General features: G+C 39.3%; 5 protein-coding genes across 6 annotated transcripts in view; 3 read left to right on the top strand and 2 right to left on the bottom strand.

The window, feature by feature from the left end:
• The window catches only part of SPIB (Spi-B transcription factor), a 13,466-nt gene extending 9,186 nt beyond the window's left edge, over positions 1–4,280 (top strand). Inside the window, exons 4-6 of the mRNA XM_015810211.1 lie at positions 724–932; positions 2,034–2,181; positions 3,982–4,280. Of these exons, the coding sequence (XP_015665697.1) occupies positions 724–932; positions 2,034–2,181; positions 3,982–4,280 (656 nt within the window). The remainder of the gene's footprint in view (positions 1–723; positions 933–2,033; positions 2,182–3,981) is intronic.
• Positions 4,281–36,221: 31,941 nt separating this feature from the next.
• On the top strand, positions 36,222–77,271 carry MYBPC2 (myosin binding protein C, fast type). The gene is made up of 29 exons (XM_015810143.1): positions 36,222–36,342; positions 39,148–39,177; positions 40,739–40,816; positions 42,115–42,263; positions 43,867–43,984; positions 44,964–45,012; positions 45,370–45,429; positions 46,117–46,328; positions 46,516–46,648; positions 46,780–46,904; positions 47,043–47,148; positions 47,696–47,862; positions 48,614–48,779; positions 50,518–50,624; positions 51,730–51,759; positions 53,254–53,396; positions 55,730–55,889; positions 55,980–56,084; positions 58,003–58,191; positions 58,961–59,095; positions 59,806–59,973; positions 60,791–60,879; positions 64,760–64,955; positions 67,357–67,496; positions 69,014–69,173; positions 70,284–70,420; positions 72,050–72,236; positions 76,340–76,383; positions 77,049–77,271. Exons 1-28 carry the CDS (start codon positions 36,222–36,224, stop codon positions 76,348–76,350), a joined length of 3,471 nt encoding a protein of 1,156 aa, XP_015665629.1. The 3' UTR covers positions 76,351–76,383; positions 77,049–77,271.
• A 774-nt stretch (positions 77,272–78,045) lies between these two features.
• On the bottom strand, positions 78,046–83,057 carry FAM71E1 (family with sequence similarity 71 member E1). Its single transcript, XM_029283005.1, has 3 exons — positions 82,974–83,057; positions 79,020–79,198; positions 78,046–78,286 (listed from the first exon to the last, which is right to left on the bottom strand). Exons 1-3 carry the CDS (start codon positions 83,055–83,057, stop codon positions 78,046–78,048), a joined length of 504 nt encoding a protein of 167 aa, XP_029138838.1.
• Positions 83,058–87,544: 4,487 nt separating this feature from the next.
• Positions 87,545–96,250, top strand: EMC10 (ER membrane protein complex subunit 10). 2 transcript variants are annotated; one of them, XM_015810174.1, is made up of 7 exons: positions 87,545–87,694; positions 91,126–91,192; positions 91,886–91,998; positions 92,564–92,668; positions 93,728–93,909; positions 94,967–95,060; positions 96,143–96,250. In XM_015810174.1, the coding sequence occupies exons 1-7, from the start codon at positions 87,560–87,562 to the stop codon at positions 96,248–96,250; spliced, it is 804 nt and encodes a 267-aa protein (XP_015665660.1). In that variant the 5' UTR covers positions 87,545–87,559. The 2 variants fall into 2 exon arrangements, with proteins under 2 accessions (XP_015665660.1, XP_015665661.1); XM_015810175.1 differs by lacking the exon at positions 96,143–96,250 and adding an exon at positions 95,254–95,480.
• Positions 96,251–107,404: 11,154 nt separating this feature from the next.
• On the bottom strand, positions 107,405–130,404 carry SYT3 (synaptotagmin 3). The gene is made up of 7 exons (XM_015810210.1): positions 130,269–130,404; positions 128,696–129,077; positions 126,724–127,288; positions 113,339–113,459; positions 110,763–110,934; positions 108,597–108,726; positions 107,405–107,491 (listed from the first exon to the last, which is right to left on the bottom strand). Exons 1-7 carry the CDS (start codon positions 130,402–130,404, stop codon positions 107,405–107,407), a joined length of 1,593 nt encoding a protein of 530 aa, XP_015665696.1.
• Between the last annotated feature and the right edge of the window lie 13,775 nt (positions 130,405–144,179).

Genomic DNA, 144,179 nt, shown 5'->3' with positions numbered 1-144,179 from the left:
CCAGCCATGACAAGCAAAGTCAATTTGGAAAGTTGGATTTGCTTAACAACCATGTTAATTGCTTGATGCTCCCAATGACCACAGTAAAAATGGTCATAAAATCAGGTCTGGTGACATAGTGGCTCATTTAGTGACTATATCGCTTAGCGACTGAAATTCCAATGCCAATTGTGGTTGTAAGTTGAAGATTACCAGTAAATACAAAACAAGAGCAGGTGAAAGGGCATATGAGGCTCTACTGATTTCCAGTAAATGTGCAGGTTTGTTTATTTGCTTATTGCTTTATTTTAAGCATTTTTGTGGCTGCCCAGTTCAAACCAGGTGCCACATATATAACTAAAACAAATAAACAATTTAATGGCAATCAGAAGCTAAAATTTGTTATATCCCACCAATGGGAACTCTGCTCAACCTGAACTAAGTATCCACGGAAATAACCATTTCTTAGCTATCTTCTGAAAGCATGAAAGGCTGGGCCCGGTAGTTATTCCAGTGTATGGTGGAAAGAGAGTTGCAGTAGCTATTCCTTTTCATTACACTTCATCATCCCTTCTAGCTGGTAGATTTTGGTTGCAATGAATAGTCAAAGAAAACACCTACTAACCTGAAGTTTGTGCACGTTTGCTGATGACTTTGGATTACTTTTTAATAGGATGCTCTTGAACAGTGAGCTTCTCTAGATCCTTTGGATTCTTCTTTTTGACCTGGGGTTTTGCCTTTCAGAGTCTTGTATGAACTGGCTAGAGATGCAAGAACCTGGATATGAACCCTTTGAGATAGGACACCTGGCTCAGCTGCAGAATGTCCAAGCCTCCTACCCCCCTGGCACTTACCCCCAGCCACAGCTCTCTCTGGAACCAGTCTACAACCACGAGGGAATGATGCCGGCCCAGAATTCAGCTATGGTATTCAAGGACGAATACAACACTGAGGTAATGGGCGGAACCTCAGTATCTGGGAAGGGGAAAGGAACCTGGATCCCTTAGATCTCCTTGGGAAGACCATGACTCTTTTCCTATCAGGTTATTTCCAGACATATGGATTTCCTGGCCAGCATGGCTTTTGCTAATGACTTATGACCACAGTAGGACCATAATTTCAGTTGCTAAATAAGGCAGTTGTTAAACAAGTCACACTTTATTTACAACTTTTTTTGCTTCAGTTGTCAAGTGAATTGCTACAGTTGATAAGTTAATCAGTCTGTCATTTAGTGAATCCAGCTTCCCCCCTTCACTTTGTTTGACAAAAGCTGGCTGGGAAGGTTGCAGACTGAGATCATGTAACTCCAGGATGCTGCAACTGTCAAAAGTACATGTCAATTGCCAAATGCCTGAATTTTGATCACATTACCGTGGGGAATCTAAAATGGTCGTAAGTGTGAGACCTGGTCATAAGCCATTTTTTTCAATGCCATTGTAACTTTCTAAACAAATAGTTGTAAGTTGAGGACTACTTGTACTATTGGTTAAGCAAGGAATATGAAATCATTAACCCTCGAGTTTTCAGACAAGAGAATGGGGAGTTGATAAAAGAAAATACTGTTGGAATTTAGCTGTTCTAGATGGGGGAATAAGGTAGGAGCATTACTTGCATTGTGATCTGTATTTTGCAGTTTTCCCATTGTCAGTCATATATATATAAATGACAAGAGATAGAGTTTTCTGCATGGTGTAATCTTTGGACCTTAGAAAGGTATGAGGAAATGCTGTCAACAAAACATGGCAGTATATTCTATTTTAAAATTGAACCAGTGTAAAATGGAGACCTTCTGGCAGTACACATGGTTTTAGAGATCTTTGGGGCAGGAAGCGTAAGACAAATAACCTTTTTCCTATCCCCAAAAGTATTTCTTTGCTATGTGACATTAAAAGGTTCAGATTATAAAGCTGTCTTTCATATAAAAGAAACAGATCAACTGGAGAGCCATTTAACTTTTGTAATAATCTATGTAATCCAGTTTGGTCCTTACTCTCAAGACTGGCAACTGCTATTTAAATGTTTCATTCCATTAAATTGTCATTTGATCTCTACAGATCTATCTGCCATACGAACAATATTCTGCTCCAAGGGAAATATGTAGCCCACTGTCAGAAGAGGGGGAAATTCACAAGGATGGCCGGAATCTGGAAGTATCTTCTGAGAGTGATTTGGATGAGAATCTCTTGTCTAGGTTTGATTCTGGTGAGTGGAGAGTAAGAATCCTAACTCAGAAAGTAGATAAAGCCTCCAAAGATGACAGAGGGCCCAGAGTATTGATCTGCAAGCTAATAAAGTATGCCCCAGGCACAAACCATCACTAAGAAATCAATCCACAATAGATAATTTAGGCATATGATCTCAGAACACAGCTGCTATCTACAGCCTGGCATTTGGCAGATGTATTAGATTCCACTTGCCTTCTTTCCCAACAGATGCGGCCCAGCACATCCAAAGGGCATCAGGATGAGGGGAAGCAGCTTGCTCACTAAATTTCAGAAGGCACAATATGTGGGCTAGATTGAGAAATTGAAAAGCATTTCAGACACATGCTGGAGCACTGCTAAGACAACTGAATGTTTACAATTAAGAGGAATTGAGCTTGGTATCTGTGGAGATTCTCAGTCATCCAGGTCACGGTTGCCCCAAAGATACCTTTTCAAAAGGCAACTGAACTTTGCTTTACCTTTAAGATGTTTCATTTCTCATCTATTCTTCAGAATTGAAGAAGCTTCCTGGATGAGAAGCAAAATATCGTCAAGGAAAAACGGAGTCCAGCTGTCTTTTGAAAAAGCACCCTTGAGACAATTGAGCCTGGTGTATCTTTTAATGTTTAGCAACTTTCTTATTTAATGACTGTTTGCAGTTACAATGGTGATGAAAAAGTAATTTTATGACCAATCCTTGCATTTACAACCTTCGCAGATCCCTAAAGCAACGGAAAGTTGAAGTGAGATTGTAAACACAATCCTAGTTTAACTTAACCACCACTTTGCTTTACTGACTGAGTTGCCAATTCCAATTGTGGTTGCTAAATAAGGATATTTTTTTTATCAGAATATGCTACTAAGAATCTGTAAGCATCTGCCATCTCAAGGAAGTTGGTTATTATTCCACAAAGGAAAATCTCTTAATTATTAATTTTTGTTTTGCCTGCTTATGACTTAGCTGTAGGTATATATGGGAATTCCTTTCTTAACCCCTTGCCCCCTCTCAATCTTAGAATCAGTTCTACATTCATTCTGAAACTGGTAACTCTGCTTTTTGTCATGGTAGAGTTAACTATTGGTCTACAGTATACAATTAATAGTGAGGATTCTTCAACCATCTTTCTTATTTATACTAGTATGCCATAGTGCTAGCTTGATGCATTGTTCACAGGTGCTGTTTAGTGAAATGAAGTCCATATTGATATTATGCAAAAAGTCTCTTGTTCCTATTCAACCTCTCTAGAATAGCCTATAAAACAACCAATGGTTGCTTTGCATGATTAGCTGAATGGAAGAGATCCTGTGATATGATGCTAGAACCCTATCTATTCCCAGCCTTGAGTAACTGTTCCTATTTTCTGAACAAATGAGGAAGGTTAAGGGCAGTTTTCATCTGGATAACAAAACAAGCATCAGGGTGAATTTCCATTGCTTGGGAGAATTTTCTTCGAGCTAAATGGTGAAATGTCAGGATTGTGATCTTCTCCCACTCTCCACAAGAAGTCCTCCGCCCCCCCCCTGATATCCTAACTCTTGGAGGAAATCCAAAAAGAGATTTTACTTTAATTTACCATCAGAGATTCAGGTAGACAAATGTGAAATTTGTCGCAGAGATTTTTGGCCTTGTGACATGCTGAAAAGCCCTCTCAGACCTCTGCCATCCTTGAGAATAAGAGAGGCTGCAGTCATGGCAATCTGGTTTCTTTCCTCCTTGGGGGAGTGCTTTCCTCTGAACAGCAGATGGTGGGGGGCATCTGACACATCTGTCCATCCCGATCTTTGGTCTCTTCTGCAGGCTCTCGCCGAAAACTCCGCCTCTACCAGTTTTTGCTGGAGCTCCTTGAAGGTGGTGACATGAAAGAATGTGTGTGGTGGGTGCAGCGTGATGCAGGCATCTTCCAGTTCTCTTCAAAGCACAAGGAGCTTCTGGCACATCGCTGGGGCCAGCAGAAAGGCAACCGCAAAAAAATGACCTACCAAAAAATGGCTCGAGCTCTGCGCAACTATGGCAAAACGGGCGAGATCCGCAAGGTGAAAAAGAAGCTCACGTACCAGTTTGGGACCTCACTGCTGAGCCCATCACCTTCTTCCTAAAGCCCTCAAGACTCCTGGGCCAGAATAACCTCCCATGAAATGCTTCCTCTGCTGGCTTTCTTGAAAACTATATTTGGGCATTTGCCAGTATGGCTGTATTAGAAAACGTGCCAAATGCTTTGCATTAAGCAAGGAGGGAGAATCTGAAAGCAATGAGGGCTTTTATTGGGTGGGGGGATCTGCACTTTAGGGGAAGGTTTATGGACCAGGACTTGGGGGGGGGGTTCCTTTTTGGGATGGGAAAATGGAGTTCAGCTAAGATGCATCTGGCTGGGATTCCTGGATTGATCTTTCCTGGATGGTTTGAGAACCAGTGCTCATATCAACTCTTTTGGGGGGTCTTGGTGGAATGAAAAAGGAATGAGACAGCAGCAGAGCTGCTAAATTATTTTTGAGTATGGCCTTAATGGATTTATGGCCCCTCCTTAAAATATTTGTAGTGTCTTCCTACAGTTGCACAGGGCTCAGTCCAATGCTTCCCTTATTCTCTTGCCATTCCATGCCTTACTGTTTCATCAACATGAATGACCTTTGGAGCAAGTAGGAAAATTGTGCAGAGCACACTTCTGGAACTCTTTCCAATCTCTTAATAGCTACTCCACTCATATGACCAGGAAGGAAGAGGGACTCGGCTTAGAATGGATGAATCAGCCACAATCTAAGTTACTGCCCTGATTCAACCCATTTTTTTAATCTTTTGCCAGCTTCCTTCCTCACACCAAATTTGGTTCTGTTCTGTTCAGTTTTTAGAGAATAATCTGGAAGGACAGTTGGTTAGAGTCTTTTAAAACACCTATACAGTTTCTTTAAGTAATTTCTTTCCAACATTCTTTTGGCTTGGAAAGAATAAAGAAAATTGGTAAGAAGAGGCATCATCCCACAAGTACTGGTCTGAAAAAGTACTCCTCTCTTGTCCTTTGATCCAACAACTACTCTGGAAGAAAACCAGAGGCAGATATGCACCTTGGGATTTATATGAATTCTCTGGTTTGATATAATCCTCCATGGCAGCTCCACACAAGGATTTGGTAGCAACTCAAAATTTTTACATTTTTGCAGCATTGATAGTATTGGAGGACTGAACTAAATAATTTCCAATTCATCTCTGGTATAAGTTGCCCTTGGCTTATGACAACAATTAGGCCTGGAGTTGCCGTTGCTAAGTAAAGCAGTTTGTATTGTTCAGCAATGACCATGTGGGTTGTTGAGCAAGAACCTCATGTGACCACAACTTCTGACTTCCTGCCAGCTTCATTACTAAAGTTACTTGTCGGTAGTCAGTAGAGAACTTTGGAAATTGTGATCACATGACTGTGGGGATACTGTGATGGCTGGAACTTCGAGAACCCACTATAAGTTGTTGAGCACTGTCCCAAGCTTGAATGTTCTCCGAACATTCAAGGTCATAACCTGAGGAACATCTGAACCTTGACTTTGATAACTTTGTAGCACCCTCTCAGTTTTTTCAGTTTCTTCTTTCAGCAAGAAATCATAATTTATGGGTTTGCTAGTTTCCCTTTCTGTACTGGAAGTAAGGGGATATTTGTCGCTTAGAGCATTGTTTTTCAACTTTGGTAATTTTAGGATGTATGGACTTCAACTCCCAGGAGGAAGTCACTTTTCTCTGAGTGTTGAAGTTCATGCACCTTAAAGTTGCCAATAGGGTTGCCAGGTGTCCACTATTTGAGTGGACAGTCCACTTTTTTCACATTATGTTCACTATTTTTTTTCACAAAATAGTGGACATTTTTTTTATTCAAAAGCTTTATGATGAAATGGTACGTAATCTAAAGCTGTACAGTCTACTTTTTTTACTACTTAACCCCCCCCCCCCCCCGCTTGTTCGCTATTTTTTGGAAGCAGACCTGGCAACCCTAGTTGCCAAGGTTGAAAATTAGTGCTCTAGTTTCAGCAAAGTTTGGATCAGGGCAGTGATCTTTACTTCTAGTTCTTCAGTTGGTAGAAGCAATCACTTACAAATTGCTTCTAAAGATTGAGAAATGAAAACAGTGGAGATGTGGAAATGGCCTGAGTTAGCATCATTTGAGCATCATGGTGGGAAGGAAGCAGATTATTCATGTCGGCGAGACTTTCTACTAGTCTCTCCCCTTGGGAGTCAAGACAGATGCACCACTTTTGATAAGTCATGTTTTGTTTAGCCACAGTTTGCTGGCTTAACTAGAATTGGTTGTGTAACCAAATCACTGTGGTTTGTTGAGTTACAGCTAATCATGTTGTGCAACTCCAGTTTTGTGGGCTGGCCTTTTGTAACTGGAGGAAGCACAAGATGAGGCCCAGAGGGCTTGGGTCTAAGAACAGGCAGGTTAAACATGAGAGAGCTTTCAGGAGGTCTTCAAATAGTAAAAAAAATATATAGTGTTGATGGGGTGGGGCAGCAATGGGGGGACAGGGGGAGACTCAAATTTCTGGCCCAGGACTTGAGTGTGTAATATAGAGTTGAAATGTTTATTTAATACTACAGAGTGAGGAGTTTTTGGTTAAAATCTGATTATTTTTAAAATGGATATCTTTTGTACATATTTTAGAAATTGCTAATAAATGTTTACAACAACAGTGAATTTAGTTACAGCTGAATTGTTTTGCAGTCATTCAAACACTGGGAGGGAAGGATGCTGGTGGGTGAAGCTCTTTGCACTTTGAAGTAGCCTTTCTCCAGCCAAATAGAAGGAAAAGCATGAAAGAATGGTCAGACCAGGGCATCTGTGTATGTGAGGAGGGGAGAAAACCTTGCCCTTGTTCTATTTAATTTACCTCTTCAAATCCCAGAATCTGCATGAGATTGCTCCCTCTGTATTTTTGGTACTTTATCAAAAATAATTTTAATTTTAATATATAGCATCCTTCACAAACCAAATGAGTTTAAGCTACAAATCCCATGCTGGCTGAGAATTCTGGAAGCCACAGACCTAACCTCTCCGGAAAGCACCATCTTGGAAAAGGCTGGGGCGTTGGGTTTCTTTTTAATTTAGATGTTTTTCTCCCAAACTTTGCTTATTTCTTTGCACTTCTTTTTGAACTCCACAATATCCTTCTTAGTGTGACATAGATAAGAAAAGGAGCAGAACTATATTCACAGTGTTGTAGCTGCCATCTTGACATTTTTGACACACACACACACACACACTGGATGCCCATGCCACTCAAGCCTAAGGACAAAAGCTGGTATCAAGATAAACCATCATCATAACGGAGAGGGAGTTTGAAATTTGAAGTTGATCATTAACATTGAGCACTCTGAATTGTGACCATGTGACTAGGGCACACTGTCACAATCCTTAATAGGGATGTATTTCTGTATAAGTTTTCATGTGATGATAATAATTTACTACATGTATATGCTGCCTGAATTTAACGACTCTGACAGTTTACAAATTACTAAAAAAAACATTAAAACAACAACAACCCCCCCCCCCAACAAAAAAGAACCAAGTTGGTAGGGGAAAAAAACCCCTCTGAAAACAAAGAAAAAGAAGAAAAGGGAGGTTCAATCATGCCTGCCAAGGGCCTGGGTAAAATGTCAGCTCTTCTGCGCCCTTCCAAACATCAGTGGGGGTGGGGTGGGGCATCTCAATCTTCAAAGAGATCTCATTCTAGAAGGCAGGCATGGCTTGTAATAGACCTTAGGAGACAAGAGGCAGAGCTGCAGCCTTAGATAATGCCTACAAGAGAAATCTGAGTCCAAAGGAAGGAATGGGGCAGTGGTGGGATTCAAATATGTGAACAACCGATTCTCTGTGTGGATGCCGCTTCCGGAAGTCCGTTCTGGGCCTGGGCAACAAAAAATTAGCTGCCGGTTCTGCCGAAGTGGTGCAAACCGGCTAAATCCCACCATTGGATTGGGGTGAAGAAAGCATTTAAGAAAGGACCTTCTCCAGTAGTTTTCTGGAAAGTAAGGGCAGGGGAGAGGAGAAGTTCTTTCAGATTTTCAAGATTCTGTTAAAGTAATCCACAATAAAGGCATGGTTTTGTTTTCCTGTCTGGACTCCCTCACTGCTACACAGATGATGTTCCCTGCAGATGGTATTATTTAACTGAAGGAACCTGGAAAGTGCCAACCCTGCCAGATCAGATCAGCCAAGCATATACTATGGGAGGCAGGAGGTTTCTTAAATAACTAGGCCATATGCCATGTATAACCTCAAACACGTGGCACACTGAAACTGGCATTTATATGCTTATGGATTTGCATATGGATATTTCATGCAGAAACAAAACTGGGGTCTTCTTTTGGTGGGAGGATGTGATGCATTTCTTCTGTTTCACTGAATAGATAAGCACAGATCTGTGAGGATGAGGCAAATTAGGTGTTATCTTGCTATGTGCTAAGTTAAATGTACAATTAATGCTAATTGGGCTCCTAATGAGGCTCTTTTATTCTGTGCTTTTGTGTTGGTCTTGACTCCCCAGGTAAGTCCCTGAAGTTTTCTTGATAAGATTTTAGTAGTGATTTGCCATTGCCGCTTTCTTAGGAGTGAAAAAGCTCTTATCACTTTTTTTGTTTTGCATCTCTCTTTTGCCTCTCCCTCTTGTGACTGAGCCAAGATTATTCATCCAGCTGGCTTCATGCCTAAAGTGAGAAGTAGAACTCATGATCTACCTCTTTCTAGTCCAGCGCCTTAACTAAGGTACTACGTCAAACTGGCTCTCCCTCTGAAACTAAATTTCTTTACATTTAGAAACAATCAATGGAAGGCTTAATATTACATTGGATCTGTTTGGTTTTTGCTCAGAAGGAATGTACTCAACCACTGGGGTTAATAATAAGCCTGCATGGTATGATTCTGACAACTATGATTCATTCCTCAAAATAAATAAATTATGGCTTACTGTGATGTATGAACTGAATCAACTCTGCTGCTCTTAAGTTTAATTAGCAACAATTCCCAAATGCTAAATGTATGATCGGCTTGCATTAGAAAGAAAGCATAATGTTCATGTTGAAAAAAACCTGGGCAACCATTAGATGGCAGCAAAGTTTGAATTTCTTGTATCATGGCTGACCTCTGGTATTTACCTGGATATACTGGTAATAGCAATGGTTTGTCATCATTTTGTTCTTCCTTTTTTTCCAAATGCAAAATTGAAGCAATGTATTACCTCTGACAAATGGTGTCAGTTGAAGCAAATTCACTTGGATTAACATACTGACAGCTTGCAGGGTAGTGCTTCTCAAGATATATTTCTTGAAAAATACTGCTGTAGGATGTAACGGGCAATTTTCTGGATTTGGAGAGATGACACCAGGTTCTATTCCACCCTCAGCTAAGGAGACTTCCAGATAACTTTGGGCCATTCACTTTCTCACAGTGCAACATACCTTACAAGGCTTTGGTTGGGAGAAAAAGTGGGTAATGGAACCCCATTCATGCTACCTTGGGCTCCTGAAAGACAGGAAGAGAGAAATGAAATGAATAAATAGTTATTACAAGAGCTATAGAGTTGCTTTGCACATATGTCTGATGAGTCCTACTCACTGAGCGATGTTTACCTCCTATGACCACATAGGGGCACTAATGCCTAAGTAGATAGATAGAATCTTTTTGAGAAGTCTGGAATCTGAATACCTTTCAGGAAGGTTGGAAAGAGGCTCCAATTTTCAGTCAGTCGGTCAGTCAGTCAGGATCCCTTCTTTCAAAGGAAAGGAGATAGATCCTGGCAGGGTGCAAATACTGCCACAACTGCTCTCTACCTTTACTGACCTGCCTTGATCAGTAAGCCAGAGTGGTGTCTCTTGCCCCACTCCACCCACCTACAAAACCAGGAAGCTTTGATTCCAAACATAGCCTCCATTTATTTTATTAGTTTTACATTTTCACACCAAAACAGTGCTATAGCATGTCTTCTTTGGCAGATGGGTGGACACAATGACCTGAAGCCTAAATTAATATCCTATCAATTTGTTAATCAAGTGGTTTGCATTTTTGTTTCTTTCTAGGGTTTTCCTGCAAGTGTAGGGACCTCTTTTCACTCCCCCCAGAATGGCTTGTTAAAAAGAAAATCATGGCATGCTGTGTGCTGTGATTGGCAGTAATGCTTTAGGCTCTTTGGAAAAAGAGAGACGCCACTTCCCTGGGCTTGTCTCTGTAAGTGACAACAGCAGAGAGGGAACCTTGGGCAATCAGAAATAGTCTTCAGTATTCTTTAGAATCCCACTACAGTATTAATTTCGCAGGGATTTAGTGGGCTAGACATAGCAGCAGTATAACTATTTCTAACTCCCCAACCCGTTGGTAACATGTATTCCGTCATTTACTAACACCCTCTCATGTTGGGAATGGTCTTGTTCATCCTGCTGATTCTAAGCCCTTGGTTTCAGTCTCCCAAATCCAAGCTAGATGATGTCATAGTTAATCTACTAACTAGGAAACCTAGAAGATATAATGTCGACATATTTGGAAAGTAGTATGTCAGGGAATAGAAGACTGGACTGGAAAATTTTAATCAAGGTGGAACGACAGTTTATACTGATTTATGTGACAGATCCCTCCCCTTCCTAGCTTGAACAGGTTAATAGGAATCTGGGAATCATTAGACTGAAAAGGAGGATAACATATGCTCAGATCAGGGTTTTTCTTTTTCCTATAACTTTTAAGTATAAGTATTGTTACTTTTAGTTCCAGTCCCTGAAACAATTTTGTCAGATCTTTGACAGGATTATCAACTTTTAATCAAATCATGATAAATATCTGCCTGCACTTTCACTCAGGTATAAAAGAAATTTAGCTAAATAAATACATACATACATATTTTCAGGTGGTAATGAACAGAAATATGTTCCAGTTTTAAGAGAGCTACTTTGACTTTATGAAAGTAAAGCCCCTTTACAATCTCTTCTAGTGATTCTAGAGTCTCCTTGTCCACTTATTTATTTTAGGGTGTAGAATATCTTTCTTTTTAATGGATGGTATGGTCCACTGATTTCAAAATGTGCCTCCTAGCCCCCCCTTACCCATCCTGTAGCTGATATAAAGACAGGATATCTATTTTTAAAACCAACAAATACATGATTTTGGTTCAAGAATTACTGTCTTCATGATTCCTATATTTTTCATAATGGGTATTTTAATGGAGATGCTCCTGTGATAAACGTTCCTCTTTTCTCAAATATGAACCCATTCCTGGTTGTACATCTCTCTTTCCCATTTCCCATATATGGACTCTCTCTCTTTCTCTCTCTTCTTTCTTCCCCCTCCCTCCACCCCCCCTTTCTCTCTCTCTCTTTTGGTAAAGCCAAGCTGCGGATTTGAAGATGTTTATGCCACAGCTCTGGAATTTGGCAACAGGCCCTGGGGGTCAGGTGACACCTTCTGTGTCCCCTTTGCTGGGTCTTTAAAGCCACTAGCCGGAGTGCATTCTCCAGGGAAAACCTAACCTCGAGCAGACCCAGCATTTATCTGCCCTGCGGTTTGAACCATGCCTGAGCCTGCAAAAACTGGTAAGGGAGCTAAATGTCATCAAATCCATCTGGACACAGAAGATAACAATCCCTCTCCTTTTCTTTTCTTTTTTAAAGATAAAATATTGAGCCAGGGAAGGTTAGTAATAACTGATATGGGCTTGTACCCTGTCCAGGTTGCTCTGTTTGGGATGCGAATGCTGTGCTTGGCCCCTGATCTCCTCATCGCTCTGTCTTTGAATTTTGCCAATTGATGGATAGGAATGTGCCATTTACAGTATTGGTGCTTTGCTTGTGATGTGATGGTTGCTAAGATGGAACTGAAAGGGGACTCTGAAGTCTGACAAGGATTTTGCTTCAATCTGCCACAGGAAACGGTTGGAGACAATAATTTAGGCCCACCACCCAAGTAGATATATTGTAAGAAGTGAAGGGGAAAACGGGGGCATAAAAATAGTGATGGGTTGAGAGTGTTGATTGAGTGCTGAGCATGAGGATGAAAAAGTAGTGTTAAAACTTCCTGATGTAAGGGTATTATATTCTATGATTATGTAGATTCCATTATATTCTATAGTATATGATATTCTGTTACATTCTATCATGTTCACAGACAAGCAGAAAGTTTCCTGTATGTTTTAAAATAACAGAAAGCAAAGAGAAAATAAAAGTAATGGATCAATTATTTCAGGCAGAAATTCTTCTTGGTCCATTAAAAAAGATGTAAAGAGAGACCATGGGCCCAACTATGGAGATTAAACTGATTTAGGAGTTAATCGGATTCAGTTTCTCTTCGTCTAAGCTACCTCCCAGGGTTTTTATGGGAATAAAATGACAGATTGAAACTCTTACACCAATTTGGGCTTTCTTAGCAGAATAATGGAATGTAAAAACCTAACCAAGTATAGATGTCACAATTTCTTCAGCACCCCTCTGAGTTCAGTAGTTTTTAATCTTGCTTCCAGATCAGGGAGAACTTCCATCTCTGATTATTAGCCAACTGTGAACTCTCATTCTCAAAATTTGTCTTTCTTACAAAATGTTTACTATATGTATGCAATTGCATTAATTTGTTACCTACCCTTTCGTCTTTGTGTTGCGTACTCTTGACATTTGGGCTGGATTAACACACTGCACAAAGCCTAGTTTATTTGGTTCATATATTGCACAGTGAGACATAAATTACATTAGCTGGTTTTACACAAAACATTAAAACAAACAAACAGCATAATATGAGAAGTTTACCTTAAACTGTATTTCCTTGTGTCCAAAAAGTATCCAAAGGTCTTTTTTGTTCATGTGTATTCTCTCTCTCTCTCTCTCTCTCTCTCTCTCTCTCTCTCTCTCTCTCTCTCTCTCTCTCTCTCTCTCTCTCTCTCTCTCTCTCTCTCTCTCCCTCTCCCTCTCCTTCTCCCCCTCTCTCTCTCTCTGATATGGGGCCAAATACAGTTGTACAGTAATCATTTCCCACAACAGAGTGATTTTCAGAACTTGAACTGAGTACAGTTTCCAATATTTTTGGCCATTATGGAGGGCAGCTGATGAAAGCTGAACTAGAATTTAGTGCAACTTAGGGAGGGAATATAGAGAATTTTTGATGTTCCAGATGTTCTAGGATTCCAGTTACTATCATCAACATCGATCCCTTGCTGGGTCTGAGAGGACCAAAAATATCTGAAGGATCCACTGTTTCTCCCTCCCACCCTACTTTGAAAGTTCTTTATTTCCTTCATTTTCTTCTTCTTTTTCTCCTAGCTTTTTTGGAAAGCAAAAATATTGATGGCAATACAGTATGATAATCTTGAATAATAGATAGTCATGCTTTAACACAGCCACACCTTGAATCATTTGTAAAATGAATAAGACTAGGTAAGGGTTTGCTTTCACTTTGCCGTCTCATCTTGTCACCAGATGGCTACATCATTTAAGATAACTTATACTTATTTGCCGGGGATGTATATACTTATCTCTTTCACAGCTAGTTAATCCTTTCTAATAGCTGTATTCAGATATCAGAGATGATTTATTAGTTGTGAATGAAGCAGCAAAAGTGCTTAGATGTCATTAATTGGCTGACACCGTGCTTACTATAAAACTCAACTGCAGGAAATGTTTAATTTAAGGGTTTAAATATGTAAAGCAAAGTCACTTCTCATAAAAAAAATTGAGCAGGATTTGCAGTGGAGATATTCTAATTTCTGGAGACAGCAGTATATTTGGTAAGATATTTCTCCAAATAGAACTGTGGTTTTGTAGATATGTGATAATAAATGCAATCTGATATCTGCTGTATTGATAACATAATCAAGTGCTATCTACCAATGCATAAGATTACAGTAGTGGGAGAAATAGACTTGGTTTTTATAGCATAAACACATGCCACAAACTACTGTCCAGTACTGGGACATTAGAAGTGGAAAGTCCTGCTGTGGTTTTAGATTGTTTTTATATCTGTAACTGTGTACACATATGCATATACATTGCTTTTTAAAAAATACTTAAAAAAACAATTGGGTGACTGTAACTAAGCACTGTAACTAAAGACAAACTAGAAACAAAAATTAAAATAAGCAAGAAAATGGTAAGAGAACACCTATTTGACCTTGACGAATATAAATCATTGGGACTCGACAGATTACATCCCAGAGTTCTGAAGGAGCTGGCAGATGTTATCTCAAAACCATTGCACCACATCTTTCATAAATCCTGGAGCACCAGGGAAGTACCTGAGGATTGGAAAAGGGCTGACATGGTTCCCATCTTCAAGAAAGGGAAAAAAACAGATCCAGGAAACTACAGACCAATCAGTTTAACATCAATACCTGGAAGATCCTAGAAAAGATAATCAAAAAACAGATCTGCGAACAACTAGAAGCAAACAAAGTTATAACTAATAGCCAGCAAGGGTTTCTTAAAAACAGATCATGCCAAAGCAATCTTATTTCATTCTTTGATAAAGTGACTAAACTAGTGGACCACCGAAATGCTGTGGACATAGTATATTTAGATTTCAGTAGGACATTTGATAAAGTAGACCACAACCTACTCCTTGGTAAGCTAGAAAAAGGTGGAATAGACCACATCACCATCAGATGGATCTGTAGCTGGCTGACAAACCGTACTCAACCAGTAGTCCTCAATGGCACTACATCACATGGAGAGAAGTAAGCAGCCGGGTACCACAAAGTTCCTTCTTAGGCCCAGTACTCTTCAATATCTTCATCAATGACTTAGATGAGGGAATTGAAGGGGAACTCATTAAATTTGCAGATGACACCAAACTGGCAGGGAGTAGCCAACACCCCAGAAGACAAACTCAGGATCCAAAAAGATCTAGACAAACTTGAACAATGGGCCCTATGCAACAAAATGAGTTTCAATATGGAGAAAAGCAAAATTTTACATTTAGGCAGGAAAAGTCGAAGGTACAAGTACAGATTGGGCAAGACCTGGCTTAAAAATAGTAACTGTGAGAGGGACCTTGGAGTCTTAGTGGATGATCACTTGACTATGAGTCTGCAGTGTGCAGCAGAAGCCAAAAAAGCTAATACAATCCTGGGTTGTATAAGCAGAGGCATAGAATCAAGATCTATAAAGCGAAGTATTAGTACCGCTTTATAAAACCCTAGTAAGACCACACCTGGAATACTGCAGCAAATTTTGGTCACCATATCACAAAAAAGATGTTGAAAGTTTGGAAAAAAATCAGAGAAGAGCAACTAAGATGATTAAAGATCTGGAAACTAAAACATACGAAGAACAGCTGCAGGACTTGGGTTTGGCTAGTCTAAAGAAAAGAAGAAATAGGGGAGACATTAGGGCAGTATTCCAATATTTTAGGGGGTCACATTATTCACCAAAGCACCAGAGGGCAGTACAAGAAACAATGGTTGGAAACTGATCAAAGAGAGAAGCAACCTGGAATTAAGGAGAAACTTCCTGACAGTGAGGACAATTAACCAGCTTGCCTCCAGAAATCGTGGGCGCTCCATCACTGGAGATTTTTAAGAAGAGGCTAGACAGTCACTTGTCTGAGATGGTATAGGTCTTCCTGCTTGAGCAGGAGGCTGGACTAGAAGACCTCCGAAGTCTCTTCCAGCTCTATTCTATTCTAATTCAAACTGTTAAAATACACCTAGATTATAAAAAGACATTCTTAACAAACACAGATCATATATATAGGTATTCTGTTTCAAAATCCCTTATCATTCCTTTTGTGGATAAGCAACGGAAGTCATGCTTAGATCAAAGGAATATTGAACCAAAATATATAAAAGAGTGATTTTTATATATTTAAAGTGGTTATAATAATTACAGGGGTTACGATAACTAGAAAGAGCTATATAGTAACACAATTACAAAAAATTAATAAAAAAGTAGGATTTGAAGAAAATGTAGTATAAAAGGATAGAGATTATATTGTGTGTTGCCCAAGTAAACCAAATGTCCCTGTGCTGAGATAAGATGTTAAGGAAGAAGAAACCCAGTACTTTGGCGGTGGAAAGTAGAAAGAATTCCTGCAATCCAATCCACAGGAATCTTTTCTTTGTTCATTTTAACTATTCTCAAATTAAGGAAAACATTTGCCAAGGAGACAGAACTAATTAAGACTAGCTACCACTGCCATTCAACACGAGCCTTCCTATTTATGGAGAGTTAAATGACTATCGCATGCAACAATTGAGTAAAATGGGGGTAAGCAATTAAGTAAAGTAAAGCAAAATTGAATAAATTAAAACAATTGAGTAAAGTGGAGTAAGACCAGGTCCTAACCTATACTTCCTTCATGCCTGCCACTTGCACACCTGATGTGCTAGTTTGGTTGTGAACATAAGTACAGGTAGTCCTCGACTTACAACAGTAATAAAGTCCAGAATTAAGGTTGTAAGTTGTTGTGGTCATAAATGGAAGGATCACATGACTGGATTTAAAATTACTTTTGGTTTTTTTCCTACAATTATGAAGCAAACACTAGTGTTATTAAGTGAATATGGCAGTTGTAAAGAGAACACCATGATCATTGTGCGAATCCATTTTCCCTGACTGGCATTTTTGCCAGAAACAAAAAATAAATGATGGAAATTGGCAAGAAAGTCGCAAATCCCAGCCATGTGACCATGGGATGCTGCAAATGGCCATAAAGTTGAGCTGATTGCCAAGTGCCCAAAATATGATAATGTGGTTTGTGGGGCCGTCATAATTCGGAAAACAGGTCGTAATTTGGAAAACAGGTCATAATTCATCATAACTTTCAACAGTCATTAAGCAACCAATCATAAGTACAGGACTTATATCTGTTCTTAAGCACAGTGATGCCAAATTGATGAAATGTTGTGACATCACCTATGTTTTACCCTTGAAACATCTTGCAGCAAGGATTTCATGTAAGGCGCAAGTCTCCCCTTGTTCTCCGGTTGCTTAATGTATCAACATTTATCCTATATTCCCACCCAACAGAAATTGCCTTGGCATTACAAGGCAATGGGATGGGATCTGGTACCTCCATTACCTTCCTTTCCTTCCGTCAAAAACACAGAGTTCTTCAATCTGGAACTTTCTAGATATGAGAACTGCCAGAACCCAGACCAGCAGAATTCTAGTAATACTTGCAGGATAAGGTTTCTCCTTCACTGCCTCTCTTCCAAATAATTCTGCTGAAATCATGAACAATTGGGATAATTAGCTTTGAGGTTTGGTGTAGAAATAACAATGTGTGGCCCCTAACCTAATACTAACACAGAACAAAATTCAACGTTCAGATTGATTTAACAGAAGTTATACCTGTATAACTTTGCTTTGGAAATAATTTTGAATTATGACTTTGGAAATTATTTTTTTAAAAAAAGAGTAGATCACAGATGTTCCTAATCCTGAATGTACCTTCTTAAAAATCAGGAGGAATGAAATGACTTGATTCCATTCCAAAGCAGACATTCAAATATTGATTTGGTTTGCTTGCTTGAATTCTCTGATCTGCAGACCCAAGGAATGTATGTTACTCTTGGCAATTATCACTGAAGCAAGAAGTGGAAACCTATGGTTTTTCTGGGGTTCCATATCTGTGCCACAATAACCTTCCTTTTCTAATAGGAACTGAGGCTCAGCAGGGCTTATCCAAGGGCAATAAGTTCCCTGGGACCAAGTACATAATGATCCTTTGAAAGAAGCCAAATGGATTGACCATTAAGTATTTTCATCCTAATAATAATCAGCTTCACTGGTCATCAGGCCAGCTTAGGACCCAACATGTAGCACATACCTCTAGCTGCTGCCTCTGCCCCCAGATCTCTCAACCAGAGCCATTGCCTCGTTTTGCCTCATATTATGGGTGGCCTTGGAGCTGGATTTTGGGAGATGTTTAGAGTGTTTTTAACCTTTTAACCTCTGCTAAGGGGTTGGCATACCAAAGAAGGACTGGGAAGGAGAAGAAATTAGTTCAAAGAACCTGATGTAGATGAGACTATGGAAATGTGGTACCAGGTTTGTGATGCCAAGAGAGATGAACCAATTTTTCCATATCTCACTGCCAAGGTCTTGGATGCATTGCACATCACTGTCACCTAACAGGTGTCATCAACCCAGGATAAAGAAATAAGAAGGTGAGAAGTGTATGAAAACAGAGAGGATGCATTGTGTTGCTATGGATAGATAGATGGGAGTACAGTTAGCTAATTTGAGGTAGGAGGACTGGTGTGGGTGGGTACACATGTGTTTATGTTTGTGAGGGTTTACATCTATCATCAGACATCAACTTATGAGCTAGGAACTTTGGATAAACCCTTAAGTATCTGCAATGGAAAAAGAGTGCTAAGTGGCTTGTTGAGGGATGAAAAATTTGGAGTTGGAACAACAGGCTAAAATTATGAACTTTGAGCTAGGAATTTCAGTCATATGTTTAGATCATACTTCAGTTATGGATCCACATGGACTGAGGACCAATATAACCTGAACTGTTAGCCAACTGAGGAAATGTATGTATTGCTGTAAGATACAACATGAATACTCAGTGAAATTAAAGTTAGAATAAGCATTTCTTTTTGACTGAAGTCCTGTGTATCTTGTCAAAGGGATTGTTTTTGTAGGAAAAGATGCTGGATAAATATGCTGGTAAAGAGATGAATATGAAAAGCAAAAGAAACACATTTTAGAGAGAAACTGATGCAACATAGTAAATGGATTCGAAAGATTGATTTGAACCAAAAATGCCTTGTGAATACAGATTTGGTACAGGAAATTGCATGGTGCAGGATAATAAATCTGCCACCTACCTGAAGTAGGTCATCTTCCTCCCTACCCTCAAACTAAATAATTTTTGGTCAATCCTCTGAAAAAAAGTTAAATTCTGGAAAAACTCAGCAAATCAAGGAAATTGGACTGGGTATTCCTGCTCCAGAGGCTTCTGTTTGAAGGGCTGTCTAGTTCAAGCTCTTGAGGAAGATTGATAGAGGGAAAGCAGGGCCTTGAAGTTGTCCTTCAAGAGTTAGCACTCATTTTATTATTAAGGTGGTAGCAACTATTTCTAAATATACATTTGCCCAATTGGCTGATCTCAAAAAGAGCTAAGTATGGTTGGACTTGATTAGTACTTAGATGGGAGATTACCAGAAAAGTCCAGGGCTGTAAGCTGGCCTGAGATTTTTTTTTTTTTTAAAAAAGAAGCCGTCTGAAAGAAAATAAACTGTGCCCATACTGTAGCACAGAAAACTACTAATCTTATTTTTACAGATAAGGTGAATGGAAATTTAAGGCAAATCCGTGAACTCCTTTGATCTTATTCATTTCTCTTGTCTCTCTTACTCATTCCCAGTAATTGCCCCAGATATATTGCTCCAGTATGCGGCTCAAAAGCTGTTTCTGGAAATTATTCAGTGATTATTCTTTTAGCTGTAATTCTGAACTCAGTTACTAGAAGAGAATCACATTAACTCAGTGGATTTATTTCTAAATAGACATCCATGTGATTACCCTGTTAATATATTTTCCTAAATTATGTTTATTTTTCATGGATTTATGCCCCCATAAATGTATTATTGTGTAGTTTATTGCACATTCTTATCCAGTAGAACTTTGGAGGCAATATTACACTCAGAGATACTTTTTCTGAGGCCTAAGAACTACATGAAAGGAGCACAGACTTAGGTCTCCTATTGTCATGCCAGACACTCCAACCAGACTTTTTGTCTTGCCGTACTATCAGTTTCAATTCCAATTTCAGACCTAATTGTTTAACTCAATTTATTTAGACTTTGATTCTCCAAATATTTTGGATCTTCTCCAGATCATATGCTGAAATGTATTTGTGCTGCAGCATAGGGTTGACTGAAGAGATTTATTTTGCCACACAGATTTATCTATTTTAGGAATGTTGATTGTAATATTACATGTGCTGAAATAAATTGCTTTTAAAAAATACCCTGATATACAACCATCATGTTTGCAAAGTTGTGTGCATCACAAGGGGTTTATATCTGCCCTTGTGCATGATTAAGTCTTTGCAGGTATCTGTCTAAAACTCTAAGTATTTGCTAATCCAAGCGTGATTCTTACCAAGTCTTTTCAGCAATATCTGTTAAGAAGAATGGAGGAGGGTTTGAAAATTCCAGCAAATGAACAATTTCCCTTCTACTACCAGTAGACTACTTTAGGTTGATGTCTTCCTAATATTCTTTCTTTTTTTTTGCCTTTTTGTGAAATTGACAAATTGGTAGGTCTATTTATTGATAACAAAGAAATTTGCAGGGGAGTCTCCTGAATCTTAATTGGTTGGGGAAATGATAATTTCATTCCCTAGTTGCAATTGGACACCATATCTACTACTCCACAGTGGATTTCACTCAGCATTGTATGTGGGTATCCTTATATCCTTCTTCATTTTGAAATGTGGCAGTGGTATGGGGAAGGGGGGGGAATAAAAAAAAGTCAAGATGATGGATGTGTGATTGAAGTCCTGCTTCTTTTTGATATGAATAGCACATAGCTAAAAAGAGGAGGTGCTGCAATTATATGATCATGCCTGCCACCTTGACCTTTTCTGACCCCTCCACAGATGTTCCCAAGGTATGGAGGTAGATCTTATGTAAATATAGACTATGTCTGTATATTTATCAATAAAGAATTTTGGATTAGACTGGAATGCATCTGTTTCACACCATCTTGTTAAACTATTCCCACCTTTTTTGGTGGTAGCTTAGGTGACTCTGTGAAGCCACCTATGATGGCTTAATTATCCTCATTACAATATGTTGTGGGAACCCCATATATTGTAGTTTATTCAATACTCCATGAGTAATAAATGAATCATAATTAAGCAATGTTGATAAACCATGCATTCAGTTATTAAGGTATGAACCCTGTCTACATTCTGTGTCTATTTTATGAAATTGGTGGAACAGTATTATGTAGAAATTTAACACTGGGTAAGAGTGTCCATTGTATTCAACATGGACAGGGAGTGAGTTTTGCAATGATAAGAGGATTTTTCTTACTATCTCCCTCTAGGTGTGTTAAAATTTCATTTCCTAGAACACTTGTTTATTGTGGCATTCCCATTCTATTTGGGGAAAACTGAAATATATTTGAGCTTTATACTTACTTATATATTTATATATACTCCCATTCTACTTTCAAGCGTAGTGACCTAAATATTAAAATAAAGTAATAAAAGTATAGCTACATTCCAACTGTAAATCCAAGTTGATGTGTAGGCTGATGCTAGTGTGGTGCATGGAACACTTGATAATCCCATTCTTAATATGGAGAGAAAGTCAAGTCACACTGGAACAGTGTGAAGAATGGTGTTTATATGACTGATGTGATTTAGAGATCTGCTGGAATAGATGCCCAATTTTATTTCATATACTTATTGGAACAGAGACTGTACAAAGTGTTTAAATCAAAATTCAGCTGAGTTAAAATGCAATAAGAAATGGAATACTTGGTGCTACATTGCACATCTGAATCTATAGCATTTCATCCTACCTCTTAGCTGAATTATATATCACCATGAGATTTTTAAGCATGAGGCATATAAATCTTCTAGTTTTGAGCTTTATGTTAAACACAGGAAAACCTACTTTTTATTTTGCTTCTTTGACTCTGAGATTACTATGATAAGCATTCTGGGAATATGTACATAATGATATCGCCTAGGACAGTGGTGGCGAACCTATGGCACGCCTGCCAGAGGCGGCATTCGGAGCCCTCTCTGTGGGCACACATGCCATTGCCCCAGCCTCGCCTCCCCCCACAACCCCTTCCTCACTAGCAGCCCCCCTGAAGGAGAATCACCCCTGAGCGTGGCCCACACGGAGCAACGCAGCCAAGGACATGGCAGCCAGGCAGTGTAGACAAGACTCTGTCCTCACACCCCATCGTGCACAATTGATGCTGCAGGGCGCAGGCAGAGGACGTGACCACCATAGCGCTGCTGGGCTGCCTGGGTGATCTGCAGCGAGCCCTGGAGGTAGTGAGTGGCCCTGCAGGCAGGTGGGATGGGGGATGGGGGCAGAGCGGGGGTGGGGCAGGGGGTGGAGTGTAGGTGGGGCCAGTTTTTGGGCACACGGTCTCTAAAAGGTTCGCCATCACTGGCCTAGGATCAATCTTTTTTAATAATGAAACATATGGAAATATCTATATTGTAAGATGCATATAATGACTACTGCACCTGGAATGTGTATAACATTTATTTTGCATTAGATTCAGATTCTAGGATCTGATAATTGGATCATTTAATATTTACTGTGCAAATGGTACCACTTAATGCATATTGTGCATTAGATTCAGATTCTAGGAAAATGAATCTAAAGATGTATAGTCTGCATCTTTCATTTCAGCTCAATGGATTCACACATAGTTGGGTGTGTCTGTATAAGGGCAGAATATGCACTGAGATGTGCATGCTTAGAGAGTGCAGGAAAGCACTGCATATTTTTAGTTACCTGTATATTTTTTTGCTTGAAGTTATAACTTGCTGCTGAGGTTTATCTTTACATTTGGAGGGACATCCTTCCCCTTTAAATCTTGCACAGTGGATAATTTGCATTTCTGGGTTTGAAGCAACCTGCCTGGATTTTGCAGTGATGAAAATGAACTCCTTGGTAAGAAGCAAGTAAAGTAAACTGAGAGGCCTAGCTTGACCAGAGTGCTGATGCCAAGGGATTCATCTTCAGCCTGTGGGTTGAATTACTTTAGGGGCTCAGCAAAAGCAGCCTAAAGCCAGGGAGGCTAATTATAAACTTGGCCATGCCTGTTTTCTTGGGCCTACTCCTTCTGTGCCCCTAATAGGGCAGAAGGCCCCCAAAATGGCAAAGTGAGATGGAGCTCGTGAAAGGTCAGAGAAGCACTAATGGGAAGGGGTGAAAGAGATACAGGTACAGTGATGATATGCCCTGTATTACAAAGAACAGCCCTTTATTTCAGGAAGCTAGCCTTTAAATTGATTTATTGTTCAGATTCACTTTTGTCTTTTAACTGGATCATTTAATGTTTACTGTACAAATGCTACCACTTAATAATCTTAACAATACATTAATATCAATGGCGATTAACATATATTAATATATAATATATAATTAATGTATATTCTTTGTAAAGCAAAGACATAAATATAAACAATTACAATTTTTTATTCTTATAAATCTTTTTGAGATTTGCCCCTTTTCAGGTTTGCCCTTAATTTTTTTTTTCTAGGAAAATATGATCACTATAGCTATTAGTGAACCATCCTAAGTTAAGATCTCCCAAATAAAGCCTATGACAATATAAGTATTTTGTTGATGAGTCCAGTCCCAAATTCAATGGAATCCTAAACTGAGATCCTTAAAAGCTAAAGAGAGGGAATGATTAACAATTCAAAAGAAATCACTATATTACTTCAAGATGAGGACAGCCTCATTTTATATCTGCTGAGGCTTCCAATTGCAAATGAAGGAGTGAGATTACCATCTAGTTTATGGGGTTTCCCTTTCTAATTAATGGGCAGATGAAGCCGTAGGCCATTGTTGAGAAATTTTAAGATGTGTAGACTACAACTCCCAGAATTCCCCAGCCAGCCAGTTGAAGTCCACACATTTTAAAGCTGCTAAGATTGAGAAACACTGCCATAGATATTACTCCTGCTTAATGCTTCATGTTTGCAGGGTAAGTTTAGGGGATCCCTCCTGAATTGGAGTGGGGGATATATACCTTTATATTAGGAAGTAAATGATTAAATTGGGGGATCTTACGGTTAGACACCATGATCCCAAGAATTTCCTTCTTCCTCTTTAGAAACTGTTAAAAAACCAACCAAACAACCAATATTTTCTAGTTGTATGTGCCCTTTGTCAAAATGCAAATGGTTCTACTATTCTACTATTCTACTGTAACATTTCTGAATTCTGCCCACTCACCCACCATTATCATAAGGGATCAGTCCCAATAAAGTGATAGATGAGTGACTTAACTTTCACATCCTTGCAAGTTTTCTCAATGTCATTGTCTTCTTTGGAGCATTTGGGGCCTTTTTTTTGACCTTGTTCTAAGTTAAAGTCTAGTATTTCTTGATAATTTTCCATCCAAGTACTAACCAATCCTTCTTACTTTCTGAGCACAATTGGCCTGCTGAATATTCAAGTCCCCTTTTTAAAAAAAATCAGAAGGATTTTATTTCCTCTGCAATCAAGCAATAATTTTAAAATTACATCATCATTTTGAGTAACTAAAAGGAAAATGGTCACATTGGAGTATTTATAAGTATATGTCTTTTCAGGCTGGACTGATAATAAAGCTCTTTTTCCCATAGTCTGCCAACTAAACATCTTTTACATAGATTCACCATCCACTTCCAGTACTTCTTCCTCTTCCAAATGCTGACTTGCACAGGTAGCATTCAGACACCCTTAATGGCATTATGGGAAATATTTTCCATTATGCTTGTACAGTTCTGAGAGCAGTGACACCTTGAGAGCTGTCCATTAGCATGGTCAGTGCCACCAAAGAGGCTACAGAGTTGCATAAAATGCAGTTCTGCTATTCTATATACAGAGATGTACGTGTAGGACATAAGTACTATAACTGAGATGCATTTAAATAAATAAAGGCATGAATGGTATGAGACAGTGACCAGATGCTAACTGTTGATGGGCAACTCTGGGCCTCATGGCTGCCTCCCCTTCTTATGTTTTTATTTTTAAACAAGAGTTGAAATACACAGCCCTTTAAAACAAGACAGAATATTGTCTTCATAAAATGGGACTCCTGTGATTTAGTTACAGGAAATCAGCTGGCCAAGTCACCCCAACAAAGCAAACTGGTCCACAGGGAAAAGCTGTAGTGTGTTAGTTTTAGCTTCTCTGGACAAAAGAAATGGGGATCAGAGTCCTATCAAATTGTTCCCTTCTGTGTAGTATCTCAGAGGCATTCATGGCAGTGAAGTGAAATAAAGAAAGAACCGGATTTAACGTGTGGATAGTTACAGAGAGAAGAGAAGCTTTCTCCCAGGGACCGCTGAGTAGGTTCCAAGTCTCTCGTCAGGCTCCTGAACTATGCAAAGCATCTCAGGCAGAGCTGATCAGGCAGGTCCTGGCAGAGCCCATGCGACAGCTGGACCAACCTTCCGGTGGGATGGGGGTGGAGGAGGCGGGGCATTGCTCTTGCTGTGTTATTAGTGATCGCTTTGGGTGATAGCTCAGCACTCCGCACCAGGCTATATTAGGGGTCAAACAGGCTGTGAGAAAGGACCCGGTCCTTGTGTTAGCTTTATTGGGAGGCATGGAGTGCAGACGTAGCACTTAAAAGGGAATAGACTATGTCCGGGATCATGCAAGAGAGTGTGCTTTCTAAAATGAGAGGTGCTCAAACATCTCTGCATAGTCTTCATCTCCTAATCCCCATCTTTTTCAATTGTTTGCAGTTGCTTGATAAGCTACACTCTGTCCATGCACCAGAAAACACATGGGGAATCTTATGAATCCTGACTTGGAGGAATAGATTAATTCTTTGCTTTTTGTAGGAGAATGAGCAATTAAGGAGCCACTATTTTAAAAGAAAATGATCCAAAACACTTGTCTGATTGCAATATACCGTATGTTCATAAATTCCTAGAGGTTTAAGTAAGCTCCAGGTCCTGCCTTCTCTACAGCAGGGGTCCCCAACCTCCAGTCCGTGGATCAGTACCGGGCCGCGGCTTGCCAGCAACCGGTCCGCACAAACAAACAAAGGCCCATCTGTGAGATGCAGGCCGCACACAAAACCACACACCCTCTGGTCTGTGGAAAAACCTCTCTCCACGGAACTGGTCCCTGGTGCCCAAAAGGTTGGGGACCTCTGCTCTTCAGTACATGGATTGTAATACATTTAAAAAATAAATTCAGTAGAGGAGATCAGATAACTACTGTCCCATTGAAAGGGTTGCTGCCTTGTTAAATAAGTCATAGTATGCTTGATGAATCAATTGCTCAATCAATGAATTAATCTGCATAACAATATAATAAATGTTTCTTTCTGGATGGTGCCAGCCAGTTGCATTTTTTCCAAATCCTATTAAAATACTAGTGTTAATAGTAGTATTAACAAAACTAACAATTACAATATTTTAAAAGTAATTTTATTTCCCCCCCAAAAATCTGTTGCTTAGTGAATTGGAGGCATTATTACAGGTAGTCCTCATTTAACAACCACTCATTCAAAGGCCATTCAAAGTTGCAGTGGTGCTGAACAAGGAGACTTATGACTGGTCCTTGTAATTGCAGCTGTCATAGTTTCCCCATTGTCACATAATCATGATTGGACACCTGGAAACCAGCTTGCAATTATGACAGCCACAGTATATTGTGGTCACATGATTGTTTGCTACATTCACTGCTGTCTTCCCACAAGCAAAGTCAATAGGGAAGCTGGCGGTGTGTGTGTGTCATAAATGGCAATCCTGTGACATTGCGCCCAGTAACCATGTGGGATTCACTTAATGACTGCAATAAAAGTTGCATCAGCTGCCATCATAAGTCAATGCAGTCACATGAAGTTTACTCTATGACCACATCATTTAGTGATGAATCTGCCAATCCCAATTACCATTAAGTGAGAACTACCTGTAAATGCAATCTATTACAGTGGCCATTTTATCTGAAAGTTAAAACTATGGCTAACATCTTTGGAACAAACCAATATATTATACCCAGATCTAAAAATTCTTAATGTCCTGATGTGTTCAAAAGCAATTTCCCATCAGGTCTTGGTTTATGGAAAATAAGCATTCTGTGATTCACAGAATTCTTGATTTATATACTCATTTGTGTCTGGGGAAAAAAAAGAGATACTTTCCTGACTATAAAGTTTGCTCATATCTCAGGTTCTTAAGCCAAAAGAGGATCTTGGTGGTTTGTGATTAAATATTGCAATCCAATTGTTTCCTAATATAGCCAGCTAGTTTAAGTTGATATTGCACAAAATGGCCTGAGGTGGGGAGTATTGTGAAGAAAGAAATGTTTTTTAAAAAAGTGTTGGTGTTCCATACATCAGGGGTGTCAAACTGCTGGCCCGTGGGCCGGTTTCATCATACCGGAGCTGCGCCCACCCCATTGCCGGCAATGGCGAAAAAGCTCCGATACGTTGCGCGACGTCATGTGACGTCGCGAGTTTGACATGTCTGTCATAGATGGAATAATAAATCTCTAAGTAGGATTCCTAAATCTGGAACTGGAGACTTTGGCCCCAATGCCAATTCATATATATTTAAATCTAAAATAAATACATCATACAATTAGCAGTTAGCCTTCATATTTAATAAACTTGTTAAATAATGGTTGTTGATCTTTTTTATTCCATAAATTAACTGGAACTGGCAAATTGCCTGTCACCTTCTATTTTCTTAAGAGATTGATTTTGAACAGAGTTTTTTAAAGTAAATTAACCACATGGAAAATGAATACCTTTGCATTAAGCTCAGTAGGAGACCGTATAGTAATTTCTGATATGTAGACAGTTATATTAATTAAAAATCATGCTTTTTAACATTAAAACAATGTAGTCTGATTCCCATGTTTTAGACTATATCTTCCATTAGGTCCAACAGGATTATCAGTGAAATGATGAGATTTTTAGCTTGAAATTTCTTAAAGAATCCCACCTAGGAAATAATTTTTTAAGCAATTTGGTGTTATTTCAGTGCTGTGTTTCCAGAAATAAAGTTAAAACCAAGTGTATGTGTGTCTGTTACCTGATTTGAGATCACAATTTGCAGTTAAAGAACATCAATTTATCCTTTAAGTATGATCCTCAAAAATATAATAACTTAGAACAAATAGCAATAATAAGGGGTTTGTTTGCATGGGAAAGAAAGGAATCACCTTTTTCTTCAAGCTGGGATTCTTGTTTAAAATGATGGGGGCATTATGGTCTTAATGGAAAAAGCATCCCATCCTGTCACTTCAGCTGATGCATTTATTTTAAGATGTTAGAGCATGGGTGTCAAACTTTCCACATCATATGACAGGTCGCAGTATATCACAACTTTTTTTGCATTGCTGGAGCTGGGGGGGCACGGCCTCCATATGGTCCGTGGGCCGGCAGTTTGACACACCTGCATTAGGGTAACTGAATTTAGTAGATACCTGTTGACCCAAACACTGTGCTAAGATGTACAAACTTGCAATTAATGGATTCTTGGTTAACTTTAATCCAATTTTCTGGGTTTAAATGGTTTGGACACAAATATGGCTAAAATACAAATATCTTGAACTTAGAAATCACATTGTAATTGCTAAGGAATAAGCAAACTAAGTTTTATAATTACTCTAATTTGCATTCGTTTGCCTGCTTTTGCTTTCTAGCTTCAGCATTTTGATTTGTAGTCACTTGGAATTGGAATAACAGCTTTTGTTCAGTCACTGGTTTTAACTGATTTTATAATTGTTCATCACAGAGTCAGTTGTGTGAGGTGGGTAGCCATATAAATTGAATAAGCAAATATGCAAAAAATGTTTTACAGGTGGTTCTTAGGTTACAGCCAACCATTCAGTGGCTGTTCAAATGTGTGACACTTAATCCCAGACAAGAATTGTTCCACCTGTTCTGCCCTACTACCAAATTCTTCTAACATCAATTCCCCCAGGGTCATCTCATCATCATTCAAACCTTGTCCTACAAATATCCTCTTTGCTCCCTAAAATCTATATCTCAATTGTTCCTTCTTGATTTTGTCCCTTCCAAATGATCACATGAAGGTCTTTACACATGAAGAGCATGGAATGCTGTGGAAAAATTCAGCAAGGGAATGAGGATAAAATAGAGAAGAGATACTTGGCATTTGAGAGCATTCACATATCTGGACATGGATGATCTTCTTAGTGTGGGGAGCTATTTAAATGCAAGATCAAATCTTCTTTTGATCATCCTAAATACTGTTGCTTGTGTGCTTCGTGTCAATATGCACGTGATGTGAGACCAGGCTAAAAGCAGATTTGAGTAGTTCACAGAAGAAGGCAATGGAGTGTTTTGTAGTGTTGCCGTGAAAACTATATGGACTTGTCTCCAAGTCACCAAGAATTGACTCAACAAATAATTTATTTTTACTTTGGTAATAGTTTAGCATCTATAAGATATTTTCATTACCGCAATCTGAATACAACAGTTGTGTGAGTTTAAGACTAAATCAAGTTTAGGGTCTTGTGTGCTGTGTTGTAGCACTCTTCACACTTTGTAAAAAAAAAAATCTACACTATCCAGACCTGCCTAAAACACTTTTTAGCATTTGTGTATTGCTCCATTTAAAACCTAGCTTAGTATTCAGCTAAATAATATGGTAGGAGGGGAAGGAAGATAGCTTTGCTATAGGTTACATGAGGAATACCAATGCTTCTATTCATGCTTAAAGAATTTAAACTTTGCATATTGTCTGTTTTATTCTATTATCCACATGTATTGAAAAGTACCAATGCATGCATCTGCATTAAAAGATGCATACAACCACGAAATTAACAACTAAAGCAATAAAAATTGGGGGGGAAAGATCTGGAAATAATGTTGAAAACAGAACTCCCAAAAAGTTGCCCGTATTGCTTGAAGAACTTGTTTTTGGTTCCCTTTGTTGAAAAAGCACTATTTCAAAAAAAATCATTTATTTATGAATTGTACCATGTAATTGAGGTTTGGGGTAGTGTTCAATGAAGCAAAGTAAACCACAAGTAACAAAGGACAAATATAAAACTGTATAGTAACTAGCACCCCCTGTCATTCAAAGTCACACACACTGTTAAGGTCAAAGTCTCATTGGTTTTTTAATGGATTTTAATCAGCTTATTTTAGTACTTTGATTCTTATGCTGCTCCACTTATGAAGAATTGTCCAGAGTGGGTAAACAGAGTCAACTTTGGCAACTCTGGGATCTGTTCCTGATATCTCCACTGTACAGTGAGCCTAGAAACCAATTAGAACCAATTGAAATATTGATGTTATTCTTTTCTATATTCTTGCAATATAGCTGGTATATTTGGTTCCAGCTGGCCAGCTGCAGCTTTTGAGTTACTTCTGATGCCAGCCCCACAAAGTCCATTGCAAACTATACTATTAACAATATTCCTCAATTCATTATATATTTCATCCTCCAGGGTTGCATAATATCTTTATCCAACTCCTGCAAAAGTTACCCATAGTTCTTGATATCTTGATAGATTCTAAATACTTGCAACTCAACCAGGAACATGTATATTTTGAGCAAATTCAACAAGTTGAATATACTGCCAAGAAGAGCAGTATGTGTTTGAGATTTAATTCAAATGTATTTTTTGTATTTCTATGAAGTTTTAAAAACAGCTTATTCAGAACTGAGTTGATCAAAACTAATAACGTAATGAGTGGCCCAGTTTATGGAAAAAAACAGGTTTGGAAGCTATTTTAAAATTAGGCTTATAATGTAGCCTTCTCATGGCTAAATGGGTCAAAGCTGAGTGCTAATATTTTTATATATGTCTTGCAGTATTAAGTATAGGTGTTGAAACTGATACCTGCACAATACCTGCCAGGGTTTCAGTGGGGTCAGATAATAACTCTCAAGCTGAGTCCAAGGAGGAGCTAAATTCTAAAGTTACTTACTCCAGTCAGTAACCAAAGATAGGCTAGATACCCAGTTATAAACTTGTAAGTGTGGAAAGTTTAAGATTCCTTTCTTAATAGACAGTTGTAATTTAGAAAAGTACATATGTGTGTTTATATATATATATATATAAAATGTAAATATGCAGTGAAATAAACATAGCAAATATCTCAAATTCAATGCTGAATCCATTAGTTACCCCAAATACTCAAGAGAATTCTAGATAATCTGTCTAATTTTTTTCATTTGTATCAGAACAGAAGATAAATTAAAATTTATCAATTGAGAAGGGTTCCTCAATATTCTTATACCAATATAAATTGACAATAAACCACAACTCTGCCAACATGTTTTCCAACTAATGATTTTAATTAAAAGGAATAAGCTTTCTTGAGTTGCAGCTCACTTCATCATACATAGTCTGGCTAAACTGGATATAAATTGGGGTAATATGAAGGGGAAACATTGTGGGGAGAGGGATGGTATGGAGAATTGTAGGTTTCATGGAAAATTACCAGTAACTTATGAATTAATAATGGTACTATATTAAAAACCTATAGTGTCTGTAGGGATTTTCTGAGATTTCTAAAATCTTTTCATATGTATTTTTTCAACAATTGTTAATGTCTTATTTTTCTTAAATAATCACGTTGAGATCTATTACGGAGTGTCCTGGCTATTCATGAAGTGAGATACAACTCATGAAAATTTATGCCTTAAAAAATGATTAGTTGGGAAAAGGCTAGTAGACTCCATTTTTTATCATCGTGCACAAACATAGCTCTCTTCCTTCAGTGTCATAGATGGACAACAACAGTAATGAAATCATATTTTATTATTGGGAGCCACTGGCATCTAGTCTGATTTTCTTCAGTACACAGAGTAACTATAAAGGACTTCAACTCCTTGAATAATGAGATTAAGGTTAGGAATAAAAAAATCTAGTCTAAAATATCTAAAATATTGTTAATGTAGAACAAAATTTTACACTCAGTTCAGCCTACTGTAATTCCACTGATATATTCAGAATTTCTGGTATGACATTGACCATGGGAAGTTGGCAGAATTTGCCTTCAGAAGCCAGTGGATCTTTTGTGGGGTGGAAGCTGCTGGATTGCATGGATTTGAGTGGATGGCAAGACGTCCTAAACTAAATTAAAAGAAAAGGAGAGCAACCATGAGGTGTTTCTCAACATAAATTTAACTACAGTAAGGATATACAGTTAGTAAATCTTCCAAGATTTGGACGTTGAATAAATCTATCAACCCCAAATATAAACCTTTACAGAAACTAAAATAAATCAAACTGACTGCAATAGCTGCAAATGAATATAACAAAAGCTTTCTGAGCATCCATAGTAATTATGGCTGCTGGATCTTATTTATTTTGAATTAAAGTAAGAACAATAAAAATCTGATATTGCCTGAAGCTTGACAGCCCTCTATAAATATAGTCTGATCTGGATCAATATAGTTAGAAAGGTACCCTCTCCTTTGAGGGACAAAGTAACTTAAAATCTCAGCATCCCCATTTCTCAGTTATTAGAACATTCCCAGTGATATAATTTCCTGATTTAGAAAAACCTGGAATGGTTGCCTCTTTAGAATGAGCTAAGGGATTTATTTGAAAAAGCTTCAGTATAGATCTCGAACAAAAAGAGGCCAAAACCCAACATACTTTTTACATCACTCAACTGGAAAACTATCAGAAGCAGGATCTTTTTCAGGTTGATAGATCTGGTTGCAGTAATATTTTTTTTAAACAAAAGAGGTGAAATAAAATTAGTAGCTTGAACCTCTGATAAATGTAGCAAACCACATTTCTGTGTAAAGGAATTTATCAAAAGCAAATATGTTACAATTCAGAATAGATTTTAAACAAAAATTGATGAATGATGCTATAACAGGTGGTACAATATTTCATTGTTCAAGGATTTTCTTTCAAGTCTATAAAACAATAACTTGCAAGATTTCTCTCCCTTTTCCTTATACCATTGCTTTGTTCAAGGTAGTAAATTTCTGTCTTGGAAATAAAGAACTTGTTAAGGTTGTGGTTAGATTTACGTCCTTCCAGAGATAGCTGGGATGAATAAAACAATAAAAATTAGTTTATTTTGTCCTTTAAAAACATAAATTTAGCCCAGTGGTTCTCAGCCTTTTCTTCACCACAGACCCTCTTTAAATTCCTTTTGTGGCCATGGACCCCCAAGACTTAACTCAAGATTTAAATCATAACATTTCTTCAAGCCTTCACGGACCCCCTGTGATGACATCGCAGTTGCTCAGGGGTCCACAGACTACAAGTTGAGAACCACTGGTTTAGCCAATTTTTCTTTTTTTTAAAGAAGTGATTAAATAGCATGATACTTCAGGGACCATCTCACTCCATTGGGATTGGTCTGCACCACTTGTGCCGGCTTAGCCCAATTATTCCACCTGGAGGGATCCAGGAGGAGGGCCTTTTCTGCAGTTGCTCCTGCCCTCTGGAACACCTCTTGCCCCCAGATGTGAGGTTGCCCCCCCCAACCCTCCTATCTTTTCGTAAGGGCCTAAAGATGTGGCTCTGCCAATCGGCCTGGGGCCCCTGTGGGGGAACAGCGCAATGGAGGTGGTTGATAACAGGTAATAACAGATCCCACCTCCCTCCCCACTGCCTCTGCTCTCCCCATGTGTCTTTAGTTTTAATGTTGGATTTTAACTTTTTATGTTTTAGCTTAGATGTAACTGTAAGCCGCCCAGAGTTACCCTATGGTAAAGTGGGAGCCAAATAAATAAGTAAATATTCTTGAATAAATAGTTTAGCAATATCCAAGGTCAAAAAAAGGCAAGGTGATAGGTTTAACAGTACAGTTAAAGGCCTGGTCTGTTTTTAAATACATTACTTGATGAGTGTAAAAAAAGAGGGTGTGGCTTGTTTGCATAGTCACAATCACTAGCTTGAATTTTTTGACACCTCTCCGATGGGTTCCCATGGTAGTGTCCTACGCTAAAGACAACAATAAGTGAAAATATCTTTTTAGAAAAGTACCTGCCATTTTCTGTTCCATTTGCTTGACAGATCTTTGCAGCAAAGAAACCACTTAAAGAGTATTTGTACTTTTTCTCTAGTTAATGCAATAAGCTTCAGAGGAGCACGATTCGAAATTATAACATTATATGCTTTAATTTTAGACATCAAATAATCAGAAATAAAGAAATGACATACCCCAAAGTAATTCTTATGGGTGAAAGAAAGAAAAGCATATTTCCCTTAGGAAGGATTAATCAAACGCCAGCTGAGATAAAAGAATAAAAGGCAACTGTACTAAGCAGGCTATTAAATTTAATTGTTGAATTCATCTAAACATGCTTTACTCAGTGTGTTGTACTATTATTGGCAGCTAAAATGTTTGTGCTGTTCTAAAGTTCCTGCCTTTCTGAATTCACATTTGTCTTTGAGTTTTTCTCCATTTACAGCTAACCATGGCACAAACAAGCCTGGATAACTTTTTTTTCAAACTACGTTCCCATAACATAGCCTTCATGTGGTCCCCAGGCCACGAGTGAAAAAACTCTTAAGTGGTCTTTAGCTAGTATTTAAGGAATTATTTCAGTCTAATACCAACACTGTCCATGGATACCCGCAAAGAACATAAAAAATGCTCTCCTTGCAGCGGAAAAAGTCCAGATCATTGCAGTTACAGTTAATGCAGTTAAAGCATTAGAGGCAGGATAGGGATCAACAGTGGGAACAGCTAATATCATAATAATATAAGGGCAAGATAAAAAAAAATCCAATAAATAAAAATAAAATATACTTTTCTACTGGCTCAAGGATGGACGGAAAATACTTCATCTCAACAGTGGGAACAGGCCCTTGTATTGTCCAATTAAAGGTTAGATTAGCAATATAAAGGCTATCACAGAGATGGACTATGCTTGGATGCACAGAGTGATAGATATTTTGGTTGTTCTAATCAAATTTTTCTCCACTTGGTTACACTAGATGGGCTGCATTAAGATTTTCATCATTACCAATGGAGATGATTAATAATACTGCCTTCCATTGTGCTTGTCCACCTTTTAAAACATTCAGATAAATCCAATTTTCCCCCCAAAGACTATTTGATCCAGAGTAGCATTCTAAAAAGTTATTGGGTCTCAAGAAAAGCAGAATTTGATTAAATGTTAATATTAATGTAATGATTATGGTGTTGGAATAGGACCAGAAAGATCCAACATTACATCTTCTTTCAGCCCTTGAAAGACACACCAAGGGACCTGGGGCCAACCTTTCTCTCTCTTTCAACTCCACATGGTTGATATTGGCATAAAATGCAGGGAGATCTCTATATAATCCCCCTCCCCAAGCTCCCAGAGAAATATCAACCTTTTGGGGATATAAATTCACAAAAATAAACTACAGAATATAACATTTATTATTTTAACTAAGTGAATGAACATAGGTTTACAGTTGTTTTCATTCTTAGTTAATTATTATGGTTAATAATATTACTGCTGATGCATTGAATATTTTTTGTCTTTCTGTTATATTAAAAATGTTAATGTAAAGACAATAGAGTTGGAAGACTCTACTTCATTCAGCCCTGTTTTAAAGACAGTTTGTAGAAATAACTTCATCAAGATAAATGAAGATAGATGTGAAGAGCTCAGCTTGAATTCACAAAGCAAGTGTGTGATTTCAGGTCTATTGAAAACACAGGATGGCAGATTTTCCACAGGTTTAGCTTACCTTATTTTCTCCAAACCTTCTCTTAATGGGTGAGATTTCTTCCTACAATATTATTCCTTCAGTTTTCTCCTCAAAATAATGTTTTTATGAACATCCTCTGATAATACATTTCTTGTCATTTCCAGTCTTCAGATGTTATTGTTACTTATATAGCCAAAATAGCATCATCTACAGAGGAGAATCGTGCATTAGTATGCTTAGAGCAACTCTTTACATTAGATTTGCAGAATTATTAAAAAAAGAAGAAAGAGTAATTCCTAAGTATAGTTTACCCAAGACTGAGTGCGTGGAGTGGTCACAAAATGATAATTAATACAATAATAAATAACAAAAATTAAGAGGGTAGAGTTCAGTAGGAATCCAGAACAATGACCATCGTGCCATAATGTTCCACTTTATCAGGCTATATACAGCTGTTGACAACTGGCAGCTAAATGCTCTGTGTAAGGCATAAGGAATCTGGCCTTTAAAGGTGGTTCATGTGGCTTACAAAGCTGCTAGGGAAAGTTCTGTTTCTTCTCCCCAAGTCATGCCCCATCTCCCCTTTGCTTACAGCACTTCAAATATTTTACTGATCAAATTGTTAAACTGCCAAGGGGAGGGTAGAAGAAATAATGCCACTCAAAATAGATATTTGCCCCCCCCAATTTTGGGTATGATCAAAGGAACAGAGTAACCTCTGAAGGCCACCTAGTATCTTGACATAGTTGCATGTCCTTGGAGGACATGGGTTGTCTTGTTACACACATTTTCCCTGATCTGTTGTCTTTTCATTCCTCTACAGCAGCAAAGAAGAAAGAAGTGAAGAAAGAAGAGCCAAAGGATGCGAAGAAAGAAGTGCCAAAAAGTAAGACTATGAGCCATATTTTGACCTGCTCATGCATACAATAGCTAGCAGAAAGCCAATTGCTCATATATTTTTTTAGATTGGAAGAATGAAGAGCTGCAGAGAACATACTGTTTGCCTTTCTGTTCCCTGGTGATTATGAATAGCTTCATCAAGGGAATGGAAATAAAATGGTATGCAAAGCCTTTTCAAGACTCTTGAAAGGCCAAGGGCAGAATATTCATCTGAGAATGTTTTCCCCATCACCCTTTGAAGTCAGTATCCCAATAAACCTCTATTTGTGGAGGAGCCCCAAAGTCAAAGATGCTGAGATTATTTGTTAACTGAATAAAAAGAATTTAATCCATTTGGTCATTGCAAATATTGCACTGTCCTTTGATGCCCTCTCTACAAATGGTGTTTGGGGCAGTTGTTCTTCCCAAGAATACCTTGATGTTATGATTATGTTCTGTTGAGAAGAAAAAATTAAAAATAATCCATCCAAGGCAGAGTCAGGATGGATGCCAGAGTCAAAGGGTGCTCCTACCATTATCAACCAAAATACATTATACTGTTATTCTGTCTTTTTCTACTGAATAAAACATTCTCTAATAAGAAACAATGTCAAAGTATGAGTCTGGGTGGGTGGAGGAAGATGAGAGGACAGCTTTTCTGGATGCCATGAAATTTAGTGGACAACTGGACCATAGCCAGAAGATGTTTAGGACTAATTATGCTACTTTTAATAATCTTCTCTTTTTGGCTTCTTGCATGTCAGTTATAACAGAGAAATACAGAGAAATGTCTACTTTGATTGAACCACACATTTGATTCCCTTGAAATAATATATATGCTACTATATGTCCATTCAGTAAAAAGGCCCAGGAAAGGCAGCATGAATTAATCAATTTTTTTGTTATTTGGAATATATTAGTTGTTTTATATATATATATTTTAAAAAAATGATCTTAAATTACTCTGTTTTTAATGCTTAATTTTATTTATTAAATTATACACCACTTAGAGCCTCTTTCTGAGGAAGATGGGCAGTTGAGAAGTGTGAAAAATAAAAAAAATAAAAAATAAACTAAGTTTCAATTTTATTTGGCCCTGCATTCTCAGAGTTGAAGGAGCAGGGGAAAGATTCTGCATACCTTTTAATGTAAAATTTAAGCAGAGACCTGTTACTTGCCGACCTCTGCATTAGTGTTCCACATGCTGGCATGTTGACCTAGAAAAACTGGCTCCCAACTCTTAGTCTGCTGATCCCTGACAGACCATTTTAATTAAAGGAATGACAAACAAGTAAGATGATATCTTTATTGGTCCTGGAAAAAAAATGAGTCCTTTACTGCCTTTGATATCTTTCCTTTGTGGGATTCAGCATGGCATTGGTACCTAATTGAAAAGGACATTTCTGCCTAATAAAACGTAAAAGCCAAAAATCACACTCTGCATACAGCATGTATGTTTAAAACATCCAAACATAGAAAGAAGTTTTGAACTTCAGTTTTTCAAGGTGAGCTAAGCTGCCACAAGTTTCAATTCCTTGTTATCTTCTTAGTCAGTGGCTCCCAACCTTTTCTATACCCCACACCCCTAGAACGCTTCTGATACATTCTCGCATCCCTTACAAAAGTTTGAAATAATGGCAACGAATTATGCACATACACTATAATTTTGAAAACCCAAGTTTTCGCACCCCCTGGAATATCGTCTCGCACCCCCAGGGGTTGCAAGCAACCCTGGATGGGAACCCCTGTTCTTAGCAAAATGTTCAAGTTGGTTTTATGAATTCTAGATTCTAGTAGAAAAAAAAATAACACCACATCCCTTGAAAGCTTTTGCTTAGGCTTTAGACTAATCATAGCACAGCAGAACACTGAGGTGTTGTATTGAACAATACATTATTTCTTCTGCAGATGATACTATAAGTAACTGTGGCATGGCTTGGGAAACTTGCTTGTTTCAACTGACTGGGCAGTATTTTTTAACTGATCCATTTTTTGCAGCTATAGCAGAGGATCAAAGAATGGAGATGAATATATAAGCTCCTAAGTTCAAACATTATTCATTTAGCAAGAAATCACTTAGTTGCCACATTCAAACTTAGTCAAGAAAAGTTGCACTTAAAGTCCTAGTCTTTGCCAAACATTTCTTTGTTATAGGCATTCCATTCACACATAAGGCCCTGCTGTTGCTTTGTTATGACAAGGTTTCATAGATTTTTTTTATAAGGCTATCCTGTATGTTTTAAGAATGTGGGTAAAATTTAAATATCGAGACCTGAGATATTTACAAGCCTGAGAAAAGCTGTGTTGCAACAAGAATGTATACAGTTAGTCCTCAACTTACAACCACAATTCGGTCACTGAGCAATGCAGTTCTAGTTCTTGCATCAAGTCATCCTGTGACAGGACTCAATTTTACAATAATTTTTATTGCAGTCATTAAGCAAATCAATGTGGTCATTAAGTGAATCACATGGTTGTTAAGCAAATCAGGATTCCCCAATTGACTTTGCTTGTCAGAAGCTGGTTGAAAAGGTAATTGTGATTATGAGACCACAGGATATTGCAACAGTTGTAAATGTGATCCTCAGAGCCTAAATTGCAGCCATATGACCGCAGGAGTAGTGTGATGGTCAAAGCTTTGAGGACAAGATGGAAGCCCCTTTTTCCAAGGCTATTATAACTTTGAATCATTGTTAAATGAGCAGTTGTAAGTCAAGAACTGTACTTAGGACCATGCGGAAAATAACACATTACTCCTTGGTTGTAATTAAACATCTAATCTCCCCCCCCCCTTTTTTTTTATTTTCTCTAGCTGAAGCTCCAGCAAACCAGGCTCCAGGAGGTAAGAATATTTCATCCTAAAAAAATAGCAAAACAAATCAGCTAGCAGGGCTCTCTTAGCATCCTGGCTCAAATATCCAATGCTTTGCAAACAGCCAAAAGAGGGGCTATCCAGAATTTTGGGTGTTGTTCCCCAGGGCAGGTGCTGGGATAGAGAAAATATGATGGCTCTGCTTAATAGAGAGAGCTGGAGCATGCCCAAACCTGTCATTTCTTGGTCACTCTGCCCAAGCAGAAACTATTGGACATTAGGCAATCCTACACGTACTGTAATTTAGTTCCGAACCATGCAGGACTTTATGGGTAACAACAACACCAAGAATTACACTCAGAAGCTCATTGGAAGACATTGGCAGCTCACATAGAAATAGTGTAATATGGGCACATTGTGAAGTTCCAAAAATGCCCACACAAATTTTAAAAAATGCATTCTGGAAAAATTGCAATTTCCACATGCTGTTCAAGGGGAGCCCCACATAGAATCTATTACAGTAATCCAACTGGAAGATAACTAAGTACACAGGCATTTGGAAATCTTCAAGTTATCTTCAATATACACTGTCAAGGGAATGGTCAGAGAAAGCATTGCCAATAGCTGGAGAACAGGTGGAGCAAGAGGCTTGGAAGGCTCCTTAATTTCTGGATAGATGTGGGGAGAATTGTATTTTTAGACATACAAGACTGTCAGTGTAGTTTTAAGATAAAGTGGAATTAACTCATCTGGTCGTGATTCCCACCTAGTTTACTCTGCAAGGTTGATACCAATCTGGCAAGTCTAACAGTACAATTCCCCTTATCTCTTATATAGCCTGAGAAATTAGTGAAGATCTCTTCTAAGCTTCTTGTCCTACCTACTATTTAGCTATGGACAATGCTGTTTCTACCAGCCGTACTCAGCGTGTGGTCTTCAATGGAACCGCATTTACATGGAGGGAAGTGTGTAGTGGGATGCCCCAGGGCTCTGTTCTGGACCCAGTGCTCTTCAACATCTTCATCAACGATTTGGATGAGGGGATATATAGTTCATGTTGATGGATGACTTCATCCAGCAGGTCCATACAGATGTCAAATATAAATGGGGAGAGACTGAAGTCTTGATGAATCTTGAAAGCCTCTCCTTTGCTATCACCTGGAGAAAAGAGAAGATCCACCGCAAAATCATCCCTCCTACTTTCTATACCCTGAGTTGATCCAGAAAGATACCATAATTAAAACTATATGGAAGTCCATAGAATCACTGATGCTTAGCATTCTGGGGTTAGCTCTATTTTTATCAAATTTTATCTACAATAAACTTGGGTCCCTCATCCACTCCTAATTTTGACGTAAAATCTTTTGGAGACAAAATCATATTAACTATAAGCTGGATATGGAATACTTTTTATAGATTGCTGTCTTAAGTCATGCTCTTGAAATTTTGGCCTTGTGCCCTATAATGTGTCCTTCCTCCTTAGAACATAGTGCAATAATAATAGTTTCTCCTGCTTTACTATATCCTAGAACTTCCAATCACCCTAGCAATTTTTGTCCTTCATTAATCAATCTATCTTTTTTTCCCCCAGGGGAAGACAAAGGGGATCCCTCTACACAGTCAGAAGGAATCTTCATCAAGAGGCCAGAAAATGTGCTAATAAATTGCGGTAAATGCAAAGCAGAAAGGCAGAAAGTCCCTGCATATTCTAAATTCTATTGAAATTTACACGAACTTTTTAAAAAAATATTTCTTTTCATCATTTTGTTGTGCATCATGCTTTACTTAGATATCCTTCCTTCCTTCCTTCCTTCCTTCCTTCCTTCCTTCCTTCCTTCCTTCCTTCCTTCCTTCCTTCCTTCCTTCCTTCCTTCCTTCCTTCCTTCCTTCCTTCCTGTCTAAACATTGTCACAGATCAATAAAAAAGACATTTGCAATTTAGGAGACACAACCTAAATAGTAAAGATGAAGAAGAGGGAAAACCAAAGCAATTAAATCAGACATTAGTCTGAAAATTTACAGTTCCACTGTTCAGTTGAAATCAAAACAGTTTCAAAAGAAATTGCTAAGGTCATTTCAAAGGATAGGAGGAAAAGGTAGCTCTCTCATTAGACCTGGTAGAGTAGTCTTTTAAAAAAATTTCATTCATCCTTTCTGTCTCTCTATGTCTGACTATAACTGATAGGATGCTACAGAGCCAAATGTTGCTTGGTTTTAAGCAGGAAGAGAACCTAGAAACCTTTTTCTAATTCTTGCTAGTTTAGTGTAAAAGCTCTAGGGCAGGGGTAGGCAACCTAGCCTCTTTTATGACTTGTGGACTTCAACTCCCAGAATTCCTGAGCCAGGTTGCCTACCCCTGCGTCTAGGGTTTGGTGTGTTCTGCCTTGACAGGGCCCAAGAACCAAGAACAACACATCGTGTTACATATGAGTAGTTTCATTTGTTGTTTTTCACCTCCAGATAAAAATCTTGCCAGATTAAAGCAACTACCTGCCTAACTATAGATAGACTTCTATCACATGCCTTAAGCTATTGATCAATGTTAGAATTGGTCATTTTGCATATCAGCAATAGTCAGGACACTTCTAAGAATCTTCTCTGAGAGGGAAAAGTGGCTCTTTTTCAATTGGTATAAAGTGACTGTTGGTTTCTCTAGGTCAGAATGAACCAGAGCATCTCCCTGAAGCTATCACCCTTCAGCAAGGTTGACTGAAACATCACCATCCCCAGCCACCACAACTAATAGTTGTGTAGTCTAAGAATGCTAGGAACTGTAGTCCAGCACATTTAGAATACCTGTAGCTTCATTGTCATGGGGTTTCAAAGAGAGGCCATCTTTATAGACATTCTCTTTGCCTTAAAACACCCTATAGAAGTTTAATTCTCTTGATTTAGATGAATAGGATAACAAAGTGCCTGTTTAGATAGGGAAACAGGTGTTCTGACTTTAATGTCTCCTTTCTATAGGCGGTGATGTGTCTATCCACATACAGTTGGATGGGGCTCAGCTCCCTTGCAAACCTTCCGTCAAGTGGTTCAAGGGGAAGTGGCTGGAGTTGGGCGTTAAGAGCGGGCTACGGTTCCAGTTCAAAGAGGACTTTGACAAGGATAAAAATGTGAGCCCCTGTAGAAAAGGAGGCTATAAGAGATACTGATATCTGTTCTCTTAAAATCTATTGAGCTCTTAAAAGTACTTTACTCTAACTACCATAGCTTATTTCAAAAGGATACTGTGAAATATGTTTTGCAATAGCAGCTAAGAATTCTGTCAATTCCCAGCTAAGCCTGATTTGGCTTGTAAATATGTGAGCTTTCGCAAACCCATCACTCTCTAAATTTTCAGTTTAATGTTTTTTAAGATTAAGTCCATGTCTTAACAACCATTTATTTAGTGACTATTAAGTGCTACAAAGCTGCTGAAAAACAGGACTTACAATTGGTCATAACACTTAATTACTGTCATCACAGCATCCCCAGAGATACATAATGAAAAGTTGCATGCTTGGAAACTGGCAGGTATTTACAATGGTTGCAGCAGCGTCCTGCAGTCACATTTGTGACCTTCCCAGCCAACTTCTGACAAGCAAAGTCAATAGGGGAAGCCAGATTCACAGGACTGCACGACTCATTTAACAATTGCAGTGATTCACTTAACAACTTTGAAAAAAAAGATGGTAAAATTGGGCACGATCCACTTAACAACTATCTGGCTTAGCAATGGAAATTCCAATTCCAATTGCGGTCATAAGTCAAAGATCACTTGTAGTACATTTTGGAGAATTTTTAGAACTTTTCCAACAATCAGCTTCCCCTGGGAATATCCCCATGTTTCTTTTATTCTAGCCAAACTGCATTTGCTTGCATGTTTTCCAATGACTTTAAGTGGAGTAGAAAAAGTCTACTCTGCTGCTTTTAAGAACAAGCTATGAGACGGGAGGGAGCATCAGGTTGGAGAAACTTGCCATATACAATACTGGTGGGTGACTGTTGGAGAAATTTGCTGGATGACACTTGTGGCATTATGAAGGTATTCACACAACAGAATTCTCTGTGTATAAGTTGAATTAAAGAGTAATCAGACAGCTCTACAGAAACAGTTCTTAAGCGCTTGGGAATATCTTCAGTTTAAGATTTTTAAAATTGGTGAAGTAGAAATCTAAACACATCTGAAAATGTCCTTAATTTCAATCTAAACAAGACATTTTAAGCTGATTTAAGCTGATTTTGAGATTTAACTGCTTAAAGACACTGAGAGTAATAACAGACCAATTTTGGCAAATGTCTAATCTCAAATATTTGCCAAACTAACAGGAACTAGCACAGTGAAGGGAAAAAAAACGGGGTAAGATATCAGTAATGTAGGTGTGCTTAATCCTTCTGTGTCTGTTGCAAATCTCCCTCCCCTCGCCAAACTATTTTACTATCTATTAAATCTCTGAATTGTTAAACAAACAAACAAACAAAGCTACTTGTGGGACTTTGGTTGGAGAATTGATTACACAGTGCATCACAGTCCCAGTAGTTCATTTTCTGCTGCTATTGTCTTTCTCTTGGAATTACATTTTTCCTATCCTATTGAATCTCTTAAAACTCCCATTAACACCAATGGAATATAGAGATGCTTGTTCCTAGTTCAGAACCATTATATGCCAGAGATATAGTGGCAATAAAAATAGCTACTAATAAACTTTGTGCTTAATGTTTTGTTTATTCTCAAAGATTTACTCCAATGAACTGAAAATTGAGAAAGTAGTAATTGGAGACCGAGGTGACTATCGTTTTGAGGTGACAGCCAAGGACTTTTTTGACAGCTGTGTCTTCAATATTGATGTGGAAGGTACCACAATGTTCACACTGTTTGCTTATCTGTAGACTTAAATTAAAAAAAACAACCCTCAAATGTTTGCATAATATTCTTTGCTTACAGAGATAAATAACATTGTTCATTTAACCTATTAAGTCAGTAAGTGGCTTCTCCAAAAGTCACTGATTCACAGATGCTTTTTTTTCAAAAGGCATCTAGACTTTCTTGTTTTGCTAGAAAATGCTTCACTTCTCATTCAAGAAACTTATTCAGTTCTGCCTGGTGGAGAATGGAAGGATTCATGTGCTTATTAGCCTCTTTCTGAGATTCATTGAGGCCACTTGGAGGTTTATCTATGCCTTCGTGTCACTCCTGCAGCATTTGAAGGGTGTTCATCCCAAAGCGCAAAGCTAAGTGTCTATGGAGATTTGAAAGAAAGCACCTTTCGGATGACCATGACATAGATGACCAAAAATCTCCATAGATATTCACTGAACCATAGACTACCAAACTTAACTTTAGCCAAGACCCATGTTGTACGAATTCAGCCTAAATATCTTGACATCTAATGTCATCCTTTGGAACTTGTATCCCACCAAGTAGTTTTTCATACTGGTGAAGATTAATTTGCCAGATTAATATTAATATTGGCAATTTTTTGTGGCTGACATCCCTGTGTGGAATTTTAGTCTTCAGGATGTTTTATCATTCCTTTACTTTACTATATTTATTTGTTTGGTTATTAATCCTTAGCTAGCATTAGTATGCAGAGTTATTCTGAGCAAGAAGGTGTTTTTGCTTTAGCGGACACTTTTTTCCTTCCTAATTTCCATGTTGTTTTCCCATTCCTATCTTTGTAAACTTCCTTATTCCTTTAAATCTTTGTTTATTTTTATTTATTTATTTATTAAATTCATATGCTGCCTGTCTCACTATCCAGAGACACTGCAGCTTACACTAGAATAAAAGTATAAATATAAAAGCATTGAAGCACTGTTATTTTCTCCTCCAGCACCAAGAACAGAAGAAACTGGCAATATTTTAGAAACATTCAAACGTTCGTAAGTACACATGGTTTCAGCACAGATGAACCCCTTATTTGGAAAGCCCACCTTCATTTAATCATTCTGGTTCTGTTGGACTACAGCTTCTGTAGTCCTGACTCCATAGTTCTGCTGAACCTGATAAATATGGAGGTGATGGTGGCAGGCAAGGAAATCCTGGCTCAGTATATTGGATCATGAAAAAAATTCCAAAATCAAACCACAATGAGACAAAAGAATGTGGAAGTTTAGCCATCTCCAGAACTCTTCTTCAGACAAAATATTGTAAAAATCAGAAGATGAGAAGAAGCAAAATATTAAAAATTACAGTGCGTGGTGCTTTGAATGAGAAGTTCCCTCTTCTTTTCCTTGCAGTGGAGAAGCCAAAAGTGATGCTGCTGGAGAGCTGGATTTCACTGGCTTGCTTAAGAAAAGGTACAATAAGTGAAGATATTAGGAGTGAAGGGAGCTGTAACACTAATCTTCTCTTTGCCTGAAAATAGATAATCATCAGAGGCAATCAGTCTAGGACAATATTTCTCAACTTTGGCAATTTTAAGATGTGTAAATTTCAACTCTCAGAATTTCCCAGCCAGCACTAGGCTGAAAAATGCCTATTTAGGTATATACTATATTGCCTTCACCTGCATTTTTTTTCTCAAGTAATTTTCCTCTAAAATGGAAGGTCTTGGATTTCCTGAGGACATGATAACAAAGCCAGATGAGGGGAGAGGGGTTTTGTGTAATTTCTTTTTGGCTCCTTGACGGTCAAATATAGGACAAGCTTTCTTTTGGAGAAATTTGGGAGTTTCCTATAATGCAACACAGTATAGGACAAGAATTGGCTGTTCTAAATCAGGGGGTCCCCAACCACCAGGCTCTGGCCCACTACCAGGCCATGGCCTATTCGCAACCAGGCTACGGGCCGGTGCACACACGCACAGAGCTCAACTCACATGAGCAGCGGGTTGGCTCACACATGCATGCACACGCAGCTCAACTTGTGAGGCCCGGTTCCCTTCTCCCTCCCCAGCCAGGCCGCCAAGCGGCAAAGGTTGAGGACTGTTGTTCTATCTAGAGGATAGATTCGAAAGCTTCCTCTTCCTCTATCCCTCTTTGTAGAGAAGTGCAAGTGCAAGAAGAAGAGAAGAAAAAGAAGAAGAAGAAAGATGACGACGATGATTTGGGGATTCCACCAGAGATCTGGGAACTGCTTAAGGGTGTGACCAAGAAAAGCGAGTATGAGCGCATTGCCTTTGAGTATGGCATCACTGATCTACGTGGCATGTTGAAAAGGCTCAAGAAAGCCAAGGTGGAGATCAAGAGAAGTGCAGGTACCAGAAAGGACTAGGCTGGTGGAGACCGAGATATAACTTCTGTTTAATGCCGGTAGTTATGTGGCATGTTTTAGCATTTTGGCATCACGTATAGATGATATTGCCTCATTAGCCTTCTCTTAGCTTTCCACCTCCTCTAGTCCAAGAGCACAAAAGGGATGTCTGTTCTCAATCTCTTTTGTAGCCTTCATTAAGAAACTGGACCCAGCCTATCAAGTTGATAAAGGCCACAAGATCAAGATGTGGGTGGAGTTGAGTGACCCTGACTTACCTATCAAATGGCTAAAAAATGGGCAGCTGATCAAGCCCAGTGGCAAGTAAGTCTGAGCAACGAGGTGGTAAAACCAGGACGCCTGTTTATTTTTCTAGTGGGTAGGAAGTAGGAAAATATATTGGGAAACAGGTCTCTTTGTGCAGGAGCATGTGTTTTTTTCTTTCTTGTGGATAGATACATCTTTGAGAATGTGGGTAAGAAACGTATCATGACAATCACCAAGACAACACTGGCGGATGATGCAGCCTACGAATGTGTGGCTGGAGATGAGAAGAGCTTCACAGAGGTCTTTGTAAAAGGTGAGGATGGAGGATGTATGCAAATGTAATACAATTGGGGAACATGACAAAGGTGGTGATGACTTTCAGAATAAAATTGAAAGGCGTAGCCTTGTGTGAGCAATATCTCCATTGTACATTCCATCTTTATGTACCTAGAGCCACCTGTCCTGGTCGTGAGTGGCCTGGATGACCAACAAGTATATGTGGGAGAGAAGGTAGTTTTGGAAGTAGAGGTATCTGAGGAAGGAGCTCAGGTAATGTGGTAAGTTACCAGTTCAACGTTTCCTATTTTTCTCTCTTTTATCTTCTAGCCAATCAGCCGACTTCTAAATAATCCCAGTCCCTGGTATTGGCTACAGAGCTATCTCTTCAACTACCAGCATATGTTTCATGTCAATTTGCTTTCATCTTTCTTCTTTTAATTCTGCAAAAAATATAATAGAAATAATAATGTAATAAAAAATAGAATGCCAGTTCTTTTCAAATGTTATAAAATTCTATGATTTAAATTTAGTAAGCAAAAATCATGTAGCATAATAATAGTGATAAATTTATAGATAATACATAGTTAAAAAAGGAAATATTGCCTGGAGATAAACTGTAGAATCATAAAAGCAACAATTTTAGGAAACGTAATCAGATTGCTTGAAAATAAGGCTAATATTTTGGAAAAGCCTTATTTCTGCCCATTATGATGCTGGTAAGGCCCTTGCCTTCCCTCTTATTTTACTTACATCATAGACATTGCCATGTCTCTCCAGTCATGTCCTTTCTCCATCTTTTTCCCTTTTCCCTCTCTTCATCTCCAGGTTGAAGGATGGTGTGGAGATGACTCGTGAAGACACCTTCAAGTACCGCATCAGAAAGGATGGCAAAAAGCACATGCTCATCATCAATGAGGCTGACAAAGAAGATGCTGGGCGCTACCAGATTGTAACCAATGGGGGCCAATCAGAGGCAGATCTTGCAGTTGAAGGTCTGTGGAGGGCAATAGAAAGATTATAAAGGGATTTTGGAGGTTTTTCACAGTGCAATTTATGTGTTCAAATCTTTCTTTTTTTTGAGAATTTGTTTTGATTTTTTAATACAATTCAAAAGTACTTATTCAGCAAACTGGTTGTCTGAGTTTATCATTCACTAATACAAATTGAATTCCTAATCCCATTTTTTTCTGCAACTATTGATAAAATAAGTCCCAAGTTTAAAAATATTCTGTTCCTTCTTTTTCTTTCAACATCAGAGTAAGTCTGTCCATTTCCGCACATAGTATTTTTTAAATTATTTCTTCCTCTAGTGGTATTTCTTCATTTTTCCAATATTGTACGAATATGATTCTTGCAGCTGTTATCACATGTAAAATCAAGTATATACTTTGTTTGTCAAGCTTTTCTGGCATTATACCTAATAAAAAAAGTTCAGGTTTAAAATTTACATGTTTTCCCAATATCTTTTCTAGCTAAGTATGTATTTTTGTCCAATATCTCTTTCCTTTAACATATATCTACCATACATGGTAATAAGTACCTGACTTGTGATTACATTTCCAGCAATCTATCTGACATATTTTTAAACATTTTTGCTAGTTTTGCTCGTGGCAAGTGCCATCTATAAAACATTTTATATAAGTTTTCTTTGTAAGAGGTTGACATTGTCAATTTATAATTTCTTTCCCACAAGTTTTGCCATTTTTCTAAATCTATATTATGTGTTCAAATCTTATCATCCAGACAAACCGCTAGAGGTAATTCAAGGTATTGCTGATCTGACTGTCAAGGCCACTGAACAAGCTGTCTTCAAGTGTGAAGTGTCTGATGAGAAGGTGACTGGCAAATGGTTCAAGAATGGAGTTGAGATCCGGCCCAGTAAACGCATCACAGTGTCTCACAAGGGCAGGTGAGCATTTGGAAAAAAACAGTAGTATATAGGCATAGTGGTTTTTTTTTTAAATTACCTCATAATTGAAAAAGAAAATTATGATGGAAAAACATGTATTCTCAAGAAAATAAAAGGGGAACCCCCCCAAAGTACAATATATTGTTACAACAAGTAACAGTTACAATTCTATATATCCTTTTCTAAAGTAAGTTTTATTCAATGTATTTATTTTAATACACTTATATAACTAGCATTCTTTTATATTTATTTTAATACACACATAACTAGTATTGTTTTATACTCTACTTTGTTAAGTAAAATGAGTTCTATATATCATTATATTTGTCCATACAAAGTCTATAGGTAATCTGTTCATGGATTGCATGGATGGCAACCGTAATCAAGTTTTCAATCCTTTGAATAACTGGGGCCATACATTTATCTTTTCAATGATGCAATATTAATCTTCCATTTATCTATTTATTTATTTATTTATTTATTTATTTATTTATTTATTTATTTATTTATTTATTTATTTATTTATTTATTTATCTATCTATCAAATTTGGAGATTGCCCATCTCACCTTACAAAGGGACTCTGGATGGGGAATATTTAAAACATAAAAGCCATACAAATATTATAGTACAATTGGAGGCAGTTAAAATAAGTATAAAATTATTGAAGTTAAAAAGTTGGCAGAAGGCCTTCAAAGGTGCTAACCAGCTCCAAGCTTGCATGCTTTCTGCATACCCCAAACAAGTTGGCACAGCCTAGGTCTTCAAACACTTCTGAAGGGCCAGGAGTCTGAGGGCCCGCCTCACCCCTTGGGAAAAATATTCCACAGAATGGGGGAGACAGCAGAGAATGATATTTTCCTGGATCCCATCAGTTCAAATTCTTTAACTGATGGGCTACTCTGCCTGCCTGACAGGTTGAGATAGGCAGATGTAACAGGGAGAAGATGTTTCTGCAAGTAACCTGCCATAAAAAAGGCACGTAGCATCCAAAATGTAGGTGAACTACTTATTTTTGCCATTTGTTATGACTCCATTTGTGCCTGCCATTTTGTTAGTTCAGCTGAATCTGTTTTGATATTACAGATTAAACTCTTGTCTTGAGCTTATGAAATTCAGCTTTAGGCCTTTGCTTGGGCATAAATCTCACCATACAGACTTGGGTAGAATACCATCTCTCTATCCAATGTACTTCATTATTTCCTTTTTGTTTATTTATTAATTAAATTTATATGTCTCCATCTCACTAACAGCAACTATGGGTGATCTAATTTCTGGAGGAAATAAACAAGATAATAAAGGCAAACGCAATATTTATTTCAAGGGTGTGGTTCTTGATTTATTTATTTTTAATGCAGACATGTGCATACATATTGATGCACACTGATTCACCACTTTCTTATACTTTTCAGTGCTAAATACATTACACTCAATGAACTGAGGTTTCACAAAACATCATTCTGGTTATTCCAGCTTTGTTTGCTTTGCTTTGGGGCCTAGGCTTTAAATACTGCAGGAAGAACGACAGTTTGATGCAATGTATGCTATTCACCCCTGAATAGCCAGTTTGTTCATTTGGATAAGAAATAAACATCAAATGATTTGTTTAATGGTGAGGAAAAATCAAGGTGCTGGACCATCTGTGAGGGTGATCTTAATTAGAATCCCAACCCTGTGAATCAGCTGATGATAGTCCACCGATTCTGATCCTTTGTTCATTATTTCAATTTTATTCTGCAGAGTCCACAAGCTGGTCATTGATGATGTGAGACCTGAAGATGAAGGAGATTACACCTTTATCCCTGATGGATATGCTCTTTCACTTTCTGCTAAACTCAACTTCTTGGGTCAGTGCAAGGAGGGACTTTGTGGGAGGCTGAAGATTCTCCACTAAGTGCAAAGCCCTTGAGATACTCATGATCATCATAGTTATAGTCCATGTGCAAAAGAGTGGCTGAGTGGCTGAATATCATGTATTTATGGTATTCATACAGAAACATACAAAAACACGAGTTTGTTTTTTCTAAATTACTTCTATAACCACATATCTAGCCAATGTGGTGCATGAGTGCATTAGATGAGACTCTTGGAAAAGTTCCTCTGTGCAAATATATGTTTGTTTGTTTCTCATGTTCGAATTGCAAGGATTGCTGCTCAGTTTGCCAAACTGAATTGGAATTGCTAGGAGCCAAAATAGACCTGTGCCACAAATTTGTGAGGGGCTAAAAAACCAGAACCTCACTCCCAATATTGTTAATAGGGATTTTCCCAAAGCAATTAATGACAAACTGTGTGAATATTGCAAGGGGAAATGAACTGAAGAATTATAACTAAAATTCTGAGTCAAATTTATTTCAAGTCTGGAGGAAATGCACCAAAACTCACTAGTTTAAACTAGGAGGGGACATTTTTGCACATAAGGGCCACAATTAATTGTGTTGCCATTGTTGTAGCAGGGACCAGTGACAGTGAAGTTGTGAAGTCACTCAAATATATGGAGTTAATTTTTCTAGGATTTTTTCCCCTTTTAATTTTTAACTTACAGTATTTGCTTCATTTTTCAATTTAAAAAAAGGGAACGTATGCCCATTGCTATGAATTTTTGGGAGATGGGGTGGGGACTTCAGGAGCTTTAAAAAAAGGGTTCAGGGTCCTATGGATCATCAGTTTGGGTGCCTTGTGCATGCATGTGTTTAAATGAATGCTTCAATTGCAAAACTTTTACATTAACTGCAGAAGCCACACTGGTCACGGATGTAATCTTTTGGATTTGATTGACTTCAGTTTGTAAGGAAGTTTATGATGCTCTTATTTCACAGGAGACTGTTTTGGGGGATGACACCATGCCCTAATTCTATAGTGGCACAGAAAGTCACAGTATAGGTTTATAACCTCAAAGTATTGCCCAGAGGTTTCACTGCTGGTTTTTCTTCTTTCTCTTTCCCTTTCTAGAGATCAAGATTGAATATGTTCCTAAGCAAGGTGGGTGGATTCTTTCAATCTTGGCAGAATGTTGGCTAGGAAAGGAACCTCAGAATTCTTTCCAAGACAGCAAAATTCAGGCTTGTGAAAACTGTTTGAATGAGTAAAGTGAAGAGGTCTCTCCCTTTCATCTCCCTGCAGAGATATCAGATGCAGACCAATGGTGCTCAGTGGCTGCATGCTGAAGGCTACTAGCCTACAATTTTTGCTGAGCCCAAGTATTTCACTTAAACAGCTGGAGGCGAGTCAGACTGTTCAGGGGGTTAAGGCATCTCCCATATTTGGATAGGTTACAACATCTGGGGCATTTTAATTTAGAAAATAAAAGAATCCAAGGGCGAACATGATCTCATGAAGATGAATGGTGGAAGCTTCAGGGCACTCAGAATAAAGTATTTCATCATATCCCAAACACTTACAGGTAGTCCTTGACTTCTAATCATAATAGTGACTGATTTTATGACATTTTTGACATGATTAAGCAAATCACATGGTTGCCTATTGAATTTGCTTGTCAGAAGCCATCTGGAAAAGTTGCAAATGGTCGCATGATTTCAGGATCCTGCAACCATCATAAATACATGCTGGTTGCCAAGCACCTGATTTTTGATCACAAGTCCATGGGGACGCTGCAACAGTCATAATTATGAGGACTGGCCATAAGTCTTCTTTTTCAGTGCCATCATAACTTTGAATAGCCACTAAACCAGGGATTTTTAAACTTGGCCCTTTTATGACTTGAGGATTTCAACTCGCAGAATTCTTCAGCCAGGATGGCTGGCTGAGGAATTCTGGGAGTTGAAGTCCACAAGTCATAAAAGGGCCAGGTTTGAAGACCCCTGCATTAAACAAATGGTTTTAAGTTGAAGGCCACTTGCATACTTTGACTTTTAATGCTACAGAATGGAGAGACAGCAACCAGCTTGGATGGGTTAGAGGAGAAGAAGACTTTCTGTAATTATTGTTATGACAACTGAACCTCTCCCATACAGGAGGGAACTATTGGCTTCGAATCTTCCTTGTGGCCCTTCCAGAGGCATCTGATTGGCCCATGGATGCTGAACTAAATGTGTTTCTATATAGATCACTAGGCTCTTCTCTCCTAATAGACAATATGTACAGTTCCTGTTTATGAAATGGAAATAATTATTTCCATTAAGGAATAATTATTTATTTTTTGCTTTGAACTGTTGGCATAAACTAAGCAATGCATCTCTCCAGCTGAATAGATCCAGTATTACAAACAGCTCTCCATAAGAAACCATCTCTGTGTGAGGACATAGGCAGGCAACTAATTGTCAAGAGAATAGTTATAATAATCCCCCAAAAGGGCCTTAATTAAAAAAGAAAGAAAGAAAGGACCTCAAATCAGCTGCCCCATGTTTGCTCTCTCAAAAGTTGTTAGTAGCTGCTAGTATCAATCCTGGAAATACCAGGTAATGCATTACTAATGTGGAGGGGAAATCGTTTCATTGTCACTTCTGGTTTTCCCAGAACCCCCCAAGATCCATTTAGATTGTGGATCAGGGAAAACAAATGAAAACACTATTGTTGTTGTTGCTGGGAACAAATTACGGCTCGACGTGAACATCACTGGAGAACCTGCACCAACAGCAACTTGGATGAAGGGTACTGAAGTAAGTATTTGTTGGGTCCAAGTAAAACATATTAAAGCTTCAGTTTCAAAATCAGAGAAGCTAAACCAAAGAATGCTAACTAATTTGTAACACTGCCTCTTTCTCAAAATTAACTTCTTCAGACTTTGGAATCTGTGAGGATAACCAATGGAAATAGCAGGTCCAGTAATAGCATCATAGTTAGCAACTTAAAATGCTCAAGGTCCAGTAATAGCATCATACGCTTTGCCCATCCCAGCCATATTTTCACAAGAGAAAATTATGTACCAAATTAAATCTAAATTAATATGGCCATGCAAAGCATTTAAATAGAGGGGGATTATAATTGTGGAGCAGAAACCACCTCTCTCTTTTGCAATACTGGAACAAGCTTTTAAGGTTTCTTTGGAAGGTTCTTCTGGCTGTCCAGTCATGCAGTTTGGAGACAGCTGGAAGCAGTCTTGGAACCAGGCATGCAACCCTTGGCAAATGATGCTTTTCCTGTAATGATTCACAGGGAGGGGTTTTCTTCATGTTTCCATGTGTTACAAAGTACCTTCTTAGTGCTTTTCACAATCCTAATTAAATTGAAAAGGACTAAAGAGATATTACTTACTATTATTTAAGTGATTCTATTGCTTTTATTACTTAAAACCTCTCTGGTAAGTCAAGCTTGTTCAACACTAAAAGTCCTCATATTCTTAAAATACTATAAGTACAATTAAATTGTCAGTAAAATAATGATTCCGATGACAGCATCCTTTCTGTGACAATTGCCACTTCCTAGGTCAGATTGAATTAATGCTAATAATTAGGATTCAGCTGATTGTTCCATGAAGTGTTTTTAAAGTTTTTAATTATTCTAAAAGTTTCTTTTTTCTTATAGTCCTTTATATATACATATGTATTCCAAATACACACACACACACACACACACACTCATCACACTCACTCGTATATATATATATATATATATATATATATATATATATTCAAAATTTGGATTGCTAACAAAGAATTAAGGGAGGAAAAAAAAAGATTCCTTTCTCCCATATTTGGGCCGACAGGGTGCACCAAACTCAAGATTATATATATATATATATATATATATATATATATATATATATATATATATATATATATATATATATATATATATATGATAAAAACAATAAAAACCGAGCACCAAGAGGAATATAACAAAATCTAAAATTTTAATGGGCCAAGCTTTCGTCAGAATCCTCTGACATCATCAGGGCCTTAAAACAGCAATCTGGAAGAAGCCTTTATATAGCGTTTGCAGCCTGCATCCGGCTCCTGCTGCGCGTTAATGGGCCCAGCTGTTCCTGCCGTATCATGGGCAAGGCGCCTACGTCAGCATGGGGGACCTCCTTGAGTGTCTTGCGCTTTCTGTCGCAGATATTCTCCACACCCACCCTCAGAGTAGGGGGAACCCCCTTCATTTTGTCTATCCGCAATGCACGAGTTCCTCTCTTCCTCCCTTCCCCTATTTTTTCACAGCTCAGGTGTAACGCTTCCGTCTCCTCCACGGGGGTTCCTACTGTCCACCCTCCATCTTCCCCCCCTCCTTCGTCCTGATCCCCTCTCCCAGAAGCAGCACGTCTGTGCGTGATATCCAAGCAATCCACTCTCCATGTCTCGGTGTTTCTGCTCCTTTGCCGGCATTCAGCTGGTCCGGCATTGTGATGGCTACGCTGGCCCCAACGGCATGCTCCCGGTCTCGGTTCTGTCCACTTCTTGTATTCCCACCTTCATAGTGTAATCAGCCTTCTTGTATTCCTGCCTTCATAGTGTAATCAGCCTTCTTGTATTCCTGCCTTCATAGTGTAATCAGCCTTCACACACACACACACACACACACACACACACACACACACACACACACACACACATATATATTCCAAATCTAACCATATCAGTCATGTTCTGTTTCAAGTTTATTTTAAATATCTTTTTTTAACATTGCAGTTTGTTAATAGTTGAGGCCAATAGAAAAATAGTACATTTTATTTAAAATAATTAAATACAGGTATTTTAAAATTCATGAACTGATTCACACAACATGCCAAACCATCCAATTCTGTTCCAGGCTAAGCAAGGATAATGTGTTAAGACAATGACTTTGTAAAGCTCCAGGTCCACACTGTTGAAACTGCTTGCCCTATTGTAGAAGCGATGAGATTTCTTTTGGTTTTTAAAGCAACAGCCCATCTTTCTGAAATGCTGAACATTCTATTGCTCTTCAAAATCTTGGCGTCTTTATATATTTTCTTTCCAGTTTGTAAATTTCTAGATCCCCTTGACCATTTCTGCCTTCCTCCATCCTCCCTCAGGTTTTTTCAGAAACAGAAGGCCGGGTCCGTATAGAAGAGCGCAAAGAGCTGAGCAGTTTTGTGGTAGAGAGTGCTGAGCGCTCTGATGAAGATCTGTACACTATCAAGGTGACTAATCCGGTGGGCGAGGATGTTGCCTTTCTCAACATCAAGGTTGTGGGTAAGTTAGTAGATCAGTGGGAAGATAGGGATCCTTCTTTCTGCCCAGCATTTCTTCACCTATAACATTCTTGCTCCTTATCTTTGGCAGATGTTCCTGATCCTCCTGAAGCTGTGCGTGTCACTTCCGTTGGAGAGGACTGGGCCATTTTGGTATGGGAACCACCCAAGTATGATGGTGGTATGCCTATTACTGGTGAGTACTTCAAGTTAATGTTGGTGGCTGTTCAAACACATGGGAACCTAAAGTTAGGGAATGGAATAAGGATAATCTCATCCTACTCTTTGACTCTCTCAGTCTTTAAGGGAGGCTACAGCATTGTCTAACACAGTGATTCTGAAACTTTTTAGGGGCTCACCCTAAGAAGAGAAATGAATTGATGAAATGCCGCTCCTAAATAAAACTAATTATTCTAATGTTGGGCAAGAAATAAATTTACCATTAGGTTTTGATATACATTCATCTAGTAGTGTATTAAATATACATACATAATTTAAATTAATTTTAATTAATTTAAATTTACAACTATTTACATTTAGTGTTATTATTGGGCTTCTCAAATTTTGTGGCACCAGAGATACCTCATTCAAGCTAAACAAAGAGCAAAGCCTAGAATGAGTTTTAGAAGGGCACCTGATTTTTTTGCACAAGCTTGAATAGGTTTAAGAAAAGAATTGCTTGCCATCCCCAAAGAATCTCAACTCACTGTTCAAGATCCCCTGGCCTAATGCCTCTGAATGCGAAAGGCAAATATAACATGGAAAAATGCATGCAAATCTATCCTCACATTAAAAAAGCACCACAACTGCAAGAACATCTTTGCTCTTCTCCAAAAGCTATTTTTATTTTAAAGGCTCTGCCCGTCACCATTCTAGCACATTCAAGAATATTTTGATTGTTTGGTTTCCTTGAAACTAAAACTAAAATAGTACTGCCACCTGCTGTAATCCTAGTCAATTTAACATTGCTTCAGGTCTTTGTAAGAAATACGGTTATGCTTTTTTTGGCTGGCCAAGGTAGATGTAGTAAACTAACACATCCGAAATTAAAATGTTGGATGTCTGCCCTGTGGGAGACATCCAACATTGGGTTGTGGGAGAAAACCAAGAACCCTTTTCTTTGCGGATACTACAGGTAGTCCTTGACTTACAACAGTTCATTTAGTGACTGTTCAAAGTTATAACAGCAAAAAAGTGACTTATGACCATTTTTTTACTTACAATCATTGCACCATCCCCATAGTCCCATGATCAAAATTCAGGTACTTGGCAACTGACTCATATTTATGATGGTAGCAGTGTCCTGGAGTCATGTGATTACCTTTTGTGACCCTCTGACAAGCAATGGGGAAGCCAGATTCACTTAACAACTGTGTTACTAACTTAACAATGCAGTGATCCACGACAACTGTGGTAAAAAAGATCATAAAATGGGGAAAAGGCTCACGTAACAGCTATTTCATTTAGCAACAGAAATGTTAGGCTCAACTGTGGTCGTAAGTCAAGTACTACCTGTAGTTGAGATTTTACTTTTCAGAAATAACCTGGAGATTATAATTTTCCTGGATAACATTGTTATAAATACTCAATTTATGATCGCAACTGAGTTGAAATTGCAATTGTATGTAACGTTGCCGTATGACTTGACTCAATTTTGTGACCATTGTTACAAATATTGTTAAGTGAGTCACCATATTTGTTAAGCAAATCAAATGATTATTAAACAAATCACATGGTCATAAGACTGAATCCAGCTCATCCAATAGGTGCCTTTTGCCCCAAAACAGCAAAATGTCACAAAATGTGATTGTGTGATTGTAAGATGCTACAACCAATCATAAATGTGAGCCTGTTGCAAAGCAACTGAAATTCGATCATATGATTGTAGGGTGTGTGTGCAGTCATAACTTCAAGAATGGGTCATAAGTAAGTTTTTTTGAGTCCATCATAACTTTGGATGGTTCTTAAGTGACTGTTTGTAGGTCAAGGATTACCTGTATCTGAATGCACTGTGTATGTATCCTTTTATCTTAATTCTTAAGTTAAGAATTAATATAGAAAACTGAAATATCTTCCACCACATATCATTTCTCCCCCGCTCCTTTGGACTCCAGGTTACCTGATGGAGCGCAAGAAGAAGGGTAGCATGCGCTGGATGAAACTGAATTTTGAAGTATTCACCGAGTTGACTTATGAGTCCACCAAGATGATTGAAGGGTGTCTCTATGAGATGCGGGTCTTTGCAGTCAATGCCATTGGAATCTCTCAACCCAGCCAGAATACCAAACCTTTCATGCCTATCGGTGAGCACAACAGCTGGCTTGGGATGAAATACTGGCAAGGGCAGCGCATGAGCTGATAAAATACTGGAACAGGTAGAAAAAGTGGACTTGTCCTTTCCCTCACATAGCACTATTGAGCTAGACGTAGCAGCCAAAGAAGCCAAAGAGCTGCTGTTGGATCATGACGAAGAGTTGAGAATTCCAGGTCAACAGCACAAGATTTCTGCTGGACTTTTTGATTCTGGATATGGGGGAGATGAATTCAGATTGCATTTTCATGGAAATGATATAAGAATAACAGTTAAAATTTCCTGAGAACATATACCCAAATTGCAAAATTGATTTAAAAAATGGTCACAGAATGAACATGTTATGGACATGTAATGGACATTTCTATATGAATATCTATAAGGCCTAGAGTCACCTTATCAGTGAAATGGTTGGCATATAAATTTAATAGATAAATAAACAAATAATGATTTGTTTGCATTACTGAATCAACTGCAAAACATGCAGCCATTAGGGACAATTGGGTTAAAATGAGTAGATTAAGAGGTCTGCATGAACATTCAAAGATTTAAAAAAAAACATTTTGCAGTCTAATGTATCAAGAAAAGAATGACACTAGAAAAAAAGGACAAAATTGGAGAAAGCAGGGACAGGCTGTTATTTCCTTATTGTCCATTAAACACTAGGAAATGATAATTTTGTGTGTGTGTGTATGTGTGTGTATTTATATTTTTACTGTTATTATTTTACTAATTTCCCTCCCTATTCAATTCTGCTTCAGCCCCCACCAGTGAGCCTCTTCATCTCACTGTGGAGGATGTCACAGACACAACAACCACTCTGAAATGGCGCGCTCCAAACCGAATCGGTGCAGGGGGCATTGATGGCTACCTCATTGAGTACTGCAAGGAAGGGAGTGAGTTTCTCTACCAGTAAAAGAAAATCTGAGTTTGTATGCTGTGCATGGCCCTTTTACAGCTCTCTTATTTAAGCAATTAATTGAAGTTGTTCCCCAGAGTGATGGAGGCCAGATTAATTGCTCCCTTTGCCTACTTTGTTGCTGATTTTTTTTTTCTTTTCATCTCTGGCAAGATAGTTTGTAATGGTAGTGGGAATGACCTTGGAAGGTAGGGAGAAGAGACACAGCCAAGGGAACATTCAGATAAAAGGCAACGTAGCCCCAAAGAGAATGTGGGTGTGGCAAACATCTCAGAAGGGACCCTTCCTAGTTTCTTGGGCTATAAAGGGAGCAGGAGAAGAAATGATTTGCGAGATTCTGTTAATGTAACTTCACAATAAAGTGGAGTTAGCTCATCTGGCTGTGCTTCCTGTCTGGTCTGCCTCGCAAGGCAGATATAGTTTGACCGGGCTAAACCTTCACCAGCCCTATAGCAGGATCCACAAGTGCCAATTGGAAATCAAGGACCAGATCAAACTTCAGCAATGTTTCTCTTCTTTTATTTGCTGCCCCTTGAATATCTATAACATCATGCTTGGAAACTCACTGGGAAATACTCCTCCCAAACATATCTTTGGCCAAGACATTCAGTTACTTAAAAAAAAAATGGCTTCTGACTTCCCACTTATTCTTTATCTCCTAATCTTATATTCCACCCTCTTTCCCAGCTGATGAATGGATACCTGCTAATACAGAGCTTGTAGAACGCTGTGGCTTTACTGCCAAAGGACTTCCAACAGGCGAGAAGCTTTTCTTTCGTGTCATTGCAATCAATATTGCAGGCAAAAGTGTACCAGCCACTTTAGCACAGCCTGTCACCATTCGTGAGATTGTTGGTGAGTCACTTTGAGTACCTGGAAATGTTAACCATGAACATAATACAGTAGCTTGTTCTGTCTCCTGGATCAAATTGTCTTATAAGAAGAAATTTCAAGCTCCAATAGGGCAATGGGGTGACCCAATACACATCAGGTTCCTCAAAATGTTTGCCCCACTGTGCTCCACAGTGGGAGTGTTGCATATGATTTGCAAAATTTGCAAATAAAAGGTACTTTCCTATCTTGATTAAAAGCCAGTCTTCCTATTTTTTTAAAGGCTTCATGCAATTATTAATTTCATCCAAGTGTTTCCAACTAGTTTAGCCCCTGTTTTTTTTTAAAAAAATTATTAATAGTTTTGGAATTGCATAAGTCATCTTAATTGTTCTCATTTTGGAATGAATAATTGGGGCACAGATTTTCTATTCTGTTCTTCCAATTATAGCAAAAACAAAAGAGTCCAAGTCACTCAATAGCTCCTTTCTAGCCCCACCCTCATAAGTTTGATATCAAGTCATTACCTAGCAGAATATTTCTGTCTGGTACTCTAGATACCGTAGTAGATGCATCTAGCATCACTTTTAACTAGCACAGCCAAGTTGGAAAGAAAGTTGGACATGATGATTTTGGACATTATTTAATTATTTATCTAGAAGATGATTCTGAATTGTCAGAATTCCACTCATATTTATGGCTGTATGCTAGTAATTCATAAAGTATGTCTATGAAACCACACATTTCCCAAGGTGCTATTTTTTCCATTTTTCCATCCAGTGTCTTTCACCATGTGTTTTTGAGTTCCTTTCCCCACATACTTTCTTTTGTTTTCATATAGAACAACCCAAGATTCGTCTCCCTCGCCATCTCCGACAGACATACATCAAGAAAGTTGGGGAGCAAATCAACATGGTAATCCCATTCCAGGTAGGCAACTGGTTGAAAAGGTAGAGAAACTTACAGTACGCAAATTCACAGTATCATAGTCTTTTTGTGAGGTCTCTGGATTTGCCATGAAACACAGAGTAAAGCATTCTTTAGAATGTTTTTTTTCCTTTCCTGTTAAGTCAAAGAGTATCTACTTCTGATTCAGTAAGATTCTTTAGCAAGTGTTATCAAGGTTAATGATTATGGCTGGAAGCCAAACCTGGCCTCTCCTGTTTTCTCCCACTAACTATTAAAGGGAGCTTTTCCCCTCAAGTGCAGCTTTATTATGCATGTTCAATGTCAAATAGCACATTGTGCAATCCATAATATTATGGAATTATACACACATATTGCTTTATAACTATGTTTATGTAGAATTTTAAAAAGGGCTACATGTCTTGGCCAGTATTCTTTTTCTCTCAGATTGGCTACTGCATATGCAGTATTGACTGGTAGAATGTGATCTTCCTCCCTGCTTATCAACCTTTCTTCAGCACACTAGCAGTGTCCAGGGCGTGTGTGTTTTAAAATCTGATGGGCATGACATCTTAGTCCGTCTCTACTCCTTTTGTATGTATGTTGATATTATACTAAAGCAGTGATGGCGAATCTTTTAGAGACCGAGTGCCCAAACTGCAACCCAAAACCCACTTATGTATCGTCGGGTGCTGGGTGAGCGTGGCCCATTGGGTGGGCGTGGCCCATTGGGTGGATGTGGCTGCAGTAGTAATGGTAGACTGGGTGGGACTAAAAAGTTCAATCAATCAATTCCAACTTTGCGAGATTTTTTCCCCCGCGAGAAGTTGAAATTGATTGATTGATTGAACCTTTTTTTTTTTGCACACGGTGGCAGAGGCCTAAAGCGAAAAGGTTTTATAAAACACAGCTGAAGGCCTAGGGCTGGGGCGACAGCGCGCGTGCCCACAGAGAGGGCACTGCATGCCACCTGTGGCACGCGTGCCATAGGTTCGCCACCACGGTACTAAAGGATCTGATACTATATTGGAACCCTGCAGATTTTGTCCATTCTTGCAGATGACACTCTTCAAGGTTCTCTTGATCCAGCAAGCCTGACTCCATCACAGCTTTTAAATCCATCTTGGGGTAACCCACCAATTTTATTCTTTTCTAAAAACTAACAAGGTTCAATAGCCCACACTGTTTAACTCCATTTTCAGTTGTTAGCCCTACTCTCTCCTCCGTCAACATTCTCCTTTCCAGAGTTTCTTTTTTTAGAGTCTACCTCTGTCAGCTCAGCACTGCCCCTATTGGGAAATACTCCTAAGCTACCTTCTATTTTCACCTTCTACTTATCAGCAAACCAAAACCAAGTCTTTGAAAGCCCATGTCTCTGTGAGAGATTTGCAGGGAGGCCTTCTCTAGCAATGACATTCTTTTTTTTTTTTACTCAAAGTTTTATTAGTTTATAATATATGATACAATGGAAATACAAAAGTAAATAGCAGAAAAGATGGGGAAGGGAAAAGGGAGTAGAGAAGTGAGGTAAGGGAGAAAAAAAGGGAAAAAAAGTATTGACTTCTGACTTCCTGTGGTGCAATAGGGTATCAACTTCAAACCTCAACTTTTTACTTCTACAAAATAATATAAACTAGCCATTTCAATAACATCAAATTATCTGATTGGTAAAGCCCAAAATCAAAATTTCATTTTTTTCCCACCTCAAGCACAAAATCTAGAAGCGGTTCCCATGTGGCAATAAAAGTATTCGTATTCTTTTCTTTAATCAGTACAGCCAGTTTAGCCATCTCTGCTAGCTCCATCAGTTTTTGTAACCATTCGTCTCTTGTAGGAATCAATGTAGTCTTCCATTTCTGAGCATAGAGTAATCTTGCTGCTGTCAACATATACAGTATAACATCAAAGTTCCATATTTTCTTCCAGGTCTGTGTCCATTAGCCCCAAAAGAAAAGTCTCTGGTTTTCTTTCTATATTTACTTTAAGAATTTTCTGTATTAACATATGAATCCTACTCCAATATTTTCTTGCTTTATCAAACGTCCACCATAAATGGTAAAAAGTCCCTTCTTTACTTTACATTTCCAACATTAATTTGAAATACCTTTATACATTTTTGATAACTTGTCTGGTGTTAAATACCAACGGTACATCATCTTGTAAAAATTTTCTTTTAGATTATAATTTAATGTAAATTTTAATCCTTTATTCCACATATTTTCCCATTATTCAAGCTTTATATTATACCCAAAATTCCTTGCCCACTGAATTGTACAATGTTTTACTTGTTCATTTTCCAGATTTAAATTCAATAACATTTTGTAAACTTTAGCAATAATATGTTCACCACTAACACACAGTAGACTTTCCGATTTATTTTTAACAAAATTAAACCCAATCTAACTTAAATCTTTCTTTCAATTGCATATATGTAAACCAATGGCAGACATGACCTTCTGATTCTAGCTACTCCTTGGATTTGAGGGTAGGCTCACCCAGATTAAAAGATATTATTTTACCATCAATCCACCAAATTGGCCTCATCACCATATCTTTTCTAAAAAAAGGGTTGTTGTGGGGAAACCCAAAGTGGCACCTTTGTAGAGAACCTTGTTTTATATTTATTCCAAACTCTCAAAATGGCACACCTGATAAAATGATTATTGAAGTCAACATTTTCTTTAACTTTGTCATACTACAGATAGCCATGCCAACCAAACCTTAATTCATAGCCTTCTAGGACCAGTAACCTCTTATTCTGAAGGTTCACCCATTCTTTTAGCCAAACCAAACAACAGATATCAAAATACAGTTTCAAATCCGGTAAATCCAAACCCCCTCTTTCTTTAGCATCTTGCAATAATTTATATCTAATTCTCAGTTTCCACCCCCCCACCATACAAATGGCAGATATTCCTCTGCACTGTTTAAACGGAGTTTCAGTTGCAAGTATTGGTAATGTTTGAAACATTTAACATAACATTTATCTTTGGTAAAACATTCATCTTAATCACAGAAATTCTATCCAGTAATGATAAATGCAATTTGTCCCATCTTAATAAATCTTTTTTGATACCATTCCAGAGTGGTACATAATTATTTTTAAACAAGTTTGTATTTGAATTTGATAATGTAAACCCCAAATATTTCACCTTTTTCTCAACCCTAAAACCCAACTTTTTATTCAATATATCACCATCCTGTGCGGTCATATTCTTAATCAACATTGATGTTTTCTGCTTATTAATTTTAAAACTGGCCAAGGACCCAAACTGTTAAGAAGGAAGTTTATAAATTGAGGGCCTTCGCTGATAATTTGGTGATATTTCTGCAAGACCCCCCAAATAACATAGAATACTTGATGAGGAATCTAGCAATGATGTTCTTGAAGGAACATAAATGTGAAATGCTGAATAACAGCAAAAACCAAAAGGCTGGGTAGCACTTCCAAGAGTATTTTCAAATTGTTAGTTCTTTTCTCACCTTCCTTTTCCTCCTTCAAAAAATTGTAGAGTTTTTCATCAGCCCCTCCATTTAATAATATCTATGGGTGTGGCAGGGGAATTTGCTAACATCTGAAAAATCTTTAAGGGTTCTCAACCTTTAGCTCCATTAGAAAATATCAAGCAGCCTCTTTGCTTCTTTGTAATTTTGGAGTATATTTGTAAAAAAAAAAAATAGCAAAGCACAGTACACCTGTGAGTAATGTAGCAAAGCAGAAAGAACTATGCCAAGTTGCAATGCAAACGTCATCCACCAATTCCACCCTAGTATTGATTCTGAGTCAGCAAACCACTCTCAATGTTGTACAAACTCTAATTTACTTTTTTTCTGTGGATCAGTGACATTCCCTTGGAAAATGAAAGGAGTGCTAAGTGAAGGCTAAACATTTTATCCATTGCAGGGAAAGCCTCGCCCTAAGGTCACCTGGACAAAGGATGGGCATCCTCTTGATCCCAAGGAGGTTAACATCCGTGACTCTGATTTTGACACCATCTTCTTCATCCGCAAGGCTGAGCGACATCATTCAGGCATCTATACCCTCTCAGTGCAGATTGAGAGCATGGAGGACAAAGCCGATATTAAGATCCGTGTCGTAGGTAAGGACCATTTTGCTTTTCATAGACCAAACTGCAAACTAATGAAAGAAAGAAAGAAAGAAAGAAAGAAAGAAAGAAAGAAAGAAAGAAAGAAAGAAAGAAAGAAAGAAAGAAAGAAAGAAAGAAGTGAATAAGTAAGTAAGTTTGGGTCAGAAGAGAAAGAGTGTGCTAAGATGAACAGTCTCAAATTTTCATTACTGAGATATTTACATGTAAAGGTTAATATCAGTCATCGTCTCAGTAGATACTGAAGTATACAAGCTGTTTCCCTAAACATTTTTGTGCAAACATTTGTCTTTAATTTATTTAATGCTAATTATTTCTCACATCCAGCTCCCTCGAACATCTAGTGTTATATCCTCATGTACTTAATATCTGTCTATGTAGCCTTCCTATCTATACGTAAACCACTCCTCTCTCTGTTCTCTTACCATACAATTAATACCTGCATTGTATTTTATTGAGTGCTATGAGAACAACAGGTATGCAAGTTCCATTGACTTGAGGGCTGCTGTGAATAGTATGCTGGGGAACTGCTTACTGAAAGTGGCTAGGGCAACTTTGGGGAAGGGCCAGGAAATTCAAGGAGTGAAGTGGGTATCTTTTGGTGAGCTGCATGAATTATGGGGAAGATGATAAGTAGACTGCCTTATTAAAATCCACAAGCGGTGCAAGATCCTTTAACAGCTGTTTAAAGACAGTCACTAAAGAAAGCTAAACTTAGAGTTCCAACTTCTTCTTACTATCTTGTAATTTGAGCCTTGAACCAGTCTTACATAAACCACCTGTCCCCTTGCAGGTAAAATTATCTCTACTTTCTAACATGTATCTTTCTCTCTGAAGCATGGAGAGACCTTGTGAAGACATGGGATATATGAACCTGCCTTCTATTTTGGCCGAGGGTTGTCCACTCTAACCAATAGTAGTTCTCCAAGATCTCAGGCAGAAAAATGTCTTTCCCATTACCTGCTATTTAATCCTTTAATAGGAAATGCCAGTAGGTGGAAACTGAGACCATCAGAGTGCAAAGCAGGGGCTCTGGAACGGGTTACTTGGCCCTTCCTATTGCTGTGGTTGCTCTTGAACGCCAAGTGCAAAGAGAACTGCTGTTGGGAATGTTCATTTAGAACCTGTTGCAGGCTTTTACCTTCCAAAGAACTGGAGAATCAGAAAGGGTTTAGCAATCGATCTTTCCCCCCTCCCTTCCTTTCTTTTCACTGCAGCTGCTAAACTGTTAATAAGACTTAATCCATGCCCACTCCATTAGTTTCCTTGTCTCTGTGGGAAACCCAGATGTTTTGTACTCTCAGGCTTGCAAGAGACAGAAAGCATTACACAACTTTGTTCAGTAAGCATGTGGGAACAAGTAAGAGGTGCAGAGTGTCTGAATCTCTCTGACCTTCTGGGCTTTTTTCATCTCATTTAGAGGCATATCACATCTCTTCAGTGTACTTACTTACTATCCTCTGGATGTTTTCTCCTCTGCTGAATGCTTCCCCCTGTCTGTCACCTTCCCTTACCAGCTCTTTTCCTTCCCCCTTGCAAGAGAGTGAGATCATATTCCGTAGCTCTATATTTAAGCATTCTTCATGGGTTAAGCCAAATGTCACTCCTCCCAGTACAGTCCCAAAAACTCCCTCTCTCCCTCACTCACCATCTAAATCCCTTTTTGCCTCATGGAAGATTTGAAGTGAAATTTAGTGTTTTTCAACAGATTTTCTTGAGTGTTCTTTGAACAAGGAATAGGTGTGAGATGGTACTGTCCCTATGCTGGCTCTGCATCCCTGCCAGCTGGAACAGGCTCCTCTTTTGCATGCATTTGTACAGCATGAAGAAACAGCTTTTCCTGCATCTAGTTTGAATATTATTTTGACTTCTTAAACTATTAACTGGTGCAGCCTAGCAGACAGTGCAGGCATTACACAGCAGGGATGGCCTCCCTCAATCTAATGTTGAAGCCCTGTAAGCAATCACTTCAGATCTTCCTAGCAGCCTGCTTGGTGAGAAAGAAAGTGGGGAGGGGAGGGGACAAGAGAAGACAGAAAAAGTAGGAAAACAGATAAACAAAGAGGGTAGGAGGTGGCTTCATTTACAACAGATATATAGAGATCCCCCTGCATAAGCAATACAGGTGAATAGCAAATAAATTTCAAGCTATTCTAATACAATCTAATGCACAATTAGAAATATAAACCACTACAAGACTTTTAAAAATTATCTATACCATATATTTAAGCATGTTTTTGAAAAATAAAGAGTATTCTCTTTATTGCCCCCACCCACTCAATTCTTTCATTCTTATTCTGTTCACTTAGTGATTTTGAGTGTACTAAATAACTTTATGTTTGGGCTCTGCTATTTTTATATTGATGTGTCTCTTTGTCTATCACTTCCTCTGCAGAGAAGCCAGGCCCAGCACACAATGTTTTGGTAAAGGAGGTATGGGGCTTCAATGCCTTAGTGGAATGGGAGCCTCCCAAGGATGATGGGAACTCGGAGATCACTGGCTACTCCATCCAAAAAGCTGACAAGAAGACCATGGTAAAGTCGGGTTTTTTTTTCATAGTTCCTTTGGCTAACCTATGAACATGTTGGACTTTTTCTGGCCCTGACTGAGAAAGTGTTAACTATGTGGTTGACACGATGGCACATAAGCAATCATTTTTTTAACAAGAGGAAATTAGAATGGATTTGGGTGTTACAATCATATTGTGTGTATGCTTGGTCACTTACACTGACTACTGGTCTCTTTCCATATCCAAATCAAAGGATATCCACATTTTGATTTTTAAAGACTTTTCTGACTTAAAACCAGGTCCATATGTTTCTACTAATAAATTAAGAGCTTCAGTGGAGAGTCTCCTTTAAGCTCCTTATTATCAAAAATGAGGTGAATGAATAGTATGAATAAAAGACAAGATCTATCCAGCACTGTTGACCAGTTCACACTCACACTCACTCTTAGGCACACACTCAACTGATGATGATATAATGTGACCTGAACATATTATAAAAGAGAGGCATTTATAGATAGATAGACTCTTAGCACATCCTCGGTTAACATTCTTTTAAGCATACTTGGGCTGCAGCAGGTTTACTGCTGAGATTTTCAGAGAAGGTACATACCCACTATCACTGCAGGAGTTCCACTTGCCAGAATAATTCACTGTCAAAATCCAATTCAGTTACAGCTAAACGATCAGGCATTAATTCCAAGACTGCTGTGAGAACATTATCAAAAGATCCAATTTATGTGCTTTTGGGATTTAGAGTAATTGCTGCTTTCTGCCCAGAATGATATCTTAAGAAAGAGTGTCCTTTTTAGAAATGGTGTGTCAACTCATGCCACTGGTTTATTTTAGGCACTCTGTTATGGATCCTAGGAAGGTTTCTGAGTAAGGGGATAGGATACAATAAATTTACTGGGATAATCTATGGACAGAAAAAGAGATTCACTCTTGGAACCCTCCTTTTTTGAACAAGGAAACATCAGATACACTTGTCATTCTATCAATTTTGCTTTGAGGACGAAAATTAGGTCTGTTGGGGCAGATAAAAAGAAGCTTTGGGTCCTCTGGATTACAAGCTTTTTGAGAATACCTCTTTCCCTCTCCATTACCCTTATGTGTATGTTGCATATGACAGCTTTTGATGGTGTAGGCCAGCATGTTCTGTTAGTTTGTAGTCCTGTGCATACTTAAGTACCTGGACAGCATTGATGTTTTCCATTTAAATGGATGAGTATTTAATGTCTCATTCAAAACATGATACACCAGTGCTGCTGGATTTGAGGATCAGCCTGTACTTTCTGCTGTGGAAGATCTGGGTATCCCCCCCCTCTCCCCCCTCCTCCTCTCCTTCTCAATGTTATACAGCAGTTGGGATTAGGTCATCAGTAGCAAATGTATGGAATCTGTGTAAAATCTTCACTACTTCATATGGTAATAATGTATCTAAATGCAGTGGTCAATAAGACATTTCTTAGTTTAGCCTCAAGCTTATCTTATTCCCTATCTCCCCATCATCCTTGTTCTGTCTGTCCCTGGTCTTACCCTCAGGAATGGTTCACTGTATATGAACACAACCGCCTTACCCGTTGCACAGTGTCTGATCTCATCATGGGCAATGAATACTACTTCCGGGTCTACAGCGAGAATATCTGTGGACTCAGTGAGCAACCTGGGGTCTCCAAAAACACTGCAAACATTCAGAAATCTGGTAAGCTCATGTATACCTAGATGGCTTGAAAAGATAGTGGAGCCAAAAAAATTTAGCAGAGGGGACTGACCTTTATCTCAAACTGAAGAGGAGCAGATATATCATCTCTTCCAAACATTGAATTCTTTAGTTAACTTTTACATAATCATTATTTTTGCACCCCAGATACCCCAAAAAGCCAATTTTTATTAATGCATTATGTCCATCACAACACAGTACAGTCTCTGGATATGCTGACCAGGTGTTCCTCCAGTTGAAAAACAGGGACATGGAAAAATGGCATTGAGCCAGCAATCCATCTGCCACTTTTACTCATACTTGATTTGTGGTGATTTAAAAAGAGATCATGGATCAGCCACTGTGAAAGGAAAGCTGCAAAGTTGCCCTTCACTTAGTATAAGTAGTTTATTGAAAAGGAGTGCCAGTCACAACCCTAATCCTCAAGGGGATGGGAGAAAGCCAAGAAGCAGGTCAAGCTGAAAGTTTCTGTCAATGGGGAACCATCTGCCTGCACAATCCATCACTACTGCTAGAAAACTGTTTGAATCAGTTATTAATGGGCTCAGCTGTCAAAGGATGGTAAGAGCATGGGAGGTAGAGTGCCAGCTTTGAGAAAAGGGAAAGCTTGTGTAAGAGAGGAAGAACCTAAATAGTAACTCAAAGGAGAGATTGTTTAAAAATTCTAAGTTCTCTAGAACTTTTTGTGGATGCTTGAGAACTTGGCCTATGGAACAGATAATAAATTAATTTTCTTTCTACCAGCTTGCATGTTTGCAGACTAGGTTAATAATATTCTTGGGTCAGGAAAAATATAAAACAATTAAAATCACACTTGGCAAATAAATTTATTCTGAGGAGGAAATACTAATATGTACCTAAAGATGCCAGTTACAGGAATATTTGTGTAGATTTTTCTTAAAATCATAGGTCACTGCTTAAATAGATTGCATCAGATTTATGTGAAAGAACAAAATCAGCAAAAGTGACCCAGGAATGGTTCTTATGTGCATCTAATCAAGTCAATCCCATTCAATGAGATACCAAGGAAATTAGAGTATAAGATTGGAGCTAGAATCCACTGATGATCATCTTGGCTTTTTATTCTTCTAGGCTTGATCAGTAAGAAGTATAACTATAAGGAACATGACTTCAGCATGGCCCCCATATTCTTGACTCCACTGGTAGACCGAACAGTAGTGGCTGGCTATACCACCGCCCTGAACTGCGCAGTGAGGGGACATCCTAAAGTATGTACCAAATAAATAGGAAATATCCAGTTGTTGGAAGAAACCATATGAATCAACTGAATGATGCAAGAGAATAGGAAAGAGTAGAAAAAAATAATGGTTTCTACTTTATTGGACAATCTTAAAGATAACCTTGAATTATAAATAATGAGAAAATAATATTACATCTGATTCAAGAATTTATAATCGGTATTGAAAGCAAGAGCCATTCTAATAAATAACTAATGGACATCGAAATCAATATTAGGCAAGATATTAGGGTATCTTTTTTTAATGCAGGTTATGTTTAATTAAACAAAATAACTCATATATACATTCATTTTTAATTGTTTTCTTGTGTTTTGTAAATAATTGTTAAGTAGCTTCCAATTTACGTGATACAGCTCCTACATTTGGGAAGTAATTAAAAGCCAAAAGATTTATAAAAGAAATAAGTTTCTACAGCCAATCTGCCAAGACATCAGCTTTTGCTGATCACTATTCTATGACCATGATGGATTTTAATAATTAGCATAGTGCTATGTATTGTTATTTAGTCTGCTGCCAACTTTTCAAAATCCATTGCTTGACCACTGCACGGTTGATATGTTTGACCATTTTAGAAGGATCATTCATAAATATGAAAAAAAAGTGAGAAGCATATCTAGGGTGAATTGGCAGATGGGGACTCTTGATTTGTTCCCTTGCTTGCTAATTCTCCCCAGAAAAGTTCTTCTTTTTTGTACTTGGAACCAATTTTTTGTCTCAGCTAGACTCCCATCTAAATGAATTAGGCTAAGGGGGAAAAATTCAAACCATTTTGTGAGAGAGAACCCATAGAGTGTTTCTCTCTGTCCTCACATGAATATATGTCTGCTGAGCTAATGTGTAATTCCCATCTTATATTTATGCTTGGCAAGCTGGCTATAGATGCCTGAGAAAAAGGACAAAGAATCAATGAAGAAAAGGAAAAGAAAAAGGATAAGGATAAGGAGTAGGTAGAGGGGAACAGCTGAAAGTAGAAAGAGTTTCAGTGGAAATTTAATCATAACAGGAGCCCTGCTGGAATAGATCAAATGCTTATACTCTTTAAGTGTTCTTCTCAAGTTGATCAGCCACGTGCTTCCAGGAAGGCCACTTCAAAATGGCATCAGGAAATACCACTACCTGTCATCCTTTGTAAATGTAATATACTGCCTCTGAATGTAATGGTCATGTATAACAGGTTTCTGTAGACTTATTCTCTTTGAGCTTGTCCAATCTGATTTTAAAGCCATCTACGTCAGTGAGCAGCACCACATAATTGTGGCAATACATTCCTTAAAATTCAATATACATTCTTTCTTCTGCCCTGGCTCTTCTTTCAATGTGATGCATTGTCTCCTAGTTAAATTGTAATATGTGTGGTTCTGAATTTGGAGTACTGGAAGGACAGCCAAAATGCAGCTTTAAGAACTTTACTAGAATGCACAAATAACATATCTAAACTTTTAGTTTGATTTTTGCACAATCTTCCAATCGAAATAGTTAGTTTATGGAATTATAAAATTTTATGATACAGTGTATGGCCCTGGGTTAAACTAGAGTGTGATGGTGAAGATATTTGATTTGGATTCTTTTCTATTTTATCCCACTTGTGTGCATTCCCAGCCGAAGGTAATCTGGATGAAGAACAAAATGGATCTCAGTGGAGACCCCAAATTTCTGCAGAAAAACAACCAAGGAGTGTTGACTCTCAATATCCGTAAACCAAGTCCTTTTGACAGTGCCACCTACTCCTGCAAGGCCATCAATGAACTGGGCGAGTCCATAGTAGAGTGCAAGCTGGAAGTCAAAGGTGATTTGGAGTGACAATGACATGGCCTGGAAATGCATCAATGATATTTATCAGAGATGTAAAGCAGCGGCTGCAGCTAGGCCTCTAACTTTTTCCAGTGTTGGTTCACACATATGATCCCAATATTAATCATTCTCTAGAATTGCCATCCTTTGCTAACTCACTTTTATTGAGCATGTCACTCTTCTTATCACATTTCTGGATTTTGTAATTGTTGCCTGGTGTTTCTTTGTACTTGTTTAATGATTTTTTTTTTACAAGAAAAAGCTTTTGCTGCACTAACACCAGCTTTGTTCAGCATGAACAAGCAAAGCATTATTGCATCTTTTACAGAAGACTGGATCATTAATTAAGACCTTCTTGATTGTTGCTTCTGTGGCTTTTGCTTCCCATTCAAGGCTTTTGGGCATTAGTCATGGATAGGCTTTTGAATTGGTTTCTCTGCTTGTGTGTGTGTGTTAATTACAGGTTTACTTTCTCTTCTCGTTTTTCTTTTATAGTGAAGTAACTCTTTAACCCAAAAGGAAAGGAAATAAATAATGCAAGGAAATACATTATAGGCAGCTCTTACTGCTAAGAGCAGAACAGAAGCTGATTAATAATTCATTATTAAACTTCAGACATGGTCACAGAGGAAGGAATTACCCCAGTTCAGAATCTTTAGATAATGAAGAATCTTTTCCTTCTTATTCACCCTTGTGCACTTTTTTATGTTATTCAAAAGAATCCTCTGGGAACACACTGCACCATAGAAAGGGACAAGGAATCAATAATTTGGGCAGGATCTACCTCACAACGTGAGGCATGATGGCTGCATCTCTTCTAAAGGCATATTTTACCCAAGTAGATAAGTGATTAATAGAAGAATGCAATACTTTCTAGTTTGGCCACCTGGTTATTTGGGATACCTCATAATTGTGGGAGAACAAAGAAATATTTTTAGCAATCAGTAGTACACCAATTGTAGATTCCATTTGCTGACATAGTTTTAGTCCTGTTTTCAACCTGTAAACATGCAAAGAGTTGATCAATTTTTTTTGTACTCCTGCATATTTGACAGAGTCAGAAAAAAAAGAGATGTAAATCCATTTTTGCCTAGCAATTTACTCAGAGAAGCAGAAATCAGGGGTATCTCTACCTCCTTTTGGTTCCTTCTTTAGGCAATTTCACAATGGGAGTATCATCGGATTGAATCTAGTCAATTTCATAATGTTTCCCCTGTTTGCAATGCTGATTAACATTCTTGTGATTGTGCTTATGCTGCATAAGCAGCAGGTATGTTTGTATCCTAAAAGTAAAACATTGAAGCCATTTGGCAACCCACAAAAGTGGCAAAGGCTGCAAGATCTGTTTTAAAAGGAATTGGGCAAAATGGATTTCTGAAGGAAAACATCATCATTTATATCACGCATTGTGCCCATGTAAATCTGCATTCTAGTATTTTAAATCAAAACCATAGAGTTTTAAACCACAATGTTAGGAATGAAATAAATTTCATTACAAAGGTGTTAGAAAACAACACAAATTTTATTGAAGAGTTTGCAAAGGCTGATGGACCCTTCTACTTGCAAGCAAAGGGCCACACCCAGATTAGTTCAGCAAAAACCTTTATATCTGTCCCGTAGAATACATCACAGCCTTCTTTTCCAGACCCAGTTGATAGGTCCAGTCTTGTCCCATACTTTCCAATCACCTAGTAAAATTATTAGACACTGCAGCTGTACAATTAATAATTCTCCTTTGTTTTACCTTTGTTTTACCCTTTTCATGTTCGTGACATTCCACCAACTCAGCTCACAATAGGAGTCTGTTTGTCTAAGCTGGATGATACAAATGTTTTAACCCTGTTCCCTTGCCTATCTATACAATTTAACTAATGTCTGCTTCAAACCAAAAGTTGTGTATGTCATCACTTTAGCAAGGTTAAATGTGGCTGCATTTTGACTATATGATTATATCTTAAAATACTGGCTCTAAATAGTTTTTATAAAATACAAGATAATCTATATTATGAAAAATTATAACATATACATTTATTATGTACCTCACAACAGTCACAAAGATGGTTCCTTCTTCAGCTCAGTGTGGGACTGAGGCTGAAGAAACTAAGAGCATTCATACTTAAGCTGTCTACCACTCTACTAATCTTCTCCATTGTCAGTTATTCCCAATGCTTTTAAAAACTTTTGTGCTTTCTCCCATAGACTGAAAGCACATTAAGCACTTTATCTGCATACTTGCAAACCTAAAACTTAAAGACAACATATTCAACCAACCATTGCTCCACCAAAACTTAATTAATAGCTGAGTATAGAAAGCTGTTTCAAAGTGGTCAGTCACTGAACATACAGATAATCCTCAACTTACAACCACAAGTGAGTTCAAAATTTCTGTTAAGTGAGACATTTGTTAAATGAGTTTTGCCCCATTTTACGACCTTCCTTGCCATAGTTGCTAAGTGAATCACTGCAGCTGATAAATTAGTAAACTGGTTAAGTGAATCTCATTTCCCCATTGACTTTGTCAGGTTACAAAAGGCGATCACATGAACTTGGGGCACAGCAATGGTCATAAATATGAACCAGTTGCCAAGCATCTGAATTTTGATTGCATGATAATGGGGATGTTTCAAAATTCATAACTGTGAAAAACGATCATAAGTCACTTTTTTCAGCGTTGTAACTTTGAACAGTCACCAAATGAACTGTTGTAAGTTGAGGATTACCTATAGTTTTCTCATTCTGCTTTCAATGTTTATGAATTAAACAAATCCTCTTCTCTCCTTTTATAAGAAACAGGAGCAGCTAGATCAGACATGTCAGACTCGCAACGTCACGTGATGTCGCGAGACGTATCGGGACAGTTTTGCCATTGCCAGCAATGGGGTGGGCGCAGCTTCCGGATGATGCGTCCGGCCCACAGGCCAGCAATTTGACACCCCTGAGCTAGATTATTGGCCTGCTTTCCTCACTTGTTTGTGCATTTGTTCCCGTGTATTTGTGTTCGTCTGGCAGTTTACATTCCTTCTAAAAGGCTGCTAATGGGTGGCTGCAAAGAGGATTGATTTTTGAAATCACAGTATTAGCAAATGCACCGAGAAGCCCAAAAAGCCTTCTGTTTTCCTCGTGCCAGATAAAGTTTGTGTGTGTGTGTATTAACCCCAGCAGTGCCTAAGTATTATGTATTACTGAACCAAATGAGAGTTCTATGCTGGTATGGCGCCTCTGAAAGATGTGGCATTCAAACTATCTTGGCAATGTAATTAAAAAAAAAAGCAAGCAAGCAAACAAACAAACAAATAAATAAATAAATAAATGCCTCCCAACATAAGACGGAGCTTACTGGTGCAGAAGTTGCATCTGCTGCTGACATGTGAAAGGGAAGAAGAAAAACAGTAGATGGCAGCAGCTGATTTACTCTATGTTCAGAAGCTGGGCAGGGCTAAGCCTCCATACTTTTATGGGTAACCTTTCAGAGCAATAGACTATCTTATAAAGTTGAAAGAAAATCCTGGAGTTGTCACTAGCAAACTATTTCTATATTATTGGCAAGAAAACTACCAAGATTTAAATTATCACAAGCCAGATACTGACTGAATGATAGAAAAGCTTCCAAAGAGGGGGGACAGTTGGATGCTGAAACTGATCACTTAGAGAACTACTCCCCTCTGACTAGCTGAGCTCAAGTGGAACATAAATAGTTATTAGTCTGAGATATTTTAATTTATATTTCTGAAAGGCTGAATTTGATATTCTAATTGGGGTCTTTTAACTCTGTGATCCTATGGACATGTTCTTCTGTCACTCATGAGCCAAGTTAAATTTAAGGCAGACTTTACTTTTGAAGAATAAGGAGGAACTTGAGATTCTAGGCACTTGCAACTTATCAGCTTTAAATTGTAATTAACATCATACAGTCAATGGGAGATGGTACACAACCAGCAGCAGAGGCAGGGAAAGTCTTCAAGCCCCAACTTAGGATGTGGAATTTGTTGCTCAAATGAGTTAAAAAGGGCTTTGTGTTAGTTTTCACAAAACTAACACAAAGCCCCCAAGCTCATTCATTTTGTGTTTCCTTTTTATTCCCTCCTTCTCCCCCAACAGCACCTCAGTAATCTTGTTGACACAATTGTCAGTTCAAGCAAATGGTGAGTAACATGTATATATTTTCCAATATATCTGAAGAGGGAATAAGTCAATGATTGGGATCTAGAGGACAACAGTGCATTTGTGTATTACTCTAGAAAGAATTAGAATAACAGAGTTGGAAGGGACCTTGTAGGTCATCTAGGCTAACCCCTCCCAAGCAGTGACTTGGGTGTGTTAGAAAATAACCTGATGATTAGCACTACATCTTTTTAAAAAGGGTGGTGCTTACATAGGTTTTACACCCCAAATGTGGGCAAATTCAACCTGTCTTACTCAGGGGTGCTATATAAATCCTAAAAACTGGATTAAGACCTGTAAAAGAATCTGGATGAGTCCTTTACGTCCGTCCATTCTTCACCCTCAAGTTTATAGCATCTTCTGTATCGTCCAACCATTTTTGAGATGAAATACTGTAAAGCCTGTATCCATTACTGTTATTGTAGCACAAAGTTTGGTGATTCCAGATGATTCTGTAGATCTCAGGTTGGGTTCCTGCAGACGAACTCTATCATACATGAATTATTTGGGAGCCCTGAAAGACTGGAAAGACTGAACAGGGAGCATGGAAGGGGGCCTTGAGAGGGAAGTCATGACTGAGTCAAATGATCTGTTTATCTACTTAATCCCAATTTCCACAGTGATTCTTGCTCTGCTTTTTCCTCAGCATGTAGTCACCTCATTTTTGCTCCAGGATCCTCTACTGCTTTGTGCAGAGGCTGGACAGAAGTGCATCAAGAACAGTCTCTCTTCTTTTTACCACCAACCCTATTACAGAAGCCACAAATATCATATTTGGAGCACAATTACAACAATCCAGCCAATCTTTTCCTAATCTGTCTGTTTGTTCAGTCAGTTCCTGTGTCAATAAAGTGAACTTGATTGACTAATCTGGATTCCTCTCCCTGTTGGAAAGATCAGCAACATCTAATGTGGAGTGGAAGACAGTGGAGGAAGAGATGTTCTAGTTTAGAGGATGGCTGGTCTGAGCAGATGTCTTACAATTATCCGCTATGTAGAAAGCAGTTTTGTTCACTCATTTATTGATGGGGTAAGTGGGTGGGGGAATTTGCAGTAGCTCCATATGGGGAGGATGGTATCCAACACTGGTGAGCCGGCGCTGGAAGGAGAACCTTACTTTGTATTTGAGTGTGTGTGTGTGTGTGTCTGGGTCTCTCTCTCTCTCTCTCTCTCTCTCTCTCTCTCTCTCTCTCTCTCTCTCTCTCTCTCTCTCTCTCTCTGTGTGTGAGAGAGATAAAGAAATCCTTGGTTCCCCTGAGCGTCCTCTCCTTCACCAGGAGAAATTTCCTTTTCCTCCTCCTGCAAAAAAAGAGAGAAACAGATAGGGACAGACAGGCAAAGGCACGAAGGAAGCTGACCCAAAAAACCTAGTCATCTGCAATATCAAAATGACCCCAAATGTTCTTAGCATCTTTCTAGCATAACTCAATTGCCTACTAGTTTCAGAACCTGCTTCACCAACTGCCTTTCCTAGCAGGCCTTGGGCGCTCATTATTTTCCAATAAGGCTTTCACTGTTTCTCCAGTTCTGAGCATCAGGGTCTGAATCCCTATCGAATCCCAAGAATCAGGCCCCTTCGTGGAGACCTGGGCAACTGGAGGAATATAGTGGGGCGGGAAGTGGACAAAGGAGCTGAGGCTCACCTAAATAAAGGTATTTCTATGGTGATGCAGTACATTCTCCTTTTCATAAGTAAGGGGAGCATCACTGTGGTAAAAGCGCAAGCGGTATAGCAGCCGTATCCAGTGCCCAAAGATCTTATCCTGCTTGAGGGGGTGTGTTAGAAGTTGCAGATAAAAGGTGCGGCCATTGGCCAGGCGGACTTTGAGCTGGAACCGTGACTCATCATGGACATAGAGACGGACGAACTTCAAGGGCAGAAGCCTGGGGAAGGAGGAGAGGGAAGATATATACGGATAGGAAGAAACTGGAGAGAGAACCTTAAAGCCATAGTGTCTATGGAGATTCTCAGTCATCCAAGTCATTTTTCAAGAAGCAACTGGACTTTGTTTTTCTTTGATGACATTTCGCTTCTCATCCAAGAAGCTTCTTCAGCTCTGACTGGATTTATAAATCCTTCCATTCTCTACCATCCAGTCAGAGCTGAAGAAGCTTGGATGAGAAGCGAAACATCTTCAGAGAAAACAAGAAAGTCCTATTGCCTCTTGAAAAAGCACTTTTGGGACTTAAAGTCAGAGCTGTCCATGGGAGGGTCAAAAAAATCAAGATGTTGACTGCAACAGCTCAATCAAAGCTGCCATCTTGCACTTTTTGAATCATCCCCCTCCCCAACGCTCCTGCTTAAAACCAGAGGCACATAGATTTTTCTGGACTTAAGTTTCTATTCAGCCTCTGAGTGATGTGCTCAGGGCTGATCTCCAAAATGGCGTGTAGAGATAACAGAGGAAATGGAGGATGACCAAGGCAAAACGTAATTTAATAGAACTATTGTTTAAAAACTAAACTGAGGTAACATAAGGGCTCCCCATACATTTAATAATTTCCCCCCTTCTATCACACTAAAATTTAGCATATGGATGCATTTTTCGAGATGAACTAGAGACAAAGCTTTGGGGGTACATCCCTGTAAGATGGTGGTGCGGTGAAAGGCACTCACGCAAACAGCTGCAGCTCCTCATCCGGGAAAGGCAGTGCTTCAGGGCACTGACATTCACACCGTTCTGTTAGGCAGGGAACTGGTCGTGCCAGCAGCATAAGATCAGGCATCTCTAGGAATGAGCTGCTTGAAGCAATGCCCATGGTGACTCTGCTGGCAATATCTCCTGCCTTGGTTACCTGGAAGGGAAACATTTATTTTGAGGGCTTCATTGAACTTTTACGCTGACTATTACAAGAGAAAGCTTTGAAATGGTCTTTACATAAAAACTATTAAACTAAAACAGAGAGTCAAAAGATTGATAAGTAGTCTATGCTTGTACAAACCCAACTGGGATACATACATTAATAAACAATAAGCTTGATTAACAACAGGCCAGAAATCTGTACAAAACAAGACAGAATTAGAAAAAGGGCATCTCTTTATCCAAGTCACTGAAAATTTGCCAAGTTTTTAAGACTGTTAAATACAAATTAAGTCAGGGATAGAAACATTGTGCTCTTCCAGATATTGCAGAACTATAATTCTCAGTGTTCCTTTTCATTGGCTACACTGAGTACAGATGTTTCAAGTTATAAATGAGCAATATCTGGAGGGCTGAAGCTCAAGCAATGATATCAAGCAATGGTAATTTTAGGAATGAACTCAATTCATCTACTGAGGATTTATGATACGGTCATCTAAGGCAATGGCAACCATTGTATTATATATTGTTGTCAAGACTATCCATGAATTCAGCTGAAATCAAGTTTGGCTCAATGTCTTTATTGAATAGAAATTCTGACATTTTTCTTCACCGACCACTTGTAAATTGGTGATAGATGCAGAAAGATCATTTTGGTTCTAAAAATCAGTGGCAGCTTTGTCTATCCAGTGCAAAGGATATGCTTGTTTAGTCAACAAAGTTTGCTTAAACTGGTATATTTTGTCAGATTTTGCTTTGGATCAGGTTTAGCATTTATTCTGATTAGGCTAAGTACATCAATCAGTTACATTAATATCCCACCTTTTTGCAAGGAGACCTTAAGACGGTGTAGAAAGGACTACATCCATACAGTAACAACTCTGTAACACTGAAAAAACATGGCCTCAAGTCATTCAATGAACTCCCTGGACATCCTGACCCCACATTTAACCAATAGAACAAATTGGCTTCTTCTCAGTTTCTGTATACTTCTTATAGTTTCAGAATTTCTGATGTAGACTAGGAATCTCAAATGTATCTCCTACAGTCTACATGCAGCTGTCCATCACATCTTATTGATACGTATAGCAGGAGAGATTAAGGCAGCAGATGTTCTTTGCCAGGTGCTATAGATTCTTCCTGCTTAAGAAGAAAGCATGACTTGACTTTGCACCCGGCTGAGAGATAGCTGCATTCCTAGTCCTGTTATGGCTCAGGCCAAGGCTTGTCAGCTTGTCATTGGTGGCAAAGAATTGTGATAGGATGGTTGCAGGGATCTCTACTTGCTTACTGGCCATTATCTTTGAACTCCCTGCTGGTAGCCTGTGCCTACCCCAGCCAATAAAGTGAAGGAAAGGCCAGTGTTTCTCTAAGAACCTGTTTGAGTCTGCAGCAGTCATTAGATGGGGCACTTCAAGAAAGGAAAACAGAGACAGGAAACATAGTGGTGAGGATGCCTTGGAAACATAGTTGGGAAGGATATGTATTTATGTGACAGAATAAGGCTGCACTCTTGGTGAGACCATTGCCGCTACTCTTGCTATGAGGGTCTGAGGCAAAAAAAAGTGCTGCATTCACCTCAAAGCTCTCCTTGCTGATCACCCAGGAGTTGCCCTCAGATGGAGTCTCAGTCTTCCCCCTTCCTGGTACCTAAGTTACTCCTTCCATCCCATTTGATGAAAGGGATGACAATCTCACTGTGTAGGTGAAGCTTAAAGCAATACACCTGAACAATATTTTATTCTTTGCAGAATAGAAATAATGTTCAGGCATACTTGTCTCTTCTGAGGTGATAAATTCTACTAAGTTATAGGTAATTAGCATAAAGGTTTTAAGCCATTATTGAACAACCATCGCCAAAACAAACAATGGTATGCTAGTTAATGAAAAATGCTGCCAAATAAGTGATAAAGGTAAAATAAGGTAAAAGTATCTCTTTTTGAAGTAGTTTTTTCATTTAATAAATTTATATTTAATGACGTGATTTTTTTTCAATCTTACTAGAGATTCAAAATACAATAGGGCTTCAATGCTACGAGCCTTGGGCTAAAGAACAGTCCCTTGAAATGATTCAGATTTGAGATTCCTGATATAAATTCTGTCAGGGGAAAAATCCATTCCAAATAGTCAAAGAAATAAAAGGATGAAGAGAAGACAGATATATGCCAAAACTCCCTTCATAACTGTCTTATGTTGATGAAAGTTCAAAGACTGCCTGCAGCAGATCAGGTTATATAAGGCTGACTTAGGAGAAAAATCACAATTCTCATTGCACAGAGGAGAGACATTTTAGGGACAGCAGGAAACAATGTAGACTAATGCTGAATTTCCTACAGTGAAACCTCCTGCAACCTGGTGCCCCGCAGCTCTGTTGAACTGCAATGCCCATTATCCCACATAGTCACTAACTGAGCTGTTGACATATATTTCAGTAAAATCAAATTTCTAAATAAAGCTGGGACATAATTGAAGTATAACATGTTTAAATGACTTTATTCTTACGCTTTATTGATTTTTTTTCTTAATTAGATATCTTAAGTACATTTAATTCCTGGAAACATATTAATGGCACACAAAAATGGCTTTGCTTATTAAATATAATTCTATATGCTATATCAGATTCCAGTTTGACTTAAGGCATTTGATTTGCTTCTTTAATTCAAAAAAATATTAGTCAGTAGAAACTGGGTGTAAGGATTCCTATCTTTTATCTAGATGGGTAAGAAAAGATAGCTTTCTCTAACACAGGGATCCCCAAACCCCGGTCTGTGGACTGGTACCAGACAGCGGCATGCCAGCAACCAGCCTGCACAAACAAGCAAAGCCCCATCCACGAGATGCAGGCAGCACACAAAACCATGCACCTCAAAATGTAATAACACTCCTCCACCAAGCAAATTAGATACATCTTACCAGTCAAGAACACTGTTTTAGCTTTATATATGGCAATATAAGCCTAACAAATTGATTTTTTTCATGGAACCTTATCTGATTCAAGGAGAACTTGCTGCTTTTCGGTGGAGTTTCAAAATCTTATGCCTCAGCTAATACAAGCCTACTAGGGGGCTAGGTTGACTGGGTGGAAATAATTTATTTATTCATTCCATTCTTAAGTTTCTCAAAGAATTTTATGGACAGCATAGAAAGGAAAATAACAGTTATAACAATAAAATAACATTGCAGAGATGTACATTTCTAACGTGCCTGTGGGGAAAAAAATATATAAGCCGCGTGTTACAAACCCAATTTCCGTTGTTAAGCAAGATGGTTGTTAAATAAATTGTGCCTGATGTTATGACTTTTGCCACAGTCGTTAAGCAAGTCATTGTTGTTAAACAAATACAGTTTCTCCCATTGGTTTTGCTTGTCAGAAGCTGGCTGGAAAGATCACAAATGGCATATCACATGATCCCAGGATGCTGCAACTGTTGTACATACATGCCGGTTACCAAGTGCTAAAATTCTGATCATATATCCATGGGAATGCTGCCATGGTTGTAAGTGTGAGGAATAGTTGTAAGTCACTTTTTTCAGTACTGTATATAACTTGAAGGGTTGAATGGATGTAAATCAAGGTAATCTGTACATGGTGTTGAAAAGAGTATGTAGCAGTTACCAAGTAAACAATCTCAAGGATTCCAGTATTCACAGAAAAGACTACACTTGCCCTTTTTCATTTCATAAGAGCATCGGAGGAAGCCTTGGGGTTCATATTTTCAGAAATAAATACCAGGGGATATTTTTCTAATGTCTTTCCCATTCTGCTTCACCTGTAAAAAATTGCTTTCATACAGATGACAATCTTTCAGAGTGCCATATTCCCCGCTGTCCAGGCACCTCCGCAGGTCTCCCATTTCAAAGCTTGGATATATGGAGGACACAGAAGGATCCAGGCTACTGTGATGAAGACCCTGTGGGGAGAACATGAAGAGGAAATTTAAGGGAATTATCTAAAAGGATTGCAAATTTCTATTTTAAATAAACGAAAGCAGAGCGGCTAGGAAAGCCAGGACTAGCCTAAGATATTTTGTTGTTTGAAGTGAAGAACAAGATGATTACCCTTTTCATGTATAATAAATTAGCAAATGAAATTTACAGTTATTCCTTAAGTTATGACTGTAATGGACCCTGCCCATCACTGTTGTAATTCATGACAATCATTATGTTGGCCAGTCATGTGACTGACCCAATTTTAAGACTCTTTTTTGCCATGGTTATTAAGCAAATGTATGATTTGCTGTGGGTTGGCTTTGCAGAAAACTGGAAGTAAATGCCCTAAATGCAGCCCTGTTGCCTAAATGCTCAAAGTGAGGTCTGTGGGGAGAGGTGGGGGAGGGGGGAAATCACCAAAATTTTGAATCTGGGTCGTAAGTATCTGCCAGGTAGGTCTGTGGTAACAGTCGTAAATTGAGGGCTCCTGTATTTCAGTATTGGCAATAGGGCTGTATCTTTCATTCCACCCAAGGACAACAGCAAAGATTCTCTAAAATGTATGGGTTGGTTCTCTAGCCCCTCATTTCTGGTCCCTGCTTCTCCCAATATTCACCACCTAAGATAGCTATCTTACTTCCCTTAAAAAAAGGGCTGGTCCTAAGAAAAGCATGTGTGCATTTAGAAATTCCTCAATGCAATCCCTATCATCTTCTGTTTAAAAGTTAGATCTGACAACAATTGTTGGGCTCTCTCCAATTGTTGGAGAGAACAATTGTCAGCCAGTCTTGAAAAGTTTGGACTCAATTGCAACAGACAACTGTTTTGTATGAATGCCACACTCTCTTGTGGATCATCTGTTGGAGGGCTGATGGTGAGGGGGCTAAAGCAAGCAATTAGTAGGCACACAAGTTATTTTCCAGACATTTCCCATTTCTTCATTCTCATTCTTTTTCCTCTTTAATAGATTAGAGTTAGAACTTACAAGAGACCTGAAAGTCATCTCTTACATAATGATTTTTAAATTAGGTTGAGGACAACAAGTTGTTCATCTAAAGCCTATATAGACGAAGAGACTAGATTCATACATTGTGGTAACTTAAATTGTGTTTTATTGGGTTATATCTTACCAAAAATAAAAGACAGAATATTTGTAGCTCAAAGTTGAAATGAGGAATCCTTAGTGCTCTCTGAGATTGGGTAATGAAATGGCTGCAGGAAAAAAACCAAACTAGGTTGCATCATCAGTGTTAGTGAGAATTGGAGTTTGCTCTCAAATTATATTCTAGTGGCTTGGTGGAAGTGGTCTTGGAGATTCTTTGATTGGGCTGTTTAGTGTTCACTTGTTATGCATCAGAAAGTGCCTGACCACTGAACCTAATATAGCACAACCAACATAAGCCACAAAAAGGATAACATTGCCATACAACAAAAACATCTCAGACCACCAACAGACAAAAACATCTCAAACCACCAACAGATTATTACAAGAACATGGAATCAGCAAAGCACACAAATCAACTAAAGCCATCCCAAAACATCCTAGGTAAACCAAAAGACTAAGCAGCCCCAGAAATAAAAACTACAGCAGGGCTTTTCAACCAGTGGTACGGGTACCACCTGTGGTACATTGGCACCTGGCAGGTGGTACGCGAGTGTCCTAGAAAAGTGGTAGCAGGGGAGAGGAATGAGCTGAACCGGTGGCAGCACCACACAAGGTTGAGCAAGAGACGGCTGGAGCTGCAGGGCTCAGCGGAAGCGCCAGGATCGGCGCTCCTTCAGGACTGTCAGGGCTCAGTGGAAGCGCCAGGATCAGCGCCAGGCTCCAGCTGGAGCTTGGCGCTGATCCTGGCACTTCTGCTGAGCCCTGAAGAAGCACCAATCAGCTGGAATGTTGCAGCATCTCCAGGGTCTTGTGATTTACATTCAGATGCTTGGCAACTGATTCATATTTATGACGGTCACAGTGTCCTAGGGTTATGTGAAGTGACCAAAATCTGCTGCAACCACCCAGCAGACCGGGGGGGGGGGGGATAAAAATCAAACACCCACCACCCCACCCCCGCTGCCAATCCTCAACAGAAATGCTCACAATGAAAACCTCGGACAGGAGGAAGAGCGCCACCGGGCGGGCAGGCAGGTGTCTTGCTCGGCTGTGGCTTGGGAGGCACTTTTTTCAGTGCTATTGTAATTTCAAACAGTCACTAAGCGAACTGTTGTAAGTCGAGGATTACCTGTACTTCATCACTTTTTTCCTTTTTTTTTTTGACACCTTGCTAGGCGACTGGTGGTACTCGGATACTGCCATATCCTAAAAGTGGTACAATGGGTGAAAAGGTTGAAAAGCCCTGATCTACAGCATACAGTGTGAAGACTGCAATAGCCACTACATAGGACAAACAGGCAGAAGATTAGCAGCACACATCCATGAATACCAACTAGCAGTTAGGAGACATGATGAAAACTCTTTAATTTCACAACATATAGACAGATTTAACCATGGTTTTAACTGGGAAACTGTGGAGCATCCTAAATGTAGAGCAGTCCAAAGACACTAGACAAATGCTGACAAATTGGTCACCAATAGACACATAGATATAAACAACATCTACATACTGTGCAAAAGAGACAATCAACAAGCCAGAAAGGAAACAAAAACATCAAAATATCTCTCCACCGGCAATCAACTACCTGATAAGCATAGATTAATATCAACATCAGACTAACAATCAAGAAGTAAACAATACCCCAATCAAGGAATTGACAAATAAGCTAACAGTAAATGGCCCAACCAAAGAACCTCCAAGACTACTCCCGCCAACACTGACAGGGCAAGCCACCACAATACCAATTGAGCACAAACCCCACTACTTTTACCTAATCTACAAGACTAGCAATACCACTTAGACTTATATACCGCTTCACAATGCTTTAGAGCTCTCTCTAAGTTGTTTACAGAGTCAGCATATTGCCCCCAATAATCTGGGTCCTAATTTTACCAACCTCGGAAGGATGGAAGGCTGGGTCAAACTTGAACCAGTGAGACTCAAACTGCCAAAGTGCTGGCAGTTGGCAGAATTAGCCTGCAATACTGCATTCTAACTACTGTGTCACCAGGGCTCTAGGTAAAGAAAGAAAACAACCAAGCTCAGAAAGCACCAAGGGCCCCTAATTTTATCTTAGGTTGTTGTTTGAATTTAGCCATAGCTTGACTTGACCTAGGTCACAACAGGATAACTTTGACTTGTTTCTTAAATTTACCTCAACCTCATGTTACAATGCAGTTTTGTCAATACAAGAAACAGAAAACAATAACCTGAATGCAGAGCCTAGGGGAAAAGATTGAATACTTAGCAACCTCTCAATTAAGTAATTAATTCCATTTACTAGGGGAAGAAAAATTGAATTTGACTTTCAGTCATATCTGAGAAGCAATGACAGTAAAACAAAGCAAAAAAAAAATTAAATGAAGCAATTCCCTACAAATGTTGATTTTTTGAGTTCTCTTGCAAAAAGGGAACAGAAAAAAACATCCTTAATTGATTGTATGAATTGCAAATCTTGGAAAAGCAGAATCATAAATAATCACAATCTGAATATTTCTTATATCAAGTTAAAACTTTGGATTCTTGCTAAACTGAAAATGGAGACTTTCAACCAATCTACAATATTTTAGCATAACCAGACTCAGAGTTTAGTGATGATATATTAAACCAAAGAGCAGCTGCCACCATTGCTTGTGAATAAAAATGGGATAGGGAACTGTTGTTTTTTCTTGCAAACACACAGGATTGCAAACAGTACAATTTACTAAGTAAGGGAGCACAGCAGGAGATCCTAGTATAGCTAGAGAAAAATGAGGATAGAAAAGCAGAGATAGTTCGCTCCGTCCCCATCTTTTGATACAACTGATGTTCTATTTGGGGGCATCCAATATATTCCACTTCTTTTTGCAACAGTTGTGGCATCTATTATGTTAAGGATGATAGGTCATACAAATCCACGACAATCTTCCCTTTTTTTGACTTATGTCTAGAAAACTGCAGGTTATTTCATCCTTTCATCGCCGTCAAAAATAGAGGAGACAATGGCCAACCGTTCTGCAAGAGTTTAAAGGATGAGGAGCAAGCAAATTCATTCGGAACCATGTCTCACTGAGCTCGATGGGACCGATTTTCCCAAGAGTGTACAGTTTCTTCCCCATCACTCGAGTCGGCTCTCTATGTCATCGGCACCCATTTCCTCTCAGCTCTTGCAGTTGCAAGACAAGCCACCGCCACGTGCGGCGCGAGAGGAAATTGAGTACTTAAGAGAGGCGATAAGCCGCAAGACGCCTGTGATTGGCTTTCTTTCGGCCCTTGAACGCTGTACTTCGGTCCCAGAGTGCTTTGCGCTTGCGCTGCCTGTTTGTTAGATCACGTGATCCATGGAGGGAGCTATGGCGGCTGCTGAACGACCGCTCTGCGTCTGTCTCCTGTCTGTCCTCGCCCTCCTTCTTTCCCCCCCGCCGCAGGTTTTTGTCAGGGCCTCTGCAGCCTGTCGGGGAGAGGCAGTTGCCAAGGTAAGCCTCACTATAATATGGCTGAATGCGGAGATGACTTTGCTTGTCGAAAGACAAGCTCCTTAATATCCAGGGCGTAAGCTGAGCTAAACTGGACCGAACGCCAAAGTAGTGCAGAGGTGTGTTTTCATAGATGCCTAAAGAATTGTAAAAAACAAATACAAAAAAAACCCCTTCATTGGAGTGCTGCTTCTGAGTCTGGATGCTTCATTTAACCACAATTAATGGTTGCAGATAGTTTTTCCCTCCACCAGCACTATTTCAGCTGGTGGCTCGCTTTGCATCTTGTGGCAGTATGTCCCATAGTTTAACTAGTTTAACTTGGTGCCTGTCTTAAATCTCCTAACATGCAACTTCATTAAATGGATTGGGGTCTGGAGTTATAAGAGGTGAAAAATGTATATATGTTCTTCATGAATCGTTCTTTGTGGCTGTATTTTCTTTTAATAAGAGATGCAGCTTCATGATCTCTGCCATTAATATTCATAAGCTGAATAATAACTTTAGGACTAAATTACAGTGCATCAAGTATACTGTATTCTGATTTAGGGAAGGAAGCAGCTTAGCAATTGTGTAAGAGTTAATGAAAGAGGTTTGGACCTAAGTGCCATCTTGGCATAAAATATTGAATATGCTTATTAATTGTACGTAAAATGGCTGTTTTTTGGGAGCTCAAGATGGATTACGTGGGGAATCTCCTTCATTTTATCCCTACAACAACCATCCTGTGAGGCCAGGTTGAACTGAGAGAGAAGGACTAGCCCCAAATCATAACTATGAATGGATTGAATCCTGAGTCCCTATGGTATTTCTCAAAACATTTTAATCATTAAGCCTCACTGGGATTTAAAAGTTGATGGTTAGCTGCCTTATTCTAAATTATCGCTGATACAGTATATCCAGCTCAGCAGATGTGAAAGACCAGGCTAGGGATAGAGCATCACAGAGCAGTGGTCCCCAACCTTTTTTGGCACCAGAGACCGGTTTCATGGAAGACAATTTTTCCACGGGTCGGAGGGCAAGGAAAATAGTTTTGGTTTTGCTCACTCACCTACTACTCACCTCCAGTTGTGTGGCCCGGTTCCTAATTGGCCACGGACAGGTAAGGACTGGGAGTTGGGGATCCATTTTAGAAAATATCTATGTGGTTGCTAGGAATAAAAAAGAACTTGATGGCACATAATATATAACTCAGAGTTATATTCACTAATCTGAAACAACTCTCCAGGATTTCAGCAGGAGAATTTGTCAGTTAATTCACCAGAGGAACTGGAAACTTCCTTAACTGCTTGAAAAACTATGTCTTTCTTACAAATGCATTATTTCCTTACCTTCTTGCAACAGTCTCACAGGTTTGGATAACAGGAGCTTCCCAAAATACTGGAAGATATTTTATGTAAAAATTCAGTCAAAAGAACATGTGGTGAATTTGAGTTATTTCTAATTTTGCCCATCTAAGTTATCTTATATGATTATATAGGTTTTGATTATGAAAGCTTGTTCCATAAAATATCATAGACTGGAATGCATCATAGTTTTGTCGGTCTCTTTTCACAGGTGGGCCAATACAATCATTCAAAATATTGTTTTAAATTATGGACAGAAAGGTTTTGCTATTATGTGGCATGCAACATTGGTACACATAAGACAGAATTTGGAGCACTGTGAAGCTTGAAACAAATTAGTGAGGGGGAAAAGTATTTGATCCCCTGCTGATTTTGTACATTTGCCCACTGATAAGGAAATGATCAGTCTATAATTGTAATGACAGGTTCATTTTAACAGTGAGAGATAGAATAACAACAACAAAATCCAGAAAAAAAAAACATTTCAAAAAAGTTATAAATTGATTTGCATTTTAATGAGTGAAATAAATATTTCATCCCCTATCAATCAGTAAGATTTCTGGCTCCCAGGTGTCTTTTATACAGGTAGTGAGCTGAGATTAGGAGCACTCTCTTAAAGGGAATGCTCATAATCTCAGCTTGTTACCTTTATAAAAGACACCTGTCCACAGAAACAATCAGATTCCAAACTCTCCACCATGGCCAAGACCGAAGAACTTTCCAAGGATGTCAGGGATAAGATTGTAGACCTACACAAGATTGGAATGGGCTACAAGATTCGCCAAGCAGTTGGTGAGAAGGTGTCGACAGTTGGGTGTGATTATTTGCAGATGGAAGAAACACAAAATAACGGTCAATTTCCATGCAAGATCTCACCTCATGGAGTTTCACTGATCATGAGAATGGTGAGGAATCAGCCCAGAACTACACGGGAGGATCTTGTCAATGATCTCAAGGCAGCTGGGACCATAGTCACCAAGAAAACAATTAGTAACACACTACGCCATGAAGGACTGAAATCCTGCAGCACCCGCAAGGTTTCCCTGCTCAAGAAAGCACATGTACAGGCCCATCTGAAGTTTGTCAGTGACTATCTGAATGATTCAGAGAACTGGGTGAAAGCGTTGTAGTCAGATGAGACCAAAATCGAGCTCTTTGGCATCAACTCAACTCACCATGTAGGAGGAGGAGGAATGCTGCCTGTGACCCCAAGAATACCGTCCCCACTGTAAAACATGGAGGTGGAAACATTATGCTTTGGGGGTGTTTTTCTGCTAAGGAGACAGGACAACTTCATGCATCAAAGGGATGATAGACAGGCCATGTACCATCAAATCTTGGATGAGAAGCTCCTTCCCTTAGCCAGGGCATTGAAAATGGGTCGTGGATGGGTATTTCAGCATGACAATGACCCAAAACAGACAGCTAAGGCAACAAAGGAATGGCTCAAGGAGAAGCACATTAATTTCCTGAAGTGACCTAGGCAGTCTCCAGACCTTAATCCCATAGGAAATCTGTGGAGGGAGCTGAAGGTTAAACATCAGCCTCAAAACCTTAATGACTTGGAGAGGATCTGCAAAGAGGAGTGGGATAAAATCCCACCTGAGTTGTGTGTTGGCCTGGTGGCCAACTGCAAGAAATGTCTGACCTCTGTGATTGCCAGTGAGGGTTTTGCCACCAAGTACTAAATCATGTTTTGCAAAGGGGTCAAATACTTATTTCACTCATTAAAATGCAAATCAATTTATAACTTTTTTGAAATGCGTTTTTCTGGATTTTTTTGTTGTTATTCTCTCACTATTAAAATAAACCTACCATTACAATTATAGACTGATCATTTCTTTGTCAGTGGACAAACATACAAAATCAGCCAGGGATCAAATAATTTTTTTCCTTATTGTATAGCAGTGTTTTTCAACCTTGACAATGTTAAGGCATGTGGACTTCAACTCCCAGAATTCCACAGCCAGCATTGCTGGCTGTGGAATTCTGGGAGTTGAAGTCCACATGCCTTAAAATTGTCAAGGTTGAGAAACACTGTTGTATAGGAACTTTGCAACATTCATGATCTACTGTTGCTTTCAGTCTAGTGAAGCCCGAGATTCTGAAACTTGTGGATTGAATCTGCAGCTGGAGCATTCATTTGAGTTGGGTGAGTGTATATACTGAGCATGGCAGACTTGAATTGGACAATTTGTCTAGATTAAGCAGCATTAATTAGGCCCATTTCATAGTCAGGTTAGTTTCCACTTTACATAGGACCTTTGTGCATACAAATACATTAAGACATTGTTCTGTTGGGAACCTTGGGACAATAGAATTTTCCATTGCAAATATGCAGAGGTAGACAGTCTTTGAATAGTAAGCTCCTCTCGTAGGCCTGGTTTACTACCTTCAAATTACTCCTGAACTGAAGGTTGTAATTTTTAGCCTACATTGGGAAGGATTAAGTCAGATGCTAAAATCCTGTGAAACTTGGAAAATAGATCCTGGATTTTCCTTCTTAGAATGGCTTTAAGATGCAAAATAGATCCCTTCAAAATTTACACATTCATGTGCAAGTTCAAGTTGAAGTTTAACTTTGTGTGTGATTATTAATAGGCAACAAAAAAAAGCTCATCCTTGGGGCAGGGTGGGGCCCATGGGATGCTCACTTCTGTCCTTATTGTATTAATACATTCTGCATGTGCTAAACAGGAAAAGAATTGCATTGGCAGCAGTCTAAAAATAGGGGAGGACTTTGGAGACGCACTCGCTCCTGTATGTTGTAAGTGGCTAAAGGTCATTTATCTAACAGGAGTAAGAATAAGACTGTGAGACTAACATGTGTTTCTTTCTCCTGAAGATGACAGCATTCATTTCAAAAAACGGGGTACACTCCTGTGGAATGTGGGCCCTGAACCTAGTCTCTCACTGAGCCAGAAGCAGTTAACTGAAGAAGAGCGCAACAAACTTAGGGTGAGTGGGAGAGCAGTTTTGCTTTGCTTTTTAGGGAGAAACAAATTGGAACAGAGGCACTTTGGAAGAGAAAGTGGAATGTAGGGATCCTGTGTTTGATTGCTTTCCTGCATGGAAGTCTAAGGGGCCTTAGGCAGATAGGGAAAAAGCTGTTGACTAGGAAAATCTGATGTAAGCTTAGGAGTTTACAAACTTTATGGGTGCTAGGTATCAAAATAGTTTTAAAAAATTTCAATTCCAGAAATCTTGTTTTGTAAGCGGCTTCCCCTGCTTTTAAAGAATAAATATATATAAAAATAGATTTAACCCTGAAGTTCCATGCATCCCATTCAGGATGCTGTGAATGCTTGGATGTTTTCTATCGTAATTAGTCTCTGAAGCCTAGAATTTTGGCAACCTGTGAAATTTTTAAAATTAAGATTAATTGGTTCTCTAAAGAATGCAAGTAAAAATAAATACTCAATGTAGTTTGAGATCATTAGATGTAATTTTTATCTCCTTCAAATAAGATGAGGTAGTGAGTTTCTCCTTTCAGTTACTGTATCCTCTTTTTTCACAAACTCAGGAGATAGCTTCTGTGGGTGGACTGTACCGTTTAAGAATCCCACGACAGCCTCTGGGGAGCATTGAAGAGAGTGCTGTGGAATATGTCACCACTTTTGTTAAAGCGGTAAGTGTCTTCACTGCTCTGGAATTCTTGTACCGTATAGGACACCTGCCTACAGTAAGTGCCTCATCATAGAATGTGCCAAGCCCTAAATATGCTGAGAACATATTCTGGACCCATATTATCTTAAAAGTACCTTTGCAACATGTTATAGCAATATCTTACTGAGACACTTGCACATTACTAGCGTGAAGGTAGCTAAAAAAATCTGACTCCTACACACTCTTGTTGGCCGATCTTGCCTCTTTAGAAAAATATCCAGATGTGACATCTCCAAAAGTAGGAAGATGGAAACTGCTTTTTCTTCCTTGGTTTGTTGAGGAGTAAGTGAAGCAACATGGTCTTAGGTTCATGATGTTGAATTTTTTTCCTGCCTTAAGTAGTCTAATCAGGAGATCTTCCTAATCCTGAGGCTGTTCTGAGATTATTGAGGGAAGAGATAATAGAATAATTGACCCCCAATTGACCTTAGCTTAATTTCTGAGGATACATTGGCAAAATCATGCAGCTTTACTTGGCGACAATGCAGAAATAGTATGCCATTGCCTTCTGAGATTTTTTTTCCTTCCCAGTAGTCCCTAGAGATTTCTCTTCTAGATCTTTTTTTTTTTGCCAGCTAAGATAAACTATGTGCTGATTGATAGGAAGCCAGTATTATGCAGGTTTGCACAAATGAGGTTTGCTTAAAGGAATATCAAGATATAAATATAAAAATAAGCTTCATATTCTTATTCATATTCTGGTGCCTCCTGAGAGGGAAAGCAGCACTGCAAAATTCTGAGATTAAACTATTTTCTTGAAAAGCTGCTGTCTGGGATACTTTTTGCTGGAGATGCCATGTGCTGTTACTGAACCACAGGCTGAGGTGGAAAGTAGGAAGACCATGTTCGAGAGTCACCCCTGAAGTGCTTGTGGCCCCATTCATCCTCTATCCCAGTAACTTCCTTGCTACTTCAGAGGACCGAGCTTTTGCACTAGCACGCACACCGGCTTATGTAAACCAAATTGGAAATGCTAAGACAGGCAGAGAGACAGTATTGATGTATCTTCCTTTCCTTGCAGTGCTCATTGGTCGAGTCTCATCTGTCCGATAGGCTGACAGTGCACACTGACATCGCTGGCAACATAATTGGCCTCTCTGCTGTCACTATGCCTAGCTCTTGCCACGGAGCTGAAGTGGAAGATGTGGATCTGGAACTCTTCAATACCACCATTCTGCTCCAGCAGCCCATACCAGCAGCTGTGTTAGTATTTTTTGACTAATCAGATGAGAATGCAGGGCTTCTGCTGATCTGTGGAACTCACTGCTACAAGACATATTAACAACAGCTAGTTTAAAGTGAGATTGGGCAAATGTATAAAATATAAGTGTATTGTGGCTTTTAATCATGAATGGAATCACCAGGGATTTTGGAAGGGAGATACGCTACTAAATAGCTTTTATTTGGGACAAGGTATGATCTGTTTGGATTTTCCAAAGGCTCATGATTGCTCACTGGGGACATAGGAAGTTTGACTTGGTTTTCTGCATTTAATTCCAGATACACTTTTGAGAATTTAAAAGATGGATAAAATGGTTTCTAACTAGAAGGTCAGATAATCTGAGTACCTTGTATAAGGAATCTAAAGTTAGATTATGGAAGATTTTTTTGGAAGCAGAAGGGTTCCTCAATTGGAATATAAGGAAAGCAACCAAATTTCTTCATCAAAATGGGGTGAAGGAGATTGGCTAAAAGGCAAGGGTCTCATCTGGACAGATTGGCAGAAGGATTTCTAGGTAATTTATTTGCAGAGAAGGCTGAATCTAGAGACTTGTCTCTGATTTTAAACATGCAAATTGGAAAACATGTTTTGTTGAAGTCAGTTAAACTTGTTTATTTCTATACAGGTTTAGTATTGCACTGACCATCAGAGATATTTGCCAGTCCATCTTTTTTTGAACAGTAGGTGGAAATTTTGAGAGCAGGAAGAAGAGAGGGCAGAATCATTTATCCAGTTAGGGGAAGGAAGGGAGCAGAGTTTCAAACATTCCAGAACTAGTGAATTCCAGTGAATTTCAGTTTATCTTACTTTGGAAGCCAAGTATTATTTCATTGATTAGTTCTAATGAAAGAAACAGCAGAACCCCTGGTGTGTGGTGTTAATGCTTTTTCACATGGGAAACACTGTTGAAATACATTGGGCCCCAAACATTCCGTTTACTTTTTTAATACCTGTCTGGGCTTCTGCAGCCCTCGTGAGTACTGGGGGATGCTTTCTAGTTTGGTTACTAATAGCTTTTTTCTTTCTTTCTGCTGCCAGCCCTGAAACAGCAGCATTTATTGAACGCTTGGAACAAGAGCAGGCTCAGAAAGCCAAAAATCCACAGGAGCAGAAGTCTTTCTTTGCCAAATATGTAAGTGTTGTATTTGGGGGAATGGGGGAGGGATGGTAGAAAGAGCAGGTTCCGTTCTTTTTTTCCACCCTTGCAGCGCAATGTTCTTAGTTCCTCAGCCTGCCTGCTGTCTTATTTCTGGCTCTAGCCAGGCAACTGTTGCTGAGAAGTGACTGCTTCCTGCTCTGATATTTCTTATCCCCAATCCCTGCAGTGGCATTTAATTCTGGGTGCAATAGTGCTTCTCCCAGTGACCATCTATGCAACATTCCCCACGAAGTTCAGACGACGGCCCTGAGCAAAAGTAATCCTGCACCCAGTTCAACTCACTTCTCTCTTTGCTTGGCTCCATTTAACTTGAACTCTTGTCACCTTGTCACCTTGGAGAACAAAAAGGCTACTCTTCTTTTGGAGCCAGTTTTTATATTGGGGAGGTGTGTGTGTGTATATATATAAGCCTCACCCGGGTGCTACCTTTGTGTTCACTGGTCCAGAGGGTAGCATTTATCATTTTTTTTTACTCAGTGCATTCTGAGAATAACCATAACCCCCAAAAGCTATGTTGCTCAATAGCTGGCTTTCTTGAAGTTACTTTAGCGATTACTTGCTCTGTGATAGCTTGGACTCGACCTCCTCTGGTGGTAATTGGCTGAGAACATTCAAAGTAAGCAAGGATGCCTTTCAGGGCATGTTTCTTAATGTTCAGTTTGCTACTCTCTGGATCTTTATTTCCTGATAGGATAAGGATTTAGACACCCCTTTTTGGTGGCAGGTCCTTTCTCCTTTACAGTAGACACAGACTTTCCTTCCTCACTGGCTGCACACTGATAAACTCAGCTGTAAATCTGGTGAAGGGTTTCTTGTGTTTGGGATTTGAAGGAGGGGCAGCGACAGGATGCAAGGAGGGATGAGAGCAAAAATAGAAACTGGTACCAAGCTAGTCTTTGGAAAAGTACCGTTAAGGGGGAAGATTGGGGTTTATGAGAAGCCATGATCACTTCCAAGATGGAAAAGAATGAGATGGGTTATTAACACATCATGAAACTATATGTTTTTAATATTATATTTAATATAACATGTATATATTTCTTTCTCTCCTACAGTGGATGTACATTATTCCTATCGTGCTTTTCCTTATGATGTCTGGCGCTCCTGATGCAGGGGGGCAAGGAGGGGGCAATGGAGGCAGTGCTGGGGGAGGGGGGCGATAAAGGAATCAGCAAGATAAATAAATATTGGAAGAAAATAATGGAGCTTTCTTTGATTTGTGAAGCAAGGCTAGTTTTCGGTTATAGAATGAAGGAGCTGCTAATATTTTTATGTTTGTGTGGGAGGGAATGCATTAATCTCATTTTAAATCCAGAGTAATTTCCTTCCTAAATGATTACAGAAAGTTGTAAATATCTCTATTCATTCCAAAGGGTATATTTCTACACTAAGGTAGTTGCAAGTTCTGTTTTCAGGATTGGAAATTATATACAGCCCCATAATCAAATCCTCTGTAAGAATTTTCTTCTTTAAATATTCTTTGACTATTTGTGACTCAGAAGAGGTTGAAAGCACTGAGGATTTCTATGCTAAAAAACAGATGATGCAAATGGTGTGACTTGGAGAAATGAATAAGGATTGATATGTTACCTTGATAGAATCAAATAAGATAGAATCAATTAAGGTACAACTACCTAGCCCCATGAACACTGGACAAACACAAGGGCAGCTTCAGAATAATTCAGGAAGCACATTCTTTTTCTTACTAAACGGCTATTGCTCTGCCACATACGCTAATAACAGCATATGCGGAAGCTGGACTCCCCCCTTTTTTTCCCTTTCAGTCCCCAGAATAGAACAATTTGCACATTGTTCTAACAGGATATCTAACTTTTACTTTCTATGGAAGACAAATGGAAACATTTCTTACAGGCTAAGAAAACAATGATTCTTGAGCTTGAGTTTCTTTTCTACCCATCTTGTCTTTTATGTATGTTTGGTTGGTTGGTTGGAGCTGGGCATTGATTAGATGGCTGGTATGGGAGAATGCTCATTGCTGGTTTCCTGGTTTTGAGTGTACAGAGGACAAAGGTGGAAAATGTGCAGCCTGTGGACTATATGTGCCCTACTTGCAGTCCCCTGAGTGGGAGAGGCCCAGACAGTTGGGGGTTTTTTTTTGGAGAGAATTAGGGTGTGTGAACAAAATAGGTGCCTTAAGCCTTACATATTCCCAATACTGTCCTATTTAAGTTCACTTTGGGTTATGGTCCTGAACCCCTTTGGAACCTACCCCCTCAAAATCTAGTGTAATGAGTCCAAATTGGGGTGCACCCATTTTGCAGGCTAGGGCCTGACTGTCTCATTTTGGTCATAGGGTTTGCACTGTCCGATCTGGTCCAGTCAGCCTGTTTTTGACTAGTGGTTGCTGGGGATTATTCTGATGACCTTCATGAATCCTTGCCTCTTGTAGCTAACTGTTCTGATCTCTACAAGACTCCCCCTTCTGGATGTCAGAGCAGATATGAAATTTGATTCCATGTACATCCACAGTCCAGATGTGCAGACTACCTACCTACCTGCTTGCCCCCCAAGCTACAAAGCAACCTCACAAAAGTCCAGTAAACATTCAATTTAAGGCAGAAGGATAGTATGATTGAGAAATATGTTTGATCATGCACAGTAGTTGATTGCCTTGTCAGGAGCTCTGGTTCCCCCCTCCCCCTTTTCAGGCCTTGTTAAATCTGTAGAAGGATGGGTGATACAAAGACCTCATTTGAGCATTTGATGCTCTGTTTCCTTCTAGGTGTAACAAACATCCACAAAAAAGCTTTTAAGAAGTGGCAAAGGCAGCCAAGATAGCCATAACTATTTGTAAGTGGACAGGGACTTCCTGCAGTTATCTTCAGTAGAAGAAAACTTAGCCATCCATATCGTTATCCAACGTGGGGCAAATTGTTTCCACATTTTCTTGAAGAGCTGCTGGTGGGTCGGGGGTAGGGGAAGCCTGAAAAATCTGTAAATACAGTTTTTGCACTTAAGATTATTTTTAGGTAGGTAGGCTTTACTTACCTGGTGCAATCGAGAATCTGGCTGTATGAATCTCCCACAATGGTAGTCCTGACCAGTATTCACAGAGCATGAGCGAATCTCTTCCTACTTAAGACCCAACTTGATTCGGTATAGCTATGTATAGTTGTATCCATAGAAACCACAAAGGAGCAGAACATAGAGGAGGTTAATTCTAGAATGTGTGGCACAGTTGTAAGGCTAGCTCTTGGGCTTCTGGAGAAGGATCAGGCTAGTTGTGATGCTAGCTTCAAATATGCTTGATAATTTGGGAAAATGAAAGTAGAACACAGTTAGGACCAGGAGAAGATGGACATTGCATGGATTCAGAATTGTGGCCTGGGATGGCCCAATAAATCATCCGAAGACTTTATGGTGAGATTTAAATGCTAGAATTTAAGGGTATGTTTGCACGGGTCTCAATTATAAGCCTTATGTGCTGTGCAAACACAGTTTAAATAGTTAACAACCTGTGTATTGCTTGCTAATCTTCAATGAGAAGGACTCCATGTCAAATGCTTCCTTAATTGAATGACTGGAATAAAAGGCCCTATCCTGTTGCTTGGATTGTCCACAGTGAGAAATGAGAAAATAGATAAAGAGAAGGGGAAGGTGGGGAGAGTCCAAAATGTTGTGCAAGGCACTGAAACTGCTCAGCCTGAGATTTTGGCCAGTGTTTCTGATATATTTCCAAACCTTTCACTGCAACTTCCAGTTTAAGCAAAAATTATTTTTTTACCCTTTTTCAAAGAAAGGATGTCATATAAGCCTTCTGATTCTGGTGTTTTAAGTCCAACATTCATGACTGGTGATACTTAGATGAATTTCTGCTAAACAAGATCACTCGTTGAGTGATGAGATATTTCACAGAGAAATGTCATTGCTTGTTGAAGCAAACCAGTATCTGCATATTAAGCTGGAGAATAATGCTAGAATAATTCAGAGTATCCGATACATTTATTCAATTATTTTCCTGATGGGTGTGGTGATCCTGAGCACAAGTCCTAGGAGAGGTAATACATTTCAGTATCACTGCTGCAGACCAGATAAACAGGTTATTTACTGCAAATATGGTTTTCTGAGTAATCTGAATTTACACATAAGTTACATGACTACATTTGAAATCTTCCAGAATTTACAGATTTTCCTGTCTATGGCTGGTCAAAACTTGCCAAATCTCTTCAATTAGCAATGCTGACATACTGGATCTGAGACCAAGTGGGATTAAAAGATAAGTTGAAGTCACAGGTGACCAATTTAAACAGCTGCAGTTAGAGAATTAACCAATTGACATGTCTTAGCATAAATAACCTGATTAAAAAGAAGTTCAAGCTTGTATCTTTCTGGGACTAAAGGCCAAATTGATAGTGCTAGATGAAAATGGAAGCATGAGTCCACATGGCTACCCAGCACAACTCTGGTAGGGACACACCAGGAGAATACATCAGATAAAGGCTTCTGATGCCACTTTTCCTTTTGTGCAGCAGAGTATAGATGGAAGAGAGGATGGCTGCTCAACCAATTCATATCAAAATTTAATTGTTGTCAATATCCATTTGCAGAAATACTGAGAGGAAAAGACTGTTCTTTTGATGTGCTTTGAAAGGCCTGGAATAAATGTTAGTCTCAGTGAAATGGTGTAGAATTCAAGTAAAAATAAATAAATAGGAGAGCATGATGGATATCCAAAGAATAAAGTGATGTTTCTGATAGTGTTGATCGGCTGAGAAAAATAGATGGGCAGTATAATGTCTTGATTCAAGTAGAAGGTCAAAACCTAGTATGGAAAAAAGGAACCATTTGGGTAAGAGATCTTTGTAAAGACATCATTCTCTACTTCAATGAGGTGAAACAGCATGACTTGGCTCTCTCTTTCATAAAGATGTACTTTGCAACTATCTCTTCTTTTCTTCAGCTCCTTTTCCCTCTAATAACAGCTAACAAAAGGCCTAGCTCATCATCAGCATCAGGTGATCAGGACAAGAGTCCATTGAAACCACAGCTCATGTCCTCTATAAGGATTCACAGACTCATAACTCCTCATCTGGCAAAATATTCAGGAAATTCTGATCTTCTTTATATACAGCTGTTACTATGAGATTGGTATGACACAATTTCTTTGAACATATCTAAATTCTACTATACTGTGTAAAACTAGGGACACTTTGGCCACCCATCAGTGATATCACATTAATTGTAATACACTATTACGTCTTGTTCTATTTGAATGTTCTAATTTTCATTCTGATCTGTGACCATAATAAAAGATTCAACTTATCATCAATATCCTCTTGGAGTTCTTAGAAGAGACAGAATGGTTTATTTTGGGATTCTGTAGAATCTGTGAAATGATCAATAGGATTTCAAAGTCCATGTACTTTTAAATTATGGGGAGCATCAAATTAAAACAGCTGTATATAGTCTAAGCAGAGTCATAGCCCATGACTCGGCATAGTGAGCATGTAAGCAGTATCAACATCTAGTGAGGACTTCTGCATATAGTCTAGTGAGCTCTTTTGATTTGAAACACTGGTGTCATTTGGTTGAGATGTGAATAGGACAAAGAATGAGAACGAAGAATTTTCTTACTGTTGAAACATTTTCAAAGCTTTTGAACTATGTCCAGGGTGTCATCAATATTACAGCTAAGCAATCCATCCTCATTGAGGAGAAGGTCCTCAATTTTAGCTTTAGCTTCCTTTATCAATCAATGGAGCACAGCCAAGCATGGCAATGCGTGGGATGGAAGATTCTGTAGCTCTGGCTGTGGGTCAACTGCATGATGAGCCATATATAATTCCTGTTTGGCAAAGTCATGTTTCCACATGAAAAACTATTTTTCTATTTACCTCTTATTCTCTGGCAGAGGAATTAGAAATGGGATATTTTCTTCCACAAATAAACATCATACTTGATAAATGGCAATACAGAGGAAGGAAGCTGCTCCCCCCTGTAGAATTTGCATCCAAGGTATCAAATTTAGGTGATACTGACAGTGGCAGTGTGATTATGATGCCTCCACTGTAACAAAAGTAGGAATAAGAATAAGGATAGAAAGAGTATTGGCCTTTTTGAAGTTGGGTGTTGGAAAGACTCCTGAGAATACTATGAACAGCCAAGGAAGCAAACATGGATTCTCAAACAAATCAACTGGAGAGTTTCTACTTGAGGCACAAATTACCAGGCTTAAATTATGCTACCTCAGATGTATATAACACAAAGACCTAGTTCTTTGGAGGAGCTCCAACACCAGGAAAGGTGGAAAGAAAAAGGAATGACCACCAGCAAAGTGGATAGATTCAGTTACAGTGCCAAAGATGCACTATTGGAAGACCTTAAAGAACAAGTTAGGGACAATATCAGGGAGAATATCTATATAGTTCCTAAGAGTTGATCCCAACTTGATGGCACATAATGAGTCAATGAGATGGCAAATAATAACATTAATGACATAGAGGTCACCATGAGCTCTGCAAAATTTGGGTTTGAGCAGCCTCCGCAGGTAGAGGCCTGATTGACTAAAAAAAAGGCAATCGTCTGATGTGAGATCTTAGGCAAGAATCCGAAGGGCAAGAGCAAGACAGTTGCAAAAACTATAATGAGATACTGTAAATCCAAAACTTGGTGCTGGAATGCAAGAAAAATATGGATGGGTATTATGTAATTGTTTGCCTTGCCATATAGGGCTGTTCCAGTGAATATGACTCCACTGTTTAGAACCATGGAAGATCTGGTTTTGAGAAGAACAATTTGGCCAAAGGGGAGCGTCTTGGTTTCAACTAGCCTTATGGATAAAGTTAAAGTAGATTTCAAGAGGTATATGCCAATAGTCTCATCCCGAAAATAAAGTTTTTTGTCTGAAGAGGGCTTAATGGAACAAAAATAAGTGGAAAGGCCGTAAGAAACAACTGAAATAATAAGAGTGGAAGAAAGTTGCTGTGGAGAGGAATTTGGGAATTAGGAAGCAATACAGGTAGTTCTCAACTTATGAACACAATTGAGCTCAAAATTTCTGTTGCTAATTAAGACATTTGTTAAATGAATTTTGCTCCATTTTATGACTTTTCTTGCCACAGTTGTTAAATGAATCACTGCAGTTGTTAAGTTAATCTGGCTTTCCTACTGACTTTGCTTGTCAGGAGGTCGCAGAAGGTGACCACAGGACCTTAGGACACAGAAACCATAATAATATGAGTCGATTGCCAAACATCTGAATTTTGATCATGTGATCATAAGGATGCTCAATGGTTGTAATGGTGAAAAATGGACATGTCACTTTTTCAAAGTCATTGTAACTTTGGACAGTCACTAAATGGACTGTTGTAAGTTGAGAATTACCTGTAATACTTTATCTCTTTTCACCTGGAATTGGGCAGAGCTGGCTTTTTAGACGGCTTTAATCTGTTGTGGAAATTTTTTTGTGTTGATAATGGCAAAGATCTTGAGGATCATCTGTATGCACTAGAGATTGATCTCTGAAGGAGAGGAAGCTACCAGGTTGATGAAAATAGTAGGGAACTTGGAGAAGAGCAAATAGCTTTGTAAATAGCATTGGAATCTGCTTATCATTAAGTTTTCTATTAGTGAATGTCTCACAGTGAAAAAAGGAAATTGCAAAATGTGATCCTTGTGGCTATATGGTTAAAATCCAAATACTTGTTTTAGGATGCTGAGCTGTCCTATTGAAGAAGTTTTGAATAATGAGTAAAAGAATGAAAATGAGGGAAGGAAGCATACGTAGAATCAGCTGAAGGTGAATGTACAAATGTTATAGCAGTAAAAAGTAAGAGTTTCAGCACAGCCATGCCTAGTCACGTGGTTGGTTTGGATATTGGGACTTGTACCTAACAGTTCTAAGACCCAAGTGGGACTTTGCCCAGTTAACCTTTATATAAGGATCACACACTACTTTTTTGCTCACTTGAGGCCCAGGTACTTTTTTTAATCAAGCAAAGACACCATTTTCAAACTAGTCTCAAAAATTACATTCTGGACACTCTCTTCAATCAGCCTTAAGAAGCATTGGCTTTGGGGTCTTTGAACCTAGTCCCTGTTACCCATCTCAGCTCGGCTTGGAGTTATTTTGTTTAGATTGAGGAGGAAGAGTGACTGTAAACTTGACTCATCATTATTCTACTATATTGATGTTTCTACTCTCATTTATAGGTATACATCTCCAGGGAAAATGCTGTACTCTAATGAACATCTTTAATAGGATTTTTATAACATCCTCCTGATATAGAAATGTAGCATGACAGGAAGTTAGGACCCTTCTCCCTGATTGAATCAAGGGATATTTTTTGACACAAGATTCAAGCAAAAATGGTTCTGGAATATTTAGAAGCCAGTCAACTGTCCCAAATTCTCTGAAGCTTTACAAATATTATTTTTACTCCTGCAGCTCCTGATCTACCATTTGTTCAAAATTTTGTCCCTTGAGCTTGTATTCTTGTATAAAATATAAATGCACTATGGATCTAGAGTAGTCCAAAGCAAAATGGCATGCAGACTGTTGGTGCTCCCAAAACATTTGTCAAGGGGAGGGAATGGGCAAGCCATGCTAAGCCATCTGGACAGCCCTAGGTAGAATCTCCAGTATAAAAGATGAGGTAACCCATCTGTTCTGTCTTGTTATGTCAATTGGAGGCAAAGTAATTATGGAATAAGACTAGGATGGAAACAGGGGTCCCAATCTTAACCACAGGAGCTCACTGAGTGTCTTAAGGGCAGTCACTTTCTTAATGCACCTTTCTTAGAGGGTTTAAGAATGTGACCTCCCTCAGTTCCCAAATACAAGTAGTCCTCAACTTACAACAGTTCATTTAGTGACTGTTCAAAGTTACAATGGCACAGAAAAAAGTGGCTTATGACTGTTTTCACACTTACGACTATTGCAACATCCCTATGATCGTGTGATAAATATTTAGATGCTTGGCAACTGACTCATATTTATGACAACTGCAGTGTCCCAGAGTCATGTGATCACCTTTTGCAACCTTCTGACAAGCAAAGTCAATGGGAAAGCCAGATTCACTTAACAACCATGTTACTAGCAACCGCGGTGATTCACTTAACAATTGTGGCAAGAAAGAACATAAAATGGGGCAAAACTCACTTTAACTGTCTTGCTTAGCAACATAAATTTTGGGCTCAATTATGATTATAAGTCGAGGACTATCTGTATGTGCTATTTTAATATGCAAGAGGAATGGTGGGATACAACTATAGTAATAAAATTGCTTGAATCTTGTCTGCCAGGGCGCAGCAGAATTTATCAGTTTGCTTCCCTTTTCTGGGGTGATGAGACACAGAAAGTTGCCCTACTCTATAACAGATGATCATACAAGTCTCTTGTAAAGAGCTTATCTATCTCTTCTGATGAAACAGAGCATAAACATCTCTGTTTTTATCAGAACATATTGGTAGAATGCTGAATACAGGCTCAATTCTTCATTTCTCTACACTGCTATACTCCACCTTGGTTCAAAAAAGTCTTGAATTCCAGAGATACTTGTTTTTTTCTTCTTCCAGTTTTATTGATGTCACGGTTTTAGCAGCAACTTCAAGTTCCAAACTATTGTGAAGAGAGATCACCTTCCGGCCCCCTCCCTCTCCCATTAATGCCAGAAATCTTATAGCCAAGCAATTGGGAGAGTATATGGCTTTTCCAAAAAAAAAGGGCGACAGAAGTTTAGGAAGCAGGGCTAATTCTCCTGTTTTATCCCTCCCCCCTCCCTTTATTTCACACAGTTAGAACAAAAAAACAACCATAAACAGGACTGAGCTTCAGAGACCAAGACAAAATGACAAATGGATGCACCTTAGGGGGAGAACAAGAAAAAGAAAGACATTCCAAAATTAAAAACAAATGGGGTGGGGCTACATAAGGAAATAACACAGTGGAGACTTGAGTGGCGAGAATCAGGACATCTCGATTCTCTGACCAAGCGGCTGTCCTAGCTTAAATCAGGAAAGCACTCATTCAAACTGAGTGGAGGGTGACCATGCAAAGCCAGAAGCAGCAAACGTAATGAGACTTAGGAAAGGAGTCACACTATTATCTCACCCCCAAACATTTACACATACATATGAAAGAGTCCAGAATTGGCTGTTGACAAATCTAATTCTAGGTTAGAAAGTAGGCCTTAATTTAGTCCATTATGGAGCCACTTTGATGTCACAAGCCTGATGTTAATCTGTAGGAAGATAATTCCATGGTGGTTCTTGATGCAGGAGGCCTAACAGGGCAAATTGGCAGGGATGTCCACAGGGAGTCCTCCTGGCTCACTTACAGAGTTGTCTATCAAGGATGAGTGACGAGGAAAGAAAGGCATTTTTCTTCTCCCTCCCTCCTATTCTTGGGCTGGAGGTTCATGAAGACTGAGGTAATGGGTCCTGCATGCTTTCTGGTACTATGCAGAAACTCTGCCCCCACCCCATCAGACCAAGCACCCACAAAGACATTCCTCATGCCTTCAAAAGATCTGTTGTGAAAAGAAAACAAGAAAGAGAGTAAGGGTTAACAGTCATCTGGCTCTAAAGTCACAGCCGTGAGAAGATTTGAAGCCCATACACAGGATAGGATGTAGAAAGAAGAATGGTTGCCTGCCATGGCTATCCCCTATTATGCCTCCTGAATAAGACTGTAAGTTTAACAATCTGAAGAACTCTACTAAGTAGCTCCATGGGGAAGGGGAACCTCTTGAATGTCTGCCCAATGAGCAATTTTGAAAAACAAAGAATAGGTAACATTTCTAGTTTACCATCTTGACTCTTTCCATAACAAAGACTCCAATAGCATGCATGTTTAAAAAAAAAGATCCCACCCCGGGGGGGTCTTTTTTTTTTTTTTTTTTACTCTAGATACAATATATCCCTCCCACAAGAAAAATGCTCCTTGGTGGCTGCCCCTATGGCTTTTGAAAAGAAAAAATGCATCAGGCAGCAAACTTTCTGGGGAAGATGGGGATTGAGGGAAGCAGGAACTTGCAGTCCTTCCCTCAGATGATCTCCTATTGGCACTTCCTCTCAGATGGATCTGAGGAAACGTTAACACTCCAGAAAGTTCTGAGAGCACATTGCTGGAACCCTGAAAGAAAAGAATGAAGGCCATCTATCACTTCCTCTTTCAAAACCAGTTTTTATATTATATTAAAAATTCCTGACTTTGTCCAAAACCGAGTTGGGGGATTAATCCTGAAACTTTAGGTCCTGGAATTGCTTTGTTGCTGACACTACTTCTAGAATCTCAAGATAAGGTTCAAAATAACTCAGCCAGATATCATGCAGCCACGTAACTCTAAAGCACATAAAGTATAGAGTTGTGGAATTCATTTTGGGGACTAGAAATGGAAAAGTTTGCATATTCACTGTCTAGTTTATTCGCAGTCTAGCATATTTGCAGTCTAGTTTAGACAAGGGAAAAATGTTGCATTTCTTTGGCTAATAATGGCAATCTCATTTGCATAGTAGCCACCAGTTATGTTACTCCACTGCATTTCTATTGCTATCTTTTTTTTAAAATGTTTGAATATTGGTCATTTAGCTACTAAATGAGGCTTGCTGAATTGATTTGGTTGGGTGACATCAATGCTTTAACAGAGTACCACTAAGTGACAGTTCATTTCCAGATGCAATTCAAATTATGGTACTTATCTATAAATGGGTTGGACCCAAAATATCTTAGGAACATCTCCTCCCATTAGTAGGACTCAAGCATACTGATTAATTTTGGACGCCCTTCTTTGTGTTTTAAGTTGATGGCTATAAGTAGAGAGTAAAGAGGATGACCCTGATGGGGAAAGAGAAGATCCATTACCAAAGCAATAAAGAGGGAAACATTACTTGAGTCCAGACGATGGTGGGGGGGAGGGTGATTATGAAAATGTCTCAGACAGACACTCCCGAATTCACATGAATATAAAAGAGGGAGGAGGGAAAGCACAATCAGACCTGTAAGATATTATTATAGCCAATCTAAAAGTATTTTTGTGGAATTTATTATTTGGTCTGCGCTGCCTTATCGGCCTGCAATAAGGGATCCAATACAATGATCCAATACTCACTGGCCAAGTGTCCCCTAAATAAGGTCATATCCAGGAAGCCCCACATAGTATCTACTTTATGAACTGTCTGGCATTAATCCTATAAAAGAGTGATGTAGTAGCTGGGGCACAGATTGAGAAGCGTAGGTATCTCCGATTTGCTACAGCTTCTACGGAAAATAAGAAAGTATATGTCATTTCTCACCCCACTTCTATCTCCCTAAGACACTTACAGTCCCTGGTGGCAAAGGGCTGCTGGTGGTTGCTTTAGTCTGAATGAACACTTTCTACTATGATGCTAGGTTTATCTTGAGCTGGAGGATTCTTGTTGATATAGCTGTTCAAAGTCTTCTCCTGAAAAATCAGAGGCAGCAAAGAGAAAAAAAAATCAGAGGGACAAGTGTAATGTTCTCAGACTCTCCAGCCTCTGCCACGGCACCCTGAGCTATGGACTCGGGTTTGAAGAGATGGTCCAACCTTGGGCCCCATCCAGTGGTGGGATTCAAATATGTGAACAACCGGCTCTCTGTGTGGATGCCGCTTTCGGAAGTCCATTCTGGGCCTGGGCAACAAAAAATTAGCTACCGGTTTTGCCAAAGTGGTGCGAAGTGGCTGAATCCCACCACTGGCCCCATCCCTCTCAAACTGTGTCTTCCCCAAAAAGATCCAGAAATCCCAACTGCAAATTCTGTCCCAGCTTATGACATTATACAATCCTGACAGTTTTCTTAAGCTTTTAGCCCCTTGTTTCTCAGTTATTCCAGAATGTCATTCCATTGTATCAGCAAATCTTCCAGCATTCTTCAGGGACCATGCTTTGTATTCAGGATACACTACTAAGTTCTTGGAAGGGTACTGTACCACTGCAGTACTAGAATACATAAGAGACGCAACACTTTCAGCCAACAGTCTAGGGCTACATCATTACCATAAAAGCTGAGTGAGAAACAAGTCATAAAAAGAATACACATGTAATTTATTGTATTCTTATTTATAGAAATGGGCAGCTTTTATTTTTTTCAAGGGCCACATTTGTTTGGAAGGCCCTAAATGACAATGGTGGGTGGAAATTAAGCCAGATGTGGGTGGAGTAGTGTCATAATTAAGAGAGAGAAGCATGTTTTTCATTCTCTCCTACAACTTCATAAGCTCCCCCATTTTTTTCTTTGTCTCTCTATTCCAATGTTTCTCAACTTTGGCAACTTTAAAATGACTGGCTGGGGAATTCTGGGAGTTAAAGTCCACAAATCTTCAAGTTGTCAAGGTTGAGAAACACTGCTCTATCCTGTGCCCAGGCAGCAGGTTAGAACAGCTTTGTGCTTAACAGAGAAGTGTCAGAATGACTAGTTTATTGATCCTGTTTCTTACTGATCTGGCATTTTAGTTTAGTTTTTAGTTTCCAGTGAAGCAATGGGTTGGACACAGATTAGACCTGGTGTTCTCACAGTATCACACTCACCTCTACTAGCTGGTGCCAATGTTCAATGGGCTTACGTGGATTTGCCAGCATCTCAGCCCAATGATCTCTCCCAGGTGCATCAGCATCATTGCCCACTCGACACATGCCAATGACTTCATTATGCCCAATGCTGTGGAAGAGATTAGTTCAGAGCCAGCCTTTCAGAGGTGGAGGAAAATGTCAACCTCAGTTATGTGATCTGCATAAACAAACCTAAAGACTCCCTTAAGTTGAGTTCATCACCTATGTCATGATCCAAAATTTTTAACTGCCTTATTCTAGATTTCTTTAAAAAATTTATAGTCTAGCATATAGCCCTAGGTTTTCTGCAGATCTCCCATTCAAATATTAATCAGATCTGATTAGTTTTTTGGTATCAGCCAAAGGCATGACAGGTGCACAACTGTGAGCTACTGGATCATTTGTATGCTTTACTTAAAACTGCTGTATTTGGGACCCAGAGACAAAGAGATCATTGAAATATTAAGTCCCCCCTCCCAAAAATTTTTGAAGCTTATTATGTCATAGGTGGTACCTTGCTCAATAGTAGTAACTGTGAGAGGGATCTCGGAGTCCTAGTGGACAATCACTTAAATATGAGCCAGCAGTGTGCTGCAGCTGCCAAAAAAGCCAACACAGTGCTAGGCTGCATTAACAGAGGGATAGAATCAAGATCACGTGAAGTGTTAATACCACTTTACAATGCCTTGGTAAGGCCACACTTGGAATACTGCATCCAGTTTTGGTCACCACGATGTAAAAAAGATGTTGAGACTCTAGAAAGAGTACAGAGAAGAGCAACAAAGATGATTAGGGGACTGGAGGCTAAAACATATAAGGAACGGTTGCTGGAATTGGGTATGTCTAGTTTAATGAAGAGAAGGGCGAGGGGGGACATGATAGCAGTGTTCTAATATCTCAGGGGTTGCCACAAAGAACAGGGAGTCAAGCTATTCTCCAAAACACCTGAAGGCAGGACAAGAAGCAACCGATAGAAACTAACCAAAGAGAGAAGCAACCTATAACTAAGGAGAAATTTCCTGACAGTTAGAACAATTAATCAGTGGAACAACCTGCCTCCAGAAGCTGTGGATGCTCCAACACTGGAAGTTTTTAAGAAGAGACTGGACAGCCATTTGTCTGAAATGGTATAGGGTTTCCTGCCTGAGCAGGGGGTTGGACTAGATGACCTCCAAGATCCCTTCCAACTTTGTTGTTGTTGTTGTTATATTCCATTTTAGCATCTATTTCTGCATCAAAAGTACATGTGGAATATTAAAATACTAGTACTTAGTATTTAAATACTAAGTACTTATATCCTGCTAATCTGCTTCTTTTCATATGTATTGGATCACAAGCTCCCACCTACCAGTATAGGGAGGACTGACTATGTTGCATTTATTCATAAAAACAGCCAGGCAATGGCTCATTTCCTTGCCACCTTCCAGAGGTGGGAATATAAATTCCCAGAATTTCCAGGCCAGCATAACTACGACAATGAGGTCATGTCAAGGGTTCAAAGCCATATAACTGAAGGATGCCCAGATTGGGCAAGGATGGTAATCCATGATTGCACTCAGTGCATAACTCTCTATTTGTCAGAGAATGGGGAGCAATCTTGGCTGTAAGTTCCTCCCATTGTTTTATTTTTCTCCTAACTCAGCTCTTGGTTCTCAACTCATCATCTTCATTAGAAAAAGCAAAATGAACTCCTTCTCTAGCAAGTTGCAATATAATTCCAGAAGACTTTTTTGCAGTACTCTTCACTAACCCATGAACTAGCAACACAGCATCCAACTTACAAGATGTACCAAATCAAATAACCTGAATGCGCTGACATTTCAATATGATTTTGTGTGTTGTCACAAGGCTTTAATGATCTGGGTGGGTGGGCAAATTCAAGTCATTCTATGAAATTGTACAACAGCATCCACAGTTGGCAAGAGCTGCCAATATCCCTCCTCAAGACAGCCTAATCTGTGTCTCCATCTTGCATATAGTGCCCAAAGTTCTGCAGTGAATTTCCTGAGTGCTGAGCCATCGCTGGCTGAAATGACTTCTCCTCAAAGGGAGCAGGAAATCTAAATGCCCAGCCAGCACAAGCCCTTTAAATCATGCCTCTTCTGTTTAACTCACCAGAATTTGGATGGATATGATATATCTTACCAATCATAATCCATGACTGCCAAGGTAATGCTGACATGCTCCATGCTGTCCTGGGGAATGTCAAAGACAAGAGCCTCATTGTAACTGGGGTTCAAAGTGTTTTTCTTGATGGAAGTCTTACGCTTCTTCAAGCGCCTCCCTTCACACATGAGGGATGCTTTAACATAGGGATCTGAAAAGATGCAGGCAAAAGATAGAGAAAGGTGGTCCAGGATTAGAGGGAAAGCAGCCAAGTCAAATGTATATCAAATGACATCATTTGGGCCTCTCTGTCTTTAACATTCTGCCCCACCCCATTTCTGATCACTGTAATTTAATTCCTTTGAGTACAAGGAGTTTAGACTACCTGATTGATCTCTGACAGGAATCTTTTCTAATACCATCTGAATGAGGTTTTCATGGTTGTGGAAACTGTCTGCGAGTGCTTAGTGAGGACAAATGCTGTCCACTATAAAGTATCATAAGGTCCAAAACCATATGCAGGAGAATGGCATGGCAGAACTTGCAAGGAGGAGAATCACAATTCAATATCCCTTTCTTTATGATACAATTTCCACAAGCAGAAAAGTAGCATTATAGGGAATAGGCTGGGCTATATAGTACCTTTTTTCCTAATGACCTACTATTTCACAAACTTTTCATGTAATCAGAAAAATACCAGGTAGCAAAATGTTTGAGGCTGGCCCTGCCCCCACAATAGACCTGTCATATAAACCAGCCATTTTCTTTGGCAGAAGGTATATCATAGATACACCTTGTGCCCACCAAACCTAATTGCAGATTATATAGGGAGTTTACCACTGTAGAACAGAATCTGCCCTTCAGTTTTCCACTACCAATATTCATAAAGGGGGGCTTGCTTTGAGAAATTCCCACTCTCTCCTCTTTAGTTGTAACTGCAAGTCCTTCCTGTTTTCCCTCCATAGAGGATTGAGCTCTGATTGTCATCATAAGCACCAAGGATCAATTTATCAAAACTGACTTGGCATTTTCTGTTAAGATTCACCCTCCATATCACTAGCATGACAACTGTCATTGAGATGTATATCCCTAACTAGAGGCAGTAGAAAAATTCATTCTATCTGAATGTTTATGTAAACTGATTGAGTTCATCTCTCCCAAACGTACAAGCAAACCAAAAATAAACCACAGCTCCCACAGAATGCAGATTACAATTTTTAAAAAATGTGCAAAGGGCACAGTTTAAGGAACAACGTGCATAGATAAAAGCATATGTTATGAAAAGTCTATCATAAAAAAGACTATATGCAAAAACATTCAAGGACAAGCACATATAAGAAACTATTTATTAGAAGAAATAAATTTACAAACTGCTGGGAAAACAGGACAAACATAATTAATATGGTGAAAAAAGAGATGCTGAATAAAACAAAAATTGACAGATTTGCTCATTTGAAGCTGAACTGTGTCCTTGTAATAGCAATGAAGCATAATAGGACCCATCTTACACTCATCTTGCTTTCTCCTCAGTAACCCCCTTTGCTGCTTTCTCTGCCCTAATTTTAAATGCTGCCTCCTTTCCTGATAGCAGGGATAAGGAGCCTGATGCTCCCTAGAGGTCTCGAATTTTAGCTTTCAAACAGCATGGCAAGGATTAAGGTTTAGGAGATATATCCCAAAGATCTGCAGGGTACTAGATTGCCAGTCCCCCCAGGCACTGCTCTTACTTCTGATGACCTCAAATTCTTACCTGCATTTGAATCCCCTCCTTGTTAAACCCTACACAGGCTTCTGTGAAATCAAAACACACCAAGAAGCTCTGCTGTTCATTTTCTGCTGCCATCCCATCTCCAAATTTATTAGGAACAGGATTCCAATTTACCAAAACCTTGAAATAAACTAACAAGACCTAACTGCAAAAAATGACTACAGGTGTACCCTTAGAAACATACTCCATTCATGAATTTGTTTTAGCAAGAGAACAGAGGCCCAAAGACATGTCATATAAAATGTAATTTTTGCTTTTAACATGGTTCAAAGCAGGGAAAGTCAGACAGACTGTAATAGAGGTAAGAAAAAGTTAAACTCTACCTCCCTGGCTGTGAGATTCATCTCTTAAAGCTCCCGCTCAGAAACGCTGTCTGCCTTTTTCAAAACCAAGAACATTAAAACTAAAAAAACTGTTTCATTGCACAAATTCTTTCACATAATATCCCATAGTGGATTCTTCCATCTCCCCAAAAGTTTCTTTTTAGCAGAGACTGATGTAGGATAGAAAAAAGGGGGAAGAGCAGGGAGAAGTCAATTTCTATAGTTTTTTACTATTTTTAAAATAATCTGGAATCAAAATGTTTTATTAATCTATAGCAAACCATAGACATATATTAGTACATTCTAATTTTTCTTCTGTCTTCTCCTACCTACCCTAACTGACAATCTGACTGCCTAACTGACAATCCTCTGACACTTCACTTCTGATATTCAGCTTTCTTTCCTCATTTTACTGTCCTTTTTCCCCAGGGTAACCACCCTCTAAGTCAAAGCTATTGCTCTACTGCCAATTGGCCTAGCTGTTTTGCTTCAGGAACTGCTGGTCATGACCCACATATGCTCACCAGAAAATCCAGTCAGGTCCATGGCTTTGAGGTTGGTAGCCTTGATAATGGTAACTGTGAGACGACCCGCGGTGGGGAGGTAACAGAGGGAAAAATTCAACTCCCCAAGGTCTGCTTTTTCCTATGAGAAGATGAGAAAAGAAATGGAATGGTTTCAGGTCCTTAGTTTAAAAAAGAAAACCTTCACTGAAAGTATTGAATTAGAGGTTGTATAGCTTTCTGCCAGCTTTGCCTGGACCACATCTTGCATTGCAGATCTCATATCGGGAAGAGGGCTGAAACAAATGCCCACTTCATTCATGCAAACACACATATAGAAACGTCTTAGAAAAGATATTACTGATTTGCTGTATTCTGGCAAACATTCAATATATTGTATTATTTTCAATTTTGACAGCAGCTAAATCAGGTATGAGATTAGAGTAGGTGTAATGGGCTGTGAGAATAACCTTGAAGAAGAGGAGAAAAAGCCACAGCCAAAGCAATAGTCAGGTAAGAGAAATCTCATCCCAAATCAGGAATTGAATTTGAGAAAGCAATGATCCCCAATGACTCTACCTAGTTCTCTTTAGAAGAAAGGCAGAGAAGGTGGGGAGACACTTCAGAGTTGCAAGATTGATGTCAGTCCTTCAAGGTAGATCAAACTTGAGCACAAAGTAATGAACATTAAAACTACTTTTATTATAGGGTTACAGTAACAGAATCTTACAACTTTAAATGTTCTCCCTTCTCCTTACCTTTATTCTTGTCAGCCCCACAATAAAGACCAAATCAAGAAACAGGAAAGCTATCAACGCTGGTTATAATAACAGAATCTTGCACATTTGATTGTGCTTTCCTCCCCACTCCTATTATATCCATGTGAATTAGGAGGGTGCCTGCCTGAGCAGCATATGTATTCCTTCTCCCTGTTTAAGCCATGTTTTCCCTTGTTTGGTAACAGATCTGGCCTCTCTCTGTCAAAGTCATATTCCTTTCTCTCTACATATTTCTCAGTATTTTGGATATATCTTTTGTAATCCCTTCACATCAGGCATCCTTGCTCAAATTTTAGTCGAAAACATCTGGCCAGCACCAAGTTACATATCTCTATTTTGAGATCTGTGACGAGTTCTACTAGGCACTTCTGCAAAGCTCCTGGAAAAGATCATTTTTGGCTGGCAACCTGATTTAAGAACATTTTTTTTCCTACCAAAATATTCTCAGGAACTATTCTCAGCACTCGTTTCATTTGGACCATCAGTTAGAACCCTTTTTTTTAAAGCAGGGGTCTCCAACCTTGCAACTTTAAAACTTGTGGACTTCAACTCCCAGAATTCCTTGGCCAGCCATGTTGGCTGGGGAATTCTGGGAGTTGAAGTCCACAAGTCTTAAAGTTGCCAAGGTTGGCGATCCCTGTTTTAAAGGATAATCAGTGACATTTATATAATTGGCAAAATAGCTGATTGCCATAGAAATGGTCTTCTATACTGTTGGACTATAATGCCTATCCTTGATAAATATTCCCTTCTGGGTGAAATTTATAGGAATCTAAAAATATCTGGGAACCACAAGTTCTATTTTTAACCCTACTGTAATATGCTGATTCTCCATATTTTAAAACTCTGAGAAAAAAGTGTCAGATTCAAACCATTCAGGGATCTGAATGTTTAAAATAGTTTCCTTTCCCTTTCAAAATCTGTGCAGCTTTATATAACTAAAACAACAACAACCAAACAACAACCAAACAACTTCTAGACAAACATGCCATAGAAAATAAACATGAACAAAAACAAAGCAATTCCCTCATTAAATGGTAAGAAATATTGTTAACCGATAAGAAATGCTTATTACACATTCAGTTTCTCCACACAACTATTTCCTCATATTCCCATCACACAAACACTTAAATACATACACACCAACATACCTTTTCAATGGAAAATATTAAGGCCATCTGTCACAAGTGGGAATATGAGGAAATAGTTGTGTGGAGAAACTGAATGTGTAATAAGCATTTCTTATAGGTTAACAATATTTAAATGTCAAAATATTTAGGAGGGAGAATCTGTGTACAGATTCTAAAGGCTGTAAACTACCACAATTGGGGGCCCAAATTTCCATTGCTTAGCACAATAGTTGTTAAGTGAGTTTTGTCCCATTTTACAACCTTTCAATCTTGTCACAGTTGTTAAATGAATCACTGCAATTGTTTAGTAACATGATTGTTAAATGAATCTGGCTTCCCCATTGCCTTTGTTTGTCAGAAGGTCACAAAAGGCAGTCATATGACCCCAAGACACTGCAAGTGTCATAAATATGAACCAGCTGCCAAACATCTGAATGTGACCATGAAGATACTGTAATGGTTGTAAGTGTGAAAAACAGTCATAAATCACTTTTTTTCAGTACTGTTGTAACTTTGAATGGTCACTAAATTAAAGGCTGTAAGTCGAGGACTACTTATACCCACTTTTTTTTTAAAGTCTAATACAAAGGATTGACTACCCTGTCAAGGAATTTTCTCCATCTTTCATGCAGATGCAGTCCTTGCTTATTGACCACAATTGGAATCGGTAATTCCATTGCTAAGTGCCACAGTCACTAAGCAAAAAACAAACAAACATGTGACTGCCTCAAACTAATATTACTTCTGCCTTTGTCATTAACTGAATCAATGTGGTTGTTAAGCAGGACATCATGTGACTGTGACTTGCATTTCATTCCCACATTCTCCATTAATTCTGCTTGTTGGTAGTTGGCTATGAAACTTGCAAAAGGTGACCGTATAGCTGCAGGACACTGTGATGGTTGTAAATGCAAGGATTAGTTTGCAAAGTTTGTAACTTTGAACAATTGCTAAACAAGACAGGACCACCTGTCTCACACTTGGTGAGTATGAACATCGCAAAATAATTCTGATTTTTCAAAGTTGGAGTTTCATAGCCAAAGTTGCTATTTGTATTAATAGGAAGAAAATGTTTGCTTAAAAGCATTTTAATCATCATCAACACTGGGGAAATAACCATTATATATAAAATTGATAAAATAAAAGTTAGATTACCAGTGCACAGGTTTGCCTACAAATTTGGGATGCTAGAGCAGTTACCTTAGTAAGGTTCATGTATGATGAATAGTGCCTTATAATCCGCAAACCTACCCAAATTAAAAAAAGAAGATCTGAACATTTGGCCCTGTCCTTTTCAATGATGTCTCAATGCCAACAGGCACAACTCCTGAGGCCTCTAGGGAGGACAGAAAGATGACTTGTAACCTAGGCTAACATGGGTTAACTATCAGTGCTATCTCTGATCTATAGACATGTCTTGATTTTAGGGAGCACATTGTGGGCACTTAACCAAATGACTTCCTAGTTAGTAGGTGTAGTGAGTCTCAAAACAGTTTCTCTTTCCTTGATGTAATTCCTTGCTGTAATTTTAATAAAATAAATTTAAATGATCATTATCTGTCTATCTTGTTTCGCTGCAGCTACATGAAGATTATCTTTCTAGGGTTTCAGAGAAGAATGTGCATTAGAGTCTGAGGAAGAAAAAGCAGCACATTGTGCTATGCAAAGCACATTGACTTAATTAGATCCGTGTTCCTTGTTCTGAAATATTAACAGGTACACAACTTTTCTCCACAACATCTAATTCTAATGAGCAGCGCAGGCTTAATTCGGAAAGCCCCCAATGAGGAATATAGGAAGGTGCCTTATGGTGAATCAGGCCATTGATCCACCAAACTCAGGTCTGTTGACACCAGACACCATAAGGTGCCCTTTGCTTAATCTGAAACATGCTTGGCAGGGGAACAATCCAGGCCTCTAATAAATGCTGCTGTTTCTTTCCTGCTAGCCTCCAAAGCAAACTTCTTGAGAGAAAGGATAGTGTGTGAATGTGTATGTAAGAGAGAGGGAGGAAACTGGGGTTCGACCCTTCTGGTAGATGCTCCAGGCAATAATTGGCAACAGATTACACCTGAAAGAACCTTGCATATGGAAAATAGAAAGGCTGCAGAGAGAAGGGGTGAAACTGGAGACAATTTTTCAATGAGTCAGATTTTCAATGTCTTCATTCAAGGCTTTGATCTTTCTCCCAAACTGGATACAGCCTGCCCCTAACTAAGTGTTCTCCAGATGTTTTGATTTCAACTTCCATTTTAGGTAAGAGTTCTGAGGACCAAAGAATTCAAAGCATATGGCAGATTCTTGATTGGAGAAGATCCACCTTGTTTCTTGTGCTCTCCCATTAAGCATGGCAACCTGGGTCCACTTATATAGCCGATCTGCAGATAACTTAATAAATAATACAGAGGGAATCATTATCTTTTTAAAATATTGATACATTGCCTTTCAGATCAAATCCTTCCCCAGGTGGGTTGCTTTAGAATAATGAACATATAGAACATCAGGGAAAAAAATCAATACAACCACAACCCAAAACAAAAAATGGTTAAACTTTGAAAGAAAACTACATAATGTCTAAGCATCTTCCTGGCCCCTGGAGGAAGAAGGTAAGGAGGAAAAAGGATGTTTGGGTGCATGGAGAGAGGAGAGAGGAAAAAATATTTGAAATTAGAGGTGATACAGCCCACTTCAATGAAGAAAACCACAATGGTATGAGTGACAGCTCAGTGACAGTACAGATTTTTTTTAAAGGTCATCTTAATCAAAACTATAATTCGCATAGAAGGAAAGTATTATACCACAGTGCTTGATGCTGCATGCTACATGCAATTCACCACCAGCAGTCAGAAATTAAACTACTCTCCATGTGAACATCAAGATGTACCTGTGGCATTCCTTCTTCTGGTATTGGTATTAAAGACATAGTAGCTTTGACATAAAAGAACCAAGCAAAGGAATTTTTGCCCCCTCTTTCCCCCCCAATGATCTAGTAGGGCATTGTTTCCTTCTCAATATTTTATGCTCTTTTACCAGCTCAGTCCCATTTGCAGCCTCATCAATATGAATTAATCTCTCTCCTTCTATTTCTTCCCCTTCCTTTCCTCAGCAGCACTCCTAAACCATCAGGGCCCAAAGGGTATCACTTGGCCTCATCCAGGCCAAGCTACAGAGGAATGTGAGGCTAAGAGCAGGAGGGCGCAGTGTGAATGGACCATTGCTGGCTTAAAGGCAGGGAGATATATCTGGGAGGAGGAAAAGGAGAGGAAGCAAGATGAGAAAACAGCCATCTTTCTCTAAACACTGGTAAAGAGACACAGATTGAAGCCAGATAAAACCATGTGCACTGAGGCTCAAATTAGAATGGTCGGTTTTTGGCTTCCTATTCGGACACCTAAATCATGGGGAAGACTGTCATTCCAGTAGGCCATTCCCTCTATATCACTCTGAGCAAACTAAACCGAATCCCAAATTAACAAAGCATAAAATGTCTATGTTTGCCTGTTGTGCTATGCCTAAACAACTGGCCTATATAAAGATTTAAAGGACTCGATTCAGGCATTGTGCTAAAATTATGGCTGCAGAAGCTGTAGATAGCTTTACAATGGGATTCCCTGTTAACTAGGTAGCTGGCTGGGCTTCGATAATAATCAGGTATTTAAGTCACTGGAGGCACACTTCAATGTTATACAACCTCTGCTCCCCTCCTGAACTGAAAATGTCACTCCCTTCCACTCTTGTGATAGTAATATACAATTGTCCATAACTACAGCAACCCTCTGGATCTGACAAATTTAGATATATGAAAGTGAGCTGACACTGATTAATATAAAACACTTTTGATGATTCATCCATGATTTATTCCATTTATATAAGCCATGACTTAAGGTATTTCCAGAAAAGACTGATTAGGCAATTGCCTTGTCTCATTTATGGATTTATATGGGGAAATCCAAGTGAACACCTTCTACTTTTAACCCTCCTGTTTTCTCATTGGTTGTTCTATCTTTCCTTTTGCTGTAGAAGAGGCATTCAGGAAAGAAGGACTAGATTAGAACAATTAACCAGTGGAACAACCTGTCTCCAGAAGCTGTGAATGCTCCAACACTGGAAGTTTTTAAGAAGAGAGTGGACAGCCATTTGTTTGAAATGGTATAGGGCAGGGGTGTCCAAACTTTTTTCAAAGAGGGCCAGATTGGATGAAGTGAACATGCTGGAGGGCCAAACATTTTTCCGAACATTCTTTGAACCATTACAATTAAATGCAAATGAATTATTTTATGCCTCTTTCCTCTCCCTCTCTTTCCTCTTTCTCTCTCTCTCTTTCCTTTCCCTTTCCTCTCCCCTCTCTCTCTTTCTCTTTCCTCTCCCCCTCTTTCGCTTTCCTCTCTCTCTTTCTTTCCTCTTTCCTCTTTCTCTCTTTCTCTTTCCTCTAACTTTCTCTTTCCTCTCTTTCTCCTTTCTTTCCTCTTTTCTTCTTTTTCCTCTTTCCTTCCTTTCTCTTTCCTTTCTCTCTTTCCTCTCTCTTTCCTTTATTTCTCTTTCCTCTTTCTCTTCTCTTTCCTCTTTCTTTCCTCTCTTTTCTCAATCTTTTTTCTTTCCTCTTTTTCTCTTTCCTCTCCCCCTCGCTTTCTTTCTCTTTCCTTTCTCTTTCCTCTCCTTTCTCTCCCTCTTTCCTCTTTTCCTCTTTCCTCTCTCTTTCCTCTCTTTCCTCTCTTTCTCTTCTTTCTTTCCTCTCCCTCTCTCTTCTCTTTCTCTTTCCTTTCTCTTTCTCAATCTTTTTTCTCTTTTCTTTTTCTCTTTCCTCTCCCTCTTGCTTTCTTTCTTTCTTTTCTCTCCCTTTCCTCTCCCTTTCTCTTTCCTCTTTTTCTTTCTTTCCTCTCTTTCTCTTTCCTCTCTCTCTTTCCTCTCTTCTTTCTCTTTCCTCTCTTTCTTTCTCTTCCTTTCCTCTCTTTCCTTTCTTTCCTCTCCTCTTTCTTTCCTCTAACTTTCTCTCTTTCCTCTCTCCTCTTTTCTTCTTTCTCTTTCCTCTCTTTCTTTCCTCTTTCTCTCTTTCCTTTCTTTCTCTCTCTCTTTCTTTCCTCTTTCTCTTTCCCTCTTTCCTCTCTTTCTCTTTCCTCTTTCCTCTATTTCTCTTCTCTTTCTCTCTTTCCTCTTTTTCTCTTTTTCTCTTTTCTCTTTTTCTTTTTTTCCTCTTTCTCTTCTCTTCCTCTCTTTCCTCTAACTTTCTCTCTCTCTTTCCCCTCTTTCTCTTTCCTCTTTCTCTTTCCACTTTTTCTCNTCTCTCCTCTCTTTCTCTTCTCTTTCTTTCCTCTTTCTCTCTCTCCCTCTCCCTCCAGGTTAGGAGAGAGAGAGAGAGAGAGAGAATGAAAGGCAGATGGCGCCGAACGGGCGGGGAGAGCAGGACGGAAGGTAGAAGCTCCCGGCCGCCCCCCCATCGCTTCTTCAGCCGAACAAGCAGGGAGGGGCAGGGAGGGGGAGCAGGACGGGAGGCAGCAGCTCCAGTGGCGGCGGCCCCATTGCGTCCTCAGCCAAACGGGCAGGGAGGGGGAGCAGGACAGGAGGCAGCGGCTCTGGCAGCAGCTACTGCAGCATCGTCGGGGTCCCCGTCGCCGCCCCTGGCCCGGCTGCCGCCCCCGCCGCATCCTCAGCCACTTCGCCATCTTAAGAGGAGGGCGCCAAGGCCGGGTGCACCATGGGCGGCCGCACCGGCAACGGGGAGTGCCGACGAGGGGGGGGTCCCGATCGCCGCCAGCCCTGCCGCCCTAGCATCCCAAGGTCTCCTTCTCCTACAGCAACGAGGGCAGCAGCGGCGGCTCCCTGAAAGTGCCCGAGGAAGGTGCCACCGATGGGGTCGAGGTAGGGCTGGGCGGCGGAGAGCCCTGCGGCAGCCAGGCAAGCTTCATGCCTGACTGCCGTCCGGCCTGGGCTGGGGAGACATGTGGCCGGTTCGGCTTCCCGGGGAACGATGCTCCCGCTGGCCGCCGCACCAGCCATGACTGCCGCCCAGCACGGGGAGACATCTGGCTGGTTCGGCTGCCCAGGGAGCGGCCCAGGAAGTGATGTCCCAGCTGAGACTGGAACAAGTAAGCCGGGGGGGCGAACCACCTGTCCCGCAGCCACTTCGCGGCGGCGCTCTGCGGACTCAGAGCTCCCTCCCTCCCCCCCTGCCACTGACCTTCCATCTCCGGCTCTGCTGCTGCTTGGCCAACGGTTGCGCCGGCTGGACATCGCAGGGGCTGCTCTCTCTCGGGGCTGCGGCTTATGGGAGGGCTGGCCCACTCAGCAAAGGCTCCGGGGGGGTTGCTCCCAGCGGGGATCCCGGGGCTTCCCCGCATGGCTCCCCAGCCACATGCGCCTGGGACGGGGCCAGCCCGGGAAAGGGACTTCCTGGCCGCCCTTCTCCCAGGGGGCGGGGCACCCGGGCGCAGGGCCAATGAGGAGCCCTGCGAGGGGGCAAGTCCCATGAGAGAGAGAGAGAGAGAGAGAGAGACAGAAGTGCAAGTGCAAGTGCCTCTGTCTCTGTCTCTCTCTCTCTCTCTCTCTCTCATGGGACTTGCCGGAGGGCCGTGGGAGGGCCGCATTTACATAGAGCAGGGAGGGCTGTACGAGGGCTGGATTAAACCGGAACGCGGGCCGCAAATGGCCCGCGGGCCGGACTTTGGACATGTCTGCTATAGGGTTTCCTGCCTGAGCAGGCGGTTGGACTAGATGACCTCCAAGATCCCTTCCAACTTTAATGATGATGATGATGATGATGATGATGATGATGGTGATGGTGATGATGATGATGATGATGATGATGATGATGGTGATGGTGATATTGCAATCTGCCTTTTGATGTGTGGGCCTGTGAATTCATTGCCCAACTAATGAACTAATATGACATAGAGTTTCAGTACCTGTAGCTATCTCTCAGTCTAGGTCACAGAATAGTTATGAAGATAAAATTGGGATTCAGGAACCACATTCTGTACCTTCTTGAAACCAAAGATAACAAACTTGAGCAAGTCTAGAGAGAGATTTATAACTTCCATAAAATATATATTTATATATGTTCATGGAAATGCTTACCAGCAGAGGATTGCAAAGAGTGGATGGTTGTATGATATGATTATCAAGTAAAAGAATTAGAAGATTAACACATGAAGGGCATCAGGTAGGTAGAGAGTCAGGAAATGGATAAATGTAGTTTCTTTCTTTCACTATTCCCTTCCTGACAGGCAGTTTAGGTGCCCCTAAGAAACACAGATGCACTGGATCAAATCAGCCATAACTCGTGATAGGAAACATATAAAATGGAAGCAAAGAATATCCACCAAAAGCTGTTCAAAGTAACTAAGGTTTTGCTCATTAATTTGACAAAATTGGCAAGTTGCAATGTACTTTTTAAAAACAGGAATATAGAAAGGTGCTTGAAACAAGTCAGTCTTCCATCATCAGAAGAATTAGCTCCATAATACTATACTCACCAAAAGGATGGCAGCTCTATAAATATTACAAATCTCTGACTATATTAGCTTCCTGATTGGGGTGAACAATAATCAAAAGGGAAGACACAAAGTCTTTCCTTTACACTGACAAACAACAGCTTTCCCAAGGCTTCAGGCAGGGCTTCATCTTTCCCAGCCTAATGTAGGAACAGACAAAGTTCAATTAATATTTTGTATGCAAAGCAAGTGTTCTGCCAGTGAACTATGGCTCTTTCATCAAAACCCACTTAGGAGAAGCATAGATACCATAATAATGTTATGCCATAACACTTACTTCTTAAATTCCTTGGGGGGGAGGAGATGGTTCTTATTTATTATAAGTGACAAAGTTGTTGACAAGCTGAATAAACTGTGACATGTCCAACATTGTCTGCACTGGATATTCATTGATAACGATGTCTTGGGGAGAGGGGGAAAAAATCCCTAAAGCTTACTTCATAAGTGCATACTTTATAAATGCACTCATTACTTCTTTCAGCTATTACCCCTGCCTAATGTTGGGTGTCTTGTCTTCACAATAACCAAAAACAGATTTAGTGACGTATTGAATAAACTGAAATAATTTCCTAGTTAAATCTCACTGATTTCAAAATTTGGATGTAGCTCTACAGCCTCAATCTCTGCACCTCTAGCACTGGAGATGCAAAAAATGGGGGTGGGATGGGGGACTCTGTTATATATATCAGTTCATATCCAGATTCTAAAAACGCCCAATACCAATAAGGCTCAAATACTCAAATGCAATGCCATACTCCCTCACTGCAATATTCGGAAGTACTGTTGCATATGTGGCTAAAACACCATCACTTGCACACAAGAAGTAGCATCTGGTAGGCACAGGGAGGAAGCACTTCAAAGGGTTGGGTAGGTGGGAGAGAAACCCTAAGAAATAGATTGTGCCACACAGGTCTCTAAAGAATTGGGTGCTCTGATTTGCAGGAGGGAAAACAAGCAACATTGGGAATTAAACAAAAGATCAAATGGAATGGTGCATCTTGAACAGAGAAACCCCTGGTGCAATATAATTCCATTTCCAAAATGAGAATCTTAGGAAACTTCAACAAGACTGGATGTGAGGACAGTCTTCCTCAGTCTGCACCCATCCAGATACGTTGGGCCACAATTTGCATCCTCAGTTTCCTCCCTGTGCCTACCAGATGCTCCTTCTTGTGTGCGAGTGATAGTGTTTTAGCTATTGAACAAATATAGCAACCATCTCCTGGTCTTCAGCCAGAAGTTCCCCAGCCAGAAGTTGGTGAAGATTGGTCTCCTCCTTCAGTTGTCTAAGGTCCAGGGTTAATTTCCTATTCCCTAATCCTATCGGGAACATTTATTTGGTCTTCCTCCCTTCCACTGCTTTCTCCTCCACCCTATAATCAGTTGATTTTCTAAAGCTCAGGAAAAAAATCACACAATCAGTGAGAACTATATTCACCCAGGAAGATACTTCAGGCTTTTGGAGAAAGGCAGAAAGAAAGAAGGCAGTTAAAAAACTTGGACTGGCTATCATGACAATTGTTGAACACGATAGAAAGAAGGAGAAATCTGAAGTTGTGAGGAAAAGGCATTTGCTGACAGGATGGGGAGGAATGGCTGCTGCACACCTGACTGCCCTAATTAACCACCAGCATGATGAATAAGAGCCTAGCTAAAAATATGCACAAAGAGGGAGAAGAAGAAAAGCAAGACGAGTTGCTCTTTGAGAAAGCTCAAGGGGAAGGAGTGGGGAGGAGGAAGAATGGGAGCAGGGAGAACCCAATAGGTGGATGTCTGTAAGAAACCTACTGAAACCACCCACTCCCATATTCTCTTTTGGTCTTATCAATTCCCTTCAGGGAACCCCTCCCTTGTTCATGACGTTTCCCATTTTTCACCTCTGCCCACACAAATTCTTTTATATCATCCATTCCTCAGATACTGTGTACATTTTTAAGTAACCAAAACATTTTACAACCTCCCTGCACTTATATTTTGGAATCAGGACAATTTTGAGGCCAGAGCACAGAAGAGATATGTGAGTGCCTTTCAACCATTTTTTTTTTTTTGCAAGCAAAAAGCAAGGGGATGGGTTCGAGAAGCTTTCTGAATCTTGAAGACACTATTACCTACAGAGCTGGTACTGAGCAGGCCAAGAGTGAAGCTCATGAGCTGTGAAAGCTCACCTTAATTAGGAATGTTTTACAGAAAAAACTAATCTTGCATATCCTACAAATGATCATTACTGCTATTACTATGTGCCTAGCAACGACGATAAGGCTGCAGTTATATCAAATTTCTACAGAGTTTGTGTTTCACAGTGAAAGCACATTATAAGTCTTGTCCAGCAGGTTATATTGCTCTCCTGATCTTGTCCATAACTCAATATTTATGAATACACAGTGCTTATATATGTAAGAATGATTCAGAATCCTTTCTACTACATTTCTTAGCCTGAAGATATCCCCAGTGCTTTTTCAGAAGTAAAATAGTGATGTTTCCCATGGGCACTAACCACAGACAACTTCAGGAGTGCAAACCAAACTTTGTGTTTAACTAATGGGAAATCTCTTCTGTAGATATGCAGAAGATATTCTGCCCTTCTTTCTCTAGTTTACATACCACTTGTAATCTGCCAATCAGAACTGTGCTTTCATTGATTAAATACTTTAGCTGGTCAGAATAGTACCTGAACATTTGCCCCATATTTTTGAGTTCTGTAAGAATTAGAAGCAAAATAGAAAAAAAAAATATTATAAACTGGGTGCCAGGAAAAATTAGCCTTTTTAAATTGGAGGCTTGGTTTAGTAGTCACTTTATCCTAATAATGAATCTGAAAGTGGTGTAAAATATAATTTCAACCTAGCAGTAGTTGTGCTAAAAAAAGTAATATCCCCTTGTGGTTGGTGGGGATTGTGAACTTAATCACAGCTTTTTTTAAATAAGTAGAGAAAGCTTCACCTCTTTCTGCTTATCATTTTAAAAGCTAGCAGGCATTAAAATCTTCTTCATGCCCCAATCAGCTGCTGCTTCAGTGGCATTTTATTTCTTTTATTATAATTAAAAATAATTGTGTCTTCTTCCTAAGCTTTGTAACACTGAACTGTAACTGTAACCAAAAGTGTTTTCAATGGGAGCAAATGAAGCAAATGAGGGCAATGCTCCCTTCCTCATTCTGTCTTCACTCCAACGGGACCACCACCATCTGAACGGTGCTCAGGAGGGATATCAACCAACGGAGCACAGCTGTGCTACTGTGTTCTTTTGTGAGCCTAGCTGGGCTCTCCCCACTGAAAGAGCAAAATTGTCTTTCATAGTGTGGAAATGTTTACAAAAAAATGTCCCCCTTCCTTTTGAGGCAACTATTATTATTGATTCATGAATATACAATAGCTGAGCAATGCAGCTGCATTGATTGACTGAATTGATGAAGTGCACCAAGCTAAAATGGTGCATTGAAGTATTGAAGAGCTTGATTAACCAAATGAGGCTGCTGAATTTTGTAACTAATTCAATTACAATGAATTTAATCACTTGAGCAATTTGCATTATTGGTCAACGTTTACCTTTTAACTCAAAAGCCTGGAATGCATCATTCAAGGGAACATCACTTCTCACGTACAGGAAGTCCTCAGCCTATAACCATAACTGTGACTAGACTTTCTGTTGCTAAGTAAGAGAGTTGTTAAATGAGTTACATCTGATTTTATGACCTTTCTTGCCATGGCTGTTAAGCAAATCACCACAGTTGTTAAATGAATCATGCAGTTGTTAAGCAAATCTGGCTTTTCCTCATTGACTTTGCTTGTTAGAAGCTGGCTGGGAAGGTCACCATCACATGACTCCAGGACACTGCAACCATCATAAATATATGGAGGCCTGAATTTGGATCATATAATCATGAGGATGTTGTGACAGTTATAAAGTACAAGGAATGGTTGTAAGACACTGTTTTCAGTGCCACTGTAACTTCGGTTGGCGGCTAAGTGAACGGTTGTAAGTCAAGGACTACCTGTCACAGCTCCACTTACCGAACTGGCTTCCATGATGTCCCGCCAGAGGGGAGCGTCATTGTCCCGCTCAGCAATTTCCAGCAGGTTGTCCAGGACGACTTGGCCAATGAGATCATGACGGGAGAAGCGGTCAAAGTCGTAGACACTGAAATGAAGTTTACGTGAGGGCAGTTCAGCAAAGGGGACGTTGAAGTTAAAGGTCTCATTGAAAATAGGATTGAGTGTTTTGCGATGCACCTTTGTTTGGTATTTCTTTTTACGGTCAGGCAGAAGGTACATTTTCACATAGGGGTCAGAGAATCCATTTGCATCTTTGGCAGGTAGGTCTAAAGCCCGGAGTATTCTGACCACCAGCTGCTCCGTGCCGTAGGCATAGCGGAGGGCAAAGCTCAATTGTCCACAGCTTGGAGCCTCCCCTTTCTTGGAGTCTGCCTCACCTGAGCGCTGTTTATACAGTTCAGGTTTTATCTGCCCAATGCTGGTCACTTGTTCCACCTTGTCTTCTCCTCCTCCTCCCCCACCATGGACTCCAGTGTCTGGGCTGCTCAATTGCTGGGTCACAGGACGTGGCAGTGTGTTGTACCTGGAGGGAACAGTAAAAAAAAATACAGCCAGAGAGACACATAACCACATGTCCATTACATTCACCCCACAAATCAATAACCCTCTGTCCAGGATAGAGTTACAACTGTCAACATCCTGGCTTTAAATTTTCAGAAGGGTAACAAATACTTCTTGGTCTACAGATTAACTTAAATTGGTTTAAAATTCAAATCAGTTAATTCATTAAAATCACTGAGATTTACATTATACACAATGCCATGGCATTCAGGGGATATGTTCTTAATGTAGCTAAATCTGGATCTATTGTCTTCTTAGTGTATAAAAAGATGCATCAGATTTACAGTTTTTGCAGATGAAATCTTGAAAAAAGCATACAAAAGCATGATGGCACCTGCTGTAACATGCATATTATCTGCCTTTCAAAAAGATAGCAGGTGCACTTTTATTCTTTAAAACCAAAATTGGATATACACTTGATTTAATAATTTGATTAAATGTGCATATAACTGTTTCAGTATGAAATCTTTAATTAGTACTAATTTTTCACTTCTTATAATACGGACAAGAAACAAGAGATAAGTGGAGAAAGCTTGGGAATTGTGATATGCAGATTCAGTTGAGAAGAACTGATTATCAGTTCTTCTTCCTTTGTTTATGAACCAGCAATAGGGTTATATTACAGTTGTGTGCCTCCTTATGCTACTGTGCTTTCTCTTTTTCCAAAGTCCCATTAAAAACCTCCAACACTAAGCATCTAGGAAGCTGAATGTAGTGAACAAGTGAACAGGCTACTTACCCATATAGCATATCTATGATTATATTCTGTAAGCCAAATTTTACTTTTTAAAGAACTGCATCTGTTAAAATCAACCCAAAACTTTTCAAGCAGCACTGAGTTCCAGAATACTATATAATACAGTGTTTCGCAACCTTGGCAACTTTAAGATGTCTGGAGTTCAACTCTCAGAAATCTCCAGCCAGTTGGTTGGGGAATTCTGGCAGTTGAAGTCCAGGCATATTGAACATTGCCCAGGTTTAGAAACACTGGTATAATGAGCCAATTATTTATGTGTGGGTCTCATGATGTCAGTATTGCAGTCACGAGACCCAGACTATCATCTGGCAATATGTGTTATTTTCATTGTTCTTCATATTTTCATTTTATAGATTGGGAATCTGGACTAAAAGATATTGACTAAAAGGCTCTTACCTTACTGATCATGCAGTTTGTGCCCTCATGCTTACAATTTAAAAAGATGTTACATAAAAGAAAAAAAAATGGGGCAGGAAAAGAAAAACAAGAATACTCAGGCACCAATTATTAATGTTAGACAGATAGCATTGAGTGTATGTCCTCTGTATAAACATCAACTGTACAGATTCAGCTTGGGCTCTCGCTCTGCAACCTTCCCTCCTCACAACTCACCTGGGAGTGGGTGCCAAGCTTGCTACTTGCTGGTGGGAGTGGGCATTGGGAATGCTGCCTTCCTTGGTACCCGTCTGACTTTCCACAGGGAGGTCAGGGGAGGTTTGGCTAACTTTGAGGTTGGCCTCGGGATAGGAATCCATATCGAGGTACGATCTCTCAGGCATTTCGGGACCCAATTCTACCCGCTCAGCCAGGAGATCCCCAAAAGGCGAGTGGTGGAGATGGGCATGGAGGAGATGCTCCTTGCGTTGGGTTTGTGATGAGGATCCTTTATCCCGCCAGGGGATCCAACATAGTTTCCAAGAGACGAAAAGGGAGACGCCCAGCAGCACAATCCCGCAGAAAGTCACAATCACAGACAGAAGGCTAACCAGGATCTCTAGAGGAGAAAAGTGGAGAGGCAGATACCATAATGAAAGATCAGGGATAAGTTGCCTTTTGTGGCCATCTGTCATCTTGGATAGTTGAGCTATCCTCATTCTACTGGCTGTTGGAGAGAACCTAGAACCCTGGACTAGCAGCACCAACTGCCAGTGGGCAGAATACATGACAGCTCAACTCTTTCTTAAGTAGTACCATCAAACTGTCCCTGAGTCCCAATTCTGCCCTATCCCCCCATTAGAAGTAGACCAACCTGACTATGTCATGATCTGCCAAGCATTGGAAGTGGCATCCATATAAAAAGCTATGCACCCTTTATTTTTTGATTCCCTTTCCAGAGATTTTTAATTGGACACTAATTATAAAGCCAGTCTTAATTAAGTGTGAAACTGTAAAAAATACTTTACTGAAGGGAAATAAGTCCCCCCCCATAAATTCTACAGTTCATTGGGATCAGTACTAAATATAAGCATAACCATATTATAGTTTCATACCAAAATATACTTGTCATTTACATTCAATAAATGCGCCACATTCATTCCTTCTATCTTACTATTATATATATATTCACTGTTTATACTCAAGTTTCCTAGTGTTGTTGGTACCTAAGAAAAATCTCTTATGGTTAAATAAATTTTCACAGATACAACCAAGAATAGAAAAAACATTTCCCATTAAATCCTAATTTAAAGACTATTTAAAGCTCAGTGGCACAGACACATATATAGAATTCTCAATAAATACCATAACAATTGCAATAAATACATATGTAATCAAATTATATAATGGTTCTTCCACTTGAATATATTTTCCACTGCACAACATGAGTGAATACATTTAAATTGCTTGATTCAAAGCATTTCCCAAGAAGACTCCAGAGAGCATTCAGGATTTTTATTGTAGCAAATGTGATAAGAATTAGAATGCAAAAGTAGTTCAAATTTTCAAATGATCCCACAAGATTCATCAGAATATCTTTCTGTCACATAGAACTATAAACCAACATACAGGCATATTTTAGTTATTTACTTGTTCATATAAAATATTAATTTAATACTGAGACCTCTATGCTACTTCAATCCAGCAACATGTCAACAAGACCCATGAACTAGACCTAGGCCATAAATTTTCATCATTCTATTCTGATTTCCTCTATAGATATGTCGATATTATACATCAAGATTCTCACCTGTGTTGATGGGACCCACATGTCCTGTCAGTTCCTGGCACTTCTCACGCTCCTGGGCAGCACATGTGTTGGAACACAGCACATGAAGGAGCTCCATTGCCTTGCGATGCCTATCCTCATCATAATCTCCTGACATGATGCCTAAACAGCAAGTATTTTGTTGCATGTTAAAAATGTCATTACATATGACCTTGGGCCATGGTGAAATCTGCAATGCAGGTTTCCTAGCAATAAGGCCCCTGCTGATTCTTATTGCTACCTGAACTTTGGGGTGTCCTTGCCAAAGAACTGAGACTCAGTCCCTGCTATCTTCATTGACCAGGTGAGTCACTAAGAGTCAGAGGAGGCTATGTTGAATTACATAATCAAACATGCTGACCTTGTTTTTTAAAAAAAATCTTCACAAAAGTGCATCTTTTACTTGAGGGGGCTCAAAAATGTCTGGGTGCCACTTAGATTCTGCTATCTTCTGCATTTATTTTAATCACTGAGGCTGAAGCTGAAACAGACTCACCCCTCCAGAATAAAAAACAAAATGTCCTCCATATCCCTGTCTACTCTGGGAAAAACTGGAGCTTCAGTGGTTGAAGTAGGCACAAAAATAATATTGGGGGATTACTGGAGGAACAAGACAAGAAGCAAAATATATCCTGTATCAGAACTCTTGAGATACAATTGAGGACCTGACTACCTTAACAGAAAAGCCATTTTCATATTTACTTTACATCAGTTGAAACCTGATTCATATTGCCAAAGACTAAAGCGGATAGCATGTGCAAAATGCATGGAAATTACAAAGCAGGCATGGAATGTCTTTATGTAGCTTTGGGTGAACAAGGATTGAGCACCAACCTATATCTTATCTATCAATGTAGGCAAAAGCAGGATCTCAACTGACCAGCACCAAATGCAAGGGAGAAATACAGTGGCACTGGCTCAAGGCCCAACACTATTGCATTATGTCTCCCCAAAAAATAATTACCTGGGAATTATCTTAGGTTGGCTGATCAGAGGCAGACCAAAGTTTGAGTGTGAATCCGGATTTACTTGGCTAAAAAGGGATTCTCAGTGTGCTTAGGTCTGTGACAGTCTTTCAGCCTAACATTCCAGATGCTGTTCTTGGATGGTGGAACAGGCAGGCAAAAGTGGAGAGGAAGCACATAAATGGTGGAGCTTTGGGGACAAAATGTGAGACAGAAGCATGAGGAAGAGGGCTGCCAAGTGCATTGGTGCTGGCTTACTACAACTGGAAGTAAAATGTGGTAAATCACTGGTGAAATGATATCCAACTAATATCATTGGAGGCAATGAATATATCCTGATGCATTCCAAGGAAGGAAGGACTTTGGATAGACTTAAAACCACAAGACATCAGCCTTGGCTGATGACCAGTCACAAGAACCACATCATAAAATAAGCCTGGAGAATGTCAATATCAGGACATTTTTTCAAACTTACTAGTAAAGCAATAGACATTTATAAAATGCAAATAATTCCAATAGGAAGGAAAGTTATCAGAGGTATTCAGTTTGCTGAGGATACTCTCTCCTTTAACATTACCCATATATAAAGACGTAACATCTGTGGCTAAGCTCAGTTTTAGATATGCTCCAAAGGGGCCAGCAGCATGGCTAGCAAAGCAACAACTCAAATTCATTGTCTCACACAAAGAAGGAAGACATTCCACCAAGAAATAGCAGCCATGAATACCAGAAATATAAATTATCTAAATACACCACTGACTCTCAGGCTGAGTTCACTGCAGGACTCCCAGCCCATCTTACAGTTACCTCAGTCGCCTATTTTAGCCATTGAATTGTTTAAATAAATGCCCTCCCAAAGGAGAGCGGGCAAGAGATTGAGCATGCAAACAGTGCCCCAATCTTCAACGTCAATGTACCTGTTGGCCTTGGCTGCCATATGTTTGGTACATGAGTGATTCATGGCCAGTTTGTGCACCAGCTAATGAACATGTGGCCAACAAGTATATAGGGAAGATGATAAATCGGGATCTTCCCATTCTTCCTACTTGTACAACCCAATGTAAAAGAGCGGCAGGATTCATATATGCCATAATGCGATTTGTTTGATTTTGTCTATTAGGCATACCAATCTATTGTGATCTATCAAACATGGTTTATATAATACATTATGAGAAGCTATCTAATTAGCATGCTCTATGCATGGCTTACTGTGATACAGGAACTATGTTTGGAAAGGAGGATTTATTAACCCATGGCAGCTAATACCTTGCAGTAGCATTTCAAAAGACTACTAGCATTACTGTGATGAAGAGGGCTCCAGAGTCCACAAACATTTATGCCATAAAAATTCATTAGTCGGGCTGTCTAAGGCAGTCTGTGTTTACCAGAGGCCTACCTGTTCTAGTTTTCAGTAGTTAAGAAGCTGGATCGGGGTAAGGTGAGCCAAGTATAAGTGTAGCCTTGGCCAACAAAACTTAATGGGTGACTTCAGGCCAAGCCCCTCTCAGCCTTGCTTATCCCACAGCAAGCCTGTTTTGACGGGTTTGAGGAAACATGGAAACAAACAAATAGATAACCCTAATTCCTAGCTGGAATATTATGAGAGCTGAATTCCAATATACCTGGAAGTCATAAGCATTGAAAACATTGCTCTAAATTCTACAAGATTTGTATGTGTCTGGAGAGAGGTTAAGTATTTTCTGAAGGAGCTTGCGGCAACTGGTCATTTAGGCTTCAAGGTACTTGTCAGCCAAACAAGGAGCTAGGCTAAAACCTAACTGGCAAGGTTTTTAAAATGCAGGATCCTGAGCCTTTTGAAAGAGAAGGTGTGGTGATTGATAGGGAAACATAGACACGCTGACCTCTCCTTCTCCCCCCATTACTCATACTGTCTCTCCTTGATTGGGCCCAGAGGACAGCAGTGCTGGCAGCTGCCCTACATACACTAACTCAAATGCAGAGAGGGGATTGTTCAAAATTGCTATAAAAGATAAAGGTTATAGGTTTGGGAGCTGCTCCATACATTCCAATTCTTATTGTCCAATCCTGACAGTTCTAATTTTAGGAATAAAGCCTTTTTTTCAGCATTTTATTCCACAATGCATCTATTTTTATTCTTTTGTTTCTTTTTCTTTTTTTAATAATAAGAACAATTATGCAGACTGGAAACAGTAAAACAGCAACCACAAATGACCCATGGATAATATATATATAAAAGACAACAAAGGGATGTTGGTACAACAACACTAATAATAATGTCATTAATATTATTAATAATAATATTCAACCTTCAACCTATCCCTGAAAACTATGTAAATTTCTTTTGAGATAAGAGAAATAATTAGAAAGAGTGGAGGGAAACCTTAAACAAATAAGGGGAGATTTTCAAAATGCATCTCCAGAATTAGCACTACTAATTACTGTACAGATACTGATAAGCCAAATCTCCCCCACTCCAAATCCTCTCTTGATTTCCAGAACTATAATAAAGAACCTTGACCAGACTTCTTTACAATTAGTAATAAGGATCAATGTCAACTATTTTGTGAATCCTTTGAAATTCTCTGCCCCCTGTTCAAAATCTCACCTGGTCAGCAAACTGGATCAGTTGATGGCTGTCAAGTTGCTTCTGTATTGCTGGATCCAGGATGCCAGCTGACCCAGTCAATGCCAGGCAGCAGAAGAGCAGGAAAGCAACCCAAAATTTCTGGTGAATTGAGTCCATATGTGAGAGGCTACAAGCTGGAAGTAGGACACTGGATCTGCCATCCAGGGCACTGCTGAGTCCACAAGTTACAATTTGTTGTGGTGGTGGAGGACAACCTCCCCCTCCGCCAGATGCTGGATGGAACCAGTTGCTGAGATCAAATGTGATTGTGAGAAGGTTTCAATGTGTATGGCCGGCTTTACAGTGTCTAAACGAGATAACAGATCTCCAACTCAGTTCTGGGGGGTTCTTCATTATTTTCTAAATCCTCCATGAAATTGGTTGCCTGCAAATTAAATCCCTGCTATTGCCAGTCTCTTCAGTTAGGTGGCCAACTGCATGAATTTGGAAAAAAAAAGATATCAGATATGGACTCCTGTTCTGCTTCTGCTATTTCTCATCTCCTCATTCAGCCAGTCTGTAATTCTAACAGAGGGGACAAGTATATAAATCTAATTTCTGGGTCATGCTGCACTTAAATATATATATATATATATTATGCCCTCAGAGTGTCACAAAATGCTATTAAAGGGAAGAATATTTTCTCCTTACTCATTTTGGGTTTGCTCTGCAGTTCACAGAAGCATTGCTGGGGACTCTGAATTATTCATCTTTGCCAAAAGAACACAAATATGGTTTTTATGGGGGGGAGGGTCAATAATGTCACTTAAAGTTTCTATATTAGGCTAAGCAAAGTAAGCATAGTAATTGTTTATGTAGCAATCGTTATAATCCACTCCCATCCATACAGATTCTAAGCAGTGAATATTAGTCAAAATACAATCCCTCCCCAATTAAAATAATTAATACTCAACTAATTATGGTGGTCATCCCCCCCAAAAAAGCCTAAGAGCCAGAAACCTGTTAAAATAGTATGAATTTAACTTGCTTCTTAAAAGTATTGAGGGTGCCAGAGATGAAAGGTTCTATAAAATGGGGCCACCTCCAAGAAACATACGGTATGTCATATTCAGATTCAGGATTTTTTAAATGGTAAGCTTGGCAGGGATGGCTAATTATATTTTACATCAGGCCTATTCTAGGTTTATGTTATGTTTCCTGTACATTTTCTACGATTTTATTAGGTAGTGTCAGAGAAATTCTTGGGGCAACCACCCAAAAATTATTCAGGAGCCACATGACCTCTTGAGGTCAGAGCTTACAGTTTCTACTACTCGTCTTACAAAGGGGCAAGGTGAACAGTAAAATCCCCAAAACACCTTGGTTAAAATATAAAGTTCTGGAAAACAGCTTGAGACTGTTTGGGGTTTTAATTCAGATTCTTCTGGAAACCCACAAGCTTCCTACAGGAACTTATGGCTAGGATTCTTGGATTCTCTACAACAAATACATATTTTAGTAGATTAGGCTATAGAAAGAAAAAACATTGATTATTCTGGGTAGGAGCAGGATAATTTGAGGAGAGATGAAACTTTGTACCTACTTCTTTTTCCAGCATCTGGGGCAATCACTTGAACTTTTCTCCAAATAGAAAAGCTACCTGCTTGGACAGGTATTTCATACCGGAGAAGGAAAGCACTTGGAATTTAATTCTAATTAATTAATTAATTAATTAATTTTGCATGATGCCATGATGTATGAGACTGAATGAATGGAGAATATGATGATGGATATCATGCTGTTTCTTCCTTTTTCTCTTTCCCCAAGTTTCTTCTAGAACGGCAGGAGCCAGCCCAAGACTAGCTAATAATAGGATTCTCCTGTTCTCCAACAGAATAGCAAGTCATCCAAAGGGGAAGAGAGAAGAGGACCTTTAGTTCCTCAGTTCTCCCCTCCCCTGAATTCTGCTGCAGCTTCTTCCATCTGTTATTGCTGCATCTTTGCTGGAGTTACAATTGTTCCTGTTCAGAATAACAAGTATTAAGGGCTGAGTAGTGTAACTGGTCCTTCTCTCCCTCTCCTTTTTCCTCTCCCTCTCCCTCTCCCTTTCCCTCTCCCTCCCTCCCTCACACACACACAAACACACACACACACACAGCACTTGTATCTTTCATGCCTGACTGTTCTATACCATCTATCTAAAGTGAAATCATGCCCCAAACTCTGTTCATTTTTACATCATTGTCACCTTAAGAAATAAACATTCAAGTATTATATTATCACATTCTGATATGGAGATAATCCACAGTGCCTAAATGCCATTTCATTTATTAACCATAGATTAAAAGAAACAAATTAGGATGCCCCTGATCTGGTGAAGCCCTATTTCATCCTTATTTTAAAAATAATCTTGATGTATGCTGTCCACAGTAATCAGTTTCTTGATGTTTCCATGCTGCTGTCTTCTCTGATAGAGAGTTTGTCTGAGTTATAGCCAATAATGATTAGCCATCACAGCTAAATGAAAACAGCCCCCAACTCCAAAAGTAGTATTTAATAAATGTGAGAAATATCTGGTAGAAGATTTGATACTTCCCTTGGGAAATGAAATCCTTTCTCTGGCCAGCAAGTTATCATGGGACCTGACCTCATATAGCAGCTAATTAATTTGCACAGCAACTAACCTTTACACAATTATTTTTATTACAACAGCTGCCTTTCTCCCCATTCTGACTAGTAACACAACATTGTCACTATCTGAACTTATCACCAGCTCTTTATGACACCCCAAGTACTGTATTTATTGTTCTTTTTTTGCAGATTCAGCACATTGGAAATAAGTTCAAGTTTACAACTTTTTTAAATAATATTGTTATTAATTTTCTCATTTTACACTTAGGTATTTAAAAAGCAGTGTGGTGGTTGGGTTAATCAATAGTTCAGTAACATACAAAAATCTTTAGTACAAATTTCAAACTACAACCTCAAACATTTCTTCTTTTTCCCTTAATATCTACTATCTCACATTTAAGCTAATACAGTTCTTATTCTATCAACTAAATAAAAACATCGTTATTACATTTATCAATAAATTTTAGCTTATACCAGGGGTCGGCAATCTTAAACATTCAAAGAGCCACTTGGACCCGTTTCCCAGAGAAAAGAAAACACTGGGAGCCGCAAAACCTGCGCTCACGAGGGGGAGAGCTTGATTGAAGAGTTTAATTAAAAAGAAATAGAGGCTGCTATGCTAGAACTCACTCTCTCTCTCTCTCTCTCTCTCTCTCTCTCTCTCTCTCTCTCTCTCCCTCTCTCTCTCTCTCTCTCTCTGTCTGTCTCCCTACCTCTCTCTCTCTCTCCCCCTCTCTCCGATCTTCTGCTCACCTGGCAAGCTGGCCTCACGCTGTTGTCCGACAAGCTGACACACATTCTTATTGGGCTGGCACTCTCCTGCCCTTGGTCTGCCAGTCCTCTTCCCCCACTCAGTGTGTGTGTGTGTGTGTGTGTGTGTGTGTATGTGTGTGTGTGTGTGTGAGAGAGAGAGAGAGAGATGCTGCTTTCTGCTTCCTGCTGCTTCCTGCTGAGACACAGCAAAGGCAGAAGCCTTGCCCAATAAGCTTGTCAGCTTGTCCAAGAACAAAGTGAGGCCACTCTCTTTTTTACACACACACACACACACAGAGAGAGAGAGAGAGAGAGAGAGAGAGAGAGAGAGAGAGAGAGAGAGAGAGAGAGAGAGAGAGAGAGAGAAGGGAAGCACAAGTGCCTCGCTCTGGCTCTGGCTCTCTCCCTGCAAATGACGGAGGAGGCTGGGAGCCGCAGAAAAAGGCTCAAAGAGCCACATGCGGCTCTGGAGCCATGGGTTGCTGACCCGTGGCTTATACATATCTTAATTACTTTTACATTCAATCTTTGCAGTCAATCAATGTCCTGTTATTAGTTTTTCCCAATTTTTAGTTTCCCACCAATATTCAAATTTAACATTTGATATTTATAATTTCCAGGTTTTAAGTAACCAAAGTTTTCTTTATCTCAATTCATAACAGAATCTAATATTCAAAATACACGTCTATTTGGGTACAATCTTGTTCTATTTCCTAAAAGTTATCTATTTCCCCCCATCTTACATCATCTAATTAATAATACAGTATCCCCTTTAATAAATCAAAGCCCATTATATATATTGTCTGAGTTAATCAATAAATCAATAAATCAAACATATTCATTATACACACACACACACACACACACACACACACATACATACATATACATATACACATATACATATACACATATACACATACACATACATATACATATACATACATACATATACATATATACACACACACACACACACATTTATTTGGTCTAATTTTTAAGTATTAAACAAATAGCATCGTTATTTTCAACTAATTTCCAAATGTTTTAAATTCAATGACCAAATTTCCCTTATCTCAACCTCTCCCTTTGACCCTCTAATTAGTAATATAAAATCTCCTGTGATAAATCAAAACCCCAATTTTCTTCAGCCTTATTCTGGCTTTCTTTCTTTGCCAGTTAGCCTTCCATGTCAACGGTTTTAAATCATCAAATAGATCTCCCTCTATTATTATATATATTGTTTGGAATAAGAGAGACCATTTAGTTGCCATTTTTTTGGAAGGGCTAATCCATTTATATTTCTTAAATTGTCTCCCTTTTATTCTAAATCCCCATAATTGTCCTGGTATGTTTATCTTCCATTCAGTCTGTTCTTGCTCCTCAAATTTCTTCTGATTTATATAGAATGTCTTTTCCATTTTCAGTGTTGTCAGTCTCTTTTCTGGATATTCCATTGACTGTATTTGTTGGTCAATTGAGTCCTCTGTCTTAGTATTTGATTGTTCCACTTCTTCTGTTACCTTCTGCATTGTTAGTTCTTTAGTTGTAGTCGGAATTTGGGTTTGTATATCTTAGCTGACATCTTGTTCTTTTCTGTAACATCTTATTTCGTTACAAGCTGCAAGGATGGTTTCATGTGTTGCTTTTAACATGGAAAGAATCTTTTCCTGGCCTTCATCCATCTTCTCTTAATGGTAAGTTGAGAATTTTGAAATCAGATGATGAAAATAATTTTAAAGCTGCATATGGGACCTCTATTTCACGTGTTTTTAGGTAGTCTTTATAGTAAGAGTCGTTTATCAAGTAAGATTTTATAATCCAAGGTATTGCATTATAATGACCAATATTCGTCAGATAAAAATGTAGGAAGGCAATTCCCCACATACAGCTCTAAAAATCAATAAAGGTTTACATTCATAGTTCAAGGAGGCCAGCCATGCCACCCAAAAGTTTTCTTTACAGCTGAACTTCTCACAGGTGGTATTGATCAAAGTTAAAAGCGTCTTATCTGTAGTCTGGGCTTCAAGTCTCCTTTAGGCAATAACAAGTTGTAATACCCAGCTTTGCCACAAGAGGTCACCGATGCTGCTTAAGGTTTTTTAGGTCCAAAATTTTTATAGTCCTTTTTCAAATTTTATTTCTTTTTTATAGATTAAAAACAAAAGTCTTCGATGAAAATAAGAAAACTTTTGATCCCCAAGTTTCAGAAACATATAAATCTAGTTAGATTAAAGTTATTTTTTTAGTGCTTGAACTCCCCTGGGTAGTCAGTCGCTGCTATTCTTAGAGGGTGGGATAAAAATTCCCTTCCCTCTCTCCTCACAGGGAGAAAGATACTTTGGGCAGTTTTTACAGGAAGAGAAATACGTAGGATCTTAGAGAGAAGATTGGATCTCATCCAGTTTCATCCGCATTGCTTTAGAAGTGCCTCGTGGTAAGTTTGACTTCGGCTGTCTGCAGCCTAGTGATGAGCCATATTGCTATGGGCAGTCTTTCCTCCACCGGTTTGGAGGGCTGCCCCAGATCAAGTGAAAGGGCTGCCGCCCTCCCGCAATCAAGTGGAGGTCTCCTCCTTGCTCGTCACCCCTACAGGACGACTTTTGACCCTTTCCAGGATCCCCCAATGGAGCAAAACCAAACACGGAAGACGGAGCTCGCCTTCCAGTGGTTGCGGCGGCCACAATGGCAAACCGGAAGTCTGGGTTTACAACTTTCATTCACTTTCTGAACTAATCTCCACTCAGATACATATTCAGTCAGTCGTCATTCCCCACATGAAGAAGAAGTTGCCAGAAAAGGGGGAAAGAGCTTAAAGCAGCATAAACAGCACTCCCTTCTTTTTCTGTCCACAATAAAAAATCTGTGAGGTAGACAGCTGAGAGAGGATGACTGGCCCAAACTAATTCAAGGAACTTTTGTAGTTGAAGGTGTCTCTAGTACCAGTCCAGTTCCTTAACTATTATATGGTATTGCATGTGCTCAGCTAGGTTGAAAAGGCATTACTGTAATCATATCAGATGCTGTCAGTCCAAGGATTAAATCATACAAAAGCTCATCTGCTCAGGAACAAGGCTGAATAGAAGGGTAGAAAATGCAGAAATATGTATGTGAAACAGGCAGCTGTCTCTACAAATTGATAGCCAAGAAAAATCATGTATGCTTCCAGGATGTCACATTGTACTTGTGCAGATATAAATTCAAATAAAGTCTCATCAAATATGTATGCTTGCCTGCTTTGGGGAATACAGAACCTATGTGGCCTAATTTACACACTTCTGGTGCTTTAGCAAGTAGGTGCATGCTGTCTTAGCAAATTGCTGTTTTCAAAGTGTTAAACCAGTGATTCTCAAGCTTTTCTTCACCATGGACCCTCTTTAAATATCTTTTGGGGCCACGGACCACGGTCATGGACCCCCAAGACTTAAGATTTAAATCATAACATTTCTTCAAACATTCAAACCCCAGGAGTCCGCAAACCATAGGTTGAGAACCATTGTGTTAAAGTATAAAAACATCACTGAGGACTGGTCATCATTCACTGGAACAGACTTTCTTTTACTTGCTCTATCATCCTTCTTTGTGTATCTGGGATTCGATCTTGGATAATCTGCTCCTTTATTTCCCCTACTCAGCAAGATCAAAGGGCGACTAGGAAATATAATTTGTCTTCTGGAAGGTACCAATGGGCAATACTGCAATAGTACTCGTGATTGGAAAGTCCTCTGCATGAGCCTCTCAAGAGCAGCTGCCAATCAGAGTAAACAATACTAAGTTAGGCAGATGAGTACTAGGCTTTTCAAATTATGGCTTTTCAAATATGTGAACCCAGCCAAGTATCATAACCTTAAAAGCAGCATCCTATGATCCTGGTAAAACAAGCTAGATTGTCAAAATATATCACACTGGAAATGCCAAAACATGCCTTTATTTTTCTAGCCCTCTCTTTGAGACCGCAAAAATCCTGACTGCCCAAGTTAACAGGTCATGCAGAAGAGCACCAAATCTACTTCATAAAGCATCTGACAGGAGAAAATGAATTCTGGCAGGTTTGTGTGGACTGAAGTGCACAATTTTATAAAGAGAGCCTATTGGAACGAGGTCTGTTGAATGGATCTCCTGCCTCATAAGTCACACCCATGGGTTGGATGCAGAACAGTTGTCTAGGGCAGGGGTAGGCAATCTATGACTCGTGGACTTCAACTCCCAGAATTCCTGAGCCAGCATGGGAAAGGCTGTAGGATGTTCTACCTATAAACAAACTAGGGAGATATGGGTGCAAATTCTTACTTGGCTGTTTGTGGCAGTCATAAAATAGCCATTGTGAAAGCCTGAGAAGAACATACATAACCCTCTCTGGAAAAACATAGCCAGAAATGTTACTATTAAACTTTGCAAGCTAACTTAAGAAATGATGGCTAAAAGGGATTTAGGAAAAAGGATTCAGAAGTAATTACCCCTGATACATTGCCAGTCAATGTTTTATTCAGCTGTTGTACATATTAAGAAAGATTTATAATTATAGACGAACTGAAGTAGTAATTTGTTACTTTGCATTAAGTATTTAAAAAATCACAAATACTGTTGAAGGTGCATTTTAGCATTCTGTCCTCATCTTATTTTACAATGGTTTGAATGATAGAATCAAATAAAATCTGCTAGCTTTTATTCTCACCTTCATCAAAAATCCACAAAAATTTGTGTCTAAAACAAATTGTATACAAATTGTATACAACGCAAGTTATATTTAAAAAGAGAGCTTACATGGGATAAATTTTATAGGTTTTTAATGAGATTTTTTTGTGGGAAATTCACATGATAAAAATGAAACCAATATGTAAGGTAAGACTGATTAAAATTTACTTCTCAGGAGAAAATATGTAGAAAGTTACAAAGTGTAACAAGGCATATAAAATTAACTACATCTTTTTTTAAAAAAAAATTAGGCACTTTATGGTTTCAGAAGTTACTTTTAAGGGGGGGGGGGAAACCACTGAATGCTAAAACTCTCTAATATGTTGAAGCAAAGCCAATAGGATTTTTATGATTTGCACATTTGTACTCAAATTACAACCACAATTGAGACCATAATTTCCGTGGCTAAGCGAGGCAGTTGTTAAGTGAGTTGCACCGGTTTTGTAACCTTTTTGCATGTTTTTTAAGTGAATCATTGCAGTTTGTTAAATGAATCATGAGATCGTTAAACAAACCCAGCTTCCCCCATTGACCTTGCATGTCGGAAGCCGGCTGGGAAGCTTGCAAATGGAGATCATGTAACCCCGGGATGCTACAACCATTATTGTAAATACCTGCTGGTTGCCAGCACCCAAATTGTGATGTTGTGATTGTGTGGCTGCTGCAAGAGTAATAAGTGCAGGACTGGTTGTACGTCGCTTTGTTCATGATTCTGGGGGTTAAATCCAGACATATTAAAGTTGCCAGTGCTGGAGAAACAGGGCCTTAATGCCTTTCAAAAGACAGGCATGGGCAGGGTCAAGAGGCTCTCAGGTGGGAAGCTGTCCCACTCTCTCAGTATGGGGGCAGTGGTAATCTGCAGGGCCCTCTAATTTCAACGGATGCTCTTTTCATTCTGCAGTACAGTACCAAGAAGTAAGGGCACTTTGCCTCATGTTTTTAAGCCACAGCTACACAACTCAATGTGTTGGGTTTGGCTCTCTGCCCCCTCCTCAGCTGCTGTGGATTTTCAATAACTTAAAAAAAAATTAAATATAATTCTTTTACCTTGGCTAAAATAGGAAGGAATAAAATTTATTTAAAAAGAAGGGGTTAAGAAAAAAATGTGATTTTTAACACATCCGCTTTCCTCTTGTCCCACACATTTGCTGCTTGGGACACATTCCACGCACCCCATATGTCAGTGGTGGCGAATCTATGGCACGGGTGCCAGAGGCGGCACTCAGAGCCCTCTCTGTGGGCACGTGTGCTATCGCCCCAGCCCGTCTCCCCCTGCAGCCCCCTTCTCACCAGCATCCCCACTGAAGGAGAGTCGCCCCCGGGCGCGGACCACGTGGAGCAGTACAGCCAAGCACATGGCAGCCAGGCAGCGGGGACAAGACTCCAACCTCATGCCTTGTCGCACACAGATGATGTGCGGAGTGCGGAGGGTGTGGCCACCATGGTGCTGCTGGGCCACCTGGGCGATCTGTGGCAGGCCCTGGAGGCAGTGAGTGGCCGTGCGGGCAGGCGGGGTGGGGGGCGGGGCAGGGCAGTTTTGGGGCACTCAGTCTCTAAAAAGTTCGCCATCACTGCCATATGTGGTATCAATTTGTGCATTCCCACTTTAGGCTATCCCAAGAGCTGATGCGGAAGGGCAGCTCACTGATTCTCGAACTAAAGAAAGAAACGATGCAGCTTTCAGTTGGAGCTCTTCCATGGCTCTTTGAAGAAAAACAAAAAAAGATCCGCCCCAGATTTGGATGACACTACGGTCATTTGAAGAAGAAAGTAAACAGGCCCATAAAATTCACATAAAAGGAAATGAATTCTCTGGTGGGGTCAGATTAATAGGCTATTTGATAAAAACCCTGCTGATTGGACTAAAGGCCTTTGGAGGCCAACATCCCAATCCCCAAAGGGCTTAATCAGGGATCTCAAAGGAACTAAGCAGGCCATGAGAGGTTGTACAGCATTTACTATTCAGTAAATGCTCTTTCTGCTCCTGGAGAGAACATATCACTTGCAGCAAATATTCTCCAGGTGTGTCTGAGTTGATTTCCATCCTCCTGATCAGACTTGATAAGATAGATAAGATAAGATAACCTTTATTGTCATTTTTTTACTGTGGGCACAACGGCACACATCAAAAATGAAATTACCCGCTCTCAAGTGAAACACATACATGACACACACCCAAACATACTATGAACAACATATGTATAGACCACACCCCTACATATACGTAGCAAATAAATATTAAATACTGTCTGTTAAGTCCTGGGAATAATGGTGCTTGAGACGATTCATCTCTAACAAGTC

The sequence above is a fragment of the Protobothrops mucrosquamatus genome, unplaced genomic scaffold, assembly GCF_001527695.2.
Source record: "Protobothrops mucrosquamatus isolate PMUCROS unplaced genomic scaffold, P.Mucros_1.0 scaffold7, whole genome shotgun sequence".
NCBI lineage: Eukaryota > Metazoa > Chordata > Lepidosauria > Squamata > Viperidae > Protobothrops > Protobothrops mucrosquamatus.
This window is presented reverse-complemented; position numbering and strand designations above follow the sequence as displayed.

What these genes read in the sequence shown, in the direction of transcription:
- SYT3 (XM_015810210.1), bottom strand. Translation starts at nt 130,404, where the DNA reads ATGTCAGGAGATTATGATGAGGATAGGCATCGCAAGGCAATGGAGCTC. An exon ending in ACATCATGGAAGCCAGTTCG is followed by an intron (nt 113,460 to 126,723) that starts GTAAGTGGAGCT and finishes ATCTTCTCATAG; the next exon opens with GAAAAAGCAGACCTTGGGGA. An exon ending in GCAGTCATGGATTATGATTG is followed by an intron (nt 108,727 to 110,762) that starts GTAAGATATATC and finishes TCTCTTCCACAG; the next exon opens with CATTGGGCATAATGAAGTCA.
- FAM71E1 (XM_029283005.1), bottom strand. Translation starts at nt 83,057, where the DNA reads ATGGGAGACCTGCGGAGGTGCCTGGACAGCGGGGAATATGGCACTCTG. An exon ending in ATGAAAGCAATTTTTTACAG is followed by an intron (nt 79,199 to 82,973) that starts GTGAAGCAGAAT and finishes TTTCCCTTCCAG; the next exon opens with GTAACCAAGGCAGGAGATAT. An exon ending in GAGGAGCTGCAGCTGTTTGC is followed by an intron (nt 78,287 to 79,019) that starts GTGAGTGCCTTT and finishes CTCCTTCCCCAG; the next exon opens with GCTTCTGCCCTTGAAGTTCG.
- EMC10 (XM_015810174.1), top strand. Translation starts at nt 87,560, where the DNA reads ATGGAGGGAGCTATGGCGGCTGCTGAACGACCGCTCTGCGTCTGTCTC. An exon ending in AAGAGCGCAACAAACTTAGG is followed by an intron (nt 91,999 to 92,563) that starts GTGAGTGGGAGA and finishes TCACAAACTCAG; the next exon opens with GAGATAGCTTCTGTGGGTGG. An exon ending in AGTCTTTCTTTGCCAAATAT is followed by an intron (nt 95,061 to 96,142) that starts GTAAGTGTTGTA and finishes TCTCTCCTACAG; the next exon opens with TGGATGTACATTATTCCTAT.
- MYBPC2 (XM_015810143.1), top strand. Translation starts at nt 36,222, where the DNA reads ATGGGTTGTCTTGTTACACACATTTTCCCTGATCTGTTGTCTTTTCAT. An exon ending in AAATGTGCTAATAAATTGCG is followed by an intron (nt 40,817 to 42,114) that starts GTAAATGCAAAG and finishes TCCTTTCTATAG; the next exon opens with GCGGTGATGTGTCTATCCAC. An exon ending in TTAGAAACATTCAAACGTTC is followed by an intron (nt 45,013 to 45,369) that starts GTAAGTACACAT and finishes TTTTCCTTGCAG; the next exon opens with TGGAGAAGCCAAAAGTGATG.